Below are 144,179 nucleotides of genomic sequence, written 5' to 3' on the forward strand. Positions count from 1 at the left end.
GGAAGCCCGATAGCTGAAAGATCTCTTCCTTCAAAGAGAACACCCTAGAGCTGTGAGGACTCAAGTCTGACCCCAGAAGCACAGTTCCCCTCCTTACCCCCATACCCAATCTTGTGCTGTCATGAGACACATGCACATACTCAATCTTCTCCATTACAAAATAAGTTGCCTTAGTTTTCCTAAAGCAAATAAACAAATGTACATATCCTTTAACATAGAGATCAGATTGAAGTATAAATTCTTTCTGGAAACACATCTCAACCAGTCTAATGTTTTCCTTCTTGTTTTCCCGTTAATATACCAGAGAGAAAATTCTGCTCCCCATCAAAATTGGAGCCAGTGTAAATAATAAACTTGTAGAGCCATAGATTAAGTAGTCAAATGTCTACATATAATATTGTACTTTTTAATCAATATTTTTATTGATTGAATAAAATAAGTTAGTGTTGTGTTAATTTCTGCTGTATAGCAAAATGATTCAGTTACATATATATTAAGTTATACATATAATATACATGTATATTATATGTATATGTACTTTCTTTTTTTAAGGGGCTTCCCTCATAGCTTAGTTGGTAAAGAATCCTCCTGCAATGCAGGAGAACCCGGTTCAATTCCTGGGTCGGGAAGATCCACTGCAGAAGAGATAGGCTACCCACTCCAGTATTCTTGGGCTTCCCTTGTGGTTCAGCTGGTAAAGAATCCACCTGCAATGTAGGAGACCTGGGTTCAATCCCTGGATTGGGAAGATCCCCAGGAGAAGGGAAAGGGTACCCACTCCAGTATTCTGGCCTGCAGAATTCCATGGACTGTATAGTCCTTGGGGTCACAAAGAGTCAGACACAACTGAGTGACTTTCACATCTGAAAGCTGTGCCTCAAATCCCTGTCCATGGGGTTGCAAAGAGTCAGGCTTTTTTTTAAATTTTTCTTTTCTGTTATGGTTTACCATAGGATATTAAATATAGCTCTCTGGGCTATGTAGTAGAACCTTATTGTTTATCCGTTCCATACATAAAAGCTTACATCTGCTAACCTCAACCTCCCACTCCATCCCTCCCTCAACCCCCTTCCCCTTGGCAACCACAGTCTGTCCTCTGTGTCCATGATTCTGTTTCATAGGTAAGTTCACTTGTATCTTGTTTCAGATTCCACATCAAGGTCATATCATATGGTATTTGTCTTTCTTTTCCTGACTTACTGTCTTTAGGTCCATCCATGGAGAAGGCAATGGCACCTCACTCCAGTACTCTTGCCTGGAAAATCCCATGGATGGAGGAGCCTGGTGGGCTACAATCCATGGGGTCGCTAAGAGTCGGACACGACTGAGCGACTTCACTTTCACTTTTCACTTTCATGCATTGGAGAAGGAAATGGCAAGCCACTCCAGTGTTCTTGCCTGGAGAATCCCAGGGACAGAGGAGCCTGGTGGGCTGCCGTCTATGGGGTCGCACAGGGTCGGACAGGACTGAAGCGATTTAGCAGCAGTGGCATGTTGCTGCAACTGGGATTATTTTGCTCTTTTTTGTGATAGAGTAATATTCCATTGTAAATGTGTACCACATCTTCTTTATCCATGCACCCATCAGTGGACATTTAAATTGTTTCCATGTCTTGGCTGTTATGAATAGTGTTGCTATGAACATAGGGGTGCATGCATATTTTCAAATTATACTTTTGTCTGGGTATATGCCCATAAGTGGGATTGCTGGATCATATGGTAATTGTATTTGTAGTTTCCTGAGGAACATCCATACTGTTTTCAACTGTGACTGCACTAACTTACTATAATATTGTACTTTTAAATTTTCACACATGTGTATAATATCACAAATTAAATAAAGCCATGTATTGTTAAAATAGTGCTTTTTTCCAAAGTCATGGGTCAGGAAACATTTTTTTTTATTCATTTTGGACAGGTTTCTATAGCTATGCCTCAATATCTTCATGGTCACTATAGTTATTTTTAACAGCATCAGTTTCAATTCATTCTGAGCTCTTGACATACAGCATCTTTTGATTTCATATATGATGAGAGTGTTGGGAATTCTATCTGAAATTAAAGCATTCCTTCACACATTTAAAGAAAATTTATGTTATGAGTATTATAATCACCATCCTCTTCAATGGAGCATCTTAATATATTGCTCTATAAAGCAATGCCTAAAAGATTTGTTTACAATATCAAATAATACAGTGGAGTCATGATCCCAGTTATAATTACTAAATGTATTATATTCCTTTTTTTTCATTTTACCTAATCTGTAAAGTTACCTGTATAAACTTCCCAAATTAATATTGATTCAGGTTGTTTTAATGTTCCTCCCCAAATGGTACTTTTCATTCAGACAAAATTAATCAGACTTTACAAAGACTCAAATGGATGGCAATTCCCACTTTCCTGGAGAGAACTTCACCTCTGAGTTTGCTCTCCCTGGCTAAATCAGAATCCACGATGTTACTGAACCACACTTTTTAAAAAAAATTAACTTTTCACTTAAATTTGTCTTTACCCTCTCTACTGCCCCAAACTCTCCCCCATCTCTAGAACTAACATCTGTATATTTGGCTCTTTGCACAGACACCCTTGTCAACCTTAAAGTCATTGTCTAGATACCAAAGAAATAACAAAAATAATAGTAGAGATTCACACTTACACCCACATGTTAGGCATCATGCCATACCCTGTAATCCTTGCAAAAGTAATGCACTAAATTACTATCTCCATTTTATTTAACTTCAGAAAAATTAAGTAATTTGTCCAAGGCCATAGGCCTATTACATTGTATGTATTAACTAGATCTGTCTGATTCCAAAGCTTATATTCTAAACCCTATCATCTTCTGCAGTTGCATTTTTAGACAAGATACTGTGATGATAACACATTAAATTCATTCTATAAGCCAAAGTGTGCAGAATACATCACAGATTGAAGTGCAGATTATGGGAGACAGTTTTCCACAAAGGAAGTACTCTATGTCTTGCTAATTCTGTACTCAGTGAGATACAGACAGATTTCCAGAGCCTGGACACTGTGAGCAGGCCAAACTTATGTTTCTCCTGAGCAGTGAGCCTATCATGGCCCCAAGATAATTTTGGAAAATCCACATCTAAAGTGTGAGCTATGTGTGCACAATGGCTAAGCACTTATACAGAACTTCTGGAGGCTTCTGTTCAAAGAGCCAGAGTTCCTAATGAAACAGCATTTGAAGAACTTAAGAAAAGCAGAAAGTTAGAAAAAGGATGCCCTTCTAAATCTGTTGCGTCTCCTCATCAGAACTCCTAAAATCTAGAAAGGAAAGGCTAAGAGGCATATGGGGTTGAAGTGAAGAGCAAAGGCTTTAGAGTTAGAAACTTGACCCTGCCACTGACTGCCCAGCACTGTACACAACACTTATCTTCTTTTTCAAGTCTGTAAGATGTAAAATAACAACTATAATATAATAATACATTCATATAGGAGTCACGAAGGGCAAATTCACCTATGCCTGTAAAATACAGGAATTTTATTTTTATGTGCATGTGGGAAATCATTTAAAAAATGATGAGATGATGATGATGATTTCAATTCTATTTTATAAACATCTTCAACCCAAGCTTAAGTGACTGGAGTATCCCTTCTCACTGCATTTAAAGTATCTAGTGTTCGCCCAGGAAAATGGGGGGAGGGGGGAAGAAACTTAGGGAATGTGAGGGCAGAGCATCCCCATTTTTTCACCATACTCCTTGTTTCTGAGTTTGTTTTGCCACACAGTAACACTCCTCTCAGCCCACTCAATGCCAAGACTCACATCACCATCTGAAGTAACATCTTCAAGATGAAAGGAAAAACAGATAAAAGGATGCCAGTGATGTCTCAATTCAAGCCATGGGAAATATAGCTAAATTTGTCATTCTTCCCATCCCATGTGAACAAAACTGCCTTGTACCTGCCACACAGTAGCTCTATAACTAGTACACGGGTTGGGAAAAAGAACATCTGATTTTAATTCTTAATCATCTTGAATGATGCTAGACCTATTTTTGCCAGCTTTTTAGAACTTTCTATTATGGAAATTTTAAAATCAACAAAGTTAAAAGGGACTCCCCTTGTACCCATAACCCAGTTGAAAAAGTTATCAATTCATGGCCAAGTGTATTTCTTACATGCTCCTATCCACTTCCCCCCTCCTTTTACTTTATTTTGAAACGAATCCTAGATCTCAAATCATTTTAACCTTAGGTATTTCAGCAGGTGACTCTAAATAGTGATTCTTTTCTAAGGCATAACCATATTATTATCATTCCCACCAAAAAGTTAATAATTACTCCTTAATAACATTAAATATCCAATAAGTGTTCAAATTCCCCTAATCTCATACTCTTTACACTTTGTGTTAGAATCAAAATAAGGTCCAAATTTTGCAATTAGTAAATTAGTAGATGTCTCTTAAGACTCTCTCAATTTTACATTTGAAAGCACTCTCTCTCATTCTCTCTCATTTTCCAATGCAGTTTGGCCATTGAGAAAAGCTTGTTCCTTGCCCTTAAAGCCTGACAGTCTAGATTTTGCTAATTGCATCCCTATGGTATCGTTTAATATGATCCTCCGTTCCCTATAATTGATAGCTTAGTCTACACGCTTGATCAGATTCTAGTTTGGTATTTTAACAAGAAAAACTTTATATACGGTATTTTGCACTTTCCCAAGGAGGCATATAGTATCTAGTTGCATCTATTTTTAATGTGGTATCCATTGATGATCATTGTCCAGATTCAGTTTCTTTTTAAAATAAGCTTTAACTATAGTTTATTCCAATATTTTTTATAAACTAGATTTGACTTGATTAGGTGCTAGTCATCTGGGCAGAGATCTAGCCATTTTAGAAAAGAGATTTATCTCATTCTTCTTTATGCCCTCAGTGGTGAGAGCATGATGCCTGTGACACCACAGGCACTCCAAAACTGTTAACCAAATTAAATTGGAAAACCAATATTTCCTCTAAAATATAATTTATGCAAAGAGGTGCATGCTTTTTCCCTCTCATCTTATAGAGTCAAGTTCTTATAGAGTCAAGGACCTCACCACTACCCTAACACCTAGGCTGCCTATTCCTTCTAATTTAGTCATCAAATTCTCCTCACACACATAAAGAAGAAATTGCTATGCCTGGAATTGAGTGGCTGCAAAGGCTAACATTAGTTTTAATTCTTCCATCACATCTGCTTAAATTTCCTCATTAAGACTTCAGGTACAATTTTCTCTATAGCATTACCTGGGCTGTGTATGCAAATTATATCCCTGCTTACACAATTGAGCATTTAGAGCATGAATATATTTTCTTCCCTGCTGTGATAAGGAACAAAAGGAAATTTGGTTCGCACAAAGTAGGAAACACCTTTCAATTGTCTTATTCTACTTTTTAAACGATTCATTGTAACAGTACCTGGCAGGACTCGTGGCCCTGGGGGTTAATGATCCACCTTTGCCACACCCCAGGCTCTCTCTTGATCTTTTGACAGACTTAGAAAATAGGACCAAAGCAGCATTAAGCAGAGGTCTCCATAGAGGCTTGTTCGACATATAGAAATGATCCCCATGCATAGTTTCTAGTTTTGGTTCAGCTGTGGCCCTTCACTGTCAGAAGTCTTTGGAGAAGCTGTTTACCTCCACTCTGTCCCCTTCTCCCATTTCACAGCCTCTTCAGCCTCCTGCAATCCCATTTTTATACCTACCTCTCTCTAGCAACTGTTTTTGGTGGCCAACATAGCAAACCAAATCAACTTTCCTCAGTTCTCATCTCGCATGATGGTTTTGTGGGTTTCATGTTGTTGAGCAGCTCTTCCTTTTGAAACACCTCTCTCAACATCTGTCTACACACTGATTCCCCTTCTACTTCTCACACTTCTCTTCGTTCTCACTTGCTGTTTTCTCTTCCCTTATTAACCTTTAAAATACTGAATTTTCCTATTGCTTTTACTGACGACAAATTCTTTTCTTATCCTTTTCCAATATTTCATTAGGTAGTCTTCTTCCAAAACTTGATCTGTCCTTGTCTGGAAGTTCATGTTAGCACAAGTCTGTGTACTCGATGTACAATGAGGCCAAACAAATGGAAACATCAGAGTTTGGAGCAAAGAAAGTTTATAGCAGGGCCATGCAAAGAGACAGGTGGTTCATGCTCTAAAACACTCTGAGCTCCCTGAAGGGTTTAGTCAAAACATTTTTTTTAATTTTATTTATATTTGATTTACAATGTTGTGTTAGTTTCTGCTGTACAGCAAATTGAATCAGTTATACATATACATGTGCCCCCTCTGTTTTGGGTTTCCTTCCCATTTAGGTCACCACAGAGCATTGAACAGACTTCCCTGCGCAGCAGGTTCTCATTAGTTATCTATTTTATACATGGTACTGTATGTATGCCAATCCCAGTCTCCCAATTCATCCCTCCCTTACTTCCTCCCCTCATTATCCATGTTTGTTCTTAATACCTGTATCTCTATTTCTGCTTTGCAAATAAGTTCAATTGTACCATTTTTCTAGATTCCACATATAAGCAATATTATATGATCATTTGTTTCTTCTCTTTCTGACTTACTTCACTCTATCTAACAGTCTCTAGGTCTATCCATGTCTCTGCAAATGGCACTATTTCATTCCCTTTTATGGCAGAATAATATTTCATTGTATACGTTCACCACATCTTCTTTATTCCTCTGTTAATAGACATCTAGGTTGCTTCCGTGTCTTGGCTACTGTAAATAATGCTGCAATGAACATTGGGGTACATGCATCTTTTTGAATTACGGTTTTCTCCAGGTATATCCCCAGGAGTGGAACTGCTGGGTCGTATGGTAGCTCTACGTTTAGTTTTTTGAGGAACCTTCATCCTGTTATTCTTAGTGTCTGCACCAATTTACATTCCCACCAACAGTGTAGGAGGGTTCCCTTTTTTCCTTATCCTTTCCAGCATTTATTGTTTGTAGATTCTTTGATGAGGGCCATTCTGAAAGGTGTGAGGTGATACCTCATTGTAGTTTTGATTTGCATTTCTCTAATAATGTGTGATGTTGAGCATCTTTTCATGTGTTTGTTGGCCATCTGTTTGTCTTCTTTGCAGAAATGTCAGCAAAGTATTTTTAAAACCCAGGTGACAGAGCAGGGTTGCAGGGTACATGATCAACTTGTGCACAATTCACTGATTAGCTGATGGTGAGGTAGGAGGGTGATGTCACAGGGGTTAGCATTACCAATCCTTAGGCTCCAGGAGGCCTGGGGCTATGTGCTCATGGTCATCAACTAGGTAACATCTTCCATTTGATGGGGAATTTTCACATTTGCAAAACAACTCAGAAAATTTGCATCAAATATCGTCATCTAGGTACTTCAGAGAGGAACTGAAGCAGAGGATGTCGGGGAAGGGCCTGTTCCCGGAAGGCCCATAGGGTCCTGCTGGGTTACATTCAAACTCACATCTCTGGTTGCACACTGGCAGAGCTGCAAAGGAATGTGCAATCGGCACGTATCCAAATAAAGTTCTTAGCTCTTCCGCATCTATTTCTTGCCCTCTATCACTGCCTTTCACAAATCTGTAGAAACTTCAACCCCTCCATAGTATCCTTTACTCTGTCTTCTTCCCATTCTCCACATCTAACTGGTCAGCGGATTTTTTTTTTTTTTTACTTAGTACACCAGAGGTCTACTACAAAAGCGTCATCCCTTCTGCCCTTTGGCTCTACTTTGCCTAGTTTATATCCCAACCTCCTTGCACCTAAGCCTTCACAGTGGCCTTCTAAATGTGTGCCAGTCTGTGCCTCTCTGCAGCCGTCATTCACACCACTGCCACATTTATTCATACCTTCCTGAGAGGCACATTGGCTTCCACTGGCTGCCAATGCCCTTCATGACATGGACCCAACTTCTCTTTCTAGCCCTGTAAGTCAAAGAGTCTCTGGGGCTTCCAGAAGCAGAGGAAATTTGCAGAAAGCTAGAACTCCTATCAGAGGAAAGCAAGCAGAAGGGCATGCTTGAGTGGGGAAGCAATGCAAACCAAAGCACTAACATTGAAAACATTGTTTTATTAAAGGGAAGCCAAAGGAGAGATAAGCTAATTGGCAAGGAAGGCTGCTGTCATGTAGAGAGAGATATGGTCCAATCAATAGGATGGAGAAAAATCATTAGCAAGAGTCTTATAATCAGACATGAATTTAATAACAAAGTTATGTTCATTGCCATGTATATTACCTATCGCTGCATACAACTAACTGCTCCAAACCTAATATTCTACAGCAGACCCAATAAAATACTCACAAGTTTGTTAAGTGTTCTTATTTCTATTGTAGGCTGTCAATCCCAATTGTTAACAACGCCATTAAATATAAAACTTCCTTTCCAAGCTACTTGCAAACATGTTACATAAATGCTACATATTTCCCCCTTACCTCTTTCCAGCTTCTCCAGCTTCTAAAAATAACACCTCAGATGCTGCTTTGTTCACTGTTCTAGCTCCCACTTGCACACCTATCATGTTCAGAGCCCAACTGGGACACATCGCTCTCATTGGCATTTCTTTTTTGTGTCTCCATTCTTCCTGCTCATATAGCATTTTTTTAAAATTTTTTTGAAATTCATTTTTTTAAAAAATGAAGTTTAATGCTACTGAGGAAATTATGCTCTGCCATGGGAATGAAAAAGCTACAAGTCATTTTTCTCTTCTGATTGCCCTAGCAGCCCCAGAAGATATCCTTTGTGGCCAATATAAGAGGTCTCTTATGTACATTAGGAAAGTAATAAGGACAATAATAGTCAATGACTGACAATATTTATTTAAAAGCTTAGACTATGAGCCAGACACTGTGCCAGGCACTTCATATGTATAATCATTCAATCATCACATCACTCCAATAACTAGGTTTATTACACCTTTTTCAGATAAGCAAATCAAAACTGGGAGGGTTTAAAAAACTTGACCCAAGGTCACAAATCTCTGTGGCAGGACCCACTTTCAGACCTAAATCCACATGGTACCATAAGTCATGTTCTGCATGCAGATAATCACATATAAATTTTGAAATAGAAGCCTGTGTCCAGTATCTTAGGTTGGGTTCTCCCAAAGCAGGCCCAGAAACAAGGATTAGAGTTCCAGTCCTCTACACACACCAGGAGACGAGGGAAGAAGTGATACAGGGGAGGGAAGAAAGCCAATAAAGAACGTGCATCCTCTGAGGAACTCTGGAAGCCAGCCTACAGCACTAGAGCATGCCTCAGAGTCCATCCAACCAGTAGACAAGGAAACTGAGAAAGTTCTCCAGCAACTCCTACGTCTGTTATTGGTTGAGAGCTATGTTGGAGGCAGTAGAAGCTTGCTCTGAGCACAGACTGAGCACACTCCCCAATCAGAAAAAGACCTCAGACACAGAATCCCAGACATTCAATAGAAAGCAGCCTGCAGCAAGTCGAGTTGAGCTCTGAGGGGTGCAGCCAGGGCACCAGGAGTATCTGCTCTATACACAGATGGCCTGGGAACTCAAAAAGGAAAGACAGAAAACCCCAGTCCCTGGGCACACACACACTGCTTCACACACCAGCCTCTGGACTCAGCTTAGCAGCTGGGATTTCTCAGCACTCTCTTTCACCTTCTTTCTTTAATAATGCTCTCTTTGCTATCTCTAGCTGAGCAATATGAACTGTCAAGGAGTCACAGGAATGACTGTGAGGCTGCTACCACGGAAAACAGCAGGGACCCCAACCTACCCTTCCACCACTGCACACCAGGACTGTCTTCTCTCCAGCATTCCCCTCCATTGTGGAAATCAGTACCTTCCATGATAAAAGATTTCTCACATGTCTCCTTAGGCTGCAAAGACTGAATACTCTAATAGCCCCCAAAGTCCAACTTTTGGAGACCAAGATGAGGTCATTTTGAAAGACAGGATCCCATTTCTGAAAAAAAAAAAAGACCTGCCTTAAATTTATTTTTTTAATGTATCTTATTGAAGTGTAGTTGATTTTCAATGTCTTAGGTTCTGGTGTACAGCAAAGTGAATCACTCATATATATATATAATAGTTTGCATTTGCTAAATCCCAAATTGCCAATCCAGCCCTTCCTTGCTCCCCCTTGTGAAAGTCACTCAGTCGTGTCCAACTCTTTGCAACCCCACTGTAGCTCACCAGGCTCCTCTGTCCATGGGGAATTCTCCAGGCAAGAATACTGGAGTAGGTTGCAATGCCCTCCTCCAGGGGATCTTCCCAACCCAGGGATGGAACCCAGATCTCCCACATTGCAAGCGAATTCTTTACCATCTGAGCCACCAGGGAAGCCTGTTGGCATTCCTTAAATTTCTTCATTCAAGATTATATAATTCTAAAGTTTATAAGTTTAAACCTAACCAAGAGAGCTATATATTGCATAGTTCTTTGGGGTTAAATAACTCTCTAAATAATTTTATCAGTTGGGCATTTTAGTAGTAATGACAATATTAATACAGTTGATGGTTCTTTATGTGCCCAGCCATCTGGTTAACCCATTATTTCCAATTATAACCATAAGAGATTCTTGCAGTTTAAAAATCAAAAACCTGTGGGTGTGTTCACAGGCACTTCCAGAGCACCCATTCCTATGTGCCCCAAGCTTTATAGGCTTTAGATACCAAACACACAGAGGAATGAAAAGTGGCTCAGTTAGATTATAATAGTGAGGTCTGGGAGAGAGGGCTCTAGGCTGGCCCAAGCAGGTAGGGGAGATTAAAATCCATCTTATTCTCTTTCTTGCATGTCCCAAATTAGTGTAACATCCACTTGCATAATTTTCCTCAAACTTTCCTCCCAACATTTTTCATCCTCTCATCACTTTGCTCCCTTCCCAGAAAAAGAAGAAAAAGATCAGAGTCCAGCTGGTTAAACAACTTGTTCAAGGGCACATGACAAAGGCAGGTTCAGGGTCCAAACCAAAGTTTTTTTTTCCTTGCCGTCACAGTGCTTTTGTAGCATTCCCCAGGGTCGATCGCCATTTAAACACTAAAGAAATGATTGCTAAGAAATGAGCTATTTTCATAAATAAGAAATATAGAGTACTTCAGAAAGCTTGAAATATTATAATATCCTGCAAAATGCTTGATTTATTCATGAATGCTGCTATATTCTCCATGAGGACTCAAATTAACAATGTCATCTACGTTTGTTCTTGGAAGAAGAAAAACTTGTTAGAATGCAAAGAATTCTGAGATCATCTAATCATGGGCTCCCAGACCTAAGGCCCAGAGAAGTTAAGTAAATAAAAGAGGCTCAGCTAGCTAGTTAGCCCTCTGCTCCGGTTAGATCCAGGGTTTCCCAACTTCAAGTCTGTAGCTTTGCCATCCACCCCACCAAACTGCTTCTTTTCATTCAAACTGCCCCCTTGGACAATTGTAGATGGTCACAGTTTTTAGCACTGATGCAAATTTTGATCAATTCCACTGCCTCACATTTCTAACCATTCTCAGAAACGTTTATCCCACAGGCATCTAAGATAGTGCTGTAATAACAGGATTTTTTTAAATGTCTTTTCTCAGAAAGAAATAACCAGCCAGAGCTCCAGGCTTCTGCTTCATCGTTATATAATACTTGTCTGGGACTGCAAATCACTTGCAAAAGGACAAGGCCTGGAGGAGGCGAGGGTGGGTGTGAATCTTTTGTGGTTTCTTGAGTAACGTGAGACGATCTGTCATTTGAGAGAGGCCGGAGCCTGTGCTCTCACATCCCTACGCGATCAGGCTCTTTTCTGTCATCTTTGGAAACAGTTTCTGAGGCTGTCACTGAATTGGGGTGGAATACAACAGTTGCAGACAGAGCTGCTTTTCTCTCTTCCCTTCCACCCAAGTAAGAGAACAGGCTAATAATAAACCAAAGTTCTAGAACTTGCTTTTGAACTGAAAATACCTCCGAAGAAAACCTGTTTCTTCCATCCTGCAAATGGAAGGAGACGCGATCAGAGCAGGGAACTGGCGTATTTTCTGTGAAAGTCCGCCCTCTAGTGATGTATTTCGGTAACGACTGGCTCTCGGGAGAAGTAAACAAAATTACCATACCAAAAAGAATTTTTTATGGGGGAGGGAGACCTATAGCGAACTCATTAATGTTCAACTTTACAGTCCTAAGTTAGCGGTTATGGAGGATCCACTGAGAGATTTGCACAAGGGAAATTCAAAACACTTCTGTTACTTGGGGAGCTCTCCAAATACCTTATTGCCGGGCGTATTTATAGAGAAGTGAAAATACAGCAACTCCGAAGGGGCAACGGTGGAAAGATTTTGGTTATTTGCATTAAACCCTCAGCAAAATAGTCGGAAGCAGTGTGAGGTCGCTTCAGATGGGCAGATGGACAAGAATACCAGAGCAAGTAGAAATACTTGTTACAAAATGTTTTGACTAAAAACGAATGAAGTTTTTTTTTTAACACAGTACAATAAGCTGTGCCTTCAGTGGAAAACCCTCCACTGATGACTCTTGTCTTTCTACTCTTTTGCCTCCTTGTAAAAGCCCAGCAAGCTGCTGCTTATCTTTACTTCAGTATTTAGATTGAAAGGGCAGTGAGAGAAAGCCTTTATTAAGCATTCCACTCAGCCATATTCCATTCCGTGGTTCCTGCTTACATTTGATAAGGAACGAATTCCAATGATCTACGGTTAGCTGCTAGTAGCGAGAGAATTTTTCCCTCATAATTCCCTTCCCTGCTTCTCCTTTTTCACTCTGCTCACCCTCCCACACCTAATTCAGACCCCCTAAACTGCCTCCATTATTCATCCCAATCATTCCTCACCAAGCCATGCACAGTCATCCACGTTTATTTCCTTAAAGATTCTCAGTTTAACCTCTTGGTGCCTGAGTCTAGCACTCACTGGGACTGAGCACAAGTTTTCCAGTACCCACTCTTGAGCCGATTGAACGGGAGCCCATCAACAAACAGACTACGTTACATAAGCCAAGATCCAGGCTAGCTATGATCACACCGCCACAGCTTCACCCACGTGCTTGGAGAATCTCCACCAGCCCCTGGTGAGAAGCAAACCCAGACGTCTGTAGCTGTGTGTACATTTTGTGCCAGGCAGCAAGCACTGGGGTATAGAATAGACTCTCTGCATTTGTGTATTCTGAAATGGAAATACTTAGCAGAATTCATGTTGCCCCAAGGGGAATACAGAAACATGCTTTCCTTTTAAATTCCTTCAGCTCTTTATTAAGAATAGCAGTGTGCGGGGGGCGGCTTTAGCTCATTTGCTTTACTACCTGGTCAGTATGGGTTTGGTGACTAGGGTGAACAGAGCAGCCGTGATTCCTTCTTCCTGCTCCTTGCCTGAGCTTTCTCAGTTGGCTGCTCTGTAAGAAGAAAAGAGGGCATCACGAGAAATTGAATACCCTCTGTGATAACCTGAATCATAGCTGCTCAGGTTCCAAACCCCATTTAAAGAAGTCTAAATCTGAGACGGAGATTCGCTTTGAGAAACGAGCAGGCAAGTAAAACCTCTCTCCACTTGGACAGAGATTGTCATTAGAAAAAGGAGACTGGAATTGTAGTCATTTTTCATACTGCGTGATTTCAGTTGATTCTAAGTAGGTCGTTGCACTTCGCCTCTGCTCCTCTGTTCAGCTGATGCTCATTCAGATATGGGCAGATGACAGCAATGATTTAGCATTGCTTATAAGTGGAAATAATATTTTCCTACCAAGATACCATACACACATTTAGTATGCAAGAAAATTCCCTTCTAACATTTTTGAGATCAAATTTATATTATATGGATATTCTCTCATTGTTATAGGTTTAACATTACATTGTAGAAGGGAGATCATTAGAATTCTAAAAGGGAGAGCAAAGAAGGAGGAGATGGAGAATAGAAAATGGAAAGAGGGGAAAAGGAAAAGAGAGGAAAAAAGAAAAGAAGAAAGTGAAAGGGTCCCGGAATATTTAAAGGTATGAAAGAGAGCAAGTCTCACTCTAAGAGTGACGATCAGTTCATTGTTGCTAATTCGAGAAAACTAATGGCTTCTGAAAGCTCATCAGACTCTAAGGTTAGAGGTATCCCAGCTATACACAGCCCCCTCCCCACTGAGAATCATTACTGACAACAATGCAATAATAATACTGAGAGTGATATAGTGGGAAACGTCACTGATATGAGAAGTTATACATGAGAATCACATGGAGGGAGAAAGAATAGGCTGAGGACCCTGGAAATAAGCAAGGGAGAAAGAAATGAATTCCTTCACTGCAAATGAAAGACACCAAAAACACATTTGAAGGTAAGCTATAGAAACTCTCAAAGAGGAAAGTAAACCCAGAAATTAAGTCATTGAATACCTACAATACCCCCATTCCAAACAATATAGGAAAACAACAACTCCTTGTTAATAAGTGAAGAGGAGTGTGTCATTCTCAGGGACAATTGGTCACTATGTGGCAGTCACTCTGCAGAGAGCTGGAGTCTACATTTTTCCCATGACTGTCAGAGATTATTGTTATGTAAATGTGGGTGGGTGACGACTAGTTTTGGGTTCAGTGAGGATATTTTAAGCATTTTTGGATTAATAATTTCTAAATTCTTCAACAAAGGCTTTCCAAAACCTAAAGTCTGAATTGTCTTCAATTACAAAGTTCTGAACTTCTTTATGAGTTGCCTTTCTTCTAGCTTTTGTTGTTGATGATGGTGGTGGTGGTACAGGTGGTATTTTGTTGTGACAACGATGAAGTTGTACAAATAAGACGATGAGGTTGTACAAATAAAGGAGACAAAAGGGATAGGTCTTTTACACTGCAGCAGTTTCTGGTAAGAATTGATTCTTATGAAGGGTTTTGCTGCCATCTAGTGGCTATTATGTAGAACTGCCTTATTCTGACTTAAAATTCATTGAACTAGATTTTTTAATGCACCTACACTATGCCGAAAGTTAGTCATTTAAAACACTAATACTACATGGGAAAATTATTTGGAAAAGAATGAATATATGTACTTGTATAGCTGAACCACTTTGCTGTACACATGAAACTAACACAACATTGTAAATCAACTGTACCTCAATATAAAATAAAAAATAATAAAAAACAAAAGCAGTTTTAATAAAAGTAGATTTTAAAAATACTCATACTACTGTTTTTAAAATACTGCCAATGATGATTTACCCTGCCACTGATATGTCCCTAGTATACTGGAAGAATCAGCTAGTTTGATGTAAACTAAACCAAGAATAATAGAGAGTCGGACACAACTGAGCAACTGGGCACACTCACACACACGATGCTGACTACATGTCAGACAGCCACCTAAGTGCTTTACATGTTTTAACTCACCTAATAGTCTCAATAACCCTTTAAGGTACTATTTTTAGCCTCATTTAAAGAGGGAGCTAAGGCTCAGAAGGATTATATAATACCCCTAGAGTCACACAGAGTAAATGCTGGAGCCAGGCTGTGAACCAGGCCAACTGGCTGGAGTTCTACTATGGTAGAGTCGTATGACAAGTATAATCAAAGGAATATATAGTAATTTTAGGAAATAAGTCATGGCAAGAATTTGGAGTAGGGGAGAGATCTAAAATATATTTAGGGGATAGATTTAATAGGACTTGGTGGACAATTGGATGAGGAGCAAAGGAGGAAGGAAGTTGTTAGTTTCTGGGTAAGCAAAATGGGAGATGGTAATCAATCAAGAAAGTACATTTTGAAGTAAGCATATGGGTGAAGGTCAGACTCTCATTTCTTGTGTAAAGGCTTAGAAGTGATGAGAAGTAAACTATTTCAATGAAAACTTTTAACATTAGGAAAAGATCTCTGCATGATTAGGCAAACTATTCCTTAATATTGTGAATCATTGACTTGAGGAAGGCATATAAGATTATACTAATCTAATAGGACTTTGTAACACCTTTGATATTTCTGAAATGGAAAATGTTTACCATGAGGTATACCTATATCTAAATGTTCAAATGTTTTACTATAGAGTATACCAAAAGTGTGTAATGTGGGGTCCCCTATATGTTCTCATGAAATTTTTCACAGTTCTATTAAAGCTGGAGAGGCCTTGGAGTTCATGTATTCCAACCCCCTCATTTTGCAAATATAGAAAGCTATGTCAAGGGAAATTAATATTTTTGAGCACCTACATTATAATAAGGAACTGAAGGAGTCATTCTGTGGGATTAAAAGAAGTGTAATACAGAGATCTTATTCTCAAGTTTATGCATTAGTTGGAGAGATGACAATATAGTGTACAAAACAGTTGTTCTTCTGATCTGCTCAGAATCCATTCCCTTCTTTTGGTCACAGCACCATATATTTCTTTGGGGAAGCCACTCCTTCTCCACTCTCAGTGATTTATCTGGAGCGGACATCACCCCTGGTTCCAAGTGATACAACCTAACCAATAAAACTAGTAGCCTGTTTCCATGGTGATTAGTTGATCCAGGGATGGGCTCATTGCATAGCCCAGTCAATAAAAGAAAATGAATGATTTTTAACACTTTTTAGAAAAAATGCCCTCTTTCCACTCACTGAGGTTGCCAAACTGAAAGGAAGTCAGTCTAGAACTGCTGGAGGCAACCATGTGAAGAGTATCCTGAGAACAAGGCTGCCAGTGGAAAGAAGACCAAGAGAAAAAAAGACTTTGAAATTTGCTGGCCATGTCTCATTCTCTAAATCAAATGACCCTAGAACTTTCCAGATTCAGCATCCTCTTTACCATGAGTTCTCCATTCCTGAGGTCTTTATTTTAATCATCCACATGCTTAACAGAATTCTCTTTCTGAGAAGTTACATTCCTTGATTCTCATGTCTCCCTGTTGCCTTTTTAATTGAATGATTGGTTAGCTGGGTATAATACTCTTGAGTCCCATTTTCTTTCCCACCTGAATTTGCAGATATTATTCCATTGCTTTCTGACATTAAATGTGGCTTAGGACTGCCAGATAAAATACAGGATGCCCAGTGAATTTTAAATTTCAGATGAATGATGAATGTTTTTAGTATAGGGCTGTTCCAAATGTTGCATCTAAATTTTAAAATTTAACTGGGGAGCCTATATTTTTGTTTGCTGCACTGAGAAACCTTAATAATGCTTTGGAAAAGTTATAGGAAAGTCTAATTACTCTTCCACCTCCTTACCCTGTAGATGACTTGCTTTTCTATTTTCTAATTACCTGCACACCAAAATTTCTTTTTTAAAGTTGAAGGTCAATAATGAATATAATTTGTTTTCTTTCTTTTTTCCATGGTACAAAGGATACATTTTTGATATTAATATTTCCTTTTACCTTCATTTCAGTAACACAGTTGTCTACTATGTTGGATTACCTATTTTCCATTTCATCTTTCCTATTTACCTTTTTGCCTCCACATGTATGTACTAAGACTATCTCAAATATTTTCCTATGCCTATTTTCAACCTTAAAATAGTCTTCTCCTTGCTGTCTCAAATTAATTTTTTAAAGTGTAATGGTAAACAAATTTCTTAACCTCTGAAGTCTCCCTTTTCTCACTTTGTTGTTTTATCATCTGTCTACTACTACTTGTTTTATTGAATTTATATTCTTACAAAGTCTTTTGTAATTTGTATTACACAAATTATGTGTATAAGGATAAATCTTATTCTTCCGATTCTAGAAAAAGGCCTTCTGTCTTTTGTTTATTTATTCATTTATTACTGTTCATTTGCTTAAACCTACCATTCTATTATTGATTGATCTGCTATTATTCTTCTATTATTGATTTATCTGTCTGTCTCTCTAGCCATTATTTACCTGTGATACAGTTCCGTTCCCTGACATTTTATTTCATCTTGCTAATGCTGAATGTGAGCAGCTTTGTGCAAATCTGTCTGCTCAGAAATTGTATGGGTAAATTTTAATTGATACTTTTCACACTTTATACAGGGTAAGTCTGTCCTTCTCCCTGTTGGAGAGCTGGATATTACATTCTTTTGTGTAGGTGGAAGCCATGTAAAGAAGGCAAGGGAGATAATTCCCTGGGAACTGAGATCACCCCTTGCTAGGGAATCTGAAATCCGCTTTTTCCTCTGAGGCCTTATTACATTTCCAAGCTGGAATCCATTTTACCATCATGTTTGAAAGGAATTTAGAGGTAACAAAGCCTTCTATACTTTGGGGAATTAATATAAGGAGATAACATAAAGCCCTTTTTTTTGCAAAAGAAAAAAAAAGTGTTATAAACTGCTTAGCACCAGTCTAATACTGGCACAACTACAAGTTTCATGGAATTTGTTTCTCTTTCATTCAGATTTCAACCTGAAATCTTTTGAAATATACCTCTGTGTGGATGGAGGGAAGGCAAGGGGCAGAGTGACTTCAAGACCCCTCCATTTTAAATAGGTGCGTGCTCACTGGAAGGAGGCTGGTCAAGCTGGAGTGTTGTGTGTCAAAAGGACCATAATATCAGTATAACAGACATTATGTGTCTGCTTTGTTTTAAAACCATGTTTATTTTACGTGATTTTTACTGCATTTCATATGTGGCTTTAGGGATAGGCCCTAACATTCATAATCAGCCTTTATGTCTCTACTTCTCTACACAAGCTCTCCATTTCAGCCAAAGTGACCAACTCATTATGACCTAGTTTTTAATTTAGTCTCTGAAATTTGGCTTCTGTAATGCTACTCCTCTGAAATACCTTCTTTCACCCATTCTTACACAACCTTTAAGATTCAGTTAAAAGTCCTCCTCCTTCACAATGCTTCCTCTGATTGTGCCAGTCTAAAGTGATTGCTCCCACACCCCCAGAATGTGTTACTCTCTGAGTAAATTCTTCAGCTCTATCTTCCATTTCAGTAGTTCACTCTTTAGCTCTGTCTAATCTATGGTTTATCTACTGACTTTGTGTTTTAATGGCTATTTTTTTTTTTCATTTCAAAGAAAATCAGTTCGTTCTTTTTCAAGCCTGCTTGGTCTTTTTGGTGGTACTTTGGTATTTATCATACTGTGTCATGTGTGTGTGCATAGTCTCTCAGTCACGTCAGTCATACTTCCTAGCACAAGCACATATTTAACAATCTCATCATCTAAAAGACTTGAGGGCCTGATCTAACTGTTGGTTGTGTTGGCTACCAGTGTATCTTAAAAAGAATGGTTTTTTCAGATGGTAAGCTCATGTTTAGTGAGGCTTTATCTGCAGGAATCTTTTGTGGTCTGGGTTGAGGGTGTGACCGACACTCCAGACAAGATTGGTGTTTACTTCTACCAGGGGAATCACTGGATGGAGACTACTTTTTCTGTTCATTTCATGGATTGGAGTATACTGGATTGTAAAGGGAGTAGATATATGAACAGAAATACAACCAAGTGCAAGATTTAGGTTCCAACTTTTCGAGTGAAGGACCTGGGGAACAGGGTGGTTGTCTTGCCGGCAGTAGGTAGATTTTGCTTCTGTTCCACCCTTTCACTGTGGCATAGCTTATGACATAATCCCCTTGGTTACAGAAATGAGCAAAAGCCACCATTCCCAAACCCTGAGCAGCAAGAGCTCGAACTTCCCCCTCTTACAACTCTCCTCTTCCAGTTTTCCTCTCCATTTTTGGTTTTTGAGGGGAATTCCTTTAGTTTCCTCTTATCTCAGCTTTGTATAAAAAGGATGTTTATTATGTTTCATTAATTATTTCTTGGTGTTTTGTGTTGGAATGATTAATATTACCTAATACACTACTTTAGAAGAAATGAAAAGTTACAATTGGTTCAATAATTAATCACAGAGAGCCTTGTGACAGATCCCCTATTGTTGTCTTGATCTATTATTTAAATCTTAAGGAATTTCTCACACATTCTCTGCTCAAATAAATTACCAAAAAAAAAAAAAGAAACAAGAAATTGTATCTCACAGCCCTTTTGGTTTATGATAGTGTTTTGCCTAGCATGGATCCAGGTTGATTAATAGAAAATAAATTGGTTGAGAATGCTTAGTTGAACACAACTAGTCAGAGATACAAATCTGAATATTCCAAGTTTTTTTTTCAAATATTGATACACCATTAATACAGAACTATTTATAGAAAATGGAGATAGAATGTTGAGCAAGCAGATGTGGTATCTTCCCTTATAGAGATTCCAGCACAGGGTAGATTTACAGTCCTTTAATTGTTTTAAAGCATATGTATCCATTTCTTCTCCAGAAGTTTGTGTCTTCTCACACACACACTAATTTTTTTGTTTTTTATTTATAATTCATTCTTGTCCACTTATTCCAGCTATGCCAGTTTGCAAATGCTTTAATAAATTGTTACATCTGCCTCTAGCTCTAAATGAATCATCTATAAGCAAATTAGTATAAGAATTAACATTTACAATATTCAGTTCATGTATTTATAATTTCTGTGCAACCTAGAATAATTGCACAAATTTTAAACACAGTCATAAAAGTTAATTTTGTCTACCTTCTCATTAACCTTTTCATCCTTTTAATTTTCAAGCATCACCATTAACCTAATTTATTTAACATGTTTTTACTCTCTTTGCATAAACACTTATTTTTTAAGTATTCCTAGCTGAATTTGGTGTTTCGTGGTCAGCATTCGTACAGTGTCTGCTGTCAGGATTGAAGCTGTAATGCAAAGCATGTGCAACCACAATGTGAATGCAAGGACAAGCTTAAGGTTGCTTACGCTGCTGGCCTGAAGGCAGATCGATCTGATGTTTGCCTTGCTGCTAGACAGGAGACAGAAATCTCTTTCTGGATTTTAAGAAAGAAAAACTGTATCTAAACATTGATCTTTATATGGTTTTCATGGGCTTTGGGCCATCATTAATCAATGCAGCTAGTTATAGTTTGAGGTCAATGACAAATAAACCTCAATTTTCTCTGATGGAAGGCCACTTTTCCAGCTGACAGCTGATACCTCTACACACAGGCTCTCAAAGAATTAGAAATTTAAAAAATGAATAGAGTGAAAATTACCCTAATTCTAAAGAAATGAACAAAAAATTTTAAAGGCACAGGAAAAGGTTGCAAAAATCATCCCAGATTACTCAAAAATGTTCAGTAAGTGAAAATCAATTATTGGGAATAATTATTTCAACAATTTGTGTTCAAAAAATCATCTGGGACTCCCTAATAACAGTTAGCATTTATGAGCTGCCCATCCCACATACTCTTTTTATGACAGGCCTTTGACACTCCTCTCATAGAAAGGCAGGGAATCCATGTCCCCTTCCTTTGAATCTGGGCAGGCTTAGTATTATGGTAGAAGTGATGCTGTGTGACCACTGAGGCTAAGTAATGAACAGTGATGCAGCTTCTACCTGATTCTCTTGAGTTGCTCGTGCTGTGAGGAGACCCAGACTAGCTTACTCAGAGAGACCACCTGCAGAAGCCAAGTGTAGATGTTCTAGCTGATCACCTGGATGAGGTCCCGCCAAAGCCAGCAGGAACCACCAAACACTATAAAGGAAGATGCCCCGAAGTGATTCCAGACCCTAGCTGTGGAATCAATCCCAACCTTTGAGTGTTCCAGCTGAGGTCCCAGATATTGTGGTACCATCTCTGCTGTGCCCTATCTGAATTCCCGACCACCGAATCCATGAACATCATAAAACGGTTGTTTTAGACCACTATGTTTGAGGTGGTTTGTTATGCATTGGTAGATAACCAGAACATAGCCTTCGTCAATATGGTCCAAAAGGATGGTGAAGAAGAGAAGTCCTCTCACAAGAGAATATCAAGCAGTTCATCTCTCTACCTACTTTGTGTGGAAAGGGAGATGGCCTGAGGTCAGAATCTACACAAATGCCTTGGCACTGAGTAAAGACCTGAATAACTAACTGCACATGACTTAAGTGTTAAGTCTCTCAGTTGTGTCCAGCTCTTTGCGACCCCATGGACTGGAGCCTTCCAGGCTCCTCTGTGCATGGAATTCTCCAGGCAAGAATACTGGTGTGGGTTGCCATTCCCTTCTCCAGGGAATCCTCCTGACCCAGGGATTGAACCGGGGTCTTCCACATTGCAGGCAGATTCTTCACCATCTGAGCCACCAGGGAAGTCCTAAAGGACCTAAAAGACATGACCCAAAGGAAACACAATTGGAAGATTGGTGACAAGGATTGGGAAAAGGCTGTGTGGGTGAATTTCTATGAGTGGACTAGGAGACTGAGAATATTTCTATCCAGTGTGAATGGCCACCAGAAAGCCCCACAGCCTTGTTTATCCAATGTCATCAGCTAGACTTTATTCCCAGCCCAGAGCTTGCTCAGAGGACTCAGGTTGGTCAGGATGAAGCCTATGCCTGGGGAAGAGAACAAGCCTGTTCTCGCTTTAACAAGGCTAAATGCTCTATTTTCCAGAAATCTTCTTGTTTTGAAGCCCACAAGTCTTGCTTCTTTTTTAAGGAATTGATTGTTCCCTGAAGAAAAGAAACTCTGCCAATTATATTTAGTTTGAACCAACTGAAATTGCTATTTTTCTAAGTCAAAATGGTTGAATGTTAGCAATGTCATGTGGCTCAAACTAATATTCCAGAGATTATTTTGTTGAGGGTGGATAAGTAGACTATCTGATTTTTTTAAAAAGGCAATTTATTGGTCTTTATGCATACTGCTCAAGATCAGTTCAAGAGCTGTATCAGTGGAGAAGTTATCTTGTGTCTTTATTCTGTGATATAATCTTCTTAGTTATATAAAAATGCTGACTGTAATGTCAGTCAAACAATGCTTCGTGAAAGCTTAGTAATGTAGGAGGATTGAGAAAAATGAAGGGAGAAGGAGGATGAAATGACTGGTAGAATTAAAAGGGAATCAGCTTCTGCCATCATAAAAGACACACCTGACTGCTTTACTAAATTTGAAGACGATGAAGTACAGAAGAAGCACTTACCTGTCTGAGTCATGGGTAAGACGGAAGACAGTAATTGCACTGTTCTTTACTTCTTTCCTGAAATTTGCCTCTGAAGATAATGGGAAGTTTATTAGAAGCAGATAACGTTTCTTCCAGAAGAAGTCATCTGGAAATAAAGGAAAACATGAAATGTCTCAAGCACAACATGCTTTGCTGTGTCTTGCCCAAGAAAAGCCTTAAGAACGTGCCAAGCAGTATCTCACTTCGTTATGCCAGGCACCCAGCAAAATGCACTTGGAGAAAATACACTCAGAGGAGGACGCACAGTCACACCACATCATCTTTATTTCTCTTTCTCATTCACCCACAACATTCAAATTCAAATAGTATTTGTTGGCAGCTGTCCTAGACTCTTTGGGGGGCATCAGTGAACACAGCACACAAAATGGGAGCTCCTCGGGAACGGGCTTTGCAGAATTAGGGGTGGGGAGAGCGAGCTAGAGAACAAAATCATGACTAGAATACAGAAGTAAATTTATAACATGGGTTAAAAGGTCATCTGAGCTATGCAGGAAAAAAAAAAGAACAGAAGAGCAAGAGAGGGTTCAGGAACACACAGACCTGAGTGCAGAGGGCAGGTTGCAATTTTAAATCAGGTGGTCACAGTGGAGCTCATTGAAAAGGTGAGATGTGAGCAAAGATGTGAAAAAGGTGAGCATTAGCCAAGTGGATCTGGGGCAAGGCTGTTCCAGGGAAAAGGAATAGCTGGTGCACAGGCCCTGAGACAAAAGGGCCTTTCTTGTGTGGGCTGTGAATAGTAGGGAGTCCCGTAGGGCTGGAGTGGAGAGAGCAAGACGAATAGGACAGGTAATCAGAGGAAATGGGAAGCCTTACTACTCAGAGCAGGGATCCAAAGACCAGCAGCACCCAGCTTCTCCTGGGAGTTGGTTAGAAATGCAGAGTCTCAGGCCCCACCCAGACCTACTGTGTCAGAGTCTGCATTTTAATAAGATCCCTGGGTAACTCGTATCATACGAAAACTTGAGAAGCGGCGATGTCAAGTCTGAAAGGCCCTTGTTCGCACTTGAATTTTGACTGTGAGAGAGATGGGAGTCATTGCAGAGTTGTGAGCACAGGAGCCCCAAGCTCTACCTTCCGTTTCAAAGGATCACTGTGGCCCGTCCCATTGGGAAGAGCTTCTAGGATCAAAGCAGAGGGAACAATCAGGAGGAGATCACCATGATCCAGGGGGAAGATGTGGAGTGGGGTCCAGAGCCCCAAGCAGATTGCCTGATCCTGCTCCCTCTCCAACCCATCTCCTTCTCTCCAGCTCCCCTTCCTCAGCTTTGATTCAGACACACAGGTCAGTTAGATATGGAAGGGTTAGAAGATGCTTTGGAAGAAAGTCACCTTTCCAATCAACTCCCTTAAAGAGGGCCCTGGGTGCTCTGGGAGCAAACACGGGTGGCCTAACCAAGTCCCATCATAGCCAGAAGAGTCTTCACAAGTAGATGCTTGGGCTGAGCTTAGGAGAAGTGAGAATTAAACTAGAAGGTGTGGGGAGAGGAGGGAAATAACATCCCGGGAAGAAACAGCAATGTATGTGAAGACACAGATGTGAGGAACTGTCTGACACACCTTGCCTGAGCAGAGTAGGGGGCTGCGGGGACTGGTGGGAAATAAGACTAGAGGACTAATCAGATTCCAAAGTGCCTCGTGCACTGCAGTGAGAAGTTTGAAATATCTAGAAAGCTCTGAAGACATAATGTCAGATTTCAAGGCGGGAGTACGTTGTACATTTTAGAAAGAGCATTTAGGAAGCAATGCAGAGGATAGATAAACTGGGGATGAGCCTAGAAGCAGGAATAATAGTGCTCAGTCGATAAAGGATGAGCATCATTCATCCCAGGACACAAAGCCCAGGATTAGGGATCTGAAACGCCTGAGCCAGACCCGGCTGCCAGCTCCAAACTTTATAATCTCGGCAAGTTCCCGAACTTCTCAAACTTCAGTTTTTCTTCCATGAGATTAGGTATCCCTCATTTCCATGATGATATCTCAGGCTACTGTTGGATCAAATGAGATACTATATATAAAGCCCTTGGCATGCAGTAAATATTAAACAAGTTGCCTTATAAAAGCAGCCCAAGAGATCCTAATTTGCAGCCAAGGACAAACCACCAATGGAGTCCAGCTACTTCATTTCTGTGTGAAAACACAAAAGCACACAGAAGAGAAATTATTTGTTCAAGGACACACTTGTAGCCAGGAAAATGTCAGGAGTTGAGTCCAGCATATTTTGACATTGGTGTCGTCTCTCTCAGCCACATCTCTAAGATGTGGATAATGACAACAGGCTCTACCTCATAGTGTTGTCGAAAGGATGAAATTGATTCAGGCACACAGAACACTCAGCACAGTTCCAGGCACCATCTGAAGCATTAGTGAAATGTTGGCTATTGTTATTAGTTATGTTCCAACTTATGGACCAGCATTCTTTCCAAATCTCTCCCACTTTGTATAAGCCTCTCATGAATTTTAATTGTTGTTTGTCTCATCCCTCATGGCTGCACTCACGGGAATAGATTTTTAGATATTGAACTGAAAGAAAAAATTAACAAGCTGACTAGTTCTAATTCTTCCTGCCGGCTGATGATACCCAGAGTTTTAATCAAATGAACCAAATATAACTGTGTACCAAACATCCGTGCTCATGCACAGGCCTAGCCAGGTGCTGTTTGTGCTGTCACTGGGTTTTTTATGTCACCATTTCCTGTGTGTAATCAGTAATCGACACCAAAGCTCTAACAAAATGACCGGTTTTAGAGTGCCATTAGCTGTCTCCCTGGGTTTGGCTGTAAATGTAACATAAGTAGGATCTTTAATACATCAATTTCTTATTGCAGGCATGTGTATCTTCCTGAAGTAAAACGCTCTGGGAGGAGCTGAGTGGGTGAGTATTTTGGCTTGTTTTTCAGCTACAAGATGACTTTGATGTTCTTCTACTATTACCTGAAATGTGTGTGCTGTTGCAGAAAGCATCCTTCTCAAGGGAAGGACATGGGTATTGCTGGAGCTCAAGGACTGTTTTTGTTATGTGTACAAATGAGGCAAGAGGTTTGTAAATGTGCTTCTTACAGAAAAGCTGCCCTGGTAGTACATCTAAATATCCTAACCCTTAATTAACCACTATAGACCATCTTTTGCCTCTTTCGTGTAGAGCACAGAGCTTTCAGATTTGAACAATTAGAGAAAATGTTTTCTTTGGCATATATAAAAGTTATAATTGCCACTAGAAGCAAGGTAGCTCTATAATTGCCAGAGCCAAGACAACAAGATGTTTCCAAAGGTGCTTTAATTAGAGTTTTTTCCATGTTCCGTCTTATCATGAAATTGAAAATACCAACCATGAAAACTCTGTGGATAAGCTTACTTTTTATTTTGTTACATACTTCTGTAGAGATTCTTGTGTTTTTTTTAGAATTGTATATTCAATAGAATTGTAGATTCAAGAAATGTAAACTTGTTAATTTGGATGACCATGAGGAAAAGTGACTTAATTAAGGAACAAATCAATAAAAACATTTCAAGGGTTATCATGGGTATCTGATTAAACAAATTTTGAAGTCTATAAAAAAAGTCACTATAGATAATTTATCAGTTGGAACTTGTACAAGGTTTGGGATTTCAAGCTTAACCCGTCTCTCTGGACAAGTAAGCTAATTTTGTGTTTCCTAGTACATGGGGTGAGATGGGAGGGAATGCAGTGCAAAACCAGTACTTCATTGCTCTTTTACAAGACACATTTACTTGAACACGGAAATTTTTAGTTTCAACCATTGTGACCCTCCTGGAAAGTAGGAAGAACTTAGAATAAGCATCTGGAAGAAATGAGTACCTTGCAGCTGATGTCATCCAAAACTCATTCTTAATTTTAACATCATGAAAGTATGCCTTACAAATTTCCCATGTTCTCAGAAATTGTAAATGTGATAAAGTGCCTTGTTGGCTCTAATTTCTCATCCCTACCTGTATCATACCTTTTGTCATGTAACTTTGGAGATCCTTCTTAAAGGCAGAGTTTTTATTGCTACCCTTTGTCTTTGAGCTAGGCCATGTGATATCCTTTGGTCAAGCGAATGTGGGTGCAAGGGTAGAATGACCATCAAAGCCTTGGCCTTAGAGGTTTGCATGTTTCTGCTTACTCTCTTGTGGCTCTGCCATCGCATTAGAAGATCATGCCTGAGGATCAGAGACATGTGGACTTGAGCCTCCCACCCAGAGCCCAGCCTAGGCCAGCCAGTCCTAGGCAACCACATACTTGCGAGCAATTAGAAATAAGTGCTGTTTAAACTACCAACATTTGGGGTGGCTTGTGATGCAGGAGTAGTTAACTCACATGATCCCATAACCAGTGACTGACTTGAGCTTCTCTAGGTTGTGACCTATAAATACATATACTGGTTGAGTTTCTATAATAGAGAAGTTATTATCCAACTCTAATCTCCAGGAAAGATTATTTCTCATGATATGAATACATCAAAAAATAAGTTGTCATCGATCAATTCTGGGCTCTGTGCTCTGCTGGGTTCTGATACACAGGATCAGTTCAGTTCAGTTCAGTCACTCAGTTGTGTCCAACTCTTTGCGACCCCATGAACTGCAGCACACCAGGCTTCCCTGTCCATCACCAATTCCCAGAGCTTGCTCAAACTCATGATATACAGGATGGAATACACAAAAGTGGTTCCCAAAGTCTCAGACATAGGTATATGCTTTCTAGTAACTGAAAAACTGGAACCATAACTGCAAAGGTCATTCAGACTGGAGGCTGTAAAACCTTCTTTTTTCAGGGTTCCATTTCCTATAGCCAGGTATTGTAATATCGTGGCCTGTGTTTGAACACCGAAACCAGTGTGGCAAGCACTGACTCTTGCCTGATTCAGTAAAGGTTCAAGAGTACCTCTTGTCCTGATTTTCTGGAATTTCCCAGGCAAGAATACTGGAGCGAGTTGCCATTTCCTCCTCCAGGGGATCTTCCCCACCCAGCGATCACACCCATCTCTCTTGCATCTCCTGCACTGGCAGGAGGATTATTTACCAACTGCGTCACCTGGGAAGTCTGATTTTCTGTAGCGATGACTAGTTAAGTTAGGTGTGTGACCCATGGAGGAATGGGAAATTCTCACAGGCCACAAGCCTTTCAGTATACACAGATGTATAAGAGAGGCTGGCCTAATGTGTGGTCAGACCGTGGGCAGGAAGTAGAACTTGGATTTACTCACCATTAGAATAGAAAGACGATCCCTGAGAACAGGGCCACTGGGCAGAGGTAGGAGGGCTGGACTGTGATAAAGAGGAGAGCAAGGGGGAAGGAAGAAGATGGGTAGAACGCCGAGCTAGAATCTGAAACCACTCTTTCCCAAAGGACCTGATGTTAGTTATTTTTGCTTGTTTGGATGTGTTTTAGCACCGCATGGGATACAGAACCTTGGGGGACTTTCAGTTTTGTGGTCTTGGGTGTTCTTTGTTCTGCGCTTCCTCTTCTCTGACATCAAGAACGAGGACCATTTGGGGACAAGATTGGTCCTCTAGTTTGGAAGTGATATCTTTCTCTGCCCATGAAGCCTCCACATTTGTCAAAGGACTCATGCATCCTTTGGGCATGTGGAAGCAATTGTCTCATTCAGGAGACAATTGGAAGCTGAGTTCTCTGAGAGCAAGGACGTTGCTTGTTGAGTCCTTCTCTTGGATCTTGGCCCCTAGGTTCTGCTATGCCACACCAAAGGAAGCTCTTGGACTCTCTGCCTCCCTCCTCTCAACCCACGCAGGGCATTCTGACCCATCTAGATATCAGCAGGGGATGACTCATCAGTGGGTTGCCTCTGAGTCATGGCTTGGGCCTGATGTGGAAAGGCAGAGTGAATGCAGTACTTGAAAATTAATGTGAATTGGTATTCATTTGGGATTTGTACTTAATATTAATGTAAATTGACTCAATGTTAGTCCTCCTTTTAGTTTAATAAGAATAATGATGGCAAGATATTCAAAGTCGTTCTGATGACTTCATTCCTGATTCGGAATCAGGCTGAATATCCATCATTTTTGATATTGAACCCTAATATCAAAGTAACTGCTGATATCAAATGATGACTGAGTTGATGAGACTCCATAATTATTTTTTATTAAAGTATAGTTGATTTATAGTGCTGTTAATTTCAGGTGTACAGCAAAGTGATTCAGTTTTATATATATATATATTCTTTTCAGCTTCTTTTCCATTATAGATAATCACAAGATATTGAATATAGTTCCCTGTGCTATACAGTAGGTCCTTGCTGTTAATTTTATATATAGTAGTGTGTATATGTTAAACCCTAACTCCTATTAATAATTTAGCCTTCCCCCCTTTGCCCCTTTGCTAACCATGAGTTTGTTTTCTATATCTATGAATCTATTTCTGTTTTATAAATTAGTTGATTTGTATCATTATTTTTAGATTCCACATATAGGTGATATCCTATGGTATTAGTATTTCTCTTTCTGACTTATTTCACTTAGTATGATATTCTCAATTCCATCTATGTTCCTGCAAATGACATTATTTCATTCTTTTTATGGCTGAATAATATTCCATTGTGTATATATACCACATCTTCTTTATACATTCATCTGTTGGTAGATATTTATGTTGCTTCCATGTCCTGGGTATTGTCAATAATGCTGTTATGAACATTGGGATGCATATATCATTTCAAATTAGTGTTTCCTCTGAATATATACCCAGGAAGGGGATTGCTGGATCATATGGCAACTCTATTTTTAGTTTTTAGAGGAACCACTCTACTGTTCTCCATAGGTGAGTCCATAATTCTTGATACAAAATAACTTCAAAATCAGTGCAATTGACCATTTTCCTTTGGAGAGAGGAGCAGATTTTCCCATGCGATCAGCATCTTGAACTGTTGCTGTTGTTGTTCACTCACTCAGTCGTGCCCAACTCTTTGTGACCCCACGGACTGCAACACGCCAGGCTTCCCTGTCCTTCACCATGTCCCAGAGCTTTCTCAAACTCATGTCCATAGAGTTGGTGAAGCCATCCAACCATCTCATCCTCTGTTATGAACATCCTCAACCTTCTCCTCCTGCCTTCAATCTTTCTCAGCATCAGGGTCTCTTCCAATGAGTTGGCTCTTCGCATCAGGTGGCCAAAGTATTGGAGCTTCAGCCTCACCATCAGTCCTTCCAATGAATATTCAGGATTTATTTTCTTTAGGACTGACTGGTTTGACCTCCTTGCAGTCCAAGGAACTCTCAAGAGTCTTCTCCAACATTGCAACTCAAAAGCATCAATTATTTGGCATTTAGCCTATTGATGGTCCAACTCTCACATCCATACATGACTACTGGAAAAACCATAGCTTTGACTACACATGGTGTGATCACTCACCTAGAGCCAGATATCTTGGAGTGTAAAGTCAAGTGGGCCTTAGGAAGCATTACTATGAACAAAGCTAGTGGAGGTGATGGAATTCCAGCTGAGCTATTTCAAATCCTAAAAGATGATGCTGTTAAAGTGCTGCACTCAGAACTGTTGCTAGTTTTGTTCTATTGATAATTCTGATTAATCTCTGTCATTCTGCTTATTTGTCAGCTACTCTCCTATTCCCCAACATGGACCATAAACCATTTAAGATGACAAAATAATAATTTTGTCCTATGAACAGCTAAGTAGCCAACTCTTTAAGTTGTTATATTTCTTTCCTTTCTGGATTATATCCCTTCTTGAAGCTCTGAAGTCACTTTATCTAAGTTATTAATTTTCTTTAATTCTCTCAACAACCCCCCTCTTGCCATCCCTCTTTCTCACATAAGGAATTTGAGTCAACCTTTCAGAGAGAGCCAGTAAGTGGACAGCAGTGATACAGTTATAAAGTCATGGAGCCAGACTTTGAACCCAGGCAGAATGACTCAAAAGTCCTATCTCTTAGCCTTTATGTTACTAACCTCACCAGATGCCTGAGTCTAAATTATCTATTCCCATATCCTAGCCAACATTTGCAAATGACACTTAATAGAGATATAGTTTAGAGATACAGATTTTCTTTCAGATACATTCTAGGAGACTATTTTTAAAACACCCTTGAGTCATCTTGGTTCCCCCAATATTGATCCTTAATGTCAACATTTAATACAACTCACATTGTACTTGAGGTAAGTACAACTTTTATCCTAGTGACTTGAGGTTCTTGTGTTAATACTACATTTATTTGGTAAACTGAGGTTCCTATATTAATACTACAGTTTAAAAAGCAGCATTTTCCTATTTTTTATAAACAAGCTTCGACTGTTCCTTCCTCATCTGTCTGCCTTGTGGCTATATCTAGTAACCATCAATTAACAGTAATGTCAATAAAACAAGCTTAGCAAATTGGGGCTAGGAAAAACAGAGTAAAGAGCATTATGCCAGGAAATACTTTAATGCAGGTGGACCTCTGCCAACTTATTATTATAAGAAAACAAAGCATCTTTATTAACCCAACAGACATTATACTTTGGCTTTTATTTTTATTTTGTTTTATGGTTGAGCATGCAGTAGAATTCTTTGTGTTTGGATTTTCCTTATTGTCTGCTACTTGCTTCGGATAAAAGGAAGCTTATTTTAGTGCAAGATACGTATGTCTTTCCATTTGTATTCATTCATTCATTCTCAAATATCTACAAAATTCTCTTATCTGTGGTGTTTGAGAAGCAAAACTGCTACTGAAGCAGAACCAATCCAGCACCTTGCTTCCTTTGGCTAGAGCAGAATTTGTTGCAGAAGAAATTATGTTTGCTTCTGAGCTGCCCCAGGAGCAACTAAATTCCCTGAAAGGATTATAAATAATGACAATTTTATGCATAAATTTGCTCCATTACTAGTATCTATTACCAGAAAAATCCAAAACAAAATAAAAAGGATGCTCCAAGCAATAACAGACTTTGTCATTGAGGTTGCAGACAATAGGAACTCGGGCCTATTGGGGCCCCTCCACTCCCTCCAAACCCTCTTCATCCCCTCCCTTTGCAGATGCTCACTGGCAGATTGACGGAATTTGATAGCTATCTGAATATCTAAAGAGGAAAAAAAAATACAGCCAGTAAATATGTGCAGCTTTCTCTTCAATTTTTCTCTGCACAAAAGAACAAAATGTAGAAACATAAATCTTCATATTTCCATGCTTTAAACATACCCTTGAAACCTTCATTGCTATGTTGTCATATGGCAGAAACCAACACAACACTATTAAGCATTTATCCTCCAATTGAAAATGTTTTTAATTAAAAAAAAAAAAACCTTCATTTGCTGTAAATTCAGATTTTGTGTGCTTCTCTCTTTAATGAAAAACCACAAACCAGGTCTCATCTAAGAAAAAAATAAAAGATTGGTTACTCTGTTTTAACATTTTATTATAGAAATTTTCCATTGTTCACACAATTAAGAGAATAGTACATTTAGGGACCCCCCTCACACATATCTGTCACCCTGCTTCAATTATCAAAATTTTGATCATCTTGTTTCATCTATTCCCCCTGTACTTTTTTCTTACCTTCCACCTCACTGCGCAGGTTTCCAATGCAGTCTGTTTAAAATAATTCCTAGACATATCATTTCATCAAGAAATATCTGTGTATCTGTAACTAGTAATTGTTTGTTTACATAACTGCTATGGCACCATCACACCTCATAAAATTAGCAATAATCCCTTAATGGTTTTTAATGTTTACTTCATATTCGGAATTTCTCCTTTCTCTCAAAGGAGAATTGATTTGGTCCAGTGAGGATGTGTATCCGTCACGAAAGAGCACTCTCAGGTCAGGATCGTTCAAGGAGGGTTTAGTTATAAAAGCACTGTGAGGTGTGGAGGAATCACAGAGGCTAGTGCTGTCATCTCTGGCTAGCAGCACAGCTGTTACCACCACTAGGTGTGAAGGAGTAAGGGAAACAATGTCAAGGTTACTGAACCTGCAAGGAAAGGGTCTGTAGAGAAGACCTTCTTAAGAGGAACAGTGTCCTTCCAGTCCAGGTGACCTCACAGAAAGGAAGTCAGGGGAATAAATCCCCTGGCTGCCCTCGCTTACCCTTCTGATCTCCTACTGGGTCATACAGAGTCTGACACAACTGAAGCGACTTAGCACACATGCACACAAGTGGAAATTTAAATAGTCACAATGCCAAGGCCACACCCAGAGTCATTTAAATCAGAATCATTGATGGTGTGACATGGGTATTTGCATTTTTTAACCCCCTAAGTGATTCCAACACACATGCAAAGTTGATAACCTCAGGCCTAATGATTTTAGTATCCACTGATTATCATGTTTTCTAGATCTGTTATTTCACTTGAATTAGAAAATTGGTAATCGTCTATTCTATTCTGTTGATAACTTCTATCATTCTTTCTGTATTTATTATCTGTCAAATAGTACCAAGCATAGGCTTGCACTCAGTAAAGAAGTATCTGTTGATCTGATCTGTAGTACATGAGTATGACTATTTTTTCATCAAGTTTTATGGAATTTCTCTATTAAAGAGATTTTGGTGTGTGCTAAGTCACTTCAGTCATGTCTGACTCTTTGCGACTGTATGGACCGTAGCCTGCCAGGCTCCTCTGTCCATGGGATTCTCCAGGCAAGAATACTGGAGTGGGTTGCCATGCCCTCCTTCAGGGGATCTTTCCAACCCAGGGTCTCCTGCATTCGCAGGTAGATTCTTTATCACTAGTGCCACCTGGGAAGCCCATGAAAGAGATTTAAGCATTTATAAATGAATTTAAGTAGGATTTTATTATTTTTATCAGATTGATATTTATTTTTACAGATGAAAGCTCTCTGGATCATGTCTACAATTAAAATTTCCCTCAAAAAATTCTCCCTCTAAAATCTCAGCTATATGTGTCGCTTATTTGTTATTCATGATATGTTAGATTTTTCAGTCCCGTGCATACTAGGATCATATGATGTAAATACATACTTTTTTTAAAGGAAAACTTACACCAGAGAAGTAGAGAATGCACACATCCCCAAAACTCTCATTATCCCATTAAAGAGGTGTACTTAGGCTGACCAGGCTAGGCTGGACAGACAGGGTTCCAGAATAGAGATCCCATCTCCCATTGTACCCTATATTTTTATTTTTAAAATGGGGAGTAGGGCATCTTCAGGAACCATATAACAATAGAAGGTTGATGTTTGAGGAAGTGGCCTAGTTAGAAAAGGGGAGCCTCTGGAACTTAGCAACTGGCATTTGTTGAGTTAACTTAGACCTGCTGGGCTACCTCTTTGCCAAACCACCAAAGGAGTGCAGTGCCTTCCAGATTTGCCTCTTTTCAGTATCATGCATATATAAAATAAATATCATAAATATAAAAGATTGCTATATATAAATATATAAGATTACACCCATTGAGCATTTACTAGGTGCCAGTCGATTCAATCAATGATGTTATTTTCCCCAAACACACTTGTAAACCCTCTATCCTTCTTTGATTTCTTTGTCCTCCAAGAGCTATTTGGTGGTTCATCTCTCATAATGCTTACGCATTTGATGTGTACTTATCTATTCATTTTATTCACAGGTTACTTCATTTACTCAATTATTCGGGAACATTTACGTAATAGACCTTTTTTTGAGGCATGATATAGGTTCCAGTTATGACCAAGGCATAGTCCAAGTAGCTTATAATCTAGAAGATGAAATAAGGCAAACCTAATAGAGGGCGGCAGAGGATGAGATGGTTGGATAGCATCACCGATTCAATGGACGTGAACTTGGGCGAATTCTGGGAGATGCTAAGGGACAGGGAGGCATGGTGTGCGGCAGTGCGTGGGGTGGCAAAGAATTGGACACAACTGAGCGACTGAACAATAATAATATCCAAAATATAAAAGGTCCCTTCTCTGTCCTTTCCCTCCATCCTACCCATCCTAGTCCAAGCTTGATTCTCCTCCTCCTTTGGCTAGCCCTACTGCTTTCGTTTTATTTTCCAAACCATACTGCACACCTTTTTCAAGTTACTTTCTCCAAAATACTACATTTCACTCTGTTCACAAACTAAACGACTCCTTTTTTGCCTACTACATGAAATACAAGCTTTTCAGTTTAGTTTTGCATTCAAACCCCTTCCAGACCAGTTTATTACCAACTTCTACCTTTCTCTTAAGTTTCTCTCTTTGAACCCTTCTCCCCAGTGAGCTTTTCTGCCAAGTCATCCAAACACTCCAAATCTATGAAGCCTTCCATACCCTACCGATCCTCCTTTGAACAGCTAAAGTAATTATTCATTGTACCTCTCATCATCGTGTCCTAGCTTATATTTTTAATAACCTTTTCATACGTTGATGTCTCACTTCCCTTCCTAGAGTATAATCTCTTTAAGATCAGAAATTGTGTCTTAGAATTCTTTTCATCTCAGTACTGAACACTGCTTTGCAGACAGTAGGTGCTCAATAAAAAGGTGTTGATGAGAATATTGGGAAACTCTTGGGATATGGGGGTATTTAAAGCATTATATCAAGAGTGATATGGTTTTTCAGCCATGTTTCAATGGATTCTTTTTCTCTTAGCTTTAGAGTATATCCCAGTCTCTCCATCTTAAAGATGGAAATTAAAGATTTCCTATGTGCAGGTAGGTGATTGCCTCTCTCTTTCTCTCCCCCCCTCCCTTCTTCCCTCCCTCTCTCTTTCCCTTCACAGCCAGACTTCCTAAATGAATAGCCTACACTTGCTGCCTCTGCTTTTTCACCTCCCATTCACTTCCTCAACCCACTGCCATCTGTCTTCCTCCACCACTATACCAAAAATCTCCTGGCAGAGGTCACCTAGCACCTCAAGATGCCAACTCAGATGGACAGTTTCCAGTTCTTTTTGCATCTCATCTCCATAGCATTTGATGCTGTTTCCTCCTACCTCATTTGGGAAACTCTCCTTTACTTTGGGTTTTCAGACCACGCTACACAACATAGTTTTCTGCTACCTCTCTCTGTTTCTTCTCTAGTTCCGTCATGGGCTTCTTTTTCCCCAGTCATCCCTTGAATGTTATTGTAAACCAAGTTCCATCCTTGCCTGTCTTAATTTTGGTTCTCCTAGAAGCAGACCCTGAGACAAGGATTTACATAAGCATCATTTCTTGGGGAGATGATCCCAGGAGAGGAATGGGAAAGTGAGGCAGGTAAGGGAAGGAAGCCATAAAGCATGTGATACCAAGCCAGTCACCACTCTGGGCAACTGGAGCATAATCCCACTGTAGAACACATGCCTCCAAATTATCCTGCTTGTGGAGCCACCAGTTCTCTGAGTTATTGGTTGAGAGCAACATTAATTCCCTACACTTCTCACCTTCCCTCAGGCAAAGAGTTGTGGGTGCCCTGGTTGGAAGTCAGATTGCTATATGCAGAATGTTAAAGGCTGAGGGATATGGTCGGGGCACCAACAACATTAGTCATCTTCTTTCCTAACCTTAACCATTACTCTCATCAGTGATAGTAAAATTAACAATGATAATAGCTAACATTTATGTACTAGGTTGAATGTTTACCTATGTTAGCTCATTTAATCCTTACAGCAGTTCTATGAGGTACCTTTATCACCCTCATTTTATTGAGGAGGAAACTGAAAACCAAATGGGCTAAATTGTCCAAGGTTCTGTGTCTCTGCACTTATTTACAATCCATATTGCTGCAAGCTCTAACTATTATTTCCATTTGCCAACTGGATATCCTCACCAGGTTCTACTGACATCCCAAATGCAACACATTCCAAATGAACTTATCAGAAAGTCTGAAGAAACCATGGTACATTATGAGCCTTCTTATCTTTTCCCTTTTGACAGCTTTTTATCACTTAAGAATAATTTTTATCTTAAAATATTTTTTCTAGAAATAAGAGATATACATTCTCATTATAGGGATTTGGGAATATATGTGGAAATATAAAGATTGCAATACCATTCTCCACAGATGCACCACACAATTGACAGTGTGGTCATCTCCTTTTGCCCAATTGTCTATGTATTTTTTAATTAAATTTATTTATTTTTAATTGGAGGATAGTTGCTTTGCAATGTTGTGCTGGTCTCTGCCATACATCAACATGGATTAGCCATAGGTTATACACATGTCCCCTCCCTCTTGAGCCTCCCTCCCACCTCCCACCCCGCCCCACCCCTCTAGGTTGTCATAGAGCACTGGATTTGAGATCCCTGCATCATACAGCAAATTCCCACTACCTATTTTGCATATGGTAATGTATATGTTTCCATGCCACTCTCTCAATTCATCCCACCCTCTCCTTCGCCTGCTGTGTCCACAAGTGAGTTCACTATGTCTGCATCTCCACTGCTGCCCTGCAAATAGGTTCATCATACCATTTTCTAGATTCCATATATGTGTGTTAATATAGAATGTTTGTTTTTCTCTTTCTGACTTATTTCACTCTATACAACAAGCTCTAGATTCATCCACCTCACTAGAACTGACTCAAATTTGTTCCTTTTAAGGCTGAGTAATATTCCATTGTATATATGTACCACAACTTCTTTATCCATTCATCTGTTGATGGACACCTTGGTGTCTATATATTTTTAAGATATCTGAGAATATTCTTGATATGTATAAATTTGCTTATTGCTTTTTTGCATTATTAGCATTTCCTCATGGCATTAAAAAAATCCTTATAAACACATTTTAAAGGCTATATTATGTTCCTGACATAGAGGTGTATGAGATTTGCTTTACTCTTCGCTTGTTATCGAACATTTGTGTTGCTTCTTTTTTCTTCACTCCTATTACAGATACTGAAATTAACAGTTCTATACTTAAGTTTATAGTTGCATTTTGGATTATTTCCAGAAGAGGAGTCAATTTTAAGGGCAATAGCATTTTTAGGCTTTTAATGTATTCTGCTTTCCAAAAAGGCTGTCCCAATTCACAACAATACCAAGAGAATGCAAGAGTGTCTTCTACCACACCCTTGCATGTAATGAGTATTTTCATCCCTTTATAAACATATTAAGTCCATAAGAGAAAACTGTACTTATTGGTTCCATGTTTATTATCTGTATCTGATGAGGTTAGATTTTTTTTCACCTGTTTCCTTTTTGTAAACATCATTGTCCAATTTTTCTAGTGGTCATTGTGGTATTTCTTATCACTTTTACAATTTGGTGATAAGTCTTTATTATATTTATGGAAAATTTTCCATCTCACCATTTGTCAATTTTTTACATAAAAAATTTAAATGACATAGCAGAGTAGCTCACTTGCTGCAATCTTTTGAAAATCAGTCTTCAACAGGAGGGTTTCTTAAAAAGACACATACAAAAAAGATTTTAACTGTTTTCTGAAATCAAATATAACATTTCTCTTTGAGATTATTCCTATTACATTTGAACTCTGACAGTCTTTTCCCATCCAGAAATTAGGTAAATATTCACCTATATTTTCTTCTAGTGTCTTATGGTTTGTATTTCTGCATTACATTTCTTTTAAATCCAATAAACTATTACATAAAACTGATTTCCCCACTCCCCCAAATGCTGTACCTGCTAGCCAACTTTTTGTTTATTAAATTCTTATCCTTGTTGTTATAGGATATCTCCTTTCCAATGTATAACAATGTTTTGATTATTAAAGCTTTGCAATAGGTTTTAATATCTGTCATAGGAGGAGTACTATAATCCTTGCCCCTCCAGTATTTTCTCAGCTATTCTCATCTATTTATTATTCCATTTGAAATTAAGAATCATTCTATTACATTACAAAAAATTCCAATATGTATTTACACCAAATTTAAATATTAATTAGAGAAGAATCAATCTAGTAATATTTAAAATATTTAGTGTTTCCATCCATTAAGATGATGAATGGTCTCTCAATTTATTAATATCTTCTCTTACATGTCACACAAGCTCCTAAACTTTTCTTATTGAATTTATCCTAGTGTTTATGTTTTTTTTCCTATTTCAAGTGGTTTCTTTTGTGTTATACTCTCTTCTGACTGGTTATGTTTGTTATAGAGTAGATTTATTTATTTCTGTAATTTGTTTATCCAGCCAGTATGATGAAATCTCATTAATTACAGTAATTTTTACTTGATTCATTTGGGTTTCTTCCTTTGTTTCATGTCTACTTCTACTACTTTTCTTTTTGCTGTTTGGGGTTTTTGCTTTTGTTTTGGTTTTCCAGAACTTCTAAAACAATGTTAAATAATAATTCCCTTCAATTCAGTTCAGTTGCTCAGTCATGTTCAACTCTTTGCGACCCCATGGACTGCTGCACACCAGGCTCCCCTGTCCATCACAAACTCCCAGAGCTTACTCAAACTCATGTCCATCGAGTTGGTGATGCCATCCAACCATCTCATCCTCTGTTGTCCCCTTCTCCTCCTGTCTTCACTCTTTCCCAGCATCAGGGTCTTTTCCAATGAGTCAGTTCTTCGCATCAGGTGGCCAAAGTATTGGAGTTTCAACTTCAGCATCAGTCCTTCCAATGAATGTTCAGGACTGATTTCCTTTAGGATGGACTGGTTGGATCTCCTTGCAGTCCAAGGGACTCTCAAGAGTCTTCTCCAACACCACAGTTCAAAAGCATCAATTCTTCTGTGCTCAGCTTTCTTTATAGTCCAACTCTCACATCCATACATGACTACTGGAAAAACCATAGCCTTGACTAGATGGACCTTTGTTGGCAAAGTAATGTTTCTGCTTTTTAATATGCTGTCTAGGTTGGTAATAGCTTTTCTTCCAAGAAACGAGCGCCTTTTAATTTCATGGCTGCAGTCACCATCTGCAGTGATTTTGCAGCCCAAGAAAACAACGTCTGTCACTGTTTCCATTGTTTCCCCGTCTATTTACCATGAAGTGATGGGACTGGATGCTATGATCTTAGTTTTCTTTTTTTTTTTTTAATTTTATTTTATTTTTTTTTTGCCTTTATTTTTTTTCCATTTTATATTTTATTTATTTTTTTAAATTTTATTTTATTTTTAAACTTTACGTAATTGTATTAGTTTTGCCAAATATCAAAATGAATCCGCCACAGGTATACATGTGTCAATCGTTGAGTTTTAAGCCAATTTTTTCACTCTTCTCTTTCACTTTCAACAAGAGGTTCTTTAGTTCTTCTTTGCTTTCTGCCATAAGGGTGGTGTCATCTGCATATCTGAGGTTATTGATATTTCTCCCAGCAATCTTGATTCCAGCTTGTGCTTCATCCAGCCAAGCATTTCACATAATGTACTCTGCATATAAGTTAAATAAGCAGGGTGACAACATACAGCCTTGACATACTCCTTTTCCTATTTGGAACCAGTCTGTTATTCCATGTCCAGTTCTAACTGTTGCTTCTTGACCTGCATACAGATTTCTCAAGAAGCACGTCAGGTGGTCTGGTATTCCCATCTCTTGAAGAATTTTCCACAGTTTGTTGTGATCCACACAAAGGCTCTGGCATAGTCAATAAAGCAGAAGTAGATGTTTTTTGGAACTCTCTTGCTTTTTTGATGATCCAACAGATATTGGCAATTTGATCTCTGGTTCCTCTGCCTTTTCTAATCCAGCTTGAACAGCTGGAATTTCACAGTTCACATACTGTTGAAGCCTGGCTTGAAGAATTTTGAGTAATTTTGAATAATTCCCTTGATGTATCACAATTAATTAGATATTTACTGCTATACTGAGATTAATATTTTACTAATGCTATGCTAGTTATTTTTTCTTTCTAAGCTATTTTTAAAATCAGAGGTAGCTATTGAGTTATCAGCACCCTTTTCAATATTTGTTAAAGTAATCGTGTGATTTTTCTTGTTTGTCATCCTGATATGATGCATTATATTAATATATTTGGTAATATTATATTATGCTTATATCCTTAGGATAGTATTACTTGGTGAGTTATTCTTTTAATATGCTTTAGACTTGATTTGCTGCTATATTATTTTATTGTGTTACATTCATACTGAGATTAGACTACAATTTTTGTTTTTTGAATTTTTTGTCAAGTTTTAGTTTTAGTTTAATGCCAATGTCATAAAATAAGTTTGATAATAAAAATGGATGGGAAAGGTTTTTGTCCTTTTGTTCTGTTCATAAACAGTTTATATAATATTAAAAGTATGTTTCTTGCTGGGTAGAAAGAACTCACCAGTAAAGCCATACGGCAAGGATAAATTTTTCTTATAATTATGAATAGAGATAACCTGTGTTGACAGGCAAAGTGGGAAGAAATTAATTATTAATCATTAATAGTACAACATTGATGTTGTGCTTTATCCATTTCTAAATTGCTCTTACATCTGCTACCTCATTAATTCACCCATTCAAAAAAACCTGTATCGAATGCCTTCATGTGCTAGATAGATTAGCTGATGCTGCAGATAAAAGATGAATTGGCTGTGGTCCTTGATTTGGGGAATTCTTTAGCTAATTGAGATAAACCAATAAGTCTAATACAATATGACAACTATTTTAATAGATGCATGTTTACTCACATTATCCCTGAACTACTTATACTAGCGTCATTATGACCTTTATACAGGTATTTGGATACCTCCAGTGACGAATAATTCAATATCTCTTGAGGAAAACACATTTATCTTTGGACCAGCCTAATAGCTGGAGTGTAATTCCATATGTCTTCTAGTAGCTTCCCCTAAACCATGATTTTGGCTCTTAGAGCCACATGATGAGTCTGATTCCTTTAACACAGGATAGTTCTTCAGATTTTTAAACACTGTTATAACCATAGCCTCCCCCATTATAAGCCTTTATAACCAAGACAATTCTTTCAACCTGTCTTTATATAACACAATCCTGACTAATCACCATTTTGGCCCTTTTCCTCTGAATGTACCTCAATTTGTGTTGTTTCAGAATTCTACCCAATGATCTACATGTGCTCTGACAAAAACAGGGTACAGAAGAAATACTACTTTTTTCATTCAGATTTTACATTTATGAATGTAGTCCCAGATCAACTTGGTTTATTTGGTGGTAAGACTGTCAGCTGACATTGAATCTACTAGCCACTGAAAACTTGAAGTTTTTTATACATATTCTCCTAAGTCATATTTCCTTTATCCTGAACTTGGACAGTTGTTTCTTGGTGCTCATACCTGATACCTCTCACTTTTCCCTGTCAAATTTGATTTTAGTTGTTTAAAATCATTGCTTAATCATTAGAAGATTTTTTCTGGGCCCAGAATCTGCTATTGATTAGCTAATTTTTCTAGCTTCACAAATATATAAATATAATGGTCCTGATCCCACAAGTCATGATAAAAATACCAGATACAAGAACATTAAGGACAGAGTCAGTCCTGTAACATGGCATAAACCTCTTGTCATGGTGGCATTGATCTATTAATTAACACCTACTAAGTATAGTCACTGACAAAGTTACTTTACTATGTGACGCGTATCATACACACACACACACATTTCTTGTACTTGGCTCACACGTCTTCATCTTGTTCACAGTTGCATTTAACATCTGTCAAATGTCTCTGGCATTGAGATCATTGCTTACTAGAAGAAATTAAAGCATACATCCATACAAAATTTGTACATGACTGTTCATAGTAGCTTTATTAATACCTCAAAATGCAATACAACCCCAAATGTCTATCAAATTGTTTGTGAATAAGCAAAATGTAGTATGGCTACATAATGAAATATGACTTTCAATAAAAGTAACATCCAGCAGCATGGATAAATTTCAAAAGCAACACAGTGAATGCTAGAAGCCTGACACCAAAATTTACATACTATATGTTTATATGCATAAGAAATTCTAGAAAAATGGAACATCTATAGAAACAAAGAACAAGCAGATTAAGTATTTGCCTGGCACCAGAAATTAGAAGGGGTTTGACTGCAAAGGAACACAAAAGAAACTTTGGGGGTAATGGAATGTTCTATGTCTTGATTATTGTGATGGCTGCATGGGTGCACACATTTGTAATGGGGGCGGTTTATTTTATGTAAATCACACCTCAATAAACATGATCCCAGAAATTCCCTAGCAGTCCAGTGGTTAGGATTCCATGCTCTCACTGCCAAGGGCCTGCGTTCAATCCCTGGTTGGGGAACTAAGATTCCCACAAGCCATGCAGCATGGCCAAAAGAAAAAAAAAAAAAAAAAGATGATCCTTTAAAAATAATATTGTTTATTGCATTCTCTGGATTATTATAATCATCTAATAATTTGATTAAAGAAAAACTTAAATTAGTCTCATTCTTCATGAACCCCTGCTGAGTGCTAGAGACTGCTACATCATTTTCTAAGTACATGTAAATTATTCTCTTAATAATATGTTCTAGAACATTTCTGAAAATCGATATCAAATTCACCCAGCCATATTATGTGAGAGCTATCTTCTCCCACCCTTTGGAAATGGGAATTCTACTTGCCTGTCTCAGTTTTCTGTGACTTTTTATATTGCCAATTCCCATAAAGAAGTAATGATTCCGTCACCTGATTTGCATGCTCTCTTAGTTCCCTGGGATGTAATTCACCCAAATCAGGCGATTTAAAATTTGTTTGGAAATATTTAGTGCTCTTTCATCTCAGGCTTCCTTTACAAGGGGCCTTTTGAGTTGGAGATATTGTGGGAGAATTTAGGCTGCAATTTAAGGAGCCGCTCGCCGCTTATGAGCCATTATGTTAGCCTCTGTCAGGATGTCTGGCTCCAAGTCTGGTGCGGCTGATGTCTGAGGAGCTTTCTGTGTGAGAGCACCACAATTTCCTTCCTGAGAGTTCAGTATTGATCTGACTCAAACCACTAAAGGATTTTTACTCTCCTTCACTTCTTTGGTGGCAGGAGACAAGGTTACTTATGCCTTTTATATGGTGCTGATTTCATATATTCACATGCCATAAATGCATGTGTAATACATGTTGTGCTTGGCATTCTATATTACTATTACTGAGAATATGTTTCCTCTCTGTTTCTGCAAAAACATTTAGAGCCTGAAGGAGAAGAGTGAGGCAACAGTCTGCATTCTGAGCCAACAGCTTCTAGCCTCTATTTCATCCAGCTCATTGTAGGTCAAGTTATAAATCTGAAGACAATGCCAGTATATCTGTGACAGGGAGCTATAGGCCAAGGGGTAGGATATGGAAACTCTAGTGGGTGAGGTGCCCCCTGCCCTCCCTCTTCAGAGCACAGGATAGCCAATAGAAAAATGAACAGTGGAGGGAAGAAATCCTCTGTCCTTTGATCAGCATGCCTTTGGAACTGTGGCTTTGACCTTGATGCTGATGGATAAAGAGAAGTACTTACCAAAAACTCACCAAAACAGAATAGCCCTTCTTAAAGGGATCTGGGTACTTCTGTAAGAGAGCTTATTTATACCGCTAAAATCCAATAGCCCTAACAATAATCCCGCTAAAATGCTCAAAGCCTAAAGGACACTAAAAACAAAGGACGATCCCTGTGGCTCCTATGTCAGATTTGGAGATATTTTCTTTCTGAATTTGGAAAGTTGGAATCACCAAGCACTGTGAGTGTTAGAATTAACTCAGGGTTGAGAGATGTTTGGGTTACTCTAGTCTATCCTCCCACCTAATGCAGTATCTCTGACAGATGATCACCATGCCCCTGGATAGATATTTGATGCACAGGAACTCAATTCTTACCAAGTCGCTCATTTCCTTCCTGAAACAGTTGTTTCTCACTCTGAACTGAGTGCTCTCCTTGAGTAACTTGTATTCAGCACTCTTATTTCTGACCTTTAAAGCTGTATAGAATAAGACCATATTCTTTAAAGTCTGAGAGTCATTTAAATATCTGAAGACAGAGATCATGTTTCGCATTAGTTTCTGCTCCCCTAGCTTAGACATCCCTAGTTCCTTCAATCATTGCTCCTTAATACAGTGTTCAGCTCCTGCCCTGGATGCATTCAAAATAAGCAATACAACCCTTAGAGTATGATCCAACCCTTAAATACAGTGTAATTTATTGGTGTGACAGAATACACATAGAACACACACTGTACAACACTTCTATAAGAGCAGCTTAACAGTGTTTAGCTTATAGCTGACAGCAAATAGCTGCTCTGGCATAACTGTTCTTTACTGTGGAAGGGTTGTGGAGCTCATGACCCAGAGACCCAACTCCTTAGGCATGGGCGCTCTTGCCAAGAATATACAAAATTATAAATCTGTTTTAATCTTTTAACAACAATATCATCAAAGATTGTTTGATCCTTAAAATGTATAACAAACCATCTCCTGAACTGAGATATAGAATAAGACTACTCTAATTGAAATATAAAAATATAAGGAACTTAGAAATAGTGAAATTATATCTACCTAAGCAGAGCCTGGTGGGCTACAGTCCATGGGGTCACAAAGAGTCGGACAGAACTTAGTGACTAAAACAACAACAACAAGACTAAGTAAAGTTCCCCATGTTTGAGTAGAGAGCATGTTACTGAGGATCCAAGCCGTGGGGGGCATTTCAGATTTCATGCTAACTTTTTTGTTTCCGTGGACAATGTTCCTCTGTCCATTCGTTGTGATTCTAAAAAACTACACAGAAGCTGTTAGGAGGTGTTTGTCCTGTTGAGTGCAGCGCAATATTATGTCATAATGCTTGTTGGGGGTAGTTTTGTTAGAAATGAAGATCTATATGATTTGCTGAAAGTTCTGGACTTTGGAGTAGCTGAGCACATTTGGAGTTCAGCTCATTTCTCATCTTTAGCTAAACGTGTACTGCATGGCATCACAACACAGACCCCATGCACTGTGGGGTAGATGCCGTGGTCCTTTGGTTGTCTCATGTAATTGACTTCACACTACCTGAGAATGTGACCTAAGGGGTGAGTTACTTTGCTTTATCTAAGTCTTCTCTTGTTCATGGGCTGCTGATCATGAGAGTGCCTGCTGGGTCTGTGTGCTGGGATTTCTAATGTAGGGGAATGGAAGAAAGGGCTCTTTGAAAATATGATTTTATTTAATCCTCAAGTAGCTCTCTCATGAAGACATGAGACATGTAGTCATGACAAACAAAAGCAAAATGATCTATTCAAAGTCATAATTGATAACAGGTAAAGCTAACTTTTAAATAAATACACATGTTCCAGGGCATTCCCCAACAGTCCAGTGGTTAGGATTCTGGGTTTTCACTGCCAGGGGCCAGGGTTCGATCCCTGGTCAGAGAACTAAGATCCCACGAGCTGCATGCACTGTGCAGCAAAATAAATAAATAAATAAATTGCTCCAGAATCTAAAGCCTTAATTCTAGATGCTGTGCATTATGCTGCTCTGCGTGTAGAGGATGAGTCCAAGTGCTCTTTTGACCCTCTACATCTGTGGACATAAAGACAGATATGTCTTAACTTTTTCACAGGCTACTGATGGCTCTCCATCCATTCTCCCTGCTTATTCTAGTGATGCTGATAGCTACCAACCCATATTCATGATTTCTACTGATAGGAGCCTGGTATCTTTCAAAGCTGCACTGTTTCCCTGGACACTCTTACAGCTTGTGTCCATGTGACCCATTTTTGTCCTTTGAAATGTGAGCAGGTGTCAAATGGGTGAGGCTTCCCAAGAGCAATTGCTCTCATGATAGAAAGGGGCACACTAGAAAGGGGCAAACTCAGGATCTTTCCCTTAACTCTTTGCCTTCTTCCTCTCTGGGATGTGGACATGATGTGCTGGGGGAGCAGCTATCTTACAGTCTTTGAGATGACAGCCACAGGATGGCAGAATAGAAAGATGAAAGTAACCTGTGTGCCAGCTGGCATCTTGTATGCTGCTGCTAGAATTGTGATTTTTGGTACATTAGGAAAAGTTACTATTACATACAGTCCAATGCCATCCTAACTGATATAATGGTTTTCTCCTTCCCTTCGATTTGTCACATGCTCCAGACCATAGTCAAGAAGAGAGTATTTGAAGCCTTAATTTGGAAATTCATATCAGAGTTGTTCATGTTCGTGTTAGTCACTTAGTCGTGTCTGACACTTTGCAACCCCTTGGACTGTATCCCACCAGGCTCCTCTGTCCATGGAATTCTCCAGACAAGAATACTGGAGTGGGTAGCCATTCCCTTCTCTAGGGATCTTCCCCACCCAGGGATCGAACCCTGGTCTCCTACACTGCAGGCAGATTCTTTTTTTTTTTCAGTTTTTTTTTTTTTAAATTTTATTTTATTTTTAAACTTTACAATATTGTATTAGTTTTGCCAAATATCGAAATGGATCCGCCACAGGTATACATGTGTTCCCTATCCTGAACCCTCCTCCCTCCTCCCTCCCCATACCATCCCTCTGGGTCGTCTCAGTGCACCAGCCCCAAGCATCCAGTATCTTGCATCGAACCTGGACTGGCAACTCGTTTCATACATGATATTATACATGTTTCAATGCCATTCTCCCAAATCTTCCCAACCTCTCCCTCTCCCACAGAGTCCATAAGACTGTTTTATACATCAGTGTCTCTTTTGCTGTCTCGTACACAGGGTTATTGTTACCATCTTTCTAAATTCCTCATATATGCGTTAGTATACTGTATTGGTGTTTTTCTTTCTGGCTTACTTCACTCTGTATAATAGGCTCCAGTTTCATCCACCTCATTAGAACTGATTCAAATGTATTCTTTTTAATGGCTGAGTAATACTCCATTGTGTATATGTACCACTGCTTTCTTATCCATTCATCTGCTGATGGACATCTAGGTTGCTTCCATGTCCTGGCTATTATAAACAGTGCTGCGATGAACATTGGGGTACACGTGTCTCTTTCCCTTCTGGTTTCCTCAGTGTGTATGCCCAGCAGTGGGATTGCTGGATCATAAGGCAGTTCTATTTCCAGTTTTTTAAGGAATCTCCACACTGTTCTCCATAGTGGCTGTACTAGTTTGCATTCCCACCAACAGTGTAAGAGGGTTCCCTTTTCTCCACACCCTCTCCAGCATTTATTGCTTGTAGACTTTTGGATCGCAGCCATTCTGACTGGTGTGAAATGGTACCTCATAGTGGTTTTGATTTGCATTTCTCTGATAACGAGTGATGTTGAGCATCTTTTCATGTGTTTGTTAGCCATCCGTATGTCTTCTCTGGTCAACCACTTGTAAAAGAATGAAACTAGAACACTTTTTAACACCATACACAAAAATAAACTCAAAATGGATTAAAGATCTAAACCTAAGACCAGAAACTATAAAACTCCCAGAGGAGAACATAGGCAAAATACTCTCTGACACACATCACAGAAGGATCCTCTATGACCCACCTCCCAGAATATTGGAAATAAAAGCAAAAATAAACAAATGGGACCTAAGTAAACTTAAAAGCTTCTTCACATCAAAGGAAACTATTAGCAAGGTGAAAAGGCAGCCTTCAGAATGGGAGAAAATAATAGCAAATGAAGCAACTGACAAACAACTAATCTCAAAAATATACAAGCAACTCCTACAGCTCAACTCCAGAAAAATAAATGACCCAATCAAAAAATGGGCCAAAGAACTAAATAGACATTTCTCCAAAGAAGACATGCAGGCAGATTCTTTACCACCTGAGCCATGAGAGAAGCCCAGAGTTGTTAATAGGATACTATAAATTCAGATGCTTCTCTTCTACTCCTCAAACCAAAATCTGATTGTAACTCCCACCACCCCAGTGCTGTGGGTGACCAGGTGTCTGAACTGGGGAAAAGCAAAATGGGATGAGGGAAGAAGAGAGAGAGGTGGTTTCCTGTACTCCTAATTATCAAGCAAGGGTGGTGTTTCCAGAGTCCAGGGTTGAATGCCCAGTCTTCTATATTTCATCAGTACTGAATTTAGAAGAAAAAGGTATGTAATGTGATTTGCTTCAAAATTTCGTTTCTATGGTGCTATCCCTGGATATCTTGGTGCATTTTTTTTTCAGGTGGAACTATTTAAGTCAAATTTATTTTAGTGTCCCTCAAATCTAGGAAGAATAAGCATATCCTATTTTAAAGCACAGGGGAATTGTCACATTAAAATGAATGTAGAATATGTAGAATAAACCCATAAAAATAGATCAGAATAAAGATTTCTGAGTACCTCTTATCCAGTATGACCCTCCTGTGAAAGGGAATATTTATTCAGCATATTTGTATACCCAGAGGGAATATTTACATGCCTTGTAAACAAGAAAATGCTATAAAAGATGAGTAACTGTTACAGTAGCATCTGAAAGTAAAGAGTTATTCATTGTGATCTTTTAAAATATTTTCTCACAGTAGGGCTAAAGGTGAGCAAATGAAACACAGAAGCATGTCTTCTTTGCAAGTTAAGATCAAGATTACTACATTATGCTTGGCTGCCTTTTTACACAATGATAAAGGAAGTTAATGAAATATTCTGTGTGAAGATGGAGAAAAGGAAACTACAGAAAGTGGGCCTGTTTTGTGTGGGGTTTTTAAAATTTGCTTTTTGAGTTTCAGTTTAGAAGACAACGGGGGTAATGAACAGCTCAGTGGCAAAAAGTTGGTCTGCCACGTATCATTTGCACATGATGTGGATAAATGAACTCACCCATGAGCTTGAATGTCAAGGGAGAGGGACAGAGAAGAGAGATGGAGAGGATACATACCAGAAGTATTAGCCATCCATGCTTCAGTCCATTTGGAGAATCCATTTGCAGGGCCCCAATCAGGAAGGCTCTCTTTTCTCCAACAGGAATGAAATAAAATACCCCCTCTCTTCTCTGCCATTCGAGCAGAGCATATGCTGAATACACAGTAGCCCGAAACTCTGGGAGAGTGCAGCAAGGTGGCCTAGGGGATTCGGTCTCCTCTCTTGTCTCCCATTACTTCCTGTCATCATTTTAACTTGCTCAACTCTCTCCCACTCTTAAATTAATAAACGGATCCATTCCCATGACTTTGTGTTAATCCCCAGCTGCCCCTTGTCTCTTTGCTCCCCTTAGCAATAAAACAATTTTTCCTTTATTATAGAAGTTAATACAAAAAGAAGGAAATCCTCCCATTTGCAACAACATGGTTGGACCTTGAGGGTATTATGCTAAGTGAAATAAGCCAGAAAGAGAAAGACAGATACTGCATAGCATCACTTATATGTGGAATCTTTAAAAAAAAAAAAAAAAGTCCAACTCATAGAAACAGAGAGTAGAAAAGCAGTTGCCAGGGGCTGGAGGGTGGGAGAAATAGGGAGAAGTTGGTAAAAAGGTACAAACTTTCAGCTGTAAGATGAATAAAGTCTAAGGATCTAACTAAAACATGGTGACTGTAGCTGATAACACTATTTTCTAATTGAAATTCACTAAGAGAATAGAACTTAAATATTTTCACTAAAAAAAGAAAAAAAATAGGTGAAGTGATGGATATGTTAATTAACTAGACGTAGGGAGCCCTTCCAAAATGTATACATACATCAAATCACCACAATGTACACTTAAATATCTCACAATGTTCTATGTCAATTATACCCCAAGGAAGCTGATGTTTTTTAAAAACAGCTTTTAAAAAAAAGCAAAACCCACCACACTGTAGTTTTGTAAGATGATACCACTGGGGGAACTAAGTGAAGGGCATAGGGGAAATCTCTATCATTTCTTACAATGCATGTGAATTTACATTTCTCTCAAAATAATGTTTAATTTTTAAAAAGAAGGCACATGCTTGATGTAAAAAAATTTAAACACTATCTAGTCCTAGAGTGTGTACAGTCCCACCACCACTGGCATGGTTTACCCACACTGAAGAATAACTCAGAAATATTTAATTCTTTTGTATGCAAGTTGTTTCCTTGTACATGAGGGAATCCATTGGTGGACTGAATTAAAAAGTCAAAAGCAGGATTTCTAACAGGCTGGAGACAGGGGAAGGGGAAACCTGCAGATGTTCCTTTGCACATTTATGGGTGAAACTGATTGGCTGGCAGCTAACACAGCAGTCACTCTGGGCACCTGGCCTTGGTAAGGGCTTCAAAGAAAACAATTTGACTCGCTTATGGACTCTCCCTGGTGGCTCAGACGGTAAAGCGTCTGTCTACAATGCGGGAGACCCGGGTTCGATCCCTGGATCGGGAAGATACCCTGGAGAAGGAAATGGCAATCCACTCCAGTGCTATTGCCTGGAAAATCCCATGGACAGAGGAGCCTGGTAGTCTACAGTCCATTGGGTCGCAAAGAGTTGGACACGACTGAGCGACTTCATTCATTCATTCATGGATTCTCCATCACATTCTGAGAGTTTAGCCATTCTGAGAGTTTAGCTAGGGAGCACTCAAACCAAGTTCTCTAGCTCTAGCCATGGCCTTTCACCAGTCCCTGCACCAAAGTTAGGCCCATTCTGCACCACTGTCCACATCGGAGTCTCTCCCCAGCGTGGAAGAGCCAGTCAGGGCTGGTTCTGGAATCAGCAGTAAGACTTGGATTGCAGCCTGACTCCACTGGCCGGTCATGCAGAGGCTTGGCCGAATCGAGCTCTCCAAGGCTATATTTCTCCACCTCTTAAAGAAGCCGCGTGCTCTTGGGAGAGTTGAACCATAGCATAATAACGAGTCAGGTCCTCTACCGGTGCTGCATACTTCTGCTGTCGTCAGTGCATTCGGTATGAGAGATATAAAAACACATGGGCTCAAGCTCTGCTTGTTCTTCCCACAAGGAAATTGTAAAGTTAACGTAACTCTTACCTCTTTAATGTAGGCCCCGTAATTAGATCTATATTATTGATTACATAGAGCTTTCAGTGTCTGTTTTAAACCCCGGCTGAAGAGGATATTGCTTTGACTTTTTTTTTTTTTTGCTGAAGCACCATGCATCATTTTTTAAAAAAAAGAAGTAATAGGAAAAAAATCCTGACTCTTCACGCCTCAAGACCTTTGACTCTGCGGCTAGAGCTACCATCAGAGGCCCCAGGTGGGTCCCTGGGTTCTGTTAGCACAGCTGACAAAATGTTAGTGCCCGCCATTTCTTCTGGGAGCTCTTAAGAGCTGATTGAGCGGATAGCTCAGTCTTTTCCAGAAGCAGTTCTCCCCTACTGCTTTATTGATCCCTGCCAGGTACCTCATTTTTGATCCTTTAGCTTGATGTGGCCAATTCGCCATTGAGTTACTGTGGAGAACTATGGTATTAAATTGTCCAGCTGGAAACAGTCCCAGTCCCACTCCCATTCACCTCCCCGTTTTGTTTTGAGCTGGCTCTGTAACGGCTCTCAAAAATGAAGTATTGTCTGTGTCCTATAGATAACACTTCTTTAATTCCTGGTGTCTCAAGATTAAATTAGCTCTTCTGATGGGCTCATATTCTGAGAACACTGTGTTTTTGAAAACTAACTTTTATCAGCTGGGAGGAATCATTTGAAAGCTTTGAGTGAATCTTTGCCAGACCTAAGTATTGATCTTTGTGGCAAGGGCAGGAGGTAGAGAAAGAAATGTAGCAGACAGGACAAACGAATAGGAATCAAGAGGTTAGAGAACACCATTGAGTTCCTCTACATGAGGAAAGCGTTGTTATGAGGAGCAAAATGGGCCAGGGGAGGGATACAGGAACATGCTGGGCTTCAATGATTTTCTTAAAAGCAGCCCTAATGATTCTCAGTGACCACCGTAAGAGGAACCTTATACACAACAGAAAAAAGTCTCCTTACCATCCTCAATTGACAGTAATTTCCACTCTGAACTAAGCTTTTTGTCTTCAAAGGTTAATTTAGTTTAGGGTCATCAGCTCATTTGACACTCTGGTCAGTAATGTCACAACCTGCACTGTGTTGATATCACTGTGGCATCTTAATAATAATCCCCTCAGTAACAGTTACAGGTGATAGTCTAGACTGAGGGCCAGCAAACAATGGCCCACCACCTGTTTTTGTACAGTGCCATGAAATCCACTTTCAAATGGTTGGGGAAAATATCAAAAGAAGAAGAATATCTTTTGTGACATGAGAAAATGATATGAAATTAAAATTTCAACCTTTATAAAGTATTATTGGGACACAGCCATGCTTGTTGACTTACATGTAGTCTGTGGTGACTTTCACACCACAGTAACAGAGTTCAGTAGTTATTTCAGAAGTCACATGGCCCACAAAGTTGAAAATATTTACTATCTGGCTTCTCACAGACAAATATTTCCTGCCCTTGCTCCATACCAGTGCTGCCCAACAAAACTTTCTACAATGATGGAAGAGTTCCATAACTTTTACTGTCTAATCCAGTAGTCACTAGCCACATGTGGTCATTTCAATTTAAACTAATTAAAATTCAGTGAAATCTAAACTTGATTTCCCCAGTTGCTCTAGCCATATTTTAGTGCTTGATGGCCACATGTGACTAATGGATACCATGTTGAATAGCACAAGTCTAAGATAATGAATATTCTCTATCAAGGAGCTCTATTGTTTGTTCTGTGGAATATATAGGCCTCTTTCATTGCTTCTGCCTTCTTTTACTAACTTCTTAGGGGTTGTTTCTCTGCTTCGCTTTACAGTCAGAGGACAGTAGCTTTCTTAGCTTGGTTACTTCTGTTCAGCAGATTTAAGGCAAGGATTTGGGTGTGGGTGGTTTACATGGAAGGTGATCCCAGGAAGCATCAGTAGGGATATGGGGAAGTGAGATAGAGAGGGGAGGAATGCCAATTAATGATCTGTTACCAAACCAGTCACCACATGGGCAACCAGGAAACAGCAGTAATACCGAGGAGATATAGGCAGGGCACAGATAGCATCTGCTCCAGGAAGGCATAGAAGGGTATTGACACAGGAAACTCAAAGTGTGGCTTTGCTCCTTTGTACTAGCTTTGGTAAAAGGCTCATGATAGTTGTTGGATAAAGTTTTTGACTGAAATTGAGACTTGGGGTTATCTGTAAGTGACTAGTGTCCTTTACACCAAAATGTACCTATAGTAGCACCACCTGACCATGCTCTTTGAGTTCATGGTAACCAGCATTGCTGCCACATGTCCTGCTGTGGCCTCGTAGAAATATCCCTACCAGCCAGCCCATGTTCTGGCTTTGGCAACTGAACATTGGTTGACAGTTGAGCATTGTTTTAGGATCATGCCAGAGGTCAGTACAGTATTAGATGTACATACAGTATTAGATGACTGACCCAAGAAGGCTAGGTGAGAAGGGGGAATTGAGAAATAAAATTTAAAAGTGGTCAAGAAACACCAGGAAATCCATGAGGATGGATCAACCAATCTAGGTGGCCTGGAGAAGTTCCAAAGATCCTGCAGATGCCTTGGGTAGCTACTTATGCACTTTTTACAGGCTGGCTTCAACATGCTGGCACCCTGAAGCAGGATAGATGAATGATTCTGAATTTGACAATTCAAAGCAGCAGTACTCAGCTTATAATTGATGACAGGAAAACAGAGAAATATACCATATACCAAAAGTCTCTGTGAATTCAATACAAAACCTCAGTGCTAAATATTGGCCTAATTTTGAGGGAAGATCAGTTAGGTCATATGTTTCTAATTATGTAGGGCTTTAAAAACTTTTTTAAAAAGTATGTTTTTGAAACTTTCAAAATATAGGCTGTTTCAATTGGGAATCAATCATCTTTTTTAAAAATGTAAGGGGTTAACCACCCTTTCTTCCTTCATGTCTGTAATTGGGAGAAATGAGTTCACCTTTTGTCTTTCTGGCATATTTCTGTGTTCAGAGAAACTCTGTCCATTCTTCAGGTGCTTCGTCTTTGGTCTTAGCTTGTGTCTGAAATCCCTTCCTTCTGCAAAGTCCTAAGTCTTTAAAACTTTGTTATCACAGTGGAAAACTAGGGGAAAAAATCTAAACAGGTCTTCAAGTAGATGTGAATAATAATTTTGAGAGCAATATAAAAATGTTTCTTCTATTAGGTTGAATTACATACTACTTAAGTTAAAGCTAGCTGTTATATGAGATAAACCCTATAATCTTGGTGGTTTAACAAAACAGAATTTTATTTTTTGATCATAAAAAGTACAGTTTGGGGGCTAGGGGCCTCTGTTCTCTCAGTATTTGGGAACTCAGGCAGAATAAGACTCTAAAATCTTTAAAACATAGCTTCCACAATTTCTCCAAGCATCAGTCCAGTCAGCAGATAGTAGGGAGGGGTGAGACAGAGTGAGAGAGACTAAGAGAGATTGCTTGCACAGGAGGAATTAAGGAATTAAGCAGCCCAAGCCTGTAAGTGGCATATGTGACTTTTCTACCCATTGGCCAGAACTCAGGCATGTGGCATGACCTAATTGCAGAGGAGGCTGGGAAATGTAGTCCGATAAGGGGCCAGGTCGAAAAGAAGAGGGTTTGTTGAACAGCCAGTCAATTTCTGCCATGCAAGGCCATTTGTGGTCTATCTCTCTTCTTCTTCCCCACTGACCTTTCTCTACTACAACTGAGGTATGGTAAAGCCCTATGACTCTCCTGGTTGGGGCAGTGTGTCCCCTGTGGATCTCTTTAAGCACATGTGCTCAGTCTCTCAGTTGTGTCCTACTCTTTGCAACCCATGGACTGTAGCCCACCAGGCTCCTCTGTCCATGGGATTCTCCAGGCAAGGATACTGGAGAGGACTGCCATTTCCTCCTCCAGGGGGATCCCTTTAAGACCCAAGTTCTAACCTTTTTGCCTTTTCTCTTGCTTTTTAAATCCTGCTAATCTCTCTAGTTTCTGAGAAGAGCCTAAGGACAGGCCAGTGGTGAGGGGTGGAAGGTAAAACCCATGAATTTTAACTATGGCAGTCTCACTAGAGCCATTGCTGGATCCCTGGCTTTGTACCCATAGGTGCAGATTCTTGTAGGCCTAAGACATCAAGCCTGTAGTCATGTGTACTTCCTGCTCCCAACAACATGCTTGAAAGGACTGGAGGTTTTGTCTGAAATGACCTGCTCCATTGATAATGCACCTCATCTTCCAGGGATGGGAAAAGAATTCATTCTTCAGAGGGCACAAACAGCACGTTCTTTTTTCATCTCCTATGAAACAGAGTAGGAGTGCTGTAAATGCCAAGCAGTATGGATTTTTAGAATGATGAGTCACTGCTTCTGGTTTTTTCAAGGCAATTATTCATCCAGTCTGAATCTCCTTAAGATGAGCCTCTAAGTCTGTTATATAGGCAAAGAGAATGGCTGAGATCCCCAAAAGCCAAAAGATTGATTTAGGTCAAATAGTAAAGCTGGGGCAAATAACTTTTATAAATAGTGCATCTATTTTGAAATAAGAGTTGAAATTCAGAACTCAAAGGCTGACACTGCTTACCAGTGTAACCTTTGGCTTCGACAATCCTCTGGCACCAAAGGTCTGGATTACTTTTGTGGAAGAAAGGGTCCAGCTTATGCTTCACTTTCTCCAGAAAGGTACCCAGCTCCTAGAAAATGCCTCCTCAGCTCAAAGCTAGAGACAGAATTAATTAACAAACAGCAATATTATACACATTAAATCTGCAAGTCGTCTAAGGAAACAGATCCCTTCTCCCCCAAGTCTTGTAAACACCTCCACTGCCTACAGTTTCCCCATATGCAATGTACTCTCCACCACCCCCCTCCCACCTCCACCCTCCTTTTTTCCCTGTTTTCTTCTGCCCTGAACCACCATCTTTTGGCTCCAAAGTTATGATTCCAGCCTAAGCTGTTCCCTCAGCCTTCTTTAAGTGTCCACAAAATCACTGCCTGTTGTCCCTTGCATGCCCTTCATCCTGGTGGGAAAAAGTCCTCCCTGTTACTTATAAAAACTGGGATGGCATCCATTTTTCCAACTCTATTTGTTAAAATGGGATGATAAACTATGACTTGCTGCCAGAAGAAGAGAACAAAACGTCCCCACCCTAACTCCTCCCAAAGCAGGCCTGTTCCTTAGCTGATGCATAGGTACCTGCCAAGCCAACTAGCAGACAATAAAGAGATCACTGCCTTGTATGGATCTGTGAAACCAGGAGCCTGAACTTATTTTATGAAGAATTGCTGTGTTGACTTGAGTGATGAGAAGTCTGGGACACTTCCTATTTTGTATGTGTGTGTATGCAACCTATGCGCCATGTGGTACAATCCTGCCTTCTAGTCCCTGGTCATATTATAGAATACATCATTATTCTGCTTAGAGAGTTTGGGGCTTCCCTAATAGCTCAGTTGATAAACAATCTGCCTGCAATGCAGGAGACCCCAGTTCGATTCCTGGGCTGGGAAGATCCGCTAGAGAAGGGATAAGCTATCCATTCCAATATCCTCGGGCTTCCCTCGTGGCTCAGCTAGTAAAGAATCCGTCATCAATGTGGGAGACCTGGGTTCAATCCCTGGTTTGGGAAGATCTCCTGGAGAAGGAAAAGGCTACCCATTTCAATATTCTGGCCTGGAGAATTTCATGGACTATACAGTCCATGGGGTCACAATGAGTCAGACGTGACTTTCACTTTACTTAGAGAGTTTGGGTCATTGGTATCTTTACTTTTTAAAAATTATTTATTTATTTATGTATTTGGCTGTGCCAGGTCTTAGCTGTGGCACTCTGGATCTTTGATCTTCATTGTTTCATGCAGGATCTTTAGTTGAGGCATGGAGAATCTTTAGTTGCAGCACGTGAACTCTTGTGTTGAGGCATGTGATTCAACAAAACCTGACCAGGGATTGGACCCAGGCATCCAGCATTGGGAGCACGGAGTCTTAGCCTCTGGACCACCAGGGAAGTCCCAAGACCTTTACTTGTTAATGATCAATAAGAAAATGTGTTGCAACTAAGAGATTGTAGAATATTTCAAGTGTAAATCTTCAGCATCATCTCTGAAGATTTCAAAATATTAAATGTTATTCCATTTTGCAAGGATTAATTCAGAAAATGAATTTGGGAAAGACAAGCAATGGCACAGATGTTGAAATTCTAGTTACATAGTTAACACTTTGCAAATGGGACTGTACCAATTTAAGTTCTGGCTCCTAGTTTGACCTGATACATCCACAATGGGCACACATACTGCAAGGAAGGAAGTGGGAAAAGGTGACATCCTAACGTCATGTCATCAAGGATTTGTCACCCTCCAGTTCACTGGGTGAAGTTTTAACCCACCAAGCCTGGGCTGTGAATCCAGGAGACTTGTAATCAGTCTAATTCTTTGCACCAACAGTACTTTGCAAGTTGTTATCTGTCAATAAATATCTAGCTCTAAAATTCCACACTGTGCATCTGCTTTTCTAAGTCATGGACTTTTTTCTTCATTCTTCATACTAAACATTGACTCCATTCAAAGCTTGGTTTAAAATGACTTCACGGGGTATCTTCTTAACCAAAAGACATTGATTCATGCCACACTTCTCCATGCAGAATTAGCTTTTTGATATACTAAAAGCGGGCAGACGTTCTTAGTCTATAAAGCATATGGAGTGTCGGGGTTTGGGAGGAACAAAGCATCTCAGAAGGGCTATATTTTTCCTACTTTAACACCTAGAGAATGTCTCTTTCCCCTCTAATTTTTAAGCAAACTTATTTGTCAGCAGAACTAAGCAAAAGCATTCAAGTCAAAACATCATTTGCCTTGAGTTTCAAAACCATAATCTCTGTTTTGTTTCATTGTGTCTAGCTGAGAACCTGTGGGTTAGACTTTGTTTCACTGTAAACAAAAATAAATAACCTTTGATAAATGTGATGACGAGAGCACCCAACTCTAAACTCTAGCCTAGACTTTGCTTCAAAAATTCTTTCCTATCCTGCTGCTCCTCTCGTATTTAAAGCAAGAATCATCTTCACCTAGATATTCATTAACAGATAACGTCTTGCTTGAGTACTGTTGAAACAAAGAATTAGACGGAGTTCAAGGCTTCTAGACTCGCAACCTGGGTTTAGTGTGGTAACACTTTACCCACCGAACTGAAGGGTATGCAACTACTTGATAATAGGCTTCTGCTGATTCCCGAGGTGGGTGAAGCATCTCTTTACTAAATCACAGGTTCATGGGCAAAATCTGGAAATGACTAAAACGATCCACAGTTCTGATGGTCAGGATTTTTGGATGCATCTATGGGAGAATTGTGCAATGAAAGTTCCCATGGATATATTTGAGCAAATGATTATGGGTTAAGGCAAAGCAAAAGGACTGTTGCAACACTGTGGTATTGAGTGTCCACCAGTGGGCTTATTTGGATTGCTAATATTTGTGATAAGGACCTAGAGCTGTGTTTTCCTATCATAGAAGATGGTAAGTAATAGTTTCCAATCTTTCCCTGTCTCACCTTACCACCCTGTCACGTCCCAGATCTTGTGTTTTTATTCTTGTCTGGATGTTCAGTGTTATTATTGTTGTATCTGTCCAGGTTCACCCAGCCACCTACAAGAACCCATCAGGTTCCAACAGTAGCCAGAATGACCATTTAAAAATATCAATAGAAAATTGAAGAGGATGGAACACTTCCAAACTCATTTTACCAGGTCAGCATTACCCCAATACAAAAGCTGGACAAGGACATCACAATAAAAGAAAACTACAGGTCAATATTTTTGATGAACATTGATGTAAAAATCCTCAACAAAACATTAGCAGACTGAATTCCACAGTACCTAAAAAGGATCATACATTATAATCAAGTGAGATTTATTCCTGGGGTTCAAGATGGTTCAACACGTACAAGTTAATACATGTGATACACCACATGAACAAAATGCAGGACAGAAATCATATGAATGTCTCAATAGATGCAGAGAAAGCATTTGACAAAATTCAACATGCTTTTGTGATAAAAACTCTCAACAAATTAGGTGTAGATGGAATATGTTGCATGCTCAGTCATGTCCGACTCTTCACAACCCCATGGACCATAGCCTACCAGGCTCCTCTGTCCATGGGATTTCCCAGGCAAGTATCCTGGAGTGGGTTGCCATTCCCTTTTCCAGAGGATTTTCCTGACCCAGGGATTGAACCCAGGTCTCCTGTGTCTCCTGCATTGGCAGGTGGATCCTTTACCACTGAGCCACCAGGGAAGCCCATAGATGGAATGTACCTTACCATAATAAATTCCATAGAGTTCTCCCCCAGTATCCACAGGGAGTTGGTTCCAGGACCCACCACTGTGTGTGTGTTAGTCTCTCAGTCGTGTCCAACTCTTTGCAACCCCATGGACTGTAGCCTGCCAGGCTCCTCCATCCATGGAATTCTCCAGGCAAGAATACTGGAGTGGATTGCCATTTCCTTCTCCAGGGGATCTTCCCAACCCAGGGATTGAACCCAGGTCTCCTGCATTGCAGTCAGGCTCTTTATTGTCTGAGCCACCAGGGACAACCACAGATACCAAAATCTGAGGATGCTCAAGTCTCATCATCAGCTCTCCATATCCACAGTTCTGCATCTGCAGATTCAACCAACCACAACCACACATCATGTAGTACCTTATTTACTATTCAAAAAAACCCATGTATTAGTGGACCCACCCAGTTCAAACCTGTGTTGTTCAAGGGTCGACTGTATATAACCCACAGCTAACATCATATTCAACAATGAAAAACTGAAAGCTTTCCTTTTAAGATCAGGAATAAGACAGTGATGCCCTCTTTTGCCACTTTTATTCAACATAGTAGTGGAAGTCCTAACAGAGCAGTTAGACAAGAAAAAGAAATAAAAGTCAGCTGAATCAGAAATGAAGAAATAAAATTGTCTGTGTTTGTAGATGACATGATCTTATATATAAAAATCCTAAGTACTCCACCAAAAATGGTTAGAATAAATGAATTTAGTAAAGTTGCAGAAAACAAAATAAACATAGGAAAAATATCTAAAAATAAATCTACTGTGTTTCTGTATACCAAAAATGAAGTATCAGTAAGAGAATTTTTTAAATAATCCAATGTATAATAGCATCTAAAAGAACAAAATACTTAGGAATAAGTATATATAGTAACATATATTACTTGAGTTTTATATATATATATATATATATATATATATATATATAAAACTTGAGTTAGAGTAACCTATAACTCAAGAAATAGAACAGTATCAACTACCCAGAACAGTATCAACTACCCTCATCATGCCCCCTTTCCGGTGTTACTGCCCCCAAATAAACACTATCTTGACACTATAGTTTAGTATTGCCTGTTCTTTACTTTAAATGAATGCAAGCGTACAATATGTAGTCTTTTGTCTGGTTCCTTTCACTCAACATTTTGTTTATGAGCCCCAGCACAACTATACTGCGTCTGTTTGTAAATTGTGCATTCTCGTTTCTGTATAGTATCCACTGTGTAAATATACCACAGTGGATTTATCCAACTATCATCAGGCAGTATTTGGATAGTTTCCAATTTGGGGCTTTTCCAAAGTGCTGTGATCCATATTCAGGTTTTACAGTTCTTCTGTTAGTCACATATTTATTTTGTTGGTAAAATTACTTTTCCCGAGAAATGCCTTCAGTGACGTCCTTAATTCCAAACTAATCTGCACATTCTTTTACTTGTTGAGTTAATTAGAGCTGGATCAGTGAGGTCAAAAATGACAGATCAATTATCAAAGAGTTGGTGAGTAAAGTCAACCTCCTAGGACAAACACAATTTACCAGCTTAAGCAAACAAGCACAAATTTCTACCCCAACCATTCTAACATGCAGTTTCCTGTCATAAACATTCATAGTCTCAGGGTTACAAGTCAACAGTCTTTAGAGTTACTAAAACAAACCTTGCAAGATCATAGAAATGTTCTTTGCCCCTTTTCAGTAAACAGCCTTAGAAATTCAACTATATAATGACAATATATAGAAGCAAAGATTGAGCTTAAATGTTGTGAAAACTTGTAGGTAAATATTTGCTAAACTTCGCCTTTATCTGTCTAAGCAAAGGGTAATGGTTAATCCAGTGTTTTCATTTGTCAAAAATGCTTGTGTCTGTCATGTCTTAAACATTCTCTTTGTGTTTTCTATTTGAAACTTGTAGCCTCTGATTTCAGTGTTTATCTCAATTGAGCCTGAATTGTAGATACTCAGGACTTGTTTTATTATTTTCCATAGTGATGTATGTATAACTTTATCTGGTAATTACTAAGAGTTTCGCTGAATTGAACTGAATTAAATAATCTTTTAGAAAATAGTTAAGAAGTAAAGATGCCCACTGGGTGTTCTGATGGTTTTATTGTATTTCCTCTTTGCAGAGATGTAAACTAGGAAAAGTGTGGTTAATAATGATTAAATTAAGGTGAACTTAAACACGACCTTGAGATATCTTTCATGCATGCTCAGTCATGTCTGACTTTTTGTGACCCCATGGACTGTAGCCCGCCAGTCTCCTCTGGCCATGGGATTTCCCAGTCAAGAATACTGGAGTGGGTTGCCATTTCCTCCTTCAGGGGACCTTCCCAATCCAGGGATCGAACCCATGTCTCTTGAATTAGCAGGCAGGTTCTTTACCACTGAGCCACCTGGGAATCCCTGAGCTATCTTGAGCAGGAATCTAGTATAGAAGAAAGGTTTGGAAAATAAGAGGGGAAAATACAAGTGCTTCTTTAACATGTTGAGTTAGGATGGCTAGACAAGCCATCAGTCATAAGCAAAGTGGGAAAATGAGCAGATCTAATAAACAGAAAGGATCCCAAGTTAAAACAGGGAAGAGGAGAAAGATCTCTAAGGATTGGAACATATTAAAAGCAAATAAGTAAACATTCCTGTAATGTATGTGTGTGGAGGGGAGACCAGAATCTGTGAAAAGATTTTCTCTTGAAAAACTTCTGGTAAATCAGTGGAGAGCTAAAGGCCCACACAGAGCTTCTTGTAGGTTGAATTGCCACATGTAAATCAGGGGATGAGAATTCACATGGAAGTGACTTATTAGTAGGCATTCCCAAGGAGGGGAGTGGGAAGGGGGCATGGCGAAGGAGGAGGCCAAGCAAGGGTGCTGCAGCCAGCAAACCCATGGAGGGTAACGTGGGCTCCATCTTGAGGGAGCTCTGCAGGCGGTGGCGGTCACACCCCAGACTTGTCCCCCACTGGGAGCACAGGGACTGGAGTTGCACTCCTGGACTGTCAGTCATTGGTCGAAGCTACCCTGGGGGCACCTACAGCTCTCTCTTCACCCAGGCCAAGTGGGTGCCAGCAGCCGGGGTGGTCCTCCAGGAAGGAGGTGAAGGTGCTGCAGTTGAGAGAGCATGCAGTGGGGAGCAGGAGTGCACAGAGATGCTGAAGGGATCCAGGAGGTAACAGGCTGAGCTCCAACAGCATCTGCTACAGAGCTCTAAAGCCTCACGATTAAAAGTGGGGCAACAGCTCCAAAATCCCTAGAGCAAGCAGGATTGGAGAGGGAAACATGAGATGCTCTGTGGCTTTTTCCAGGCTGCTCTGGACATCTGTGGGAGACAGGCCAATCTGAATACTTCCCCAGGGCTCTGCAACCTGGAGCTGAGAGAGAGAAACCATTAGTCCTCAGCTGTAGACTTGGATTGGGTAAACTGGAGCTTCGTTGAAGTCACCAGGATGTGGCTCACTGAGATCATGAAGGGACACCAGACAGGGTGGCAGCCCAGCCTATTGGTCAAAGAGAGCCCCGAGGGTATTCATGCCCTTAGTTCTATTATTTATCCCTTTTGCCGTGGATTGGATTCAGAAATTAATTCTCCTCTTCGCTTTATTCTTCAAATATTTACTGAGCACCTATTATATACCAAGCACTGCTCTAGTGCTGAGACTGTGGCAGTGAACAGAAAAGATAAAGCCTTCTATCCTATGCTTACAGCCTAGTGGAGAGAGAAGCAATTATCTGTGTGAATTGTGAGCTAGTTCTTTTCCCACTAGACTATAAGCTCCATTTTATATATGTGCATATGACAATGTCCCATAGAGACAACTGCTACGAAGAAAAACAGCCAGTCAGAGCAAGTGGATGGAGTGAAGAGTGAGGAGGTTATTTGGCACAGGGCTGCCAAGGGAGGCTTTTCTGCCAAGGGACATTTGAGCAGAGACTTGAATACAATGAGGGTACAAGCACGCAGGCAGGAGGCAAATATCTGTCAGTTGCAACCAAAAGTCTGATTTTGAAACATCATGGCTTGCAGGATTGTATGTGAGTCGACCTACCGTGGTTCCTTGGGCTAAAGGGGTGTGTGTTCCGGGTTAGTTGAGGGCCTTTGCTTGGTGCTTTTGCCTCCCTGTTCAGGGCTGAGTGAGCTTCCCTTGTGGCTCAGCTGGTAATGAATCTGCCTGCAATGTGGGAGACCTGGGTTCGATCCCTGGTTTGGGAAGATCCCCTGGAGAAGGGAAAGGCTACCCACTCCAGTATTCTGGCCTGGAGAATTCCATGGTCTGTATAGTCCATGGTCACAGAGTTGGACACGACTGAGCGACTTTCACTTTCAGGGCTGAGTGTGCACAGGGCTATGCCTGACATAACCTACTGAGAGGTGACGGTCTAGATTTTTCTTTATGGTCATTTGGATTACAACATTGGAACTTTTCTTTCCTAGTTCAGTTGTAAAATTAGGTTTTAAAATCTGCTTATATGCCATCAAAGGTTCGTCTAGTCAAGGCTATGGTTTTTCCTGTGGTCATGTATGGATGTGAGAGTTGGACTGTAAAGAAGGCTGAGCACTGAAGAATTGATGCTTTTGAACTGTGGTGTTGGAGAAGACTCTTGAGAGTCCCTTGGACTGCAAGGAGATCCAACCAGTGCATTCTGAAGGAGATCAGCCCTGGGATTTCTTTGGAAGGAATGATGCTAAAGCCGAAACTCCAGTACTTTGGCCACCTCATGTGAAGAGTTGACTCATTGGAAAAGACTCCGATGCTGGGAGGGATTGGGGGCAGGAGGAGAAGGGGGCGACAGAGGATGAGATGGCTGGATGGCATCACTGACTCGATGGACGTTAGTGTGGATGAACTCCAGGAGCTGATGATGGACAGGGAGGCCTGGCGTGCTGCGATTCATGGGGTCGCAAAGAGTCGGACACGACTGAGCGCCTGAACTGAACTATATGCCCTCTTACTTCCTGGTTCAAGGATGTGATCTTTTTTTCATTTTGGTTTGGTTTAAATCAGGTTTATTAAGATATCATTGGTATTCAGCAAAAAGTCACCCTTTTTAGGTGTACAGTTATCTGAATTTTGACAAATACACAGAGTTGTGTTATCTCTACCACAAGCATGACACAGAACATTTCCACTGAAGCCTCTGTACCCCGACACCAGATTAAATTTAAGAGACAAGAGTTTTGGGTGAAGTGGAAAAGGATAACTTTAATGCTTTGCTAGGCAAAAGGGAGCCACAGTGGGCTAACGCTCCTGAAACTAGGTATCCCAACCTGGAGAGGGTAGTGAGGAGTTTTGGCATAATGCTTCAAAGAGCACATGATCAGCTTGTGGACATTCTTCTGATTGGTTGGTGGTGAGGTACGTGGGCGTCAGCATCATCATCCTGGTTCCAACAGGTGTGGGGTCTACTGTGCTTGTGGGCAGCAGACCATCATTAAATTTAACTTCTCCCACCCGGTGGGGGTTTCAGTATCTGCAAACAGCTCAAAGATATTGTTCTGTATACCGAGAGAGGGGACCAGCTCTCTACCCCAAGGCTGCACTACTGTTCCTCCTGACTGCTCATCCTTTGTCTCTGCACCCCCTCCCTTCCCTGACTGGCATCTGTTTGAACCTGCTCCTTGGAACTCAGGGAAAGTCTGGAGGCTGAATGAAGCCTACTTCCTGTAATCAAGAAATAATAAGGGGCCATGGAAAGGCTTTTGTGCTGAGCAGCCCCACAGGGTCCTGCTTGCTATCACCATCACCCCAAGAACATGTCCTTGAGAAACCTTAGGACCTTTTTTTTCTCTCTCTCTGCTGACAGGTTGGGGATACAAAGATACACAAGCATGGAAAATAAAGTTAATACTTGAAAACTGAAATGGAATCTTTGCCTGGGAGTTTAAACCACAACGGATAAACTATTATAAAGATAAATATAAAATAATTACATAAATATAAAAATATATTACAAAAAGATACCTTTACTAAACGTATTTTTTAATATAAATTGAGCTGTTTCTTCTAGATTCATAAACAAAATAGTTAATATGTGAAAACCGTAATCTTCACCTGGACAATTTGAATTTTAGAGGATTGACTTTCTTTTTTTCTGTCTGCTTGGAGTTTATTGTCCACTTTCTGCAAGGCAAAGTTATGGGGTGTCAGGAAGGCTCTCGTGTGACTTGGGTAGCAAAGAGTAGGGTTCTCTCAATTTCCTTTTTGGTGTTTTGATATTAAAAAACCAACTGCTTTTTCTGGCTGCACCCTGCTTAGTCTCGAGGAGGTGAAGGAGCAGAGGGGGGCTCTGGAGGCCTGGGGAGAGCGAGGTTGCTCTGGGGACTCCAACACTGTGGCCATAATCAGGAGAGTGGATTTCCCAAAAAAGAAGCTACCCCACCAGTGTCCGGGCTGGGCTTTGGGGACACCGGGATGGTGGGGGATGGCTTCCCCCGGGTACAGAGCACAGGAGCCGTTACTGGAACTGGAGCCCAGGTGGCCCCGGTAGTAGTCATTGGTGGCTGCCATGCTCTTTCCTGGGGGCTGAGGGAAGCCTCGGTGGCGACCCCTCAAGGGCCTGGGCTCGTGATCACAGGCGGCAGGGACCAGAGCACTAGGCATGGAGTCCATCTGGGCAGGGGACAACGGGCAGCTGCCCCAACCAACAAATTTTATCAAATAATAATGTGAACAGGTATGTTTTAAGACTAATTGAGCTGTTTCTTCTCGGTAAGCAACTACTATTTAGTTGAGGTTGGGTATTCCTTCAGGAATCATCTTGGTTCTAGCGTGTTCAGGACATTTGCGTTGAGATGAGATGTGGATGACCTGGTTCCTTCCATTGTCCCCCTCCCTCCTGCATCCTCCATCAATGACCTTCCCTCTCCAGGGATATCTTTCTTTTTTCAACATGCCAGTTCTCCTCTATCTGTGGGGAAAAGCAGTTAATTCTTCTCTTAAATCCAGCTGGGTTCCCAGAAGCTAACATTTGTTCGGTACCAGCAAATTGCTAATTGCTTTTGGTCGTCATCCCACTTCATTCTCCCAGACCTTGGATGCAGGTGGTTCTTTACAGAAGAAAAATATGATGGCCCTGTGCCTAGATTATCAGTGTTATGAGATCCCAGCACATCATCCTCTTTGATTCTCACAGCAAATCCTGTGTTTATCAGTGAGGAAACTGAGGCTTAGAAGGGGCAGGAGAATGTGTGATATTTCAGGCTCTTGGGAAATCGGTTTCATGTTCCCCTTGCAGCTTCATTGCTTTGACTTTGCCCTCAGCTCTGCAGCCTGGCTGTGTTTCTCCTTCATTCCCTGTGCCTGAGTCTCCCGGCCTTTACTCAAGGTGTTTGGGGCTGGGGGTGGGGGTAGGGGAGAAATTGCAGAAATTCTTTCAAAGTGGCTTAAATTTTAAAGGGGAGCTTCCCTTGTGGCCCAACTGGTAAAGAATCCGCATGAAATGCAGGAGACCTGGGTTCGATCCCTGGGTTGGGAAGATCCCCTGGAGAAGGGAATGGCTACCCACTCCAGTATTCTGGCCTTGAGAGTTCCATGGACTATATAGTCCATGGGGTCGCAATGAGTTGGACACGACTGAGCGACTTTCACTTCACACACCTCACACAAATATGTTATAGAGGGTTATCTCACAGTACATATGGTAGAAAGTACTGGTAGGCTTCTGATAGGACTGGCACCAGGAATTAGACAGCAGTCAGGAACCAGGGCAACATCTTCTTATTTATTTGAACGTGAAATCCTTTTACATGGGATATCCTTAACACCAAGTAACTAATGTTTCTTAGAACCTTGTTAGACCAAGCATGATTCATGGACCATCAGCATGAGCTAAGAGCTTGTTAAAATACAAAGTCAGGCAGCACCCTGGCCACAGCATCAGATTTTATATTTTAACAAGATCCCTGGGTGACCTGAGTGTGCAGAAAAGCCTGAGAAGCACTAACACTGGTGTAGAGCACAATTAGGGGAAACACTAATCTCTCAGGCCTCCATCAAATCGGGAGATTGAGCAAATGCCTTTATAGTTTTTAACCCCCTGAAGACAAACACTGGCAAACTTGTTTGCTGTGTTCATCAAGAGGCCTCCACAAGATAGTCCATTAGAATATGAGCTCCATGAAGCTAGAACTTTGTTTTGTTATAGGTCTTCCCCTTGCAGTTAGAATAAGGCCTGACATATGGTAGGCACTCAAATGATACTTGTTGAAAATTTTTAAAAAGCACCACAGGACAAAGGAATGTAATAGAGATAGTCCCCTCACTCCCTCAACATTCTATGGTGCTTGACTTTGCTTCAGTAGAAGACACTGTGATGATTGGCTGCATGGGACTTACACTGCTTGGCATGGACTAACTACTGAACCAAATAGACCCAAAACCGTACAATGGCTCAAATACAGTAGAACTTGATTTCTTGCTCACTTACTAGTAAACAGATCAACAGGGTACTCTCCTCCATGCAGTCACTCAGGACCCAGGCTGATAGAGTAGCTACTACCTTTAACACGTGTGTCCCCAGTTGTCCTGAGAGTGTTTCATTTCAGTCATCTGAAAAGGGAAAGGCGCTTGAAGCAGCATGTGGGAATTCTTTCTTCCTTTGGTAGCCAGCCTTTGAGATAGCCCCTGCCTCCTGGTCTTGATCATGTTGAGCCCCTCCCATACTGGATGGGATTGACCTGTGGAACAAATACAATATTGCAGAAATGACAGTGTGTGACTTCCAAGGCTGAGTTTTACTCTTGAATCACTGAGGGAAGCTGGCTGCCATATTATGAAGACATTCAAGCTTCCCACAGATGGCCCAGAGGCATCCCACCAACAGACATGTGAGTGAGCCAGCTTGAAAGTGGATCCTCCAGCCCAAAGCAAGCCTTCAGATGACTGTAGCCCCACTTTGACTGCAGCCTCATAAGAGGTGCTGAACCAGACCACCTTATTAATAGACTCCGAAATGCCTGATCCTCAGGAACTAGGAGATAACAAATGTCTATTGTTTTAAGTGGCTTAGCTGCAGGGTGATTTGTTATGTGACAGTAGATGATTAATACATTTCCACTCATTTCATTGGCTAGAAATCAGCCACGTGGCCATACATAACTGAGAAACATAGCCTGGCCCAGAAATAAGAGGGTTTTACTAAGCAGTGGGCAGTCTTCCACAGGAATAGATAGAATAATCCAAAGATAAAATAAACAAAATTAAGGACGTGGGTTCAAACCACAGAGCTAGTGGACACACTTTGCCTTTCTCTCCATCTCTGCAGAGTCTACCTGCTCTTGGAGGGTCATCTCCCATTCTTGCCTCTTCTTGAAACTGTCTCTGTGAACTTCAAATCACATTCCTCCCTCTCCCCTCTGAACTCCTTTAGCTTTTCTTGGCTTGGTCTCTTCTGTATATAGCAATATACGTCACTGGTTCAGAGACAGGAGGCATCATTTGACATTCAATCATGCATTTCCTTGTTATAGCCCTTATATCACTGTCTAGGATGATTAACTTTTCATGTCTGTATATCTTGTCTTCCCAATTGTGTTTAATATCCTAGAGGGCAGACACCAGTGGAGGTAGATGATATATGATTTGTGATCACATTAGCCCAATAATCTGTAGAGATTTATTGAAACCACCAAATCTAATCTTGATTAGAGTTGAATTTTAATAGAAATTCAGTCCTTTCTCTAGATCACTAAACATATGATCACAACCATGTATTTAAAATTCTGTTTGCTAAGCATTAGGTCATAGCCTCAGTGGTACCTAGCACAAGGGCAGTCAATGAGTATTATTTGAATATAATTTTAACAGTAACTAGCACATCAGAAAATTGATCAAATTTTGGATAGACTGTATAATGATATTTAGAAAAATGCAATGAAAATAGCTATTAATCTAGATTTATTTTGATACCACTCGCTCACCTGTGGTTTAACAGATCCTAATCAACTTTAAATTTCAACTATTTCTTGGTTTTATAAGAGTGACCATCATGTTGCCAGCAAATGTTATTTCATTTGCTCTCATTAGCCCCTCCTTGTGATATATATTAGTCATTTGAAATAATTGCAGAGGCTTTATGTTCACCTTCCATTTGAATCTTAGCTTGATGCCAAAAGTAATGACTCAAGGACTGACAAATAGATATTGCCTTATAATAAATTTATGAAGAGTTTATCAAGCATGTGCACTGTTCTTTGTCAAGAATCTTGTAGCTAAACATAGCAAGCAGACCATTTAAAGTAACAACGTTCACAGTAGAAGCTTTTAAGAATGATCACAGAATACAGCTTCTTGAAAAGGCCAAGTTAAAAAAAAAAAAAGCACCCTGTGATCAATTACTTCAGCTAACAATACTTTGGTGACAATTTTGTTATTTTCTAAACTGAAAAAAAAGTTTTATTTTCATATCACTGATTTTTTTTAAAGACCCATAAAATAGTAGAATAAGGAACACTGGTTGAACTCTTGGAATATGTAGTCTAACTGGCTCTATAAATACTTGAAATTAATTATTTATACTATATGTAAGGATTGTTCATAGAAACTGAGGAATTTAGATTTTAAAATACTGGACCTTTTAATGTGAAAGGAAAAAAATATGACTATGAGTTTTTCCCCAAAGATAAATGTTCTAATCTGACTTGAATCACTACATGTCAAACACACATTTTTTTCTGCTGAATTAAATTAGGGAATTGATTTGTTTTACAGATTCCGTAGAAATTACAATGGCTTTGAGCACCAGGCAAACTCACTGAGAGTACAAAAATCATTGGTTAAAAGAAAAGGTTCTTTGTGTTATGTCTTCATGTGTTCAGACCCCAGAGTCCCTGAAGCAATATCAGCTAAGTACGCCACACTGTGATCTTGTAAATAAAACATGACAATCTGAAGGTCAGAAACTGTTTTACCAGGGTGCTCTCTGACTGCTAAAAGTAGGACCCATGATTGACACACGTCTTCTGTACAATTGTGTCCTTTACTCTGAGTCACCAGAGTTCAGTGTATAACCACATTTCATGTGCTCCCTTACAGAAAATTTTTAAAAATATGTCAATTGACTCTTAGCTGTCATAACTGTTTCTAAAATACTACAAGTACCACAGTATTTGTTAACTTGTTCATATGCTGTAAGTTTAGCATGATTTCATCATTAAAATATTAATAGAGACTATAAAGCTGGTTAGAAAGGCATGCTATAAAAACATACACCATGCAAAATGAAGTGAAGTTAAAATATACTGTTATCACTCACAAGAAACAATATAATGGACTGTTTTTGGAAAAAATATATTTTCACTGATCAAAATGATTCAGTGTCAGTTGAATGCCAAATTATTTTTATTTAGAGAACACACAAATCAAAGGCACTAATAGAAGGATTATACAGAAGAAGGGATCCTTCCAGACCAGAAGAGGACAAATACTGGGCAGGGTTTAAGAAGGTGTGGGTGTACCTTCTGGGTAGTACCCCTGCATTGGGGTCTGGGCAAGAAAGACCCTTGAAGTGAAGAGAAACTGATTGCTTGCTATCAATGATAACAATATGGAAGGCTGAGGAGCCCCCTTTCACCCCTCCCACCAGTTTGGGAGAGACCCCTCCAGAAGGAGCTAGTTTTATGAAAGAAAAGAAGGCCTTAAGAAAAAGAGTGACGCCTCATATCCCTTAAAAGTGGCCCAGAGGGAGTTCCCTGGTGGCCTAGCAGTTGGGATTAAGGGCTTTCACTGCCAGTGGCCTGGGTTCAATCCCTGGTCAGGGAATTGAGATCCCACAAGCCAGGATCAAAAGTGGCCCAGAGGTAGAACTAGTGGTTGACCCATGACCTTGCTGGGCCTCTTTGTAACTGGAGAAGAACCACCACAGAGCCTGCTATGACCCATTGGCCTCTGGTTGAGCCATCTTCCTCTGCCCCAGCCCCAGCCCTGGATCAGCCCTCTTCCTTGCTGCTACAACAGCACAGGAGCTGAGAGCTCCAGAATTTTATGGGAAGAGAAATGGTTGATGCTAGGCCCTTCAATGGTGCAGACATATTTTAGAATAACTTCTGAGATTTTAAACATCATTAGGGACAGCTTGGCTATGGGTTGAAATAATCATTTGAAATTACAAAACTCTGTTATAGCTGAGCAGCAAAGGACTTTACTTATGAATACTGGAAGCTTTCATTGGTATATGAGAAATTAGAGAAGTAAATATAAAGTATGTATTCTCAGCAGACTCAAGATAAAAATAAAACTCCCTTTAAAAACTCAAGGCAAACACAATAACACATTCAAGGCATTTAACAAAGAGCTGTTTAAGAGTCAGAATATTCAAGTGTTATATTTTTTAAATTAAGGCTATCATGATTATATTTGTTAGAATATGCACTGAGCTGTTATTTCTCTATTCTGAAATACACTGAGCCTCCCATAGAGAACCAATATACCCGTCATCTTTGCCTGTGGTATGCCAGCACGACTGTACTTTGTATTATCACATCTGAGACTAAGTCAGTCAACAAAAGTAGATTTAATATGTGACTATGTGACTAACAGCACTCATTTTTCTTTAAAGAATAAAATAAAAAAAGTAAATAAAGAATCAGTGACAGAAGCCATACATCTTCATATGGCTTAATATGCACCAGGATAGACCTTAATTAACATCATAATTCACGTCACCTAGGTCAGTGTTTCTCAAGCTATTGTCACAGACCAATAATTTTATAAATTACAATGAAAATAAATTATTAGGAAAGTATTAAAAAACATATAAAACGCAAGCCCACTGATCACATAGTGTTACAGTAATGTCAAATTTTTGTAGAAGTTTCTACATGCTTATTCCCGATCCCTGTGCTTACCACAGACTAGTAACAGTTTGTGGACTAACAGTTTGCTGGTCCAGGACCAGTTGGTGTTAGTTACATTCACTCCAAGTTTCATAGGTCAAAATAATTTTTTATTTAAACTTTGTCAAATGTCCCTTGAAATAAGAGAGCCATTGACAGTGACTGGACATCATCACCCCCTTTACAGTAACCTTCACAATATCACTTAATGTGTGTTCAAAATATGACATATAATTCTGTACTGAATAACTTTTCTAAAGTGAAAGCTGCCTTCTCTCATTTTCCTGGGTATTTATTTATACCACCAGCCCCCAATCTTGTTCCTTAAATAATTTAAGAAAGGAGGATTAAATGTGGTGTATACTCAGGTACTTGTTGTTTCAACCTTATTTGCAGAAGATGCATGCAAATTCAGTTCTGCAGATTTGTTCAGTTTAACCTCAAAGGTGTTTTTAAAACATTAGACTTTCAATGTCTCTAAGTGAGGCATTGGCACTTACCCGGCTCCACATATGAGTTACATGGCTCTCAGTCTTTGGTTTCTTAACCAGAGCCTCCTGCTGTTGTGGAAAAGAATGTGCTAGAGGCTGAATCCATTTGGGCTAAAATTTTAGACCTGTGACAGATGATGGAGACATTTCTTGTGCAACCTACACAAGTTGTTTAAATGCTCTTAGATTCATTTCCTTATTCTGTAAAATGGAGATAATACTTAGACTGCAGGATTCTTGGGAAGATTAAACAAGGCAAAGTAAGTGTAATGCCCGGCATGCATAGTTGAGAACACAATAATATTATTTCCTGTCCGAATCTACCTCCCTATGTCCCATTTCCCCTCACCCCCACTCTGCCTGCCCCTGCTCGTTGCACCATTGGTATTTGCCTCTGGTGAGTGTACTGCTTTGCTCTGCTAAAGAGAGGGATAAATGAACCCACCAAAAATATACCTTTTCTAAGTACAGAGGAAATACCATACTAATACTTGCAGCTTTGCCATCCTTAGAAAAAAAGATGACTCAAAGATGGTACTAAATGAAAAGGAAAGCTCTGAAGGAAAAAGCTGTGGAAACACCGCTTTCCCAAAAGCAGGAACTGCTCATCCATCTGATGGAGTCTTCTTGCCGTCCACCGTCCCCATTTCGCTGATGAGCACCGTGGCCTGAACAGCACTGCACTTTAGGAGAGTGTTTGATCTCTGTTAGCTCTAATTCTTCACTGGAAAAGTACTTGCTTGTCTGTTAAATATAAATATTTCCATGATTTTAGGAAATGTCTTTACTAATGGAATTAGCAGAATTGTATGCTTTTATGGGCTTTTTGCTTCCTGTGAAAACTGGTATCTTAGATAATAGCTTACTTAGTACCAAATGATTCCACTCATGATCATTTAATTTAAATGTGTTTGAGAGAATACATTTAAGAAATCAAATTGTGTGCACTCCTAATGCTTTATTGGCCCTTGTAAGACACTATTTATACTTTCTGGTCAATTGCCTAATACAGTGCAATGATTCTATCCCACATTTGGTTTGATGTGTCCCCAAGTTAATGTATATTTTTCATTCAGTTTAATTATATATAATTACTAAGTGTTTAATTAACTTCAGTTATAAAATTAATGGATATCACTAGTAAAAGTCTCAATTTAGAAGTAAATGAAATTAAAAAGGTGTCTGCTCCTTGGTGTTTACCCAAGGGAGTTGGAAACTCAGGTCCCCAACACAGTCACACACATATATTTATAGCAGCTTTATTTATTTATAATTGCCAAAACTTAGAAGCCAAACCAACATGTGACTGGATAGATAAATAATGGTACATTTAGCTATATTATTCAACACTAAATGGAAATGATGAAGATATGGAGGAATCTTAAGTGTATACTACTAAATGAAAGAAGCCAATCTGAAAAGGCTACATATTCTGTGTACAACTATATGACATTCTGGAAAAGGCAAAACTATGGAGACAGTAAAAAAAAAAATACAAAATACAAAAATCAGTGGTTGCCAGGGTTTGCAGGAATTGGCAGGGTAGGGGAGGGATGAACAGGAAGAGAACAAAAGATTTTTATGGCAGTGAAAATACTCTGCATGATACCATAATGATGGATACATGTCACTAAATATTTGTCTAAACCTGTAGAATATACACCACCAGGAGTGAGCCCTAGTGTAAACTATGAAGTCTGGGTGATAATGGTGTATTGATAGAGGTTCATCAAGTAGCACAAATACACTGTTCTGGTAGGGGATGTTGATAATGGGGGAGACTATGCATATGTGAGGCAGAGGTCTTATAGGAAATCTCTATATCTTCCCTTCAACTTTGCTGTTTTCAACTGAAAAAATGCACACCCTAAAAGTTCAGAGTTATGTTTTATTCAGCAGACATGCTTACAACTTCAAGCCTAACAGCATCTCAAATAACCCTGAGAAAACTGCTCCAAGGAGGTGAGGGGGGAGCTGGGCTATATAAGAGTGTTCTAATAAAAGGCAGATAGTCTTAATATCAGAAGATTATTGTTAATTAAAGAAAACCAAATATCTCAAGTTAAGGAATTTAGTACTTTTCTACATATGGGAAGATGCAAGAGTCTGGGCTCACTGACATCATTCCTTTGATGTGCACCTCAGCTAACTGGGGCTTGTATCCTGTTTTCCTATCCTGAGTTTCCCATGACATCGTTTGCTTACTGATAAGCAGAAAATGTTTTATTTCTCACTGTAAACCTGAAACTGCTCTTAATAAGTAAAGTCTTAAAAAAAAAAAACTAAAGCTACTCCTACCATAAACCACTACCCCACTCACACCCCCCAGTCAACACCCTTCCCATCCCCACTAAAGGTCTTTCAGCCCTAAGAACCTGCACATTTCTGCCTTATTACTCAACTCACTCTGAAACTTTAGGTATAACCCATTCTTCAGCCATTCTGCTTTTCTCCATGAAACATCTTTCTTCTCTTTTTTACTTCTAATCTTCTACCCCTTCAGATACTAGAATCCACTTGACTAAAAATTCCAACTCGACAGTAACAAAAAATGAATTACTAATTTTATAGAGATATACCTCAGACAGTAAAGAATCTGCCTGTGATGCAGAAGACCCATGTTTTATCCCTGGGTCAGGAAGATCCAATGGAGAAGGGAATGGCAATGCACTCTAGTATTCTTGCCTGGAGAATTCCATGGACAGAGGAGCCTGGCAGGCTAACAGTCCATGGGGTGACAAAGAGTTAGACATGACTGAGTGACAAAGTATGGATAACAGACATATAACATTATATTAGTTTCAGTGTACAACATAATTCAACATTTGTATTCACCAAAATAGATCTAACATCCATCACTATTCATAGTTACATATTTTTTGCCTTGTGATGATAAGTTTTAAGGTCTATTTGCAGCAATTTTCAAATATTCAATACAGTATTATTAACAATAGTCACCATGCTGTACATTGCATCCCAAAGACTTACTTATTTTATAACTAGAGGTTTGTAATTTTGACTCCATTCACTCATTTCACCCACCCCTCCAGCCTCTGGGCCTAAGAACCACCAGTGTGTTTATTAAGCTTGATTTTGGTTTTTAGATTCCACATACAGGTGAGATCACACAGAACTTGTTTTTCCCTGTTTGATTTCTTTCACTTAGCATAATGCACTCAAGGTCCGTCTATATTGTAACAAGTGACAAGATCTCCTTCTCTTTTAGTGACTGAATAATATTTGTGTGTGCTTGTGCCGTTTTCTTTACCCATTTGTTCACTGATGGACACTTACTTTTTTCCATATCTTGGCTATTATAAGTAGTGCTACAGTGAACGTGGGGATATATGTATCTTTTTACATTGGTGTTTTTACTTACTTTGCATAAATACCCAGAAGTGAAACTGCTAGGGCATATTGTGCTCCTCTTTCTAATTTTCTTTCAATAACGTCCATACTGTTTTCCATAGAGGTTGCACCCATTTACATTCCCTCCAATAGTGCACAAAAGTTTTCTTTTCTCCACATCCTCACCAACACTTATTATTTTTTGTCTTCTTCATAACAGTCATTGTGACAGTTGTGAGGTGATATATCATTTATGGTTTTGATTTGCATTTCCCTGATGATTTGTGGTGTTCAGCATCTTTTCATGTGGGTGTTGGTTATCTGTTTGTTTTCTTGGGTAAAATGTTTAATTATATCTTCCTAGTTCTAATCAGATTGCTTGTGTTTTTGCTATTAAGTTATGTGAGGTCTTTACATATTTTGGATATTACTTTCTTGTCACATATATAATTTACAAATATATTCTCCCATTCCATAGGTTGTCTTTTCATTTTATTGATGGCTTCCTTTGCTGTGCAGAGCTTTTTTTTCCCCTAGATTTAAAAAAAATTGGAAGGAACAAAATGGCGGAGGAGTAGGTGGACATAGAGTATATCTCTCTCCACAGATACATCAGGAATACACCTTCAGACACAGAAGTGCATGCAGAACACCAGCTGAGAGTGGACAGGAGTACCTGACCAGTGGAAAAGAATATACAGAACCACGCAAAACTCGGTAGGATGAAAGAACTAGGGGGAAAAGTAGGAGTGTTAGTAGGACTGGACCTGCCCTCAGCCAGTGGGTGAACTGAAGCAGGGGTCTGATCCCCACATCAAAGCAATCGTCTGAGTCAGAAGAGAACCACTTAAGGCTGAGAGTGTGGCACCCTAAATGGAATAAGAATCAGACAGTCCTTGCCAAAGCCATACATACCCCAGACAGGGATGCAGGTCCCCTGGAAGGCAAACTGGCTGGGAGCTGGAGTTTAGGGATTGTGGAGCTATCCCAGGGCAAGGGCTGCTGTTGACTGTGGAGAGACAGATCAAAGGAATATAAGAGAGGAGACTGTGGTGGGAAATGCCTGTGGAGGAAAGCAGGGCAGCCAAGGAAGCAAGGCGATACTGCTGAGTCACACATAGCGGGTAGAGCCATCACCATAGCCTCTCTCTCCCCACACACCAGCATGGGCAGCTGAACAATAGAGAGGCTGGGCCATCAAATGCCTGACGCACTGAACTGCAGAGTAGGACCCCACCCAGGGTGCCCCTTTAAGTACTTGATGTGCCGATCTACAGAGTAGGACCCCAGCCGGGGGTGGGGGGGCCTCTATGTGCCTGATGCACTGAACAACAGAGAAGGACCCCAGGCAAGGGAGCCTTCTAAGTGCCTGAAGGGGCGGAGCTATGGAGAAAGACGGGCCAAAGAGGCCAGTCTTGAGCTACAAGATGCTCAAAAAAAGACTGATAGGGCCATAACTTTTGTGACTGAGACAGTCCGTGTCCCTGCACACTTGGCACCGCCAGGGTCCCCATATGCCAAGCAGCTGTGCCACCTTCACGCTCAACTCTCACTGGGGCAGAGTTGCCACAGGCAAAAAAGTCTTGCATCTATGCATGGTCATGTCTGACTCTTTGCGACCCTGAAGACTGTGGCCTGCCAGGCTTCTCTGTTAGGGAGGGGGCTTCTCCAGGCAAGAATACTGGAGTGTATTGGCCAATACTGGTTGCCATACCCTTCTAGAGCACTATATTTCCTGCTGCCCTAGCCGCCAACTCCCCTGAGTACCTGATGCTGCCAGAACCTCTGCAACCCAAGCAGCTGCGCCACCTCCACACCTGGCCCTCATAGGGGCAAACCCAAGTCCTCCAGGGCAGCCTCAGGAACAAATCCCAGTGGACGACCCACATGCAGAGGTGGAAATAAAACCACAATTGAAACCCAGGTGCAGTGTGACTAAGGAAGAATATCCAAAACCTTCCCACAAGCTGTACAAACTGCAGATTAAATCCACACAATCAATAAGGCAGACCCTGTGTCTTGCAGTTCAGTTCAGTTCAGTCGCTCAGTTGTGTCTGACTCTTTGTTACCCCATGAACTGCAGCACACCAGGCCACCCTGTCCATCACCAACTCCCAGAGTTCACCCAAACTCATGTCCATTGAGTCGGTGATGCCAACCAACCATCTCATCCTCTGTCGTCCCCTTCTCCTCCTGCCCTCAATCTTTCCCAGTATCAGGGGCTTTTCAAATGAGTCAGCTCTTCACATCAGGTGGTCAAAGTATTGGAGTTTCAGCTTCAACATCAGTCCTTCCGAGGAACACTCAGGACCGATCTCCTTTAGGATGGACTGGTTGGATCTCCTTGCAGTCCAAGGGACTCTCAAGAGTCTTCTCCAACACCACAGTTCAAAAGCATCAATTCTTCGGGACTCAGCTTTCTTTATAGTCCAACTCTCACATCCATACATGACTACTGGAAAAATCTTAGCCTTGACTAAATGGACCTTTGTTGAGAAAGTAATCTCTCTGCTTTTTAATCTGTTGTCTAGATTGGTCATAACTTTCCTTCCAAGAAGTAAGCGTCTTTTAATTTCATGGCTGCAATCACCATCTGCAGTGATTTTGGAGCCCCCCCCCCCAAAATAAAGTCATCCACTGTTTCCCAATCTATTTGCCATGAAGTGATGGGACTGGATGCCATTATCTTAGTTTTCTGAATGTTGAGCTTTAAGCCAACTTTTTCACTCTCTTCTTTCATTTTCATCAAGAGACTCTTTAGTTCTTCTTCACTTTCTGCCATAAGGGTGGTATCATCTGCATATCTGAGGTTATTGGTATTTCTCCCAGCAATCTTGATTCCAACTTGTGCTTCTTCCAGCCCAGCGTTTCTCATGATGTAGTCTGCATATAAGTTAAATAAGCAGGGTGACAATATACAGCCTTGACATACTCCTTTTCTGTGTCTATGGAATATATAAAAGGTCGCTGAGAGTGCCCACAAAAGAAAACACGCTAGTTCTGATAGCTGTGGACATTGGAGGCAAGAACACACAGGAGTAGGACTAGATTAGAATCTGAGCTGCCCCCACAGCAGGTCCAGGATCAGTGTTGGAGGGCATCCTAGAGAGGTGAGGTGGACTGTGACTCCCAGCGAGGGAAAGGACTCTCACAGCAGTGACTCAAGAAAAACATTTGTTATTCTTATGTTTTGACTTGTTCTATAGATTCTTTTGGAATTTTTTCTTCTTTTTTTCTCCTTTTCCCCCTCTCTGTTGTAGTTGTTGATTTTATTGGCACTATGAAATCTAATTAAGCTTTTGAGCTTTTTTTTTCCTCAGTCACATTTTTTATTGTTGTTATAAACCTCTGCCTCTACATTCGGCTTTTGCAGTTCTGTGGAGTTTTCCATTTTATGTTTCTCTTTTTAAAATTTTAATTGTTAATTTTTTAAGCCTATTATTATTTTTTCTACATTTATTCCTTTGTTTGCTTTTCCTACTGTTCTTGTCCCCTTGTAGTTAATCTTTAATGTATACAAATCTTTATCTACCTTATTTAACTCTGCATATCTATTCTTTCTTTCTTTTCTTTCTTTCCTTTCCTCTTAACATATGTTAGTTTTATTTTCATTGCTTTATTCTCCAATTGGCACCTTGCCTTAGTTTTGTTTTCCAGTTTGTGCTTTAGTTAGTTTTGTTCTGTTGGATATAATTTTTGGTTTCCTATGTTCACCAGATCAATCTATTGTACTTTATTTTTGTTGGACTGTTTTGATTTTGCTTATGCGTGTATATGTATATGTGTATATTCAGTCACACTTTTTATTGTCATTATAAACCTCTGCCTCTACTTTGGGCTTTTGCAATTCTGTCGAGTTTTCCTTTTTTTCTCTCTCTCTCTTTTTCCCTTCTTCTTCCATTTTTTTCTTCTTTTCTCTTTTTTTTATTTTTAATTTTTAAAATCTATTATATTTTTTCCACATGTATCCATTTGTTTGCCTTTCCTACTGTTCTTTTCCCCTTGCAGTTAATCTTTAATATATATAAATCTTCTTCATCTACCTCTATTTAACTTTGCATATCTACTTTTTCTTTTCTTTCCTTTCCTCTCAACATATTTGTTAGTTTTGTTTTCATTGCTTTATTCCCCACTTGGCACCTTGCTTTAGTTTTGTTTTCCAGTTTGTGCTTTAGTTAGTTTTGTTCTTAACTGGCAAGTATACTTTTTTTATTTCTTTTGTTTGCTGGGTCAATCTACTGTATTTTATTTTTGTTAGACTATTCTGACATTGCTTATGGGTGTATATGTATATGTGTATATTCTGTTATCTTAATTATTATTTGCCCGATTTTATAACTGCCATTTGTCTGGGGTTCATCTTTGGTTTCTCATTTTTGGATATTTGTTTTAATCTCACTTAATACCATAACAAACCACTTGTGGAATCTTCGTTCCTGACCAGAGATCAAACCTTGAGCTTTTGGAGTGGGAGCACTGACTCCAAGACCCTAGACTACCAGAGAACTAACCCTAGGGAGTACCAAATAGTGAGAACTCAAACAAAGGAAACCACTTGAATACAAGACCCAGCATCACCAAACACCAGTAACACCCTGTACAGGATGCCTCATCTAAACAAACAAAACAAATATACAAACCCAATTGTCAGGAGACAGGATTACCACCTCACTCAGCCTTGCCCATCAGAGGAAAAACTAACAACAAACAAAAACTCAGCACAAATCTCACCATATACTAAGCTTGCACAAACCACTGGACCAACCTTAAGAGGGAAGAAACAAAAAGGAAGAAAGAATTCAGCCTTGAAGCCTGGGAAGAGAAGACCTCAAATACAATAAGTTTAAAACAAAACGAAAAGGCAGAAAAATACTATACAAATGAAGGAACAAACTAGGAACACAGAAGTCCAAATCAATGAAGAGGAAATAGGCAAACTACCTGAAAAAAATTCAGAATAATGATAGTAATGATGATCAAAAACCTTGAAAACAAAATGAAGAAAATGCAAGAATTAATTAACAAAGACCTAGAAGAACTAAAGAATAAACACACAGAGACAAACAACACAATTACTGAAATTAAAAATACTCTAGAATGAATCAGTAGCAGAATATCTGAAGCAGAAGAATGAATCAGTGAGCTGGAAAATAAAATGGTGGAAATAACTTCTGAAGAGCAGAATAAAGTAAACAGAATGAAAAGAACTGAGGATAGTCTCAGAGACCTCTGGGACAATATCAAATGCACCAACATTCCAAAATAAAGGTCACAGAAGAAGAAGAGAAAAAGAAAGGGTATGAGAAAATTTTTGAAGAGATTATAGTTGAAAATCTCCCCAAAATGGAAAACGAGATAGTCAATCAAGTCCAAGAGGCACAAAGAGTTTCATACAGGATAAATCCAAGGAGAAACACACCAAGACACATACTAATCAAACTGCTGCTCCTGCTAAGTCGCTTCAGTTGTGTCCGACTCTGTGCGACCCCATAGATGGCAGCCCACCAGGCTCCCCCGTCCCTGGGATTCTCCAGGCAAGAACACTGGAGTGGGTTGCCATTTCCTTCTCCAATGCATGAAAGTGAAAAGTGAAAAGGAAGTTGCTCAGTCGTGTCTGACTCAGCGACCCCATGGACTACAGCCTACCAGGCTCCTCCATCCATGGGATTTTCCAGGCAATCAAACTAACAAAGACTAAACACAAAGAAAGAATATTAAAAGCAGCAAGGGAGAAGCAACAAGTAACATACAAGGGAAACCCCATATGTTTAACAGTTGATCTTTCAGCAGAAACTCTGCAGGCCAGAAAGGAATTGCAGGATATATTTAAAGTACTGAAAAGGAAAAACCTACAACCAAGATTATTGTACCTGGCAAGGATCTCATTCAAAATTGATGGAGAAATAAAAAGCTTTTCAGACAAGCAAAAGTTAAGAGAATTCAGTACCTCCAAACCAGCTTTACAGCAAATGTTCAAGGGACTTATATAGTCAAGAAATACAAGAGAAGAAAAAAGATCTACAAAGTCAACCCCAAACAATTAAGAAAATGGCAATAGGAGCATATATATCAATAATTACTTTAAATGTAGATGGATTAAATGCCCCAACTCAAAGACAGACTGGCTGAATGGATCCAAAAACAGGACCTATTCTGCACATCAAAGGAAACTATTAGCAAGGTGAAAAGACAGCCTTCAGAATGGGAGAAAATAATAGCAAATGAAGCAACTGACAAACAACTAATCTCAAAAATATACAAGCAACTCCTACAGCTTAACTCCAGAAAAATAAACGACCCAATCAAAAAATGGGCCAAAGAACTAAATAGACATTTCTCCAAAGAAGACATACAGATGGCTAACAAACACATGAAAAGATGCTCAACATCACTCATTATCAGAGAAATGCAAATCAAAACCACTATGACGTACCATTTCACACCAGTCAGAATGACTGCGATCCAAAAGTCTACAAATAATAAATGCTGGAGAGGGTGTGGAGAAAAGGGAACCCTCTTACACTGTTGGTGGGAATGCAAACTAGTACAGCCACTATGGAGAACAGTGTGGAGATTCCTTAAAAAACTGGAAATAGAACTGCCTTATGATCCAGCAATCCCACTGCTGGGCATACACACTGAGGAAACCAGAATTGAAAGAGACACGTGTACCCCAATGTTCATCGCAGCACTGTTTATAATAGCCAGGACATGGAAGCAACCTAGATGTCCATCAGCAGATGAATGGATAAGAAAGCTGTGGTACATATACACAATGGAGTATTACTCCGCCATTAAAAAGAATACATTTGAATCAGTTCTAATGAGGTGGATGAAACTGGAGCCTATTATACAGAGTGAAGTAAGCCAGAAGGAAAAACATAAATACAGTATACTAACGCATATATATGGAATTTAGAAAGATGGTAACAATAACCCGGTGTACGAGACAGCAAAAGAGACACTGATGTATAGAACAGTCTTATGGACTCTGTGGGAGAGGGAGAGGGTGGGAAGATTTGGGAAAATGACATTGAAACATGTAAAATATCATGTATGAAACGAGTTGTCAGTCCAGGTTTGATGCACGATACTGGATGCTTGGGGCTAGTGCACTGGGACGACCCAGAGGGATGGTATGGGGAGGGAGGAGGGAGGAGGGTTCAGGATGGGGAACACATGTATACCTGTGGCGGATTCATTTTGATATTTGGCAAAACTAATACAATTATGTAAAGTTTAAAAATAAAATAAAATTTAAAAAAAATCAAAGAACCATGACTAAATTAAAATTAAATAAAGAAGCAAAAAAAGATCACAAGGAAACAAAAATCCTGTACTTTAAAGGTTATTTTAAAATAGCTCCACATTCCAAACCTGAAACACAGAAAACCATGATTGTCAACCAACATTTATTGAGTGCTATAGTAGGTATATTGAACTTTGAGTAATTGAATCGCACATTTAAAAAATAATCTGTCTTTTATGACAGAAATCAGGCAGTTCCTGGCGTAATTTGACAGCAACGTCCTGTCTTTTCTCTGTCAGCATGGTATGAAGCCATGCAATTAAAATCTGTGATTTGTTTTGAAAAAAACAAAAAACAAAAACAGGACCTATATATATGCTGTCTACAAGAAACCCACTTAAGACCTAAAGACACAGATAGACTGAAAGTGAGAGGATGGAAAAATATATTCCATGCAAACGGAAAGCAAAAAAAAGCTGGAGTAACTCATATCAGGCAAAATAGACCTTAAAATAAAGAAGATTACAAGGGATAAGGAAGGACACTGCATTGTGATCAAGGGATCAATCCCAGAGGAAGACATAACAATTGTAAACATCTATGCACCTAACATAGGAGCACCTCAATACATAAGACAAACACTAACAGACATAAAAGGAGAAATTGACAGTAACACAATAACAGTAGGAGACTTCAACACCCCACTCACACCAATGGGCAGATCATCAAAACAGAAAATTAATAAGGAAACACAAGTCTTAAATGATACATTAGATGAGATGTATCTCATTGATATCTTCAGGACATTTGATCCAAATGCAGAAGAACGCACCTTCTCAAGTGCACATGGAACATTCTCCAGGATAGACCACATCTTGGGTCACAAATCAAACTTCAGTAAATTTAAGAAAATTGAAATTGTATCAAGCATCTTCTCCAACCACAATGCTGTGAGACTAGATATCAATTACAAGAAAAAAAAAAAACTGTAAGAAATACAAACACATGGAGATTAAACAACATATTTCTAAATAACCAACAGGCTACTGAAGAAATCAAAAGGGAAATCAAAAAATTTCTAGAAACAAGTGACAATGAAAACACGACCACTCAAAACCTATGGGATGCAGCAAAAGAAGTTCTAAGAGGGAAGTTTATAGCAATACAATCCTACCTCAACAAACAAGAAAAACATCAAATAGACAACCTCAGTTTACACCTAAAACAACTGGAAAAAGAAGAACAAAAACCCCCAAAATTAGTAGAAGGAAAGAAATCATAAAGATCTGAGCAGAAATAAATGAAAAAGAAATGAAAAAAAACAATAGTAAAGATTAATAAAACTAAAAGCTGGTTCTTTTAGAAGATAAAATAGACAAAACTTTAGACAGACTCATCAAGAAAAAAAGAGAGAAGAATCAAGTCAACAAAATTAGAAATGAGAAAGGAGAGGTTACAACAGACAATGCAGAAATAGAAAGGATCATAAGAGACTATTATGAACAACTATATGGCAACAAAATGGAACCTGGAAGAAATGGACAGATTCTTAAAACATTCAATCTTCCAAGACTGAACCAGGAAGAAATAGAAATTAGGAACAACCCAATTACAAGCACTGAAGTTGAAGCTGTGATCAAAAATCTTGCAAAAGACAAAAGCCCAGGACCTGATGGCTTCACAGGAGAATTATATCAAACATTTAGAGAAGAGCTAATGCCTATCCTTCTAAAACTCTTTCAAAAAATTACAGAGGGAGGAGCACTTCCAAACTCATTCTATGAGGCCACCATCACCCTGATACCAAAACCAGACAAAGACAACACAGAAAAAGAAAGCTACCTGCCAATATCACTGATGAACACAGATGCAAACATCCTCAACAAAATTTTAGCAAACAGAATTCAGCAACATGTCAATAAGTGCATACACCATGATCAAGTTGGGTTTATTCCAGGAATGCAAGGATTCTTCAATATATGCAAATCAATCAATGTGATATACCATATTAACAAATTGAAAGATAAAAATCATATGGCAATCTCAATAAATGCAGAAAAAGCCTTTGACAAAACTCAGCACACATTTATGATTAAAACTCTTCAGAAAATGGGAATAGAAGGAATCTACCTCAACATAGTAAAGGCCATATATGATAAGCCTACAGCAAACATTATTCTCAATGGTGAAAAACTGAAAGCATTTCCCCTAAGATCAGGAACAAGACAAGGGTGTCCACTTTCACCACTATTATTCAACATAGTTCTGGAAGGCCTAGCTACAGCAATCAGAGAATAAAAAGAAATAAAAGGAATCCAGATCAGAAAAGAAGAAACAAAGCTCTCAGTGTTTGCAGATGACATGATACTGTACGTAGAAATCCTTTAAAGATAGTGTCAGAGAATTACTATAGCTAATCAGTGAATTTAGCAACGTTAGAGGATACAAAATCAATACACAGAAATCACTTGCATTTCTATGCACTACCAATAAAAAATCAGAAAGAGAAATTAAGGAATCAATCCCATTCACCATTGCAACAAAAAGAATTAAATACCTAGAAATAAACTTACCCACAGAGACAAAAGAACTGTACACAGAAAATTATAAGACACTAATGAAAGAAATTAAAGATAACATAAACAAATGGAGAGATATCCCATGTTTCTGGGTAGGAAGAATCAATATTGTGAAAATGACTATACTACCAAATGCAATCTACAGATTCAATGCGATCCCTATCAAATTACCAATGGCATTTTTCACAGAACTAGAACAAAAAATTTCACAATTCATGTGGAAACACAAAAGACCCCAAATAGCCAAAGCAGTCTTGAGAAAGAATGGAGCTGGAAAAATCAAACTTCCTGACTTCAGATTATACTACAAAGCTACAATCATCAAGACAGTATGGTGCTGGCACAAAAACAGAAATATAGACCAATGGAACAAGATAGAAAGCCCAGAAATAAACCCATGCACCTATGGGTACCTTATTTTTCACAAAGGAGGCAAAAATATACAACGGGGCAAAGACAGCCTCTTCAACAAATGATGCTGGGAAAACTGGACAGCTACGTGTGAAAGTGAATTTGCTCAGTCATGTCCGACTCTTTGCAATCCCATGGACTGCAGTCTACCAGGCTTCTCTGTCCATGGGATTTTCCAGGCAAGAATACTGGAGTGGGTTGCCATTTCCTAACACCATAAACAAAGATAAACTCAAAATGAATTAAAGACCTAACTGTAAGACCAGAAACTATAAAACTCTTAGAGGAAACATAGGCAGAACACTCGATGACATAAATCAAAGCAAGGTCCTCTATGACCCACCTCCTAGAGTAATGGAAGTAAAAACAAAAGCAAACAAGTGGGACCTGATTAAACTTAAAAGCTTTTTCACAGCAAAGGAAACTATAAGCAAAGTGAAAAGACAACCCTCAAAATGGGAGAAAATAATAGCAAATGAAGCAACTGACAAAGGATTAATTTCCAAAATATACAAGTAGCTCATACAACTCAATGCCAGAAAAACAAACAACCTAGTCAAAAAGTGGGAAAAAGACCTAAACAGACATTTCTCCAAAGAAGACATACAGATGGCTAACAAACACATGAAAAGATGCTCAACATCACTCATTATTAGAGAAATGCAAATCAAAGCTACAATGAGATATCACCTCACACCAGTCAGAATGGCCAATCATCAATAAGTCTTCAAACAATAAATGCCAGAGAGGGTGTGGAGAAAAGGAACACCCTTGCACTGTTGGTAGGAATGTAAATTGATACAGCCACTATGGAAGATGGTATGGAGACTCCTTAAAAAACTAGGAATAAATCCGCCATATGACCCAGCATTCTCACTCCTAGGCATATAGCCTGAGAAAACCAAAATTGAAAAAGACACATGTATCCCATTGTTCATTGCAGCACTATTTACAATAGCTAGAACATGGAAGCAACCCAGATGTCCATTGACAGATGAATGGATAAAGAAGTTGTGGTACATATACACAATGGAATATTACTCAGCTATAAAAAGGAATACATTTGAGTCATGTCTGATGAGGTGGATGAACCTAGATCCTATTATACAGAGTGAAGTGAGTCAGAAAGAGAAAGATAAAATATCATATTCTAACACATATATATGAAATCTAGAAGAATGGTACTGAAGAACTTACTTACAGGGCAGCAATGGAGAAATAGGACTTCCCTGGTGGCTCAGATGGTAAAGCGTCTGCCTACAATGTGGGAGACCCGGGTTTGATCTCCAGGTCAGGAAGATTCCCTGGAGAAGGAAATGGCAACCCACTCCAGTACTCTTGCCTGGAAAATCCCATGGACGGAGGAGCCTGGTAGGCTACAGCCCATGGGGTCACAAAGAGTCGAACACGACTGAGTGACTTCACTCACTCACTCAATGGAGAAACAGATATAAAGAATAGTTTTATGGACATAGAGAGAGGGGAGGAGAGGGTGAGATGTATGGAAAGAGTAACATGGAAACTTACATTACCATATGTAAAATAGATAGCCAACGGGAATTTGTTGTATGGCTCAGGAAACTCAAACAGGGGCTCTGTATCAACCTAGAGGGTTGGGATGGGGAGAGAGGTTCAGAAGGGAGGGGATATATATATACCTATGGTTGATTCATGTTGAGGTTCGACAGAAAACAACAAAATTCTGTAAAGCAATGATCCTTCAATAAAAAAATAAATTTAAAAAATTATTTATTTATTTCTTGGCTGCACAAGGTCTTCATTGCTGTGTGCAGGCTTTCTGTAGTTACAGCAAATGGGGACTACATTATGGAGATGCAGAGGCTTCTCATTGCAGTGGCTTCTCTTGTTGCAGAGCACGGGCCCTAGGCACCCTGGCTCAGTAGTTGCAGCTCACGTGCTCTAGAGCACAGGCTCAGTAGTTGTGGCACCTGGCCTTACTTCCTCTGTAGCATGTGGAACCTTCCCAGATCAGGGATTGAAACTTTCCTTACATTGGTGGAGAGATTCTTAATTCTTTATTCTTCTTTCTCCAGATTGCTTTGGCTATTTGGGGTCTTTTGTGGTTCCATGCAAATTTTAGGATTGTTTATCCTATTTCTGTGATTTACCACCAGGGAAATCCAGAGCTTTTTAATTTGACATAGTCCCAATGTTTGGTTTTGCCTTTGTGGCCTTTGCTTTTAGAGTCAGATACAAAAACTCATTGCCAAGAGGGATGTCAAGGAGCTCATTGCCTGTGATTTTTTATAAGAGTTTTAGGTTTCAGTTCTTGCATTCAAGTCTATAATCCATTTTGAGTCAATTTTTGTATATGGTATAAGATGGTGGGCCAGTTTTATTCTTTTGTGTGTGACTATTCAGGTTTTCTAATATTGCTTATTGAAAAGACTGTCCTTTTGCCATTGTATATTCTTGCCTCCTTTTTCATGAATTAATTGACAATATGTGCATGGGTTTGTTTCTGCACTCTGTATTCTATGCCATTGATCTATGTACCTGTTTTTATGCTAATACCATACTGTTCTGATTATGATAGCTTGAAGCCAGGAAATGTGACGCCTCCAGCTTTATTCTTCTTTCTCCAGATTGCTTTGGCTATTTGGGGTCTTTTGTGGTTCTATGCAAATTTTAGGATTGTTTGTTCTATTTCTGTGAAAAATGTCACTGAAGTTTTGAAAGGGATTGTACTGAATCTGTAGATTGCTTTGGGTAGTATGGGCATTTTGACAATATTAATTATTCCACTCCATGTACACAGATATTCTTTCCATTTATTTGTGTCTTCTTCAGTTTCTTAGTGTCTTAGTAATGTTTTAAAACATGTAAAATTGTATTATGCATGCTTTATGTTGTATTCAAGCATGAAGGCGCAACAGTTTGCCTGAAGTGTAGGTAGAAGTCTCCTTACAAGACTTCCACTAAATTAACTAACTGACCATATATTCTCTCTGCAAAACAAGACAGTCAAAGCCCATGACACTTGGAATGCCCCACATTTCACTTCACCCATGCAGTTCAGCTCCCATTTTTTAAGTTGTATGCTTAAAAAAAGATCATTTGGAGTTTTGTTCTCAAGTTTGTTTATTCCAGTTGTAATTGTAGGTATATTGTTTAGTTTTAAATACTATGAAAACTAATTAAACGCGAGTGCTAGTGAGGAGAGGGAAGCAGAATTTTACAGAGGGAGAAACTGCGTGGCAACTGCGTGGCAACGTGATGATCCCAGGGGCACTACTTCATAAACATCTTGCCCACTAAACTCCATTTCAGGATCTGCTTCCCGGGAAACCCAATCTACAACAGTGTTGCTATGCATCAGAGCACTTAGCCTGGGGAAATAAAAATGTTTATGTCCATTCAGCTTAAATATAATTTCATCCAAGTATAGTCAGACCTTAGACCAGAGGAGATTTAATTCAAGGTATCCCCTAGCCAAGAAAAGCACCACATCCATTATGGATATAAGCATCTCTTCTCCTGAGCTATGCTGGCTGATAATCATAAAAGATGGGAAAAGTGTGATTTTTAAGACATACATGCTACTGATCAAAAAAAATCTTATAGGAAAAGAAGTTAAATGTAGTAAATATATTTAGGTTCAGAAAATCTAGACACTCCCACTTAATATTAATATTAGAAGTCCTGAGTAAATTAGAAACTGTGAGACTTCAAAAAAAGAAAAGGACAGAAAACACCAGGAATTCAACATTGCAACAGAAATCTCTAGATCCTTTTCTAAGCTGATAAATTTAGGCAAGGGAATGATTGCTCCTCATTACTGATGAAAAAAGAAATATGCTTGACAATAGTTGTGGGTGGACTTGCTACTTGGTCCCCAAAGCAGTCAAGATTAAAAAAGAAAAAATAGTCATTGTCTGAAATTTTCCATCGTGGTGACAGCTATTACAGTGTGCTCTCTTTTGACCTAACAATCTAATCTATCTGATTTGCTGCAGGAATGTTTCACTAGTGACTAAAATGTTTATTTATCTAATAAAATTATTCACTGTCATTAGATAGAATGATAGAATATTTTAATGCAAATAATGAGAAGAAAAGTGTCATCAACTGTTTCATTTGCAAGAATAGGCTAGCAAAGAAAATAGAAAGGAAATAAAAACATTGTAATGCATCACTTCAAGAATTATTGAATCCCTTTACTTTTTTTCATATGCATAGGGACTTCAGATATATTCACTTCCCATATTCTATCAGGGTGAAAAATTACATCTTTCCTATCTATAAATAGAAAATTTTATGACCTGCTAAAATCATACTATATACCCAAATCCTACATGGAATTATAAGTAGAAGGAAACTTAGGAATTGACACAGTTGCACTGAGAAATTTTCATCACCAAGAATAAAGAGGTTAACCTGTCTCCCCTCCACTCTCCACCACCTATCCTTTTATCAGTATCATCCGACTATAAGTTCTGATTATCTGCCTCCAGTAGGTCTAGGCCCTTGCACCACCTTTGATCTCTTATCAGCAACATTTTGATCAACCATCCCTAAATCTTTTCTAACGTGTGTGTTTTTAACTGAATTCCGATGAAAATTTGGAAAGGTATTGCATCTAAAAAGAAGTGCAAATTTCTAATGGGAAAGGGCAGATGTGGCAAAAGCAACCATTGGTATGCTTCATATTCATAGGGCTTCTTGGGGAGAAGAGGATGTACCAGATAACAGTGATTCTGTGTAACAACCAACCACAAAATCTCAGTGGCAAACAGTAATAAACATTTATGTAACCCACGCACAACCTAGTTGACAGGAGTTCAGCTGATCTAGGCTGGGCTTTAGCTGAGTGACTCTCCTGATCCCTGCTGGGCTTACTTATGCATCTGTAGGGTTGACCGAATATCAGTAGATCTCTCTGGGCTTGGCTTGAATGACTTGGCTCTGCTCTACATGTCTTTAATCCTCTTTCTGGGACCAGCAGGCTAGCCTGGGCATGTGCTTCTCAAGGTGTTGGCAGAGAGGTAAGAAGGCAAGCCTAATCATGTAATGTCAACTTCTACTTTGGGGTCATCTCACATTTGCTAACATTCCATTGGCCAAAGCTCATCACAGAGCCAAACTCAACATCAGGTATCAGAGAAATATCATCCACCTGTTTAGTGGGAAGAACTGTAGAGTCATATCACAAAGAATGTGGACACAAGAGGTTAAAAAAAGAGCCATTAATTCAATCTACTATAGGAAAGGAGGAAAAGCAGTTGCTTTGATATCAGAAGGGACACTTATTGATGTGCAGGCATATCCTGCACAACAGCATCTGATGAAAGGGGAGGGAGGGGCTGGAATCCAGCCCACACTCCACTTCCCAAAGCCATGCACCCTGGCATGGGGCTGTGTCTTTAACAAAAGCACTACATAGGTTGGTGGATCCCTGTTGGAAATTTACCATTGAAGATATCAAAAGCTACTGCTGTATCACTGTCTACCCACTGGACAATTGTAAACTTTCTCATCAGGTTTTTCAATTCCATGCTCTTCTACTTCATTATCCCCTTCTACTCCCAAACCACCCCCTCCAGATATTATTTCCAACACATGCAGTACATATCAATCACAATGCACAAACCTACACTGTCAAGGAATTTAACTTAACTTTCTATGTGTGTATGCGTGCTAAGTCACTTCAGTCATGTCCAACTCTTTGTGACTCTGTGGACTGTAACCCACCAGGCTTTTCTGTCTGTGGGATTCTCCAGGCAAGAATACTGGAGTGGGTTGCCATGCCCTCCTCCGGGGGATCTTCCTGACCCAGGGATTGAACCCATGTCTCACGTTTCCTGCATTGGCAGTCTGGTTCTTTACCACTAGCACTACCAAACTCAATCCTCTTTAGTCCCCCATTTCAGTCAGTGGTAGAAAATTAATCCCAGCCAATTGAGCATTACCCCTTCTCCACAGTTGTGCAAAATGCATGGGGGGCTTATATACTGTCATGCAGTCAGTTGAAGATCTGGCATATGATCATCACGTAGTCAGTGAAATGTGAGGCAGATGTGCACCCATAAAATCCTCTCACATGTGATCCTCCATGTTCCTTCCCAAAGCTGAGACCTTAGAAACCATGCATCAAAGATGGTAAGGCCACAGGAGGGTAAGAGCCTTGGATCCCTGAATCGTCACCTAGACTAGAGCCACCTGCCCATCAGGAACACTCTTTGAGGATTTACATAAAAAGAAAGAAAGAAACTTTTATTACATTAAGCCACTGATGTTGGGAGTCTATATTTTCAGCAGGTAGAATAACACAAATAGAGAAAATTAAGACAGGAAGTTGACTGGGAAATGCAGGATGACCAGGCTGTACCTAGAACTCATATGACTTTGATCACTAATTCAAAGTGCAAATCATTAGCACAGTTATGGGTTTTTCTCCAACCATATTAAGCTTCTCAGTGCAGATGTTGAGTAAGCAAGAGTCCCATTTTGAACCTCAGGCCTCTTGGCCTCATCCTCAATGATTTTAACACCCAGATAACTATCTTTCTTGACAACATTACTCCTGTCATAATTCTTGGAAATGTCAGTATCCACACAGATGGTCCTTCCAGTTCCCTGTCCTTGACAGCTCACTTAGTAAGAGGCATATCTTTCTCCAAAGGTTGGTTTTTCCAGAAGCAGATTCTGAAATGGAGATTTTTGTATAAGGGATTGATTGAAGAAGTACTCTCAAGAGTAAAGCAGGGTAGGAGAGAATAAGCCATGAAAGATATAGTTTCAGCTCTAACCTCTGCTTGATCCCAGAAGAAGCTCTGGCACTTGAACCAGCACCATGGAGTTGTCCTATCTGGAGACAAGAGTGGACAGGATTTTGTACCCTCCCCCTAAAGCAGGTAGTCATTGGCTGTGGGAAACCCTCATGGGAAAGGCATGATGCCCCATGCAATTCCAAGGAAAGCAGCTCCAACTGACCAAGGATACTTCTCCAAGGACTAGTACAACTATCAGTCATAAACAGCCAACTCTCACAGGAAAGAGCATCTGAGTGAAACACCAACAGCTTACGACCACATGTGACCAAGAGTTGTCCTCCAATAAGAAAAATCAGCTTTTCTCTGTGTGGCCTTCTTCAGAAGGAAGCTAACCAGACCACTTCTCTCTGGCCAGTTGCCTGGCAGAGCTACCTGGTGAGCCTCTCTGCCAATCCAAGGTCATATCAGATGGATGTCTGCATCCTACTAGCCACTTGGAAAGGGGTAATGCTAAAAGCTAAATTTCCACCTAGAGTAAAAAGCAATAACAGGCAGGTATTGGCTTGAGTTATTATGTCTCCCACCTTGTTTCAGCTGAAATAACTTGATGTAGCCCTTAGCTTCTGCTGCTAAGTCGCTTCAGTCATGTCCGACTCTGTGTGACCCCATAGACGGCAGCCCACCAGGCTCCCCGTCCCTGGGATTCTCCAGGCAAGAACACTAGAGTGGGTTGCCATTTCCTTCTCCCAATGCATGAAAGTGAAAAGTGAAAGTGAAGTCGCTCAGTCGTGTCCGACTCTTAGCGACCTTATGGACTGCAGTCTACCAGGCTCCTCCTTCCATGGGATTTTCCAGGCAAGAGTACTGGAGTGGGTTGCCATTGCCTCCTCCGGTAGCCCTTAGCAATCTTGTCTTATTAGGAAATTTGTGAACTTGATATGCAAAATAAAACTAAAGGGAGGATGATCTGTGCTGTTAACCTCACTGCGGTTCACAATTTTTGTGCAACATTTCCCATGTAACTAGCTTTTCCATTACTTTCCAGAGTGGTTTCAAATTATGGCGACAGAATTATTCTTGCAATTTAAAAAGCCATTTCATGAAGAAATTTTGGCTCAAGACATGCTCAGAGAGCTCTTGAAATTGAATTAACCAAGTGAATGGGGGCCCTTGTCTTTCCAAATTAATCAAAGACCTACTTCTCCTCCATAATAACAAAACACTCTAAAACTCCCTTTTTTCCTTGCTGATGATTTATCAGCCCCATTAAAAAAATCCACCTGCCCAGTCTATAAAACTCGAGGAAAGAGTTCTGCTTTCATTCAGTCCTACCACCTACCAATTTCTCAAATATATATATTACACACACACACACAGACACACACACACACACACATATATATATACACATACATGTATAAACACATGCAAAAACTAAAATATTGGCCAAAGTTATCATTATATGTCAACTATCTTATTCAATGTGACAAATATTTATTTAGCATAACTGTGCCAGACACTGTGCTAAATGCTAAGCTTGCAAAAGAGAATGAGGCATGTGTCCCATCTTCAAGTTGCTGCCAGATCATTCATTGGGAGAGATGGACTTGAATTCAAATAAATTACAGTAGAACTGTGGCATGTGGATGAAACAATTTTTCATAGGTTAGTTTGCAAAAGCTTCATTGAGATGGTGGCAATTTTTTTGAAGTTTAGAGGATGAGTATGCATCATCTAGTAACTGTAACAGTTAATTAATATCCTAATTTATAGAATAATCAATGAATCTACATTTCAAAATTCAGAAGAGTCACTTTTTCCCAAGATATACTAGTGAAGCTTCCAATATAAAATGCTCCATCCAAAAAACATAGATAATAAACATTTCTGGCATCTAAAACCAAAGGAAAGAGGAGGGCTTGATACAGTGTAAATAGTGAATTTTAAAAAAGGAAGAAAATCATAATTATACAGACCTTATTGTTTGCTACCAAATTATGTTTCTTCTTTCCACTCGTTCAGCTCAACAAACATTTACTGAATACTTTCCAGAAGCCACACCTGGCAATATTTAAGATGATGAAGAATAGTTGTGTGTGCAAAATCAAAATTTCAGAACTTTAGAGCAAAACCTCTGGCAATGAAAGCCATTTAAAAAAAAAGAAATGATATTCATAGAATTGTTTGATGCATTGCTCATATTTTTCTTTACCAAAGACTTCTCTTGCAAAAAATTAAATAATTAATTCTCTAAAACACGAAAACCGGAAGCACCCCAAGGATGGCAGGTACATTAGGAAATGTAAGGAGCTCTCCCACCTCAAGAGAGTCTGCCGCTTGAGTAGTTCCAGACTATGGAAGATGGATTAGCCATTGCTGACAACCATGAAATTGATGTAGCTAGAGAATGATTCAAGCATAAGAGTCACAGTCATAGTCATGGGATTTAGAGATGGAAGGAAATCCACTCATCAGGAGCAGACGGTTGTTTGTCAAACACTCATCCAATTTAAATAGCTCTTCCTGTACTGAAACCAAAGGTCAAGATTAAAGCATTGGGGAAAAAATTGGCGTGGCAACCCACAAGCACAAGGTGGGCAAGGAGAGGCCACCCATTTGGGCTGCAGTGATTTCAGGGCTCCCAACCTTTAACATGCCCAGCATGTGCACAAGCACACACATGCTCACACACATGCTCATTCACACACACACACACACACACACACACACACACACTGTCTTACTCTGTACCTCAAAAGCACAGCCGTAAGTCTCACACTTTCAGAGTCATTACAGTTCAGATGTTGAATTCACTCCTGGACCCAGTTAGAGTAAAATTCCTCTGGAAAATAGAAAAACTTGTTTACTGTGTGATCCAACAATGCCATCCCTAGAGAGGAAACTTACATTCCTACAAAGACTTGTACAAGAATGTTTATAGCAGCTCTACTCATAATTGCCCAAAGCTACAAGCAAATGTCCTCCAACAGGTGATAAACTCTCTGCAGTACATCTACAGTCTGGAATACTACCCAGCAAGGAGTGACTAAGAATGCAAGACAGCGACATGCATGGATCTTATAGGCATTCTGCTGAGTGAAAGAAGCCGCTCTCAAAGGTCACCGTCACAGTGAGATTCTCTTTACATGATATGGAGAAGGATGGAGAACAGATTTGCAGTTGCCAGGGTTCGGGTGTGGGAAGCAGGGTTTTGTAAAGTGACAGCCCAAGGTTTTGGTTTTTTTTTGAAGTGATTGAACTATTCTGCATCCTGATTGTGGCGGAGGTGACACAAGCCTACCTGGTGTTAAAACTCATAGACCTCTATATTAAAACAATTGCAAAATATGTCTATTTTTTTTTCATTTAAGACAATGCATGCCAATCTCAAAAAGAAAAGAGAGATGTATGTTTAGCTACAACGTGGAAGGATAATCAGATTCTCCTTCTCTCCAAAAATCTGATTTATATAAAGTGAGAGGGAAGAAAGATGATGAAAGCATTTGGGGCTCCTGGAGGTGGATGTGCAGGGGATGTAATGTGTGGGGAAAGAAACGGCATGAGTGAGGGAGGATAAAGAGCAAAGAAAATGAAGTCTGGGAAGCCAGGGTGTTTTCTGACTCCTCCATTTTGCCCAAGGAGCAAGTCTGAGACTCGGAACCATAACAGCACCAATTCCAAAAATTGAGCAGATAAGATGATGCTCTTTAGAACCAATTACACAGCCCCCAATTTTTGTTCTTCAAGAAATGGAGGTTGAGAAGAAGAGAGCTGAATAAAATGGGAGGAGCAGGGGCAGATCAGAAAACTAAGAGAGGTGTTCCCCTAAGTGCTTTCACAGCGAATATTGCTTTTCACCTTGTGTGTAAGTGCAGAGGTGAGTCAGCAGCTCTCCATCAATGGTAGCATTGAAATCACCTGCCTTTGCTGAATGAACCACCTCTTGTCCCTTCCCAGCCCTTGAAAGAAAATGATCCAATTACTTACTTTCCACGTTGACAAGAGGCTGGTTTTTACAAAGACTAGGAATCATCATGGAGAAGGCAATGGCACCCCACTCCAGTACTCTTGCCTGGAAAATCCATGGACGGAAGAGCCTGGTAGGCTGCAGTCCATGGGGTCACGAAGAGTCAGACACGACTGAGCGACTTCACTTCCACTTTTCTCTTTCATGCATTGGAGAAGGAAATGGCAACCCACTCCAGTATTCTTGCCTGGAGAATCTCAGGGACGGCGGAGCCTGGTGGGCTGACTTCTATGGGCTTGCACGGAGTCGGACACGACTGCGGCGACTTAGCAGCAGCAGCAGGAATCATCATCAGTTAAACAAGCCTTGCAAACTTTAAGCCTCTCAGATGAGTCATGTGCATTTGGGAGCGTATGTTTATTACATATCTACTTCTAAACCAGTGGTTCTCAACTGGGGACGGTTATGCCCTTCAGGGGATACTTGGCAGTGTCAGGAGACATTGTGGGTTGTTACAGCTTGGGAGAGGATGCTACTGTGTGTCTCAGGTGGAGGCCAGGGAGGCTGCTGAACATCCCTACAATGCACAGGAGCTGCCCCACAACAGACAACTACCCAGCCCCAAATATCAGTGCCAGGATTTAAAAAAACCTGTTCTAAGTGTTCTACTGGTACTTGAAATATTTCCATTACCTAACTTACATGCTACCTTTTCCTGAAATAACTTTTACTCATAGGGGTTTTTTCTAACACATGTGGTGTGGCTGGAGATCTGGTTGGGTTTCTTGACTTCGCAACTAAAGCTGCTGATCACCACAGGAAGCTGCGAACTAAATACAGTTGCTTTGACTTAAAAACCCAGGCTGCACGCTCATCCCCATATGCTAAGTGCATTTTCCACATTTGGTATTTTTTATGGGGCAAATAAAACCCACACTGCTTTCTCAAGTTCATAAGAAGATCAATCAGTGTTCTCCATGGAAACATCACCCAGCTCAGGGCAGAGCAAAGAAATGTGCCCTCTCTGTGAAGGGACAGTCCTTCTTGTTTCACAGGCTCATGACAGGTAAGATGATACGTATGTTCATGCTTCCTCAACGTTTAAAAAGCATGAATTGTTTTCAGTGTAATAGCCAGAACAACCTGTTGAAATCACCAAGCTCCCTGTATACCCCCTTTCCTGTCCTCATCACCCTTCTCTCTTAAAGCTGCAGCTGTCCTCAGCTGGGCGATGATGAATTCCTTCTAACCTGAAACGTAGACTAGCGAATCCTCTGCATCCTCTAAGACACAAGGAAGAGAAGGCAAAGTAAACCCGAGTCACATCTCTTTCAGTGAAGGTTTAATAGAAACATTAAGTTGCCATTCATGCACGAATGAATTCTGTACGTGCTGAACTTTCTTTTCCTGCATCACAGACACTTGGGTTTTTCATACATTTGTCTCCTGTCTCTCTTTCACCTCCTGTCCCATCCAGGCTCAAAGAATCAGCACAAAGGTACATTATGCTGCTGTCTTGGTTCTTTATTCAGTGTCTTGTTTAAAAAAAAAAAAAAAAGACAGCGATGAATGGTGTTGAGCGTAAATGGAAGCAGGTGTGGCACACCTTGCCTTCCATCTCGTGTCTGACATTTTCAAACACATAATAGGAAAATTGTGCTCTAACAGGGCCCAATTTGTTGCCATTTCTAAAATGCCTAAAGCGCTAGAGGATGACTAACAGCTCTAGCTCATTTCTTCCATCTACGCATTATTATGAGAGCAATACATTCACTACAGATGAAAAGGACATTTATTCAAAGACCACCTGCCCCCAAAGGCCTGATTTTCTATGTAGAGACTCCTTCCTATAAGAAGAGTAACATTTCAGCCTGCCCTTAATAGCCCCCTTACTATGATGGGCTCCATAAGCTGCTCGTATTTATGGCATAGTGAAGCTACATCCAAAGAGAATGATCACCTAAAGCACAGCTCTGGCTAGAAATTTCGGTCACTGAGGATTTGGGGATGTAGGACAGGGGCTGTGAAATACGTGTGTTTAATCAACAAACAGTAGGTGTAGCATTCCAGGTTCTATGACAGGTTTAAAATGACCTGCCTGCAAGGAGTTTAAGATATAACTGAAAACATAAGACAGATATACTTACAGCAAAAGGAAAAAACCCACTAAAACTAAACAAGGGCACTACAGATGTACATGTTTCACTTATTGCAAGCTCTATATGATGGTGGTTAACCCTCAAATAAAAAAAAAAGCCAAACTTCCTTTTGGGAGATTCAAAGAATATGATATCATATGATAGCCAGATGACATCAAACGCAAATCAAATGTGGGTTTTCTGAAGACATCAAGGTATGGCAGCCATATGTGGATGATTTCTAAAGTAGTCCCAATTTCAAGTATTTTATCATCTTGCCAGATTTGGTGCCAATTTTCAGTTCAGAAAATATGGTCACAATACGTGAAGGGCTGGCTTCTCATCAGTGGGGTCTCTACACACCACCATAGGAGGAAGTTCCTAGAGAAAGACTTCTCAGGATAAGGAATCCCACCGTGAGTGGACAATTGTCTCAAAGAAAGAAGGTAGCACTTGGTCTTTCTGCCCTCACACTTTAAGAGGTGATTCTCACTTTTGAAATTTTGGGCCCCTAAAAATCAACTATGTTTCCTATCATCATGCTGAGGAGTCCGAAAGCAGAGAAACAAGCGATGTACTTTTGCAAGCAGTGTACTTAATCAAAGAGCAACAAATCTCTGACACAATAAAGACATTGTTTTTTGTTGTTGTTGTTTAAAGCAAGGGATATTTTTATCCTGGTCAGGCTGTGACATTTATGTGGGAATACATAAAATGAATTCTTATTCTCCAATTAGCCACAAAGCTCTTGACCCGAGGTTATGCTTATAAAGGAAGCGAAGAGAATCAGAAGTCAGAGAGAAGATGCCTCAAGCCCAGTATATCCACTGAAAACCATCAAATCCATCAAATGCAACATGAAAGAGCTTCTGTATTGTCTCCACGAACAATTTCTTTTTCCCATCTCCCTATTTTTCTCTTGCTGAGTGGAGAATTTTCAAAAGAACCATTGGGTCAATGACAAATTGATGGAAAATGCTTCAAGCCACTTGTTCTGTCAGCATGTATAGACTCCTTTAATTCTCAAATGACTGTCTTTGGTAGCCTTCCTGTTGTTATGAGTTAGGAGTATTGATGTGTGATGAATAAATTGCACCCATTGGTTATTGTCAGAACAGAGTTAAATTACATGTTGAAACTGGCATTCCTTTCTTAAACCTTATTGGTAAATGAAGCACGAGTGATATGACTGTGAAAGTCCTTCCTGACTCAGAGTAGAGTAAAATAAAAAACAATTTTTAGATGACTGACTCCTTATAGGATAGGAAGAAAAATCCTAAATACCCGCGAAATATCCAAAGGCCTTCTGGAGATCCTCTTAGGGCTGTGTCTCTTTCCTTCTCCTGTATCACACAAAAGCTAATAGTTCTATGTAAGACCAATGATGAAATGCTTGAGCTCCATTTGTTCACTGTTGTTCAGTCCCTAAGTTGTGTCTGACTCTTTTGTGACCCCACGGACTGTAGCCTGCCAGACTCCTCTGTCCATGGGATTTCCCAGGCAAGAATACTGGAGTGGGTTGCCATTTCCTTCTCCAGGGGATCTTCCTGACCCAGGGATTGAACCCGAGTCTCCTGCATTGGCAGGCAGATTCTTTACCATTAAGCCACCAGGAAAGCCCCATGCTCCATTAGAGAGGAGAATTAAGATAAGAATCCACTCATTTGTGAAGTTAGAAGTAGTTAACTGAAACCTAAGCAGGCAGGTCATCACTGTTGATATCTCATGCTTTCATGTAGCAAACCCTGCTCTAGTCTTTCACGGCCTCCTATGATTCCTTACTCTCTTCCTTGTGAGTTTTATTTTTTATATTTATTTATTTTATTTATTTGGCTGTGTCAGGTCTTAGTTGTAGCACGTGGGATCTTTTTAGTTGCAGCACATGAAGTCTTAGCTGCAGGATGTGCAGTCTAGTTCCCTGACCAGGGATTGAACTTGGGCCCGCTTCATTGGAAGCACTGTGTCTTAGGCACTGGACCACGAGGGAAGTCCCCCTTATGACTTTTAATGGCAATGGAAAAGAAGAAAAATGTTCCAATTCACAATCCTATTAATGAAGATTCAGTCCAAATTCAGGACTCTGTATAAATTATTATACACTAAGTACATCTTAAATTACGTCAATATACTTGAAATGGGAAATGAAAACAGGTTTATGGATTTTTTTTTTTTTGGCCACACCACACGGCTTGAAGTATCTTAAGTCCCTGACCACCGCCACAACCCCACCCTCCCCATTGAAAGTGCAGAGTCTCAACCACTGTACAGCCAGGGAATTAGATTTATGGATTTTAAATAGCTACTGATTGCTTGCCAAATGAACTTGCCTTTGTAAAATCCACTTGATAACTCACCCATATCCCCAACACATTATTGTTCTGTTGTATGGAATATTTAGTCATTGAAATTGTTTATTCAACAAACTATTCATTCAAGTAACACTTACGGAGTTTCCAATATCTAACTAAGACAGTTCTTAATCTTAAGGAGCTCAGTCTAAGGGGGAAATTTTATCTAAGGTCATAAAAGAAAATTTAAAGTCATCAAAAAATCATTAACATTCAGTAATCAATAACATTCAGTAATGTTATTGTTATATCTAACTGTGATAGTCTTATTCAGAAGCTATTTTTTATTCTTGTAAGATAAAACAATTAAGAATCAAAAATTTTCAGAGAAAATCATTACAAAATGAAAAAAAATTTAAGTGATACTAAAGTTAATTGGATGTATCAGTATGAAGTCATTTGTAAAATATACATATAATTAAAATGCATTAAAATGTCCTAAAAGCAGTCACCCCCAATCATCGAACTTAACCTTGAAACTTTTTCTAATACTTGTTCCTCACTCAAAGGAACTATGTCTCTTTAAGGAAATGGCTGATACCAGGCCTGGGGCCGAGAAGGTACAATTATAGGTCTGAAGTTACAATTATAGTTTCTTTTAGGCAAGAAAGAAAGGGAGCTTTTGAAGATGAATTGAGGCATGTCAAAAGGACACAGGAGCCAGACTGAAAGTGCCCCACCTACTGGCCAAAGTTGTTACAAATGAGCTTCAAAAAGAACAATGTAGTCATTTGAAATGTATTGAATGTATGAAAATCCATAAATCAAAAAAGAGAAAGCCAGGAAAAATCCATTTGGCACCATTAAGGGCAGCTCTAAAACCAACTCCTTCCTTTGAAAGTTGGTGATTAAATGAAAAGAATTAAGCATTTATCTTGGAAAGGTAGCCAAATAGCTGTAATTGATAAAAGACAACTCTTCGTTCCATAAAGATGCCAGTTAATACATGCAAAAGGAATGCTGCTGCTGCTGCTAAGTCGCTTCAGTCGTGTCCGACTCTGTGAGACCCCATAGACAGCAGCCCACCAGGCTCCCCCGTCCCTGGGATTCTCCAGGCAAGAACACTGGAGTGGGTTGCCATTTCCTTCTCCAAAAAGGAATGCTAGAATTATACAATTATTATTTTGCAGTCCTCAGAGAAATTATTGATTCGGGCAAGGATTATCAATCGGTGTTTAAAAAGAAAACTTTTAAGGGAATGGTTGATTCGAGGAACGAGGCATTCATATGCTGCCAAGAAAAACCAAACTAAATCTTCGAACTCCGGTCTTGAAGAGTAAAACTTAAGTGTATGGCAAAGAGATCAAGCTATCATCACTTTAATCCAGGGTTAAGTCTCTGCAGCACCAATGGTAGAACAAGCAGATATCACATGTCACCAGATATGACGCACTATAACGTACTCATCATCTATGATGAATTCTTGCAGCAAATATTTAGCATGAACCTATCAAGCTTTCAGAGCCAACTTCTACTTTACAGGAAATACAGCCAAATACAGCAAAGTGACACCACAAGGAATCAACCACACAAATCCAGACAGTGAAATATTTTTATGGGCAACTTGCCCATCAGTAAGTCAAGGTCATGAAAAAGAGACTGTTTGGGAATAAAAGAGACTTAAAGGAAATCACCATATGTGATGGGTGGTCCTATGCTGAACTCTGATTGATTAAAGGGCATTTTGGAAGCAGTTGGGAAAATTTGAATATTGACTGCATATTAGCTTTAGGGAACATAATTTTAGCTTCAAGCATGATAGTTATTTTGCCCAAGATGATTTTTAAAGATGCATATTCAGTAGCTTATTTAGAGTGGTATGCAACACAAGCCAAGCCTAGAGCTAAGTGTGATCCATGAACCAGCAACACAAGCCTCGTCTGGGAGCTTGTTAGAAACACAGGCACTCAGTCTTCACCCCAGACCTACTAAATCAAGAGTCTGCAGCTCAACAAGATCCCCTGGGGATTCCTCTGCACATTGCAGATTAAGAAGCATAGTTGTAGAGTGTGTATCTTGCTACATGGGAAACCACAGAAGAATGTTGTGACAGGATGTCAATTGCTTCTGCCTCCAGTTCCCAGTGGACTGATGTGCCCCATTCCATCCAGAATGGATTGGGGGGATTCCCTGGCAGTCCAGTGGTTAGGACTTGGTGCTTTAACTGCCAAGTGTGCGAGTTCAATCCCTGGTCAGGGAACTAAGATCCACAAGCCAAGGGGCATGGCCAAAAAGAAAAAAAGCAAACCAAAGTTGGATTGGGACCTAGCCTCTTAGTCCACAAGACTCAGCCTTTAGTTTTTCTGTCTGCCTTCTTCACTTTCTTCCTGTCTTATAACTGCTCCTGTGGATGTGTGTGTGTTTGCTCAGTCGTGTCTGACTCTTTGCGACTCCATGGACTGTAGCCTGCCAGGCTCCTCTGTCCATGGGATTTCCCAGGCAAGAATACTGGAGTGGGTAGCCATTCCCTTCTCCAGGGGATCTTCCCGACCCAGGGATGAAACTCGCATCTCCTGCACTGGCAGGAGGATTCTTTACCACTGCGCCACCTGGGAATCCATAACTGCTCCTAGTGGTTCCCAGTTTCCAGCTCCAGGTTAAGGAGAGTCTGGTCAGGAGATGTGCTATTGTATTCAGTGGACTGAAGCAGTCATCCAGTGAATATGGAAAACCCTTCTTTTGGGGGGCGGGGAGAGACTTGTTTCCATCCCATCCCTTCCCTTCTTGCCCAGGTTCTGCTTAGTTCAGAGTGAGCTCTGCAGGTTTCCTCTTAATCTTTTCCAGGACTTAGTACTGTCCCATACTGGTATGCTGTTTTAAATAGTGCCCCCCCTAAAACTCATGTCCACCTAGAAACTCAGAATGTGACTTTATTTGGAGATAGAGTCATTGGAGTTGCAATCAAGTTAAAATGAAGTCATACTGAAGTAGGTTGAGCCCTAAATCTATATGACTATTTCAGGAAATTTGGACACACACACAGGGAGAATGCCACGTGGCAATGGAGGCAGAGATTGGAGTGATGTGTCTACAAGCGAAGGAACACCAAGGACTGCCAGCAAACAACAGAAGTTAGGAAGAGGCAAGGCAGGATCCTCTCCTAGAGCCTTCAGAGCCTTGCCAACACCTTGGTTTCAGACTTCTAGCCTCCAGTACTGTGAAAGAATAAATTTCTGTTGTTTTAAGCCATCAAATTTATGGTGCTTTGTTTCAACAGTCCTTGGAAACTAATACACCGGGCAGTCCTCCCATCCTAAATTCAAAAGGAAGAATATGAATATTAGTTAACATTCATCAAGTGTTTATTGTAAGCAAGACACCAGACTAAGTACTTTATATGCAATTATCTAATTTAATTTTAAAATCATCCTATCAATTAGATAAATTTATCCTCCATTCTACAGATTAGAAAACTGAAGCTGAGGGAAATCAATGACCTTGTATGAATCTACAAAGTTAATGAATAGCTGGGTGGGATTTAATGCATCTGTCTGACCACAGCCCATGCACTTAATCACCATGCTGCAAAAGTCAAGATGAAAATAGAATCATATTTTGACCAGGATTTTTCAGTATGCATGTCCCATGATCATTTTGATTATGGACTTGTATCATTTCCCAGTCAGAAGGCAGCAAAAGCCAAGGCCCTGAAAAACTAGGGACCCAGGGTCACTCAGAAGGCTACCAGTCCTGGTCTTTTGGTTATCTGATCTATCAAAGTGGCTTTTTTATTCTCACTTACTGATGTCTCCGTTGTTTCTGAATACAGTTCACGTCACAACTGAACCTAAAATAGCTTTCAGTCAGCTCTATCCTATTAGATACTTGAAATAATCAGTCTTTTATTCTTGTTAGGACAGAGATAAAGCCAAAAAGTGTGATCTGTACCATACATTACCATTGACTAGGTGAAAAATGCTGGACTTAAATAATCATTAGCTTTCTGCACTAGCTAAAAGCCAGAAAGCTCTATTTAAAATACACCAGTATTTTTACTCAATTGCCTCTCTGTCTTTCCTGCAAAACCCAGAGACAAATCCTCCTCATTATCAAGAGTGACATCTGGGGGAAAAGGCTGCTTAGGAACGGGTCAAAGTTTCCTTTCAATGATTAACAGCTTAGATGTGAATTTAGTGTTCCAGTAGTCTCAATATTTTATGAGAATTCTCGGCTTTTGAATTATTACTACTTAAGTGTCTAAATAACTCTTAAACATAATTATGAGAATCCTAAAATGATTAAAGTGGCTTGGAGGGGTAGGGATAGGGAGGCTGTTGTTGATTTCAGTGCTAGAGCCCAGTAAGGTAAGAGGATTCGTCACAACTCAGAGCCAGAAATATTTGGGTTTTCCTTTCTTTAACTGATTTTTAAAAACTATTTATTTACTTATTTATCTGGCTGTGCCGGGTCTTAGTTGTAGCACGTGGGATCTTCAATCTTCTTTATGGTCTCGAACTTTCAGTTGCAGCATGTGAACTGTTAGTTACGACATGTGGGATCGAGTTCCCTGACCAGGGATCCAACCCAGGCCCCTGCATTGGGAACACAGAGTCTTAGCCACTGGACCACCAGGGAAGTCCCTGACTGATTTTTAAAACCATTTAAACAAATATCTTATTGATCTCCAGCTCTTGAGGCTGCTTTATTTTGTTTTCAGCTCCTGTTTTATGTCTCATGTAGCCTATCAAATTAGCTCAGGGCTGAGAGGGTATGATGGGGAGAGGGATCTATATTACATTGTCTTTATTTCTTTCCACTTACATAGAGCTTTAGAATTTCAAATCTATTATCGTATTTGATGTTCACAATACTTATAAGAGGGAGGAAGAAAAGACATTACTCTGGTGGCCCCTTGTGAAAAGAGAGTTTGCTTTGATAGTCCAACAAGTGAGTTTTGGGACTTAGATACTCTTGACCAAAGGGCAGGAAGACTCCCATAGGCTTTGGGAGGGGTTAACATAAGGAAGAAAGGGACGCCTACTTAGCTGGTCGGATCAATGGAGACAATCCTGGCAACCAGTTCAGTAACAGATGCTCCAGCCAGATGGCCCTTTCATTCATTTTACACATGAGGAAACTGAGGCCCATTCACGCAACAGATTCATTGGACAAATATTTACTGAACACTGGGCTTGAGATACAGCATCCAGAGTTGCATTCTAACCAGGGGAGTGGACATTAGCTGAATGGATAACTGCTCTGAAGATAAAGCATGGTGAGGGGACAGAGAGGGATGGGAGTGCTGTTTTAGATAAGACACCATTAAAGCGGATCCCTGAAGGTAGTGGGGGAGTTAGCTAATGGATATCCAGGGCAAGGTTATACCACTTAGAGGGAATGGCAAGTGCAAAGGCTCTGAGGCAGGAACATACTTGGAGAGTTCAGCAGCTGGGAGGCTAGTGTGACTGAGCAGAGAGAAGGAAGGGAAGAGTGAAAGAAGAGGTCAGTCTCATGCTGGAGGTGGGTTGAAGGCAGGGGATATTATATAGGGCTCATGTGATGTTAATCTCCATTTCTTTCTAAATGCAGTTGGAAACCATTGTGGGTTTTTCACAGGGCAGTGATGTGATCTGACTGGCACTTTTAAAGGATTACTCCACCTGCTGTGTTGAGAACAGATTGTAAAGTGGACAAGAGTGAAAGAAGGGATGCTGGTCCAGGCAAGAGATGATGGTGGAAAAAAAGAGAAATGATGGTGGTGATGAGAGACAGCAGAATCAGAATATTTTTCTAAGAGAGAGCTGGGAGGATTACTGAAGAACTGGGATGGAAGTATGAGAGAGAGGAATCAGGAGTGACTCCACTTTGGGGCCTGAATAATTGAGTGAACTATAATCTCACTACTTTAGATCAGGGGTCAGCAAACTTTTTCTGTAAAGTGCCAGATGGTAAATATCTTCAGCTTTACAGACTAGACAATCTCTTTTGCAACTAGTCAACTCTACCGTGAAATGTGAGAACAGCCATAGATAACAAGTAATGAATGGACATGGCTGTGTTCCCATAAAACTTTATAAAACAGATTTACTCATGATTGCGTAGCTGATATGGAGCCAGGATGAGAAGTCTGATCTACCAGTCCCCACTCTGCTGTTCTTTCTGCTGTTTGGCCTCTCCTAATAAGATTGCTCCTACCACCGGCAGTATGTGAGCATCACAGTGTACAAAGCCAACAGTATTTTAAAAACCACCAGGCACTTGGTTAGTACCATCCAGTGGGCATCTACAAGTGGCAGAGAAGTTCAGCAGCCCACATGCCCAAGAGAGGGCAAACAGTCTCCCCTCACACCTCTGTTCTAAGGGATATGTTCGCACGGGCATTGTTGAAGGTGTTCGATCTTGTCCTACTCTCAGTAAGGTCACTGCAATGAACTTGGGGCATGCTGTTCTTTGTCAGAGTAAACTTGCACAATATTGCCAAGCAAGAAAAATGAAAGATATCCTACTGCATCATCTCAGTAGCTCTAACAAGATGAACCTAAAATTGAGGTTTCTTTTTTTCCTTTTTGGCTTCTGCCAAGAAATAAAAGAGACATTCTGGCTGTATCTCCTGTAATAAACTGTAATTACTGCAGTGATTAACAGTCACCTCTTCTGTTTCCTCAAGCCTTTTCTGTTATGTCTCTGACTGCAGGTCACAGAGGTGAGCAGTCTCAGGGCTTCAGCAGGAGGTGTCTGATTCTCAGTTATTATTGGCTTTGGCCCTCACTAATGCCCTCCAAGTTTGCATCTACAGCTTATTTCTGTGTGCCCATCAGTAATCAATTACACAAAACTCTTCATGGGTTCCTCACCCTGACCTCAAGGCCCCTTGAGCTCTTCCAGCTCCTGTTCAACCACTTCTATTATGCTCTCAGGGTACAGGAAAATCTGAATCTTCTCTTCTACCACTAGGGAGGGCCAAGAGATGTGAGAGTTGATCGTATGCCCTGGCCACCTGGACCCTCCTAAATGGGCCCCCATTTCCACTCTAGATGACACATTCTGGGGAATCCTTAGGCTCTTTGATGTCTTTTCTGGTTCAAGCCTAGAAATAGAGTACGAGATTCTCTGCCCGCAGATTCCCAAACTTGGGTGAAGGATTTCTCGTGCTCATACCCAGTGGCATGCTTGAGCCAGCTCCTACAGATTCGCTAGAGCCAATTGTGTGTATTTCTTTCCAACTCCAGTCAATGATGTTGTCTTGGTAACTTGAAATTGGCCATGCATGGTGGGAGTATTTATACAAGAGAAAGTGGAAAACACTATAATTGAGGATTCTTTTCTTTGTTTTTCCATCTGTTAAACATTTACCAGCACATGACTACCCATACCCACTTCACGGTCTGATGGGGATGTGGGAGATGGGGGTCAAAAATGTCCTTCTCAAGGACATTATTAATGTCTAAGCTACTGTCTCTCTCTATTTCACCTCTCCTCTCACTTGTTAACCTGTGGAAACTTCTAAGTGTAAAGTAGTAGAACTTTCACCAGGATTTCTTCCTAAATCTACTGTTTAAGGCACCTAGGTGCCCACTCCACACATTCCAGTTTCATTGGTACAGGTACAACCTTGGCATTGATGATTTTAGCCCCCTGAGGTGATTCTAACATGCACCAAAGTTTGGGAACAACAGTTTTAAGGCATTGGTTCTCCACCCTGCTTGCATGTTAGCATTACCTGGGGAATTTATAAATATATATATGAATGCCCACCAAAAATCAATTACACTTGAATCTTTTCAGTTAAAATACAGGTACTGGTAAATTTTAAAGCACTTTCTGCTGATGCCGATGCTAGGAGAAGCCTGAGAACTGCTGTTTCTAGCATACAATTTTGCTCCATTAGTGTTTTAAAAAAACATTCTGTTAAAGTTCAATGCCTTTTCTCTGAATCTATCTAGAAATTCAAAAGCTGTAAAATGTCATGGCTTTCTCTCTATTTTCCTGCTACAACCAGCCTACCTTGTGGGGAATTTGTTTAAAAAGGTTTCACTCTGCCTGAATGGTGCAAGAAAGACATAGGTAAATGGGAATTCCTGTAGTCAAAAAAAAAAAAAAAACACAAATGTTATTATAAATATTATAAGACTTTAAAAAATAGTCTTTAAAATAAAGCTTAAAAACCAATTCAATCGTTTTCTTCAAGAAAAAAGAAAAAATGGCACAATTTCTAGGTATCTGAAACTGTTTGGGCCTTTACAACAGAATATCATAGACTAAGTGAGTCAAAAATAACAAAAACGTATTTCTCACAGTTCTGGAAGCTGGAAGTCTAAGATCAAGGCACTGGCAGCTTCTGTGTCTGGTAAGGGCCCACTTCCTAGTTCATACGTCAGGGTCCTCTTACCATGCCCTCACACGGAGTGAGGGAACTCTCCCAGTCTATTTCATAAGGGCACAAATCCCATTCATGGGGGCTCCATCCTCACGACTAATCACCCTCTCAAAAGCCTCCACCTCCTAATTCCATGGCACTGAGGGTTAGGTTTCAGCATATGAATTTTGAGGGGACACAAACATTCAGCCCATAGTATTTGGCTTCTGTGGTCATGTTGGTTTGTTTGCTTTTTAGAGTTTAGGTTGTTTTTCATTCTGGTTTCAGTTTTCAGAAGCTCAGATCACATCCAGAAGCTCACATCAGATCACATTTCAGAAGCTCAGATCCAGTGTTCTTGCCTGGAGAATCCCAGGGACGGGGGAGCCTGGTGGGCTGCCATCTATGGGGTCGCACAGAGTTGGACACAACTGAAGTGACTTAGCAGATCACATTAATGATCTTGTGGCAATGAGTCTTTACATGCAATAAGTCTCTACAGGGAGATTAGTATAGTTACTTTGTTACATTCTGGAAAGCGCTTGTTCCTCTACCATGCTCAATTAAATCCTGTCCTCTGCTTTTTCCACTAAAAATCCAGTTAGATACTTAATAACTCTTATTATTTTTATAATCTCACACCCCAGTGAAGCTTCAAATCAGTTATCCCTACAAGATACCTCCCCTTTCCACTGAGATTTATCCAAGAGTGTTCAATCTGGTTTTAGAAAAGGCAGAGGAACCAGAGATCAAATTGCCAACATCCACTGGATCCTTGAAAAAGCAAGAGTTCCAGAAAAACATCTATTTCTGCTTTATTGACTATGCCAAAGCCTTTGACTGTGTGGATCACAATAAACTGTGGAAAATTCTTCAAGAGATGGGAATATCAGACCACCTGACCTGCCTCTTGAGAAACCTATATGCAGGTCAGGAAGCAACAGTTAGTACTGGACATGGAACAACAGACTGGTTCCAAATAGGAAAAGGAGTACGTCAAGGCTGTATATTGTCACCCTGCTTATTTAATTTATATACAGAGTACATCATGAGAAACACTGGGCTGGAAGAAGCACAAGCTGGAATCAAGATTGCCATGAGAAATATCAATAACCTCAGATATGCAGATGACACCACCCTTATGGCAGAAAGTGAAGAAGAACTAAAGAGCCTCTTGATGAAAGTGAAAGAGGAGAGTGAAAAAGTTGGCTTAAAGCTCAACATTCAGAAAACAAAGATCATGGCATCTGGTCCCATCACTTCATGGGAAATAGATGGGGAAGCAGTGGAAACAGTGTCAGACTTTGTTTTGGGGGGCTCCAAAATCACTGCAGATGGTGACTGCAGCCATGAAATTAAAAGACGCTTACTCCTTGGAAGGAAAGTTATGACCAACCTAGATAGCATATTCAAAAGCAGAGACATTACTTTGCCAACAAAGGTCCGTCTAGTCAAGGCTATGGTTTTTCCAGTGGTCATGTATGGATGTGAGATTTGGACTGTGAAGAAAGCTGAGCACCGAAGAATTGATACTTTTGAACTGTGGTGTTGGAGAAGACTCTTGAGAGTCCCTTGGACTACAAGGAAATCCAACCAGTCCATCCTAAAGGAGATCAGTCCTGGGTGTTCTTTGGAAGGAATGATGCTAAAGCTGAAACTCCAATACTCTGGCCACCTCATGTGAAGAGTTGACTCATTGGAAAAGACTCTGATGCTGGGAGGGATTGGGGGCAGGAGGAGAAGGGGACACCAGAGGATGAGATGGCTGGATGGCATCACCAACTCGATGGACTTGAGTCTGAGTGAACTGCAGGAGCTGGTGATGGACAGGGAGGCCTGGCATGCTGCAGTTCATGGGATCGCAAGGAGTCAGACATGACTGAGCGATTGAACTGAACTGAACCTAGCCAGCAGGTCTATTCATTCAGTGATGGTGGTATGGTAATGATGTTGGTAAGACCATATTTTAGTAACTAAAAAAATTAGTTACTAGCTTCATTGTTTCAGTGTGACATTGCAATGTGTCCCATAAACACATCAACATCACTACCTCAATATAGTCCTTTGGCAGATATAACAAGCTCAAATGCAAAATGGGAAGCAACACTCTCAAGTCAGAGTGACATGGATTTGAATCCCATCTCTGCCACCAAATAGACATGTGGATTTGGCAAGTTATTTTTCCTCTAGGCCTTGGTTTTTTCATCCATTAACTAGAGATAATAATGCTTTTCTTAGAGATGTGTTACAAGAATCACAGTTAATGCATTTAGGCTGAGAAATTTGATACATTAAGTGGGTCTTTTTAATTACTATTTTCAGGTCTAGGCTTAGCCATACGACAGTAGCCACATACTTATATTAAAGTGCTTTCTCACAAGCAGAGAGAAACAGTAAGCTTTCATTTGCCCTTTTAATTTTAATATATTAGCAACCACCAACCTATACCTAGCATTCAGTGTACCATGTGTGCGCCAGAGGTTGTAGTAAAGAAAGGGAAAGGAGGCAAGAAAAAGAAAAGAGTGGGAAGTATGCTGCACAAATTATCAGATTTCATTTTCAAACCCCCAAAATCACCAGTAAAGATTAAAATGCAAAGGGAAACTTGTTCCAGCAGAAAACTATTCAAATACCACCCTTTCTTATTTCCAGAGTTCACCAGTTTGTCAGCGCTCGTCTAATTCTTCTGATGACACAGAGAGCTTCTATTGGATATAAGTGTTATTTTCGCTTCCTGTGTGTTCCTCCAGCAGCACTTTGTTTTTACCTCTACCTAACACTTTGCATGTTTTAAAATTTCCCTTTACAGATTTGTCTCTTCCCCCTTCCCTAGTGTTTCTCTACCTCAGCTGCACTTTGAAATCACCTGGGGAACTTTAAAAAATATGAAAGTCTGAGTTCCCCCAATTCTTATTTTATTGTGCAACTTAAAGTTCTCCAGGTGACTATAATCTGCAACCAAACTTTTGACGCTCCCCTAGCCAACACCCTCCCCAGACTACGTGAGCACCATGGAGACAGTGGCTGTGCCACACTCAACCTTGCGTGCCTGGTGCATAGCACAGCAGCTGGAGCAAGAGGTGCTCAACAAATGCAGGTGATACTTAAGATCTTGTCATTTGTCATTCTCTCCCAAACAAAGAAGGAAATGATCAGGATATTTGTAATAGTCTGATCCTAGAATCTTGGGTCCAACAATCCCAGGGGCTCTTGTAATTAGGTTTTCATGTTCACCAGTTGGCTCAGGCCCTGGATGATGATGGTACTAGTGGTGACCCCCCAAGCCTTCTTTCATATATTAAATAGAGACAGAATAATTTCATGTCATTTGGAAACCTGAGAGAGAGGGCTCACCAATCCTTTTTGCAAAGGCAAAATGAGAATTTCCTTCCTGGAAATACTTAATGGAAGCATAAAGAATACTGCAGCAAAATCTCCTTCTCAGTGGGTAGCTCCATCCAAGTTAAGGCATGTCAGGCTATCAATAAATATGGCAACATGTGACCTTATTTCATAATCTTCACTGCAACTCCTTATGCCTAATCATGTGTTTCATCTAGGGCACGTTTACTGAATGGATATTTTGTGCAAGGTTCTGAAATATGTGTTATGAGAAATACAAGGAAGATCCAATATGATTTAAAAAAATACATCAAAATTGCAGAGTACTTTACATTTACACAGTACATGACACTTTGTTTTTCTTTATTTTTTTAACTTTATAATATTGTATTGGTTTTGCCATATATCAACATGAATCCGCCACAGGTATACACGTGTTCCCCATCCTGAACCCTCCTCCCTCCTCCCTCCCCATACCATCCCTCTGGGTTGTCCCAGTGCACCAGCCCCAAGCATCCAATGTCGTGCATCAAACCTGGACATGACACTTTCTAAACTTTATACTTCAAAAGAGTCTTGTTCAACCCAGTCATCTGCCATAAATTCACAAAATTGTCCTGTCCCTCCTTCCATCTCTTTGCCATAGTTACAACAAATTCTAATACTTTAGTTTCCACATCTAAAGCCAGCCTCACAGAAAAATAAGTTATTACTTGCCTGGGCATAATTTAAGAAGTTCTAGAAAGATCTCACAGCCAAAAACACCTACCTTCCTCGCCCACAAGTGAAATTCCAACATTTGAGATTCTTCTCTTCTTGGTATCCTATTGGGAGGAGTAGGAGAAAACTCTTACAACTTAAGGAATTTATCAGCTGCTTCCTTATCCCAGGGAGCATGGGAGAAGGAGAGCAGGATCAGTGAAAGTTTGGAGGAGAATGAATAAAGAGATGGTGGAGAGCATGGAAAACAAATTTCTCCATCTCCATACTACACTTAAGGTCAGGGCTGAGCACTGCCCCATTTCTGCTTTGGGTAAAGTGATCACACGCTCAAAATGTCCAAAAACAGACTTCACTCCTTCTGTCTCAGTAAGCTCCCTAAGTCTGCTTTCACTTGCTTGACATATTTTGTTTATGTTCTTAAACCTTCTGAATAAGAATTGCATATAAACGGCTCAGTATCCCCTGAGGAGGGAAAAAATATTTCTCATCTGGGCCCTATTGGCATTTTGAATGGGACAAAATTTGTGCTAGACATTTTCCCTCCCTCCTCGACCTCAGCAACTGGAAGTAGCACACCCCCCAGTCATTGTGACAATCAAAAATGCTCCCACACTCCTCCAAATGCTCACGGGAAGGGTGGTTCTGGCGTGGGTTCAGAATCGCTCATTTTGTATCCTGAGCAAGCAAGACACAAAAGGCTCACAGCCGTTTTGTAGAGGCATTTTGCCTGCAGAACTTTGAGGATGAAGTTGTCGTCTTATCCTACCACCTTCGGTAACAAGGCAAAAATTAGAAACTATCCAATCACGTGACACCCTTTCTACAAGAAATAAACCGGAAAGGAGTCTTCCCTCCCTCTTGCGAGAGCTTAAACATCACATATATCCCTCTTAAGCCTTCCCTGAATTGAATGGTTCTCAATAAAACTCCAAAACATTCTAAATTTATTTTGAAAGCTTTGAAGAGAGTTACTGAAGGAGTGAAGTCTGAGACATTATTCAACATAACTTAATAAACTTGACCTCAGTCAGACAAGTTATGTCTACAGGAGGAACATTTCAGTGTCCCCCAGGGGGCGCCATAACCCCTTCACAAGTATACCAGCCCGGTGTTCTGTGGTTAGGCTGGTCTCCAGCCCACCTCCATTATCAGCGGGTTGGTAGCAAAGAATAACTCTCAGCAATAAGATTGCCTGGAGACCATCCAGCCCAATTCTGGTAACCCCGTGGCACTTGGGCTGCACTGAGCTCTCATAATCCATCCTGCTTGGATCTCTTCCAACAATGCAACATAACTCTGTTTGGCCTTGGGTGATCTCAAGGTGAACCAAGCTATCCTGTTTCTAAATGATGAAACCCAAATTAATCCAATTTCCAAGGTACTAAGCATTCTGTTGCAAGGACTTCTGAGCACTTCCATCCATTCAGACATTCAGCACCCGTATTCATCTCACCAAGAAAGAATCTGAACTATATCTCCAAATTCCCAAGCAATAATTTGAGATATTCCAAGTCTAAATGCTAAAACATTGTCTTCAGGCAGTACAAGGTTTTGTTCTCACTTTGCCAGGAACAAACAATACATAATCACTTTTTATGTACCCTTCCAGTTGGTATCAATTTTAATTTTATGTGTGTATGTTTTGTAAATTTTAAAGAGACCCAGCACTACTGGTCTTGGGTGTGTATCCTTAAGAAATAGGTACCCAAGCAGCTGTGTTCTGTACACTATCCAAAAAAATATTCCTACAAGAATGTTTAAATCAGCTTGTCTCATAGTAGACCAAAACCCCAGAAAAATTCATCAGCAAGAAACTAGGTAAACTGTGGTACATTCATACAACTGGATACTACCTAGAAATAAAAAGGAATGAACTACTGATGTATACCACAGCAATCTCAAATGTGTTATGTGAGGCAAATGAAGCCAGATTTTCAAGTACATCCATTTAGATGAATTTCAAGAACAGGTGAAACTAATCTGCAGTGTTAGCAGTCAGAAGAGTGGTTACTTCTGGGAGAGGGTGTTACTTTGGAAGGAGCACAGGGAACTTCCCAGGTGGTAGAATTGTTCTGTACCTTTAGGTGGTGGTTATATAAGTGTATGGGCTTCCCAAGTGGCTCGATGAGAAAGAACCTGCCTGCCAATGCAGGAGATGCAGGAGACGCGTGTTTGATCCCTGGATGGGGAGGATCCCCTGGAGGAGGAAATGGCAACCCACTCCAGTATTCTTGCCTGGGAAATCCCATGGCCAGAGGAGCCTGGTGGGCTACAGGACATGGGGTTGCAAAGAGTTGGACGCAACTGAGCACAGCACAGTATGAGTGTATAGATAAAAATTAAGAAAACTACATACTTAAGATGTGTGCATTTTACTGTAGGTCAATTATTCCTCAAAAAAATTCCAGGGCAAGTGAAAAATAATAAAAACAGAAGCCTCAGTGAAGCTTTTCTCTTGTATGCAGTAATTACATGTGATGCCCAGTGTTTATACTAATATTTCTGTCACCTATGTCATGTGTTGTGAAATCATATTTTTATGCTTTCCTCTAAATTATGTAATTGAACAGGGCTGTCTGAGCTGGGGCAGCATCCAGAAGAGGAAGCAAACTTCCCCAAATCAATGAGTGGTCTCAGTTTAAAATGGGATTTGCTAAAGAGGCACTTCCTTATCCTCCAAACCTTGCCAGGAATCTTCGAGACAGGCCTCCTTTTATGAGGCCTGCTGAACTCTACAATGACTGTTGGAGCAATAATTGCCCTATGCCCCAAGTTTCTTCCTTTTTAAATTCAGTCTTTGCTCCTGTGAATAATTTATGACAAATCTGGTTTAGAAGACAAACACACAGGCTCTACCTGATTGAATGCCCCTTTCAGCTTTTCAAAATGCAGTAAAGCAATTCGGTGATCTAAAATTGTTTTTCCAAGCAAGCATTTAATTACTGCACAATTACCTAGACCCTGCATCTGAACTGGCACTTGCTAACTCTATCGCAAGAATAATTAGAAAATAAAGAAAGTCTTTAGAAAATCATATTCCAGTTGTATACAGCAACACGGTGCACTTCTTGCCTGCTTATCACATTTTTTTTAATCACAGTAAAACAAATTAGAATTTCAAAGAAAGTTATTGCAGCATTGCTTACAGGGTTTTTGTTTCTCAGCAAGCTAAGAACTTGATGAAAGCTTGATTTATTATTACATGTCAGAGTTCAAGGCCACTAGCTGAGCTCAACAGAGGTAGACCCACCAATGAGCGAGGCTCAGTAAAGGACACTCCAGTAATCCTTCATATTTTATCAGAACATGAATGCATTGACCACATAAGTTGCCACTGCAAAACCTGAAGAACTTTCATTCACACTTGTTTACAGGTTATAAGAATGTATAAATTGAAGGATAAAATTGGGAAGCAATGCCTTCTTAAGAAGGAATTAAAACCAGAAAATCAAGATCTGCCAGTAGATCCTCAGGGTCAGTCTGAGATACCTACACACCCATTGCTGACCCCAAGACTTGCTTCTTGGGTTTGTCATAGTTCTGTTCTTACATGGGGTCCTCTAGCAGCAGACCCTCAGGCTCGGGTGTATAGGTACACAGTTTATCAACGAAGAGCTCCCAGGAGAAACCATTAAGGCTAAGAGGGAAGCAGGATGGGGAAAGGGAAGAAGTCTAAGTAGGGTGTTATCTCAGGTATCTGGGGCTCTCAGCTAATGCGGATCCCATGGAGAGCTCTGGAATGTAAATCCTAGCTTGAGGCAAGAGAGCTCCAGCAGTAGTCATGCCCTAATGGATCTGCGGTGGAGGTAGGAAGAGATACACTCCCATTAATTCTCCTAGTGTCTGAAAGTGGGCTCCAGTAGCCCAAGGCTAGGTCCCTAAAGAAAGATGAAGGCAGTTACGTATTGGTGGAGAAGGCAATGGCACCCCACTCCAGTACTCTTGCCTGGAAAATCCCATGCATGGAGGAGCCTGGTGGGCTGCAGTCCATGGGGTCACTAAGAGTCGGACATGACTGAGCGACTTCACTTTCACTTTTCACTTTCATGCATTGGAGAAGGAAATGGCAACCCAATCCAGTGTTCTTGCCTGGAGAATCCCAGGGATGGGGGAGCCTGGTGTGCTGCCGTCTATGGGGTCACACAGAGTCGGACACGACTGAAGCGACTTAGCAGCTTAGCAGCATGTATTGGTAAATACTTAACGGGCTTCCCTGGTGGCTTCAGTGGTAAAGAATCCACCTGCTAAGCAGGAGATGTGAGTTCAGTCCCTGGGTAGGAAAGATCCCTTGAAGAAGGAAATGGCAACCCGCTCCAGTATTCTTAACTGAGGAATCCCATGGACAGAGGAGCCTGGGGGGCGACAGTCCATGGGGTCACAAAGAGTCGGACACAACTTAGCAATTAAACAACAACAAAAAATACTTAACAACTGTCTGGGGGCTAGGGAGCAAGAGCTTTGATTTGTAGCATTTGCCAATTTCTGTAGTGTAAATACTCCCACTGTGGCCAGTGTCAAACTACCAGCCTGTTATCACCGGACATGGGAACTCAGAAAGAGATGCACAGCAGGCCCTTCCATTGTGTAGTATTTCTACTACACAAACACACAAAATACACATAAATCACCTCAAGAGCTTAGACCATAGCAATAGGTAGCAAAGTCATTAGGAAGTGAAACATTTTGAGTATTTATTACCTTTTGTGTACAGTCACTTCTCATTATTCATGATATTTATGTTCTGTAAAGTTGATGCAAACACTGAATTAGCAAATATTAAATCATTGCTTCTAGAGGAAGTGGAGGGTAGGTTCCTCCAAGCCACTGGGTCAAAACATTTTGTCAACTGATTGATGTGTAGCCTTGTTTTACGTGTGTTTCTGTTTAAAGACATCTTATTTAATATATCTTGCTGATTCATGAACAGCGAACTCATGGCCAGCAGACTGACTCAGGCCTGAACAGAGCTCCTCTAACACACATGTGAGTTCTCCATAAGGCATCTCACAGCCTTTCTGTGTTCAGGAACATTAGACAGCACTTCAGCACTACCCTTAGCCATTTTAAACAGTGAAATCACTCACCAAAGGCATAAAAATGTATGAAAACCTGGCACTAAATATACCACAAAAAGGACACTTGTTTACAGTATGAGAGCTGGAATAAGAAAGCTTTGTTTGATCTCAGCTGGGAACATGCATGTCAGGCAACCCAGGTTTTTCACAACTCTGCATGAGTTTTTCACAACTCTGCAAATGACCACAAAAGTGCCCCAAGTATTGATTTGGGACTTACAAATACATTTTAGTAAGCCAGTGAATGCACAGATAGAATACGTGAATAATAGCTGTCAACTATATCTTAATTTTTAATAATAGCTGTATTTAACAACTCATGTGCAGAATTCCTGAAAATTTAGCAGCTCTTGGGAGCCTGAGTGAGCCAGCTCCAGCACAGCATTGAGTGAACTAGACATTATCTTGACCATCATGTCCACTGACCTGTAAACTTCTACAGTGCAGAAACCAGGTCTTGTTTATTTTGTTTATTTTGTTATTCCACCACTTAGCCCAGTGCCAAGCTCATGGCAGGTAATCAGAAACTGTTAATAGATGGATGAATGAGTGGTCTGTTTCCCTCTTTTTATTATCATGGAAAATTAATAATCTCACATTGGAAGAGCAATTTCACATTTACAAAGTACCTTCCCATTAAAATTCTGTGGCCAGCTTCTACAATTTTGCAGATACGAAAATGAGGCTCTGAGATTTGGGTGACTTCCCAAAGGTGACAGTCAATCAGGAAGAGAATCAGGACTCAAAATATTCATGCTTTAAATCCCGTGTGCTTGCATCATACCAGGATTAGCTATATCCCTTCCATTAATGAACATCAACAGCAAACATAGACAAGCTATGCCTGTGTAGGGTCCCCACATTTGCTTCAAAGGTTTCAACTGAACAAGTCACTTTGTGGTTGTTCAGTTGCTAAGTTGTGTCCAACTCTTTGTGACCCCATGAACTGCAGCACACCAGGCCTCCCTGTCCTACAAGTCACTAATCTACTCAACAAATAACAACAACAAAAACCACCTCCTATAGTAGCAGTTCTTTAGTCATTCATGGTACAAAACTTAGCATTCTAGATTTTTAAAGGCTTCAGATAACTTCAACACAAATCCTTTAACCATAATTGTTTCTGTAGAAACAGTTTTTAATAAAATGTGTCTAAAATGTATTCTATGCAGAAGATAATTTCTAACTTCTCAAGCAACAGAGATGTTTGTGCAAGCTCCTGGCTATCTCCTAAATCATATTTCCTTTAAGAGTAGCTTATTTCCTGTGCATGTCCACACACCACAAGTTATCTGCTTTTTCAACTTTTACTACTGTTTTCTCTTTCACTTACAGCTATGTCTAACAAAGAAACACTTTTAACTGTCTTTGTACCTTATGTGAGTAGAGAATGCAAGAGCCATGTTGAGGTTCAGAGGTTAAATAGTTGGCTAAACTTAACAGTTAAATGATACAGTTCTGTAACCCAGCCTCACAAAGCCTAAAATTCTAGTCACGTACACACAAAATCTGAAACTGCTTCCTCAACTGTAATGCCATGTTCAGAAATGAAACACATCCTTAGAGATTCCAGATCATAATCATAAGCTGCAGGGCCTGAAACAGTGCCTGGTTCATGGTAGGTACTCATCAACCGGCTCAGTCACTAACCAGAGTCTATGTTCCCTTCCTAAATCATCAGGAACAAGAAAAAGTGCATAATCATTGAATGCAAGATCTTTCTCAGCTCTCGTCCTGACCAATGAGCCACCTACCAGCTCAGCTACATTCAGGAAGAAGTTTGCTAATTATATGGGAAATAAGTCAGGACAGCTGGGTACCAACAGCCTTAGAATGTGTTAGTGTACAGTTCTCAGCCTTATTTCCTTTATGTAGAGAGCTTGTATAATGGCAAGAAATGAGACTCAGCTCATCAGTGAGAGGAGATGAGTCCCTTCCAAGTGTAATGTCTAAAGGAAGACTTGAGACAGTTGACAGCAGTTCAACTAGGAAATGTCAAAAGTCTCTGTAACAGATAAATCATTTGCCCTGGCAATTTCGTGTCTGGGAATTTAACTGTAGGCAATAACAAGGGATTGATAAATCAGGAGCTCCCACAAATTTCTTTTTGAAATATTTATTTGGCAGCACTGGGTTTTAGTTTCAGCACACAGGATCTTCTGTCTTCATTGTAGCATGCAGGATGTTTAGCTGTGGCATGTGGGATCTAGTTCCCTGACCAAGGATCAAGCCTGGGCCTACTGCACTGGGGCTGTGAAGTCTTAGCCACTGGACCACCAGGGAATTCCTTCCCACAAATATTTAGCAAAGTTATAAGGAATGTGACTTTAACAGAACGTGTTTCAAGAAAGAAGTATAAATAACCAATTATTACAGGAAAGAAGTACTATACAATGGTGAGGTATCATTTTCATCCATCAGTCAGCCTGGAAGAATTACAAACATGAGTAATAGCCAATGTTGTCAAGGGTGTGGAAAAATACGTGGGAGAAATATAATTTGGTTCTCCAATGTTAAGAGTCAACTGTCTACCAAGGGTCCCCAACCTCCGTGATCTACTGCCTGATGATCTGAGGTGGAGCTGATGTAATATTTAATAATAATAGAACTGAAGTGCACAATAAATGTAATGCATTTGAATCATCCCCCTCTCCTAAGTCCATGGAAAAATTGTCTTCCACGAAACCAGTTCCCGGTGCCAAAAAGGTTGGGGACTGCTGGTATACTATTGAAATTGCAAATGCCCATACTCTCTGACTCAACTACTGTTACACCTCCAGGTAACTATCTTAAAAATACCTGCACACGTACAAAAAGGTATATATGCAAGAATACTTATTTCAGCTACCACTTTTTGTCATTGAAACAACAATCACAACTAAAAGTCCACTACCCAGGAAGTCATTGCATAAATTACGCCGTGTCACTTCAATGGAATAACATAAAGCAACTTAACAAAACAGTGGGTAGATATATGAATATGGAACAATCATCATGCTATATTATTAGACGGAAAAAGCAGTTTGCAGAATGGTACAGACTGTAGGATCTCGTTTAAGGGAGAATAACTCTATGAGCATATATACACACTCTTGAATATATGTATATAGAGAAAGTATAAAGGGAGCCACAATAAACCATTTGTAGTTGTTACTTCTGGAAAATTGAGTAGATGAAGGGTCAAAGTAAAAAAATGTTTTTACATTTTACTGTGGAGGCTACAATACTGTCATAACTTTGCAAGTGAATATATATTTATATAGTGCTTAAATTCTTTTTAGAAAACAACAAAATATATATGAAAGCAAAATGGAAGTTTCAAAAAATGAAAATAAAAAGAGTGAGTGATTCTGTACAGCTGAAGGTTCAAAGACCACATGCTGACTCTCTACCCCCAAAGTTAAAAATTGGCCACTGAGAGGAAGAGACAAGGAATCACAGGGAGTTCTATTGACTGTTCAGGCTTGACTTAATCTGATAAGAACCGGGGAAGAACATGAATAAATATTTTTCTTTCCACTTTTCTCTCTGTAATAGATTAAAGAGGGCCACAGATTCTTTGCTCCCGCATCAAGAGATGAAGTCTATTTCCCTTCCCCTTGAATCTAGACATGCCCTGTGACTTGCTTTGAACCAGTAGAACATGGCGGAAATGACAATATGCTTGTTCTGGGCCAAGCCTTTGAGAGGCCTGGCAGCTTCCACTATCTCAGAGGGAGCCAGCTCTCAGTTAAGAAGTTTGACTCTTCTGAGGTCAGTATGGGGTGGCCTAGCTAGCCATGTGGAGCAGTCACATGGCAGAGAACAGACAGCCCAGGCATATGACCCCAGCTGAGCCATCTCATCCACTTCCCAGTTGTTCAAGCCACCTAGCTGAGGACCCAGACATTGGCCAGGGGAGACAAGCCATCCCCACTGTGCCCACAAAATCACAAGCAAGTAAAATAGCTATTGCTTTAAACCACTAAGTTCTAGGGTACTTAGTTACTTAGCAATCAGTAACGAAAACTCCGTGCTGTTCTTCTTCTCTCCTCTCAACCATAAGAAGACGTTACAGAATTTACAGTCTGGCACAGTTGACATTTATTACAAATCTTGTAGTCATGATGCTGACCATGTAAACTGACTAACATTCTGACCAAAAAGATGCACCACGCCAGATATTCAGAAAGCTCTCTTCCTAAACACTTCCAACTAAAAAGTATTGTCAGAGAGCCAATAATGCATGGGTGTTTTCGAGCTGGAAATAATCAGGTCATGATTGAGTTTGGAAAACCAAATTGCCAGCTCCTAATGTCACGAAAGATTTGCTCTTCTCTGGAACCTGCTCTGCGCAAGTTTATCCAGGGGCTGGACCCTCTGGGGGCATACACTGGCTCGTCCACCTGGTCCTTCTACATGCCGGGCTGGGCCCTGAGCAGCATGCATGGGGCGCGCCTGGGAGTCATCAAGCATCTGAGGGAAGCGGCAAGTGAGAGAGGTCACAGATGTGGGTGGGAGCAAAGCCACAGATGTGGCCTTCAGAGATCAACTGGGTGGGCCCTGACACTGAGCCTCCAACAGGGTTGAGACCCAGGAAAATCTGGCCATTTGAGTACTGGAAGCAGGAAGTGGGCAGTCCCTGTCACACTTGGTCTGAAGCTTCTCCAAAGGCAGTGCTTCTGGCACACTGAGACAGGAAGTTGCTTGGTTTCCCTAAACCTTGAAGTCAGTCTGTCCCTCAGAATCATGGCTTCTGACATGCACATGGGCCAGTATTCACCACAGTCCAGGAGCTAGCAAACACTATCCATCCAGATGAATGTACGCAGATGTTTCAGACTTCACTCTCACATGAAATGTCACTGAATTGCTCTTTCTCATTCTGGAGTACTCTGACTTAATTTACTGGGACTTCATCTGGCTAACTAACAATTGAAGTATTTTTCTGAGGGTTTTCTTATTTTTATTTTTTTAATTGAATGAAAGATTTTTTAAATTCTATAGTGCTTTAGAGTTTTCAAAAGTTTCACATACATGAATTCATACAATCCCAGGATAACCATTTTTTTCACCCACCCCTATATTTCCCTCCTCCACCTGCCCCCTCCACCACCGGTAACCACTGGTTTGTTCTCTAGATCTGTGAGTCTGCTTCTTGTCTGTTTCGTTCACTTGCTTATCGTAGTTTCAGATTCCACATATAAGCGACATCGCACAGTGTTTGTCTTTTTCTGTGTGACTTCTTTTACTTAACATAATGGCCTCTAAGTCCATCTGTGCTTGCGTGCTCAGTTATGTCCGACTCTTTACGACCCCATGGACTGTAACCCACCAGACTCCTCTGTCCATAGGATTTCCCAGGCAAGAATACTGGAGTGAGTTGCCATGTCTTTCTCCAGGGGATCTTCCTGACCCAGGGATCATACCCATGTCTCCTGCATTGGCAGGCAGCTTCCTTATCACTGAGCCACCAGGGAAGCTATGTATGTATATATACACACACACATACACACACACACACACACACACACATATATATATGTATATATATATGGAATATGACTCAGCCATAAGAACGAAATGTTGCCATTTGCAGCAACATGAATGGACTTGGGAGCTTCTCCAGTACTCTTGCTTAGGAAATCCCATAGACAGAAGAGGCTAGTGGGCTACAATCCATGGGGTCGCAGAGAGTCAGACATGACTTAGCAAGTAAACACAACAACATATATATGCCACAGCTTGGCTGTTCATCTCTTGATAGGTTGCTTCTATATCTTAGCAATTGTAAATAATGCTGTTATGAAAATTGGGGTATTATAGTTGAAGTTTTGAAACCTCCCAAACATGGTAATGTTCAGTTGTTTGGCATAAATATATGTGACCACCATCTAGTCTAGGTCTGGAAGCCTACCATTTTGGGAACCAGCAGCATCAGCATCACCTTGGAGCTTGTTAGACCTGGAGAGTCGCAGGCTCTGAAGATCTACTGAATCAGAATTTGCTTTTAAACAAGCTCCTTGGGGGATTTGTGTGCTTACTGACATTTGAGAAGTGCTGGTCTGGGGGAACCACATCCTTTGACTGTGGCTCCAGAAGCATCCAGGTCCTCTTCCTCCACCCCCCACCCCTAAGTTTCTTACAGGCAGAATCAGTTTTTGAGAAACATGAAAAGTGGCTTTGAAGAAGAAAATCCGGCCAAATAGGCCAGCACGTTGCCTCATAGAGCGGGAACTCGATTAGGTAGGAGTAGGACTTTGGCCTTGATGAGTTCTAGCTCTGGTGACGATGTCACAGAAACAAGTTTTCCCACAAGAAGAAGAGAACAAAAGTACTTAAAGGTACCTAGAACACCATGCACCACCCTGTTTTAAGCCCGGTAGGAATAAGAAGAAAGTGAAAGATAGCACAAACGGCCTTCAGAACGTAACTTCCTCATCAGGGATTCAGCAAGCAAACTGGCTAGATTGCTCAGGAGGGTGCTACAGGAAACAGCTCTCTTCTGCTCTCTGCTCTGTCTCTCTTGCCATAACAAGAACTCTTGGCTGGTTTCGGCATGTCCTGTTTAGTGCCACATGGAGCCTTCTATGGTTCTTCAGCAACACCACTGATGCACTGTAACTCTGAACCTCAGGCTGAGAGGGGAAATCCTGCCCAGCGCCCTTTCTCAAGATACCGAATGTATGCTATTTATTTTGTCTTATCCCTCCCTGTGGTTTACCAAGCATTTCAAAAGATCTTAGAGCCAAAATGAACCTCAGTAAACATCTGGTCCAACTGTCTTACACATGATGAAATAGAGGTCCAGAAAGGTCAGATGTTGGGCAGCAAAGCCAACATTGAAAAAAAAAAAACAAAAAAAAACTCAGGCTGTCCAACTCGCAGGCTCTGCTAGTTTCATGGCCACAGTAAATAGACTGGCCCTTGACCATTTTTCATCTGAGGCAAGCTTTAGGAGACCACAACAACAACTTGAGCGCAGCCTTTGAAGTTGAACAGATCTGTTTGAGTTCTAAATCTTCCACCTACATGTTGGATGACCCTGAGCAATTTAACCTCTTGGTTTCCTCATCCCATACAGCAAGGATAAGGCCACCTACTCAGAGATGGCTGTGATGACCGATGAGAGAACACAGGGGAAGTTCTGTGTCAGTTGGGGTGATTTCAGCTCACGGTGTCTTCAATTTCACCCCTACATACACTCCCCAGCCACCTCTACCCCTTAACATCTTTCTCTTCCAAGATCCTGGGTGTTAGCTTCAGCTTCAGGCAAGCAACAAGATGGCTGCAGTAGTTTCAGGCATCTCCTCTGGGCACAGCAACTCCAAAGAAGAAGAAATTTTTGTGGCCCTCTCTTGGGAGTAAGGAAACTTTTTCCAGAAGACTCCCGGTAGGCTTTTCTTTGTTTCACTGGCCAGATGAGGTCGCATATCCATTTTAGCAAAATGGGAATAATGTTAAACCAACTAGGCTATCCCTGAATATGTGGACAGGATTGGTTTCTCTTGGGGACACATGGTTGAAAAAATGTAAGGTTCTGTTAAAAAAGAGGGCAGAATGGATGCTGGGCAGACAAGAAGCAGTGACAATTACAATAGATTATTTCCATGAACTTATTGTGAATGAAGAAGATACTTCTGAAGTATCTTAGATGACCTTTCTGATAAGGTTTTATATATATATACATACACACACACACATATATATATACATATATGTATTTGTCTGTGCCAGATCTTAGTTGCAGTATGTAAACTCTTAGAATCTAATTCCCTGACCAGGGATTGAATCTGGACCCCCTGCATTGGGAGCTCAGAGTCTTAGCCACTGGACCACCAGGGAAGTCCCTGATAAGGTTTTAATGATAGTCATTGATGAATTCCTTTCCCCTATCCATGCCAGTTCACCCAAAGTGAGTTTCCTGACATTCCTGCTATGGCGTCTCCCTACCCCTCTGGGAAATATGTGGGCTGCACCCTCGGGATTGTGTTGGAAATGAATATCTTTAGGATATAAGCCATCTATGTGAATAGTACTTTCAAGTTTACAAAGATCTTCAGCCCTATTATCCCATATGAGCCTCTACATCTTAGAAGAAGGAGGAACATGGAGAGGTGAGGCAAGTTACCTAAAGTCATAAACTAAGAAGTTGTGGTGTGGTCTAGAACGAAACCACAAACACAGCGTGCTTTCTGCCCCTCTACTTTGCCACAGAGAATTTCATGTCAAAACTTGGTGTACGTGGCAGCCAGGAACAGAAAAAGGTTATTGGTGCCAACTGCACTGTGGAGTCTGCAGTCTGAACCCCATTATATCTGTCCTTTAGAGATTCATCCATTTTCCTCGAAGCACAAATAAAACCTTCCTTAGTTCAAAGTAGAGCTTCTCATTTATTTGTCAAACATTTATATAGCACTTGCTGTGTGCCAGGCATTATGCAATGTGCTTTACAAATATTAACTCAATTAATCCCACTTAGCTCTATCTGCTTAGCGAAGGCCAGCATCCCGAGGTCACACACGTTTCACAAAGCCTTGTATAATTTATTCCATTGGAAATCCACTGAAGGACGAAGTCCCAAAAGGGTCCAGAATTCAGGAACAGATCAAACTTTGGGGCAAAACATTTCCAGAACTAATTATCCTTTGTCCCATTCTTTTATTAGTAACAACCTGTGCCTAAATTACCCAGTCAGGGCAAACACATGTAAACAAATCACGCTGCAGTCTGCAATTGCTTGAGGAAAATTCTGGATTGTCCTAAACTTATTATAGAATGTAATCCTTTTGTAACCCTTTTTTCTATTTTGGCAGATTATAATCTTCCTTAAAAGGCGAGGGAGCTTTCTGGTTCAAGTTTAGGAGGGCCAGAGGGCATTGGTTGGTGCCGTTTTTGTGTCAACACATTCTTAATCTTCCTGTTGGTATTTTAAAATAACAGATCACCCATGGAAATTATAAACTGTACAGTGTCAAAGTCTCTGTGAAGTGCTGCCATTTGCAAGAAGGGCTTTCTGACAGCCCAAGAAGTCACAATATGTCTCCCTGCTTTTCATGTGACAGTAATTAGTATCTAAGCTCTGAAGTGTTTACTCCTGCAGCTGAGAAGACGACATTTATAACAGCTTCCAGCCACAAACCATTACTGTTTGCAATATATAATCCCCATTTTCAATAAGGAGGGAGAAAGCCTTTAAGCATAAAAAGAGAGAACCTAAGATATTTTCTCCAATTTAACAGTTTGGGGAACCCTTTTAAGGAGGATACAGTCAATAGCCTCACATTCTTGCAAAAACAAGTCACAGTTTTATAGACTTGATTAACAAAGTACCCAGAGGTGCTGGGGTGTTTATTTTCTCTTATACATTTTTTTCTCTTTTTCTTTTTTAAATTAAAATTTCCCACAGATAAACTAATAAAAATTCCTGCTTCTTATACCTTGGGGAACTAGAGAAAATTCTGTCAGATTCTAAGAAATTTGCTTAAGTTGCCCTTGATTAAATAGGTATCACAAATAGGCACTCCTCTATAAAATGTCAAATGTAGAAAATTAAGATTTCTTCCTTAAAACTGTCTATACCAGTGCTTCTCAGACCTTAGCAGCTTGTCAAAAGGCAGATTCCTACCCACTCTCAGAAAATCTGATTCATCAGGCTTGGGGTGGAGCCCAAAATGTGGCAGCTCTAACAAGTCCCCAGTTAATATTGATGCTGCTGGCCTGGGAATCAGCCTGTGAATAGCACTAGTCTATAGCAGTAGCCTATTCAGTGAAGGCTGAAATTCCACCTTTGGAGATTCCTTTCCTGGAGTAAAGAAATGTGCAAATCAGATATACTAACCCATGTTATCAACTAAACTTGTATTATGAATTTGAGTTCAGCTCAATTCAGCAAGCTCACTCTGCTGCCTTGCACTGTGCCAGCTGGACACATCAGTTTACGTTTTAGAAGATTCTGATCTATACACGTACATAAATAACAAGGCAAATTGTAATGATACTGCGAAATGAGAAATACCAAAAATAAGATACAAAGTCTTATGAGATTATAGCATGCAGAGATTATCAAAATGGAGATGAATAGTATAAATGAGTATATATGACATATACATTATATATATATATATATATATATGCTTTACACATATTTTATAGGTGAGAAAATGAATGCTGAGAGAACTAAAAGTAATTTTCTAAAGGTGTGTTTAAAACAAATAAGTCAGATTTTAAGTCGTGGAGCTAGGATGATGGGCATCCTCAGATGAAGAAGCAGGAGGAGGAGAGAAAGAAAATTATAAGGTTCTAAGAGTAATAAAAATAGTAATAGTAGATTGCCAACATTTCTTGACCACTTAACAAAGCAGGCACAGTCCTATGAACTTAATAGACTCTACCTCCTGTCATCCTAGAAAACAATCCCATAAAATAAGTATATGATTATCCCCTTTTACAAAGGAGAAAAACAAGCACAGAGAGGTTGAGTAATATGTCCAAGGTCACATAGCTAACAAATGGCTCTGCCAGAATCTGAATCCAGTTCTTTTACAGTTTCAATAAAGAACAAGGGAGGGACCATTGACTAGAGCTTTGTTGCTGGAGGTGAAGGGCAGATGAGGTTAGAAAAGGGTCTTAATTGTTGGAGTTGATGTCAGTGGATTTGAAGTCAAAAGGAAGTCAGTGCAAGTTTTATTTAACGAATGGGAATGAAAAGATCAGAAATCTGTCTTAGAATGATGTTTGTAGCAACAGTATCTAGGATGGTTCAGTGGGAGCAGAGAAGAGAGGCAGGTGAATCAGTTACGGCTGTCAGGAGTCCCCTGAGAGCTGGAACCAGAAGCATGTGATAAGCCCCAGGTAAGTGCTGTGTCAGGAAGGTGAAGAAAGGGCTGCAGAGTGAAGACTCTGTCCAAGAGGGGCTGCCACAGAGAGGCATCTGGGCCTCTCTGAGCAGCCTTATGGGTTGAGACCTCAAGTAGACCTTAGAGAAGCCTGGAGTCCTTATGTTTGTGTGGTGCCTTATACTTTACCATAGAGTTTCCATGTAGCTTCCCTTGGTCTCCAGAATAAGCCTGTGAAGTAGATATTATCTACCCCATTTTGTAGATGAAGAGATGAAGGCTCAGAGGGTGAAAAATAATTTGCCAGAGTTACAAAGCAAGAGAGCTGGAGCCAAGGAATAAAGTTCAAAGCTAACATTATGCTTCCCTGAAAGAAAATTTGGACACATCACAACTTGGCTGAGACAGCCCTCTCTGATGGTGATTCCCCATGGCAGCAGGTCACAGGGCCCTGCCAGCTGTTAGTGGGAAGAGGCTTCCAGGATCAAATAAGAGGAGGTTAAACGGGGTTGTCTCCTGCAGAACTTCTCAAAGCCTTCAATATAGGTGTGCAATCCAAAGCTGTAAAAAAGGGGCTATAGGACAGGGTAATACTGTTAACAATACTGTGCTGTGTACTTGAGAGTTGCTAAGCAAGTCAATCTTAAAACTGTTCACCACAGAAAAAGGTAACTATGTGAGATGATGGATATGGACATGTTCATTAACCTTATTGTGACAGTTATTTCACAGTATAGTTGACCCTTGAACAAAGCAGGTTTGAAATGCACAGGTCTACTTATAAGTGAATATTTTTCAATAGTAATGCTACAATACTACAAGGTCCATGGCTGGTTGAATACACAGAAGTGGAACCTTGAATACAGAAGGCCAACTGTAAGTTATATGTGGATTAACCCCAGTTGTTCAAGGGTCTGTAGATACGTGTAGCAAATCATCATGTTGTCCACCTTATAGTTATACAATGTTATGTCAGTTATATCTCAAGAAAGTTGGGGGAGGGGAGAATTGATGCAAATGCAAAAAAAAAAAAAAAATGGAGGAGAGACTGTAGTACACATCATATACCAAAAAGAAAATATTGGCCCATGGAAAATTTGCCTTTTGCAAAATACATATTTATTTAACTTTTTATTTTATAATGGAGTATAGCTGATTAACCAGAATACATATTAACTGTATAGCAGAGAGTACAAAATCATTCCCTAAGGAAATTATTTTCAGTTCAGGTCAGTTCAGTTCAGTCTCTCAGTCGTGTCCAACTCTTTTCGACCCCATGAATTGCAGCACGCCAGGCCTCCCTGTCCATCACCAACTCCCAGAGCTCACTCAGACTCAGGCCCATCGAGTCAGTGTTGCCATCCAGCCATCTCATCCTCTGGTGTCCCCTTCTCCTCCTGCCCCCAATCCCTCCCAGCATCAGAGTCTTTTCCAATGAGTCAACTCTTCGCATGAGGTGGCCAAAGTACTGGAGTTTCAGCTTTAGCATCATTCCTTCCAAAGAAATCCCAGGGCTGATCTCCTTTAGAATTGACTGGTTGGATCTCCTTGCAGTCCAAGGGACTCTCAAGAGTCTTCTCCAACACCACAGTTCAAAAGCATCAATTCTTCGGCACTCAGCTTGCTTCACAGTCCAACTCTCACATCCATACATGACCACTGGAAAAACCATAGCCTTGACTAGATGGACCTTTGTTGGCAAAGTAATATCTGCTTTTCAATATGCTATCTGCTGCTGCTGCTGCTAAGTCGCTTCATGTCTGACTCTTAGCGACCCCATGGACTGCAGCCCACCAGGTCCCTCCGTTCATGGGATTTTCCAGGCAAGAGTACTGGAGTGGGTTGCCACTGCCTTCTCCAATATGCTATCTAGGTTGGTCATAACTTTCCTTCCAAGGAGTAAGCGTCTTTTAATTTCATGGCTGCAGTCACCATCTGCAGTGATTTTGGAGCCCCCCAAAATAAAGTCTGACACTGTTTCCACTGTTTCTCCATCTATTTCCCATGAAGTGATGGGACCAGATGCCATGATCTTCGTTTTCTGAATGTTGAGCTTTAAGCCAACTTTGTCACTCTCCTCTTTCACTGTCATCAAGAGGCTTTTTAGTTCCTCTTCACTTTCTGCCATAAGGGTGGTGTCAATGGGGCCATAATATGACTGCTTGCTGGACCTAGAAATGAACCCATTGGATGACTTTGGTACTTCCCTGACTTTTTGTGTGAGGCTGGAACATTTAACAAATGTTGGTCACTTTTAAAAAAAAGAGAAAGATATCACTCACTATCTGAACTTGGCTAAACTCTCACTGTCTGAAGGCAGAAGCTAAATTGAGTTGAGAAGCAAGGAATATTTGTATTTATCCCTGTCAAATGAGATACATATTCTTTACCATCCTTAGGGAAGAAATAAAAAATAAGCCTTCATGGAAACAGATTAATAATAACATAACTGGCCATAACTGTTCAATTGCCTAATTCCATCATTCCCACTCTTCTTCACTCATCTCTTTATTGGCAGGGACAGGAAACTTGCAAACTACATTTCCCAGACTCCCTTGCCTGTTGGCATCTGTTTGGGTTCTGCCAGTGGGAGAGAATGACAGGAGACTGGAAGGTGAAAGAAAAGAAGAAGTTCTTTTTCTCCTGCTTCTGGGAGTATTCCTGGCACAACGGGTGGCCTTCCGTTTTTCCAGCAGCTGTGCTGGTGGACAGTTGTTGGTGACTGCCAGCAACTAAGGACTACAGTGAAAGTAGCAGATCTGACATCAGGGGTAGCTACAGGCTCTAGGGGCCTTTGGTGTTTTCAGGAGGGAGCAGGATTCCCAAAGCATCAGCAGTGTTTAAAGAGTTTCACTGATGAGCGTCCCCCTCTGGTAGTACCACCTCTTCCCTTTTGCTGCTCCATTCCTAACAATGATTCCTCCAGTCTTCGGAGGTAGCTTCCTGCAATTACTACTCTCAGGCTTTCCTCATCTTTTCTATGAGCTCTTTGTGCCTTGCCAACACTGTGTAAACCATTTCCTGTACTAAATTCCCCCTGAAAGACCTAGAATGAACTCTGTCTTCCTGACAGACCACTGACTGATACACCCATACAACTAAGTTTTCCCTTACTATTGCAATATTTCTCAAACTTTCCTATAGAAATCCTTCTGAAGTAGAGAAGGCTGAAGGTGATTGCTTTGTTCCCCATACCTGGCATCTGATGATTTAACCCAAAGTAGTTTCCAAAAGCAGGAAATATATTTTCAATCTCTTTGCTTCACATTAAAACTTTTCTTTTTATACACATATGCATCGTGAATAAGACTTGACATTGAAGATACATCAAGTTTATTATGTGGTTCTGCTTACCCTGGCATGTCACCATGTAGGTCATGTGGTACAAATATCTCAGTTTGAAAAGCTAGAACGCAGGGGCTCTCTGAGGCTATCTTAGCCATGAGTCATCAATGGACTAGCCCTTTTCCTTAGAAAGCAAACTCTGGTAGGCAGCTTGGCAAAGTAGAAAACCTGTGGTTTTGGAAGCAAGACAGGTTGTGTCCCAATCCTGAGAGATATTTGCTAGCTGTGTGACTTAGGTCCAGTTTCTTAACCTCTCTGAATCTTGCTTTCCCTGTTTATAAGTTGAGCCTAGGAATCTCTCTCATACCAGGTTGTTAGGAAAATGTGCTATAATATGGAAGATCCCCTGGAGAAGGGAATGGCAACTCACTCCAGTATTCTTGCCCAAAGAATTCCATGGACAGACCATGGGGTTGCAAAGAGTCAGACATGACTGAGTAACTAGCACTTTCTACTTTCTAAATTCTTAATAAATGGTAAATTGCTGGTTGCTTTCCAAGCTCTTCCTCTCTGCAGATCTTGGGAATGAAGACGAGGCTAACAGCCCACTCCCATATCTATCAGCCAAAAAGACCTCACAGAAGTTGATAGTTGCTTCTCATCAAGAGGAGGATAGGACCCCTTGACCCAGTGACTTTTACTTTTAGTCAGCTTTAACCTCATCTGACTGAGACCTGCTTTATGAAAGGGGTCAATGACACCTCTAGGGAATTCCCTGGTGGTTCAGTGGTTAAGAGTCCATGCTTTCACTGCAGGGAACATGAGTTCGATCCTTGGTCAGGGAACTGAGGTCCCACATGACTCATGGTGAGGCAAAAAAGAAAAAAAGACACCTCTACTACTTACGATGCCTCTCTTGTTGTTCTCTTAAATTCCAGAGAGTCAGGTAATGTCTGAAAATCTAGGCACAGCTTAGAGAATAAAAACACTTTTCTTTAATTGTAGGATGTATAAATTCAATATTGAAACCACTCTGACTGTGCCACATTTAACTTAAGGCCAAAACTTTAATAAAATGGACAGCCTGGGCTTCAAGTTTTTGTGATGGGAGTGTATTTTGGGGTTGTTGAGTGTTTTTTACCTTTGTTCCTAAGTAAAACTTCCAAGTATTACTATAAGCTCTAATAATCATAATAAACAACAACACTGCCCAGAAACGTATAACTCTGCAATGCTATTTTTAAAAAACACTTGCTTTGAGGTATTTATATTTATAGTGTGGTTTCTCGCTGTTAGTGTTGCCTCCTGTCACTCCTTTTCTCCTATTATCCCCATGGTTACCGCTTTGTCACTAAGTGCTATCTGGGCTAGTGTAAATAGACCCTATTTAAAATGTTAAATGAATAATAATAAACCAGAAGGAATTAGATTTTAAAGCTTGACTTTACAAGATTGTGAAATAGGTGGTCAGTTGGTTTGAAAAGAGAGTTCGGTACATTTACAAAATAGTAGGGACTGACTTTACGGATGGAGAAGGCAATGGCACCCCACTCCAGTACTCTTGCCTGGAAAACCCCATGGACGGAGGAGCCTGGTAGGCTGCAGTCCATGAGGTCACTAAGAGTCGGACACGACTGAGCGACTTCAGTTTCACTTTCATGCATTGGAGAAGGAAATGGCAACCCACTCCAGTATTCTTGCCTGGAGAATCCCAGGGACAGGGGAGCTTGGTGGGCTGCTGTCTATGGGGTTGCACAGAGTCGGACACGACTGAAGCGACTTAGCAGCAGCAGCAGCAGACTTTACAGAACAATAGAATTTTTATAGAAATGAGTTCACCATACTTTAAAATGTGATCAGCATATCTATACTAGTGTATTGGTAGTCTAACACATCCACCTAACTGATTAATATTGGAGACCAAACAAGACCCATTTATTCATTCAAAGAGCAAATATTTATTGAGTATCTACTATGTGTCAGACATTGCAATAGGCAAAGACAAATAATCTCTGCCTTTGCAAAACTTAGAGTCTAGTGGGGGTGGCCCACAAAAGATGTTCTACCTGGAACTTTGAGTATTACCTTATTTGGAAAAAAAGGTATATATAAATGCATATGTAAAAGGTAGATATAATTAAGGTAAGATTCTTGAGATAAAATCACCCTGAATGGGAGGGGGGAGGTGGCAGTGGCTAAATCTAATCAGTGTCCTAAGAGACAGAACAGGATGACTCTGAGACACAGGGGAGGTCATATGAAGCAGGAGACAGAGATTGGAGTGGTGCAGCCATAAGCCAAGGAATGCCAGGAGCCACCAGACCTGGAGGAGGTGAGGAAGGAGTCTCCCTAGAGTATTCAGAGTTACTGTGGCCCCATTTGCACCTTGCTTTGAGACTTCTGGGATTCAGAACTGTGAGAAAACATATTTCTAGTTTTTTTAAGCCACCAAAATTGTAGCAATTTGTCTCAGCAGCCCTAGAAAACTAATTCAGCAGATACTAGTCAAGTAGCCACAAAATAAATATAAAATTGCAGCGGTGCTGAAAGTTATGATGAAGAGTTAAGTGATGTAAGCCAATACCACAGGGCTCTGACCTCCTTGGGAAGATCAGAAAATGATCTGAGGGATGAAGAGGGAAGGGGTGAGTGAATCCTCTGGGCAGAGGGAAAGGCACAAGGAAAGTCCCTGGGAAAGAAGGCAGCACTGGCTAGTACCAGGTCTCAAGATGACTTTGCGGTTCCAGTTCATCCAGACCAGACCTTACCAACCATTTTAAGGATCTCTGATGTATAATCTAAGGTAAACAGAGAAGAATTAAAATATATGAAGTTCAAGGAATGCTGTGTAATCCATACAGAAGATTAAGCAGTTGGTTGAAAAGGCTCCATAAAATAAGAATCATTTAAAATGACACATGTATACCTTTCACATTTTATTTGAAACATATATTCATTCATCAGTCACTCCATGAAGACCCAAGACTTTAAGTGTGGTTTCGATGAATGTCTTTCCTTGGTCTCTGTCTTATCCATATAATGTGCTGACTGCAGTTTTCCAATTCAGTTGCTTTTAAAAAAGAACTGATATACATGTGCAAAGAATTCAGAGAGCAGAATTATTCTAGAGTTTTATTTTATTAGATCTTTTCTATATTTCTCACTTATACTTAAGTGAATACTTTTCTTCATAGCAATTCATCTTTATTGAGTCTTCCCAAAGTATCCAACCTAGTTTTCAGAGGGAAAAAGCAAAGCCCTCTGAAATATGAATGTGTTCATGTTTCATCTGCTTACATAATACATTAAATTTGGTATTTATTTCAAAAACAGACAAAAACAGGTTAGAGACTCTTAGTAAACATAGAGCCCAATTGGTAGGAGCAGAAATATATGTGCATCCTGGAGAGCAGTCTACTAGCAGTGAGTAAGCAGTGTTCTGTGGGCACGGACTGTGTTTTTACAAAGGGTATCATTGGACGGCAGGCTTCCCAGGTGGCTCAGTGGTAAAGAACTCACCTGCCAATGCAGGAGATGTGAATTTGATCCCTGAGTCTGGAAGATCCCCTGGAGGAGGAAATGGCAACCCACTCCAGTATTCTTGCCTGGAGAATTCCATGGACAGAGGAACCTGGTGAGCTATAGTCCATGGGGTCACAAAGAGTTTGACATGGCTTAGCGACTGAGCACAAGCACAATCATTGAAGAGTACTGTTAAATTGAGCCGGGTGATTGTGATGTCAGTTATAAGAATAAAACTGAAAAAAAAAAAAAAAGAATAAAACTGAATCTTGGTTTTAAGAAGAACAGATTTCATGGAGAAAAAGAATAAATGGTTGCAAGCCAAATAGGAGGCTAACATAGTTCATGTGAAATATTTGTAGCTTGGGTTACAAGAGTTCTCCATAATGATAAAGGAAAGATAGGCCCACATTTGAGAGAAACATAGGACATAACATTGGCAAGATAGTGGGTTAGATGAAGTGAGAAACAGAAAGGGTCAAACGTGACTCCAGGTTTCTGGTCAGTGATGTTCTCACTAAGTCAAGTTATGCTGGAGTTGAACTAAGTTTGAGATGAGTTTGGGATACATTGAGTTTGAGTTACCTTTAATATCCAAAAGGGGTCTACAGCTCAGAGGAGATATGTGGGCTAAAGTTTAATGTTTAAATATAATCAATCTCATCTACCAATACATTGATAGTTATGGCAGGTTTCAATCAGCAGTAATTGTGCTTTGATTAGAACCTCATTAACTATGCAATCACCTCTACACAAAAATTGCCATGGCAGTTTTGCATGTGTGTATACATTATACAGCTATACATTGCCAATATTTAACAACCTGGCAGACACACATACACACACATACGGACACCCACACAGACACAGTTCTGTAGGTGACAACCTTTTGAAAGAAAATCTGATTCATTATGGTTTTTCTCTATTCCTCATTAATACTGATAGTAAAATATTGAGTGCTTTCTACAGGCATTCTCCTAAGTGCTCATACGTATTTCAGTTCATTCAATCTTTGAAAAGATACTTGAAGGTAGATACTGATGTCATCATGTCCATTTTACAGATGGAAAAGGTGAGCCACAGTCGGACTAACTGTTCTCATATTGCCCACCCAGCAAGTGGCAGAGCTGGGAGTCAAGTCAAGGGTATCTGTGTCCATAACTACTGCACATCACCGCTCCCAGCAAAAGGAGGTATCACCACCCACAGAGCTTCTGGACACAGAATATTCCAGCACTTGAAAGTGGAGGAGTACAAAACAGTGCAGCCATGATAAATGTCCTATTTGATTAGGCTCACTGTCCATAGTCATGCACTTTCCCAGCTCCTAGGATCCTGTGTTTTTAGAAAAACATATTCTCTAAAGTAGCAACTCAAACTGCTTCTTCAAAAGTTTTGAAGTCTTTGTGCTGCTGGCTCAGATAGTATTCTTGCTGGCATTGGAAAGCAGTAAAGCCGATAAGGAAACTACAAACGAAAGCTTCTTTAAAGAAGTCTGAAATCATCTTTCAGACTATGGAGAAGGAGGATATGTTTGCAAAACAACAAGAACTGTCTCCAAAGCCTTCTCAAAGCTTTAGCAATACCAGGTACTTGATATCTACAAAAAACCTCTTTAATCTCTAAAAGAGTAAAGACGTCATAGAATCAGTGCATTAATAACAAGGGCCTTGTTTTGCTGTCAGGCAACTAAAACATATTTCTCTCCTAGGAAATATTTTCTAGATTTCATCATTCCTGGTCATAAATTAGGCATTTCTAAATTGTTGTTAGCCAACTGCTAGAGTCGGCTGGACAATTCTTTTTACAGAGGCCTAACTTGACAGTGATTTGATATCACGAACTTCATTGGGCCTGCCCTGATTAAGTTTGTCAGAAAATAAAATTATTTGAAGAAAGTGAATTCATCTCACATGGAAAAACTATAATAAAATTTCACTGGCTTTCACACAGCCCTGGATAAGCTTCAGAATTCACTTTTCTTTTATCTTACTGATCTCAAAAAAATTGAAGTTGTTTTAACAGCTATTCTTTCTTTTTCTTGCTTTCTTTTCATCTCTTGTCTCTTTTCATTGACATCCTACAGCTATCTCTTATTCCTTCTTCTCACTCAACTCCCAGACTTCCCTGGTGGTCTAGTGGCTAAGAGTGCATACTCTCAATGCAGAGGGCACAAGTTCGATCCCCAGTCAGGGAGATAAAATCCCATGTGCTGCCTTGTCAAAAAAAAAAAAAAAAGAATCCCACTCAAAAAAACCCCTGTGATTCACCCAGTGCTCTTTTTGTCACCTGTGTCTGCCCTGCATCTCCAATCTTTCTTTTTATCTCAGATTCTTTCCTGTTCTTGTAAGAATTAAACCAGGTACATAGTTCACAGTATCTATCTTGGCCATTGATATAAAGCAGGAGTCGGCAAACTACAGCCTTCTGGCCAAATCCAGCCCTCTGCCTGTTTTCATAAAGTTTTGTTGGAAGACAGCCAAACGTATTTGTTTACACACCATCTACGGCTGCTTTCATGCCACAACAGCAGAGATGAGTAGTTGCAACTGAGACCATATGGCCCACAAAGCCAAAAATATTTGCTATTGAACACTTTAAAGAACAAGTTTGCTGACCCCTGGTATAAAGCAATGGGCTCCAGACTTGAGCAGCCATATTTCCAGGGTCTTCAGAGCACTTCTCTCTCTAGCCAGGGGACTAGATCACTATTCTGCCAACTTGGAATCTCTTTGCCCAGTTCTCTCACTTGTAGAATCAGTCCACAAAAAGTCATTCTTGCTCCTATTTCAGAATGCTGTGGTGATCATACATAAAATAATATTCCTGATATTAATACATGAATGGGGAAAGGTATGGGGGCACTATAACTTCAGATGCCAGGAGGAAAGTTTTGCTATGGACACCATCATGGAAAGTATAAATGACCTAGGCAAGGAATATCTTCCTTTTTGCACCTTGACATATCTGAATCATAGTATTTATTTCTAACAGCCTGCTCACCTTTGCATCCACTCTCTTGTGAGAGCTCCCTTATGATAAGGAAGTATAAGGCCAGCTTCAAATACCCACTGCAGAGGGAACTGGGAAGCTAGGTCCAGCTACGGAGCTACTGAGATCCCATAGCAAGCTGCCAAGAACGGACGTTGGCCATGGCTGCTTTGAGTTCATTCTTTGGCTGCTGTTTCTTCAAGATGTTCCCAGATTTCCACTTTGGGGCTGTGGCCACCACCCTGTTTATTATACCTTGAATTTACAAAGTGTGGTCTTATAATTCAAACTGTTTGGGGACAATCTACTTTCTCCTCACACCAATTTGGTAAGATGATCCCATTAGGAAAAGATGGATACAGTACGGAGAGCCTGTGTGGAAATCATGGGTGAGTTTGGGATTCTTCATCACCTCTTTAACATCACCTCTTTAACATCACATCTACTCTGTAGACACCCTGTCGAATTATCACAAAGTGATGGTCATCAATAAAACATTGTCTCCAGGTACGTAGGATGAACCATCTGAGATCAGCCCGGATGAGCCCCTTCCTGCTTTCCTATTTGACTGATGGCATGAAATGGCTCAAGTTAAAACATTAATAGCATTTGGGAGAGGCCAGGCTTTCACCTTGGAACTCTCTGAATCCCCATCAGCCAGTGAAGTCCTGACAGATTTGATGCAGAAGCAAGAAACGAGAAAGCCCTAGAGTAAGGAAGGTGGGAAAGGAGGGCACACCACATGCCTGCCCCAAAGGTGGCACGAAGACACAACTGACCAGCGAGAAGTCCTGTAAGGGGCTTCTCTCCATGCCGAACAGGAAGGCACAAGCACCAAATTCTTCAAGACCTCCTAGGATCTCGCCGCTCAAATGTGAGCATCCCTGGGAGCTTGTCAGAGATGCAGAAGCTTAGGCCTGGGGGACTTGTATGCACCTTAAAGTTGAGATGCATTGTCCTGGGATGCACTCAATTGTCAGAAAGGACTTGTGCCAGTTGTTAAGTTGTCCATTTTTTCACGTGTTCTCTCAGTCCCAAGCCCACCCTTCCATGCTCTGTCCTGTGACACTGGTGCTGGGACTCTGCAAACTACATTTCTATTTTGCTGGTTGCTCATGGTTTGGCTTGGCCAGCAACCCACCCCCTCTGTGGGGGTCAGTGCCTGGGCCCTTTTCTTGGAGAAGTCAGCACCAGTGGCCTCCTCAGAGATCCGAGTTTCAGCAACATGTGCACCTTCCCCAAATCTCTGTGTGCATGCTCAGTTGCTCAGTTGTGTCAGACTCTCTTGCAACCCCGTGGACTGTAGCCCACCAGGCTCCTCTCTGCATGGGATTTCCCTGGGGCAAGAACGCTGGAGTGGGTTGCCATTTCCTTCTCCAGGGGATCTTCCCGACCTAGGGATCTGGCACTGGCAGGCGGGTTCTTTACCACTGAGCCACTGGGAATCCCACCTCCCTCCATGCCAAGTCTCTAGCCTTTGCTCTCTCAGCCTCAGGAGTCAGAGTCGCTTCCTACAGTTGCTACCTTAGTGACATCTTAGAATTCTCCTTTCACCTTTTTGGTTACCTAGTTAACAATTGTATACATAGTTCAGTTCAGTTCAGTTCAGTCGCTCAGTCGTGTCCAACTCTTTGCGACCCCATGAATCGCAGCACGCCAGGCCTCCCTGCGTTGGTCATCACCAACTCCCGGAGTTCACTCAGACTCACGTCCATCGAGTCAGTGATGCCATCCAGCCATCTCATCCTCTGTCGTCCCCTTCTCCTCCTGCCCATAGTTAGTGATGTCTTAATAGGAAAACCTTATTGTTCAATAAGGTTCAAATAACTGATGTAGCTTCTATCCCCTGACTGGACCCTGCCTGACCCCAGACCCTAAGCTGCTACAACAGAACTGGTCCCAGGACTGACTGCTCCATGGGACCACCCTACGACTTTGTCTTCCATACTCAGAGCCACAGAGAAAACCTAAAAAGAGCAACACACCCCACAGCCCCCAGGGAAAAGCTCTTTCTCCCTCAGAGGATAGGCTAGTTCTGCTTAAATACCAAAGCCAGAGCCAAACAAGAAGCCAGGGCAGAGAAGAGGGCCGAAGAGGGAAGCTTCTGGGTTGTCAGCCTATGAGGGCCCGGTGCCCTCAGAAGGCCTTCTGGTGATCACTGTTGAACTTCCTCCCCCAGCACCTCTGCACCACCAAGCTGGTTCTACTCTGAGAGACGGGGCCTTGTATTCAGCAAGAGGAGTAGCTTCTTTCTTGGGTCAGAGTCCGGGTGTTCTGAGCCCCCTGCCACAGCCACAGGCATTTCAAACAAGGAGCTGAGGAGTGCGCTGTCAGCTGTGCTAGAGCAAAGATGGGTGTGGAGGAGAATGGGACTTGGAATTTAAACACCTAAAATTCCACCCCACCACACACAAGAAATAGAAAGATGGCATTGGTTTTAGCAGTGGGTCACCTCAGCACAAGGTCATATTCCTGCCTATGGTAGAGGCACACCCAAAATGATGGATTCTGATTGATCCTGTCAGCTGTTCAGAAGCAAGAAGTTGTCAGGAATATCTAATTAAAAGAAGAGCCCAAAAAACCCCAAACCAAACAAAAACAAAAAGGAACCAGTATGTTTAAGCAGCAACATCCATTTGCAAAAGAGGGTACAGCAACAATAAAGAAAAAATAAAGATTGACGATAAACACCAAATGGAGCAAGAATTGTGTAACTTGACGTAAACTGGCATAATGAAGAGAAATGGAATAAAACAAAAGAAAATACAGATTTTCAAGGAAATCAGAACCAAATTTAGAATACTTCATTTCCTTGTAAGTTCTGAAACTACTTAAAAGTATTATGAGTGCATATCATCTCTCTACCCATGATTTAAATGGAGGAAAAGAAGAGAGACCACATCACATTGTCGGTCCCACTATTGTCAGGGATTGAGTTCAGTGCTGCACATGGAGGACATCAGAGAATTTTCTCTCCTCTGCCAAATAAACCTGTAGCTATTATTATCCCCATTTTAGGAGAAAAATGGAGCTCAGAAGTCCTGAGTCTTACTGAAATTTTGGCACATGTTGAAATAGAATTAGGCCACAGATTCCATGTCCTGTTTTCCATCCCATGCAGCTGCCTCCCAACAATCTACTTGTGGGTTATTGACATCTTGCATTGTCTCACACCATTTGGGTTGCTATCACAAAGTACTTCACACCAGGTGGCTTACAAACAACAGAAATGTATTTCTCACAGTTGTGGATCCTGGGAAGTCCAAAATCAAGGCACCGGAAGATTCAGTGTCTAGTGAGAGCCCACTTCCTGGTTCAGTAGACCATTGGCAGTGCCTTCTAGGTGTAACTTCCCTCAGCAAAGAGAGCAAGGGAGTTTTCCTGGTCCCTTTTATAGGAGCACTACCCTCTCTAACACTCTTGCCTGGCAAATCCCATGGATGGAGGAGCCTGGTGGGCTGCAGTCCATGGGGTCGCTAGGAGTCGGACACGACTGAGCGACTTCACTTTCACTTTTCACTTTTGTGCATTGGAGAAGGAAATGGCAACCCACTCCAGTGTTTCTGCCTGGAGAATCCCAGGGACGGAGGAGCCTGGTGGGCTGCCGTCTATGGGGTCACACAGAGTCGGACATGACTGAAGCGACTTAGCAGTAGCAGCAGCAGCAGTCATGGGCTCTGCCTTCATGCCCTGAACACCTTCCAAAAGCTCCACCTCCTGATACCATCACCTTGGGGGTTAGGTTTCAACATATAAATGTGGGATGGACACAAAAAATCAAACTGTAACACCCTTCTGTAGTCTGTCCTCATTTATTATTTCCTGGGATTTGAGTAAAACATTCAGCTTTGCATGACTTGATTATTTAAGTAGTTCATTATATCATCCTGTTATGATTCTAGTACTTAGAGAAGGAATTTCTAGCCACTGGGAACCTACGGTTCTTTCCTCACCACACAGGAAACTTCATTCAGGATCTCTTTGCTTTATCTGTACAATGGAGCTTACCACCTGATAAATTCCCGGTTATCTCAAGATGGAACCACTGAAGTGGATTATACTTAAATCATTAGACAGTCCCCCATTCATCTTTAAAAGCCCGCTAGTTCATGAGCAGGGCAGACTAGAGATAACCCAACTTGTGGGTTCTTATAAATAGACTACATGTTGTATTGAAGCATCCCTTTGAATGGCAGCTAATTTGTCCTCTATCACAGTGGTTCTCACACTCCCCCAAATTCCCTGGGGAGCCTGTTCACACAGATCAGCAGGCTCTACCTCGGAGTTTCTGAGTCAGCAGCTCTGTGGTGGGA

This window comes from Bos taurus, chromosome X, assembly GCF_002263795.3.
Source record: "Bos taurus isolate L1 Dominette 01449 registration number 42190680 breed Hereford chromosome X, ARS-UCD2.0, whole genome shotgun sequence".
Lineage (NCBI taxonomy): Eukaryota > Metazoa > Chordata > Mammalia > Artiodactyla > Bovidae > Bos > Bos taurus.